At 41.3% G+C, this 144,179-nt stretch overlaps 3 protein-coding genes across 6 annotated transcripts; all 3 read right to left on the bottom strand.

The window, feature by feature from the left end:
- Positions 1 to 44,986: 44,986 nt before the first annotated feature.
- fgf24 (fibroblast growth factor 24) lies at positions 44,987 to 55,275 on the bottom strand. Of its 2 annotated transcripts, none has more exons than XM_044040835.1 (5): positions 54,133 to 55,275; positions 53,932 to 53,968; positions 50,316 to 50,484; positions 46,994 to 47,100; positions 44,987 to 45,295 (listed from the first exon to the last, which is right to left on the bottom strand). In XM_044040835.1, the coding sequence occupies exons 1-5, from the start codon at positions 54,162 to 54,164 to the stop codon at positions 45,017 to 45,019; spliced, it is 624 nt and encodes a 207-aa protein (XP_043896770.1). In that variant the 5' UTR covers positions 54,165 to 55,275; the 3' UTR covers positions 44,987 to 45,016. The 2 variants fall into 2 exon arrangements, with proteins under 2 accessions (XP_043896770.1, XP_043896768.1); XM_044040833.1 differs by having other exon boundaries at positions 50,307 to 50,484; positions 54,133 to 55,273.
- Positions 55,276 to 72,917: 17,642 nt separating this feature from the next.
- npm1b (nucleophosmin 1b) lies at positions 72,918 to 94,639 on the bottom strand. The gene is made up of 11 exons (XM_044040195.1): positions 94,572 to 94,639; positions 94,195 to 94,277; positions 93,535 to 93,654; positions 93,313 to 93,406; positions 93,091 to 93,182; positions 92,882 to 92,943; positions 92,695 to 92,767; positions 88,359 to 88,457; positions 79,061 to 79,156; positions 78,893 to 78,967; positions 72,918 to 77,493 (listed from the first exon to the last, which is right to left on the bottom strand). Exons 1-11 carry the CDS (start codon positions 94,618 to 94,620, stop codon positions 77,440 to 77,442), a joined length of 897 nt encoding a protein of 298 aa, XP_043896130.1. The 5' UTR covers positions 94,621 to 94,639; the 3' UTR covers positions 72,918 to 77,439.
- A 5,930-nt stretch (positions 94,640 to 100,569) lies between these two features.
- Positions 100,570 to 114,583, bottom strand: tlx2 (T cell leukemia homeobox 2). 3 transcript variants are annotated; one of them, XM_044039758.1, is made up of 4 exons: positions 113,371 to 114,583; positions 107,080 to 107,295; positions 106,102 to 106,339; positions 100,570 to 101,549 (listed from the first exon to the last, which is right to left on the bottom strand). In XM_044039758.1, the coding sequence occupies exons 1-4, from the start codon at positions 113,903 to 113,905 to the stop codon at positions 101,333 to 101,335; spliced, it is 1,206 nt and encodes a 401-aa protein (XP_043895693.1). In that variant the 5' UTR covers positions 113,906 to 114,583; the 3' UTR covers positions 100,570 to 101,332. The 3 variants fall into 3 exon arrangements, with proteins under 3 accessions (XP_043895693.1, XP_043895695.1, XP_043895694.1); XM_044039760.1 differs by lacking the exon at positions 107,080 to 107,295 and having other exon boundaries at positions 100,570 to 100,977; positions 101,369 to 101,549; XM_044039759.1 differs by lacking the exon at positions 107,080 to 107,295.
- Positions 114,584 to 144,179: the final 29,596 nt, after the last annotated feature.

Genomic DNA, 144,179 nt, shown 5'->3' with positions numbered 1-144,179 from the left:
ATATGTTGAGTTGAGCCCAAGTCAGAATAAAGCAGAAAAATCCCTGGAAAAGAGTTTGGACCAGGTATCACTCCTCAGTTGCGTGTTCCAGAAATGTCTGCGTCTGACCTTGACAAACCTCTGCTGCATTCTTCAGTTGTGAAAACCAAACCCTGGACAAAATGTCCAGACACAAGGTCCAGACCTGAGTTCACGTACGAAAACAGCTTCGTGGGAGAATGTCTCTGTTGACATGCGGCTAACAAGATCATCCTTTTGTATGCTATGCTCATAAATCTCATTATCGGTCCCATTTAACCATCTGTAACTCGGTCGACTGCCTGTAACATGGTGGCCTAGTAATACCAACTTGCAGATAAATGCACATCAAAGCATTATGCTGCTCCACGAAGCCTCTGTGAATGCTGGGACTTTGTGCGTATTTGTGTTAGATAATGTCAATCCTTTGATGCCCGGGAGTGATTTGGTTCAAGCTCTCTGGTGCATTATTTCCCTTTTTGGCCTCCTGGAAGGAACTTTGATGAGGACCTAGAAGAGGAGACCCTTATTACCTGCACTTACTCTGTAAGTAATGGAATTGTTTTGGAGACTTTCCCCCCCATCTCATCTTCTTCTCTTCCAGCCTCACATGCAGGTGCTCTTTCATCTGCCTCTGCTATCTTCTTCCGTAGCATGCAACTGCTGAGATCACCCAGCCCAGCGCGTCACCGGCCCTCTCGCTGCTGGAGGAAGTGGTCTATCAGCAGGAGTCGTCTCGATGGCACTCAATGTTCACTCTCACTGATACACGCAGGATGAGATGATGATGAGTGCCGTGTTTACACAACACACTCATAATACGCATATGATATGATTCAAAGGTACTCATGAGTGAACAGACGTCAGTTCCTCTCTTTGATACACATTTAGACGACACTTAGCAGTGAGCCGCATATTTTGAAATGAAAATGCTGGTCTCCTGTCCTTCACACGGACATTTCACCTGAGCAATTCCTAAGTATTTGGAACACTTTTCTAAATAAATGGTAGGAGCAGAACCCAGGGTGGTCTCCTGTTGCTGTGGACAATGTCTTTCAAGGCTTGATCTGTTGTTAACTCCAATTAACAAGGTTTTGGACTGTGGGTAGGAATCCAGAGAAAACCCACAATCCAAATGTTAACACAAAAAGCTGTGGTCAAACAGGATTGAACATGAGAATACTCTTGCTGTGATGCACCAGTACTAACCACAGAACCACTGTGCTACCATTAGGTCAGTTTACAAATTGTCTTTAACTACAAATTGGGAGACACATTTGACTTCATCTACTGTAAACAGCTGAGTGGTTGGTATAGCCCTGGGCAGATTATGGTGTTATTCGCTGTATGTTAATAACCTTGAGTCTTGCTATTATAAAAATCAATCAAAGCCAAACCCTGCCTTCTGCACAAAATTCCTCCTTAGTTCTTGGTCACAGAAACCAGACCCCGGTCCCCATTTCCTCACAAAATTAAGAAATTGTTAAAGGCCATACATCACTTTTCAGACCCGCAGAAGAAAGCGGCTGTTCCTGGTAATTACAGGGAATCAAAGGCTAATTGGTGCAGGATCAAAGAACGGCATTCTTCTGTAATCCTGGGGTGTTACAAATCTTTTGTAATCTGCTTGTTGCGTTCCACCACTGTTTGACATCTATTTACTGTATAAAAAGGAATGCTGCCATCAATTATGGGCCTGCTAGTGCTATTGTTTACTCATGCCAAACCCTGAGTGCCGCGGTGCGCTTTGTGAAATATAGATCTCCCCTATCCCCTGTTTGCTCGCCGCAGTCGAAGGTGTGCTCTCTTGCTTGCCCTTGGCTTTGGGTTGGGGGGGTTGTCTGGCTGCTTCCTGGTCTGTGATGTAGGTTGAGAGATTAAGGGGGATCAAGTTTTGGCAGCTCTCTGTTTGTTCAGTGCTAAGATGTGGGAACAGACAGTGTCCCTGTCTATCAAGTGAATGCCGTGTCACAGTTAGTCAATCTCTGCTTTCTTAGCCCTTTTTCCTGATTTTCAATTTAATATGCTTTAAACACCAATTTATTTCGATGTTAGAGATGGAGTATAAAATGAAACTTTGTGGTATCTATGACTGATAGGAATTAATAATGGTCTAAAGAAGATTTTCTGATTGAAATATTGTTTGAAAACATCACTGCCCACACCAAGTTACGGATGATGTTTTGAAACGATTGGAATTGAAGGATTCACCACACACCTCTTTCCCAAACCTGTCAGGAAACTTAGTTTTTTAGACAACAGAAAGTTTTCCTTTACCTTCTGTCAGGAAACTACAGTGGCCTTTGCATACCAGCTTTATGCAGGCAGAGCGTAGTAAACTTCCTCCTCAAGAAATATGGAGGTGCAAGATGGCAACCTCCTTTAAGGAAGACCCTTGTCTAAAGTCGATATAAAAGGCTTAATTTAAGGCTACAAAAAAGGAACAATTTTCTAAGAGATCACACACTAATACACACACACGTATGGTTAGTAATTACTGAAATTAAACCCGACCTAAATGTTACTCAATGGACCTTTAAAAAATGACTGTAGGAGATTACTGTAGTTAATTAGGACACATTTGAACTGTCTTACTTTAATCTGTGTACGTCAGCAGTTCACATTTACTGGCTTGTTAAATTTTGACCCACAGTATCAGCCACAACAATAAAACTCCCTGGTTTTCTTTGCCAAACCACACAGCCATGACTTCAAAACAAGTGTTAATACGAGAAAATTAGGCACATACTGTGCTCTGCCGCAACATTAAAACTACACTTGTCGTGTTGTGACGGATGAGTGTATATTTCTTTTCCATTTTCATACTCTCTGTAAATATTCTGATGTAGAAAATGTGTTGGATTTTTTTGGAAATTTTTGGAAATATTAGATTTATTTGGCACTGTGCATTTATTTGACAGGACAGATTCATCATGAAAGAGGGAGTGAGAATTGTAGACTCACAACAAACCTGCTGTCGCTGCTGCTGCAGACAACTATGGCCTCAATGCATAAGGATTAAGTAGATCAAATTTCTGTCTATTTACAATTAAAATGTTCGGCCAGACTTTGTTACACTTAAGAGTTTTGTCCTCATCTTTTCTTTTCATTCATCTTCAGACTGTGGCACGCAAATGTTCTGTTACCAGATGACAGGTAACTCTGGTGCTGTGTCACACAAGTCAGAGTCATAAGTTTTGAATGGTGACTCACTAAAGCGTTCGAAAGGACATGCCTCTTTGTCACATATCACTGCCATCTCTTATCTGTGTCTGTGTGAAACAAATTCCATAAAAATGATCTTAAAAAGAATGCATTTGGCTCTGTTGGCTTGAATGCAATCATATAATCACAACATCCTGCCTGCAGGTCTGGCCTCTGATCCTTGTTGCATGTCATCTGTGTCTCTTTAAATGATCAAATAAACTCTTTCCTTTATTTGATATAAAACTGTGTTTGTTATAGATACGATAGAGATCAAGCGATGCCAGATCTGAAACCTGGAGTCAGACTGGGTGTACCTATTGTCTGGTCGTATTCCTCTATCGCGAAGGCTTGGCCACAGCTGGTAAATGTGGAGGTTTTGGCGAGAACAACCAGTCCAGTGCACACATTTCCCAGCTAATGGAGAATTTGCGAGTGAGAGACTTTAATTGTACAATAGGTGGGTGGATCAAAGATATGATATGATTAAAGGAGAACTAAAGCATGCTGTCCCACGTGAAGTAAGTGGACAACGGACTCTTTCAGAAGCTTGTTCTTTAGTTGTATGTGCTCAGCCTCTTTGAGGACAGAGTAGTTTCCTATTAAAAAGGGATTTTATAGCTAAAATCCAACTCAATCCTCTGCTGCTTGCTCATAGAGCTAAAATGTTATCGCCACGTCATCGAGTCCTTTGTGCGGTTTTCTTAACAGATTGACCGGATCTCTGTGTTCACACAAGCAATATTCTACCCATTCCAGACCATTCCACATAATCATTTCTTAATCAAGACTTTAAAGAGTAGTCAGTAAATTGTTCTCATCTTAGCAACTAAGTCTGAGTTAAGTGAACTGGAGATGGAGATGGATACTTTTGTCTCCCCAACTTAAAAAATAAGGGAAGTGAAACAATCAGCTAAAGAGATTGTGATGCAGATCTGGATAAAAAGGTGAATCCTCTCAACTAAAGCTTGATTGAATTTAACATGTCTGTTGGGCCTTGGCATAAGCGCATGTACAGTATGTGCTCTCTTCTAGTTGTGTGGTAGGATTATAAGAAACACAATGGATAATTGATAAACTAAGGGAAGCAACCAAATCACGGGAACACCGAAAATGTGACTACATTGATTAAACCACTCATACTTCAATGAAAGTGGTGACGAGCAACTTCATTCATTCAGATGTTTAGTTTGGAGAATAACCAGGTTCTGAGCTTAATTGAGGTTAATGTATTTGGGTGAAGTCAGGTTTTCTCCCTTTTTTCCTACAATAAATGTTCTATGCTAAATATATCAGACGTACATCTGGAGCAGAGGTCACCTCTCACTTTATCTCGACAGAAAACCAATCCTACGCCTCAAATGACGGAATGTTTTATTGTTGCTGCGCTTTGCTTTGGAGTGGACAAGATAGATGAGTAGAAAAAAAAGTAAAAATTAGATGAAAGTAGACCTTTAATTCAAGATTAGTGAGATAAAGTATGTCCTTTCCTTTTGTCCCTCTAATCATCTTGGATCGCCATTTGTCTTTGGACGCTCTATATAGAGACCACTACATGCCAGTAAGATTAGTACATTTCCAGTAAAGCATTTTCTTGGTACCTCATGGTCCATGTTTGCCTCACTACTGGATCTCATATAAATAGTTTTCTCACATTTCAATGACATCATTAGCATAATTCTAATTCCCCTTTGATTTCTAGCTTGGAATAGGATTTGGTCATTCTTCATTCTTGTGGGTCTTCACAAACAATAGGAATGATACTCGTATTAACTCATGCATAATGAACTAAAATTAAATCAAGACGCATTCCTGTTGCATCAAAGGTCCCTAATCACTGCTCCTGCAGAGAGCTCTGATAAGACAGATGAGCCATGAGTCGGCTGGAAATGGACTAAATCTTCGAGACTGGTCAGTGAATCATTTGTAGGTGGTCTAATCATCCCAGCTCCTCACGCAGACTCATCTTCGTTTGCTTTATTTTCTCTCCATAGTGACACACACATCTCACATATGTGGTGCTACTGACCCAAGAAGACAAATCAGTGAAGCCTCAAGCCTCAGCTTGCCCAACCAAAGAGATGAGGTCATCCGACTGAACCTCATTTACCCTGAAATTGCACCTCTGATCATTGTGGTGTTTCCTAAAACAATTACACTGACCCCAAGTTCTCATTAGCAAATAGTGAGGAGGAGGGAAAAAAGGACAAAGACCACTTGGTTTGTGAAGAGCAGGATGTTTGCTTCAGACTCGGTTGCTGCGTTTTTCTATCCCTCTGCTTTATCTACCGTCATGTCTTGAGGCTTCTTCTCAACATCACCTTTTGATTAGAGAATCCTGGGTTCTGCTTCACGTGCTGGCAGTCCAAAGATGAGAGCGTTTACTGTAATGAAGAGGTTCCATGATGCAGCGTCACTCACGAGATTGATAAATGGAAAGACTTGTTTCAAAAGAAGATGTCTGGCATTTAAATATCATGCACCATTAGGAGGCCATTTGCAGACATAAAAGCCACATTTTTGCAGGGCATGATTTAGCCAGGAAGCTACTTTTTGGGTTGTAACGATTAGGAATGAATTCTTTGTTAGTTTATTTACAGCACAATCTTTCTGCCATGAGGTCAGACTCAGAACATCCGACTTATAGACAAACTATACTGTTTATTGATCATTCTATAGGAGACCCAACCCGGACCCGATGGATTGAGTGTAAGCTGCACTGACTTTGCGCTACCATGTCCCTCAACATGCTACTGTTACCATGGTGACTGCTTGTTTTCCCTGATTACAGACATGTGCAGCGTAAATGACCAATAATACACATTGTTTTACATACACAGCGCTACACACATAATCAGGCTGGCTAAGTCAACGTGACTCCACCAGATCCAAACCAGATTACAATTTCAAAGTACTTGTCAGTGTCCATGTCCTCATTCTAATATTGGCTCAAGCAGTAGTACAAGTACTGTGGTTGATAATGTTCCACCACTTGGAATACTGAAAAATTTCAACACCTAGTAGATTTATAGATTAATCATAATATTTAATCAGATGTTGACTTTGGTGTAGTACCACCAGCAGATCTATGCTTTTACATTTACAGTTGAAAGATTGGCAAATTCAAAATTTGCTACATAATTTATCTTATCAGTGGTTTGACATGAAACATCCTAACAACCCTTTGGGTGGTCCACAAACTTCTGTTTATGTCTTTGTTCACATTGTGTGCCAGTGCTAACACAAAGAATGTGAAGTAGGACAGAAATAGCAGTTAGGATCCTCGTCATTATAGTTTTTTCACTCTAGCATAGTCAGTCTAACTCATATGTTACGGGGATCTCATCCGTAACGTGCTACCTTTACTAAATATATTGAAAACTAATGACTTCCTGCAGCTGTACCAAACATTAGCATGCTTGTAGACATTTTCTTATTAGCAGTATTCAAAATAACGTGAGGGACACCTAATGACAGGTATTTTGAGTCAAAATTATTATCACGAAATATAATATCAATTAGTATTGTCATCTTAAAATAAGTCACTCAAACAAAGTTCCATACGTATCATTTTGTCCACCGTTTGTTTGCAGAACTAAATAATTTTTAGAGCTCAGCACGAGGTGACTAGTTAAGATGGACAATGAAGGAACTTGATTCATCCCCAAAACACGGGGGCCCTCTAAAAGCTGGAAACTGTTATAATTCATTCATGCTGCTCCAGGCCAAACGGCTCCCACTTGAGTCGGTATGATCTACGAGTGTCCATGAGGCCCCGACACATGTAAATGTACACCTAACTAATTGGTGCAGCAACAGTCAAGGGTTTTAAATCAGCAGTTATATCACCTGTTCTCTCAAAGCAGAGGGAGGCAGAGAAGAGAACCACCTTCTGACATTATTCCATGATTTGTTTCAGTTTCTCGGTTTCATATCTTCCTGGCTGTGTGCTGGGTTTGATCTTTGCGGTGAATTATTATGTTTTGAGATACATTTTAGCTCAATATGTTCTTAATATATGAACTTTTAAAAATACCCTTGTAGAGCCGCTGGAAGAAAGACAATGACGGCCTGCGTTGGTGAGCAGGAGACAGAAACACAAATCTTTATTTCATCGTTTCGACTCGACATCGTTCTGTTTTGTTGCATAAGGTGAAATGAAAAGACACTTTAAACAGCTAGAAACAAATTGATTAAATAACAAATCAGACAAAGCAATTCAGACCTTTATGTAGGGTCCTAAGTGGGTTTGTCCGTGGTTTCCATGGTGGTCCCACCCGTATTTGCTCACTTTAAGCTCAAGCCCAGTTCGTACCCTTTCCAGCCTACTTGGGTACTAAGTGGGCATGAGTTGGAAGTGGGCAAATTATGCAGGTCCCACATGGTTGCAGTAACAAGGGGTCCAGATGGGAAGCCCATGTGGCCAAACACAGGAGGGGCCACCATGGAAACCATGGACAACCCAAATGCTTGGAACCTATGTCAGCCTGAATATAACTCTTATGGGGCCCACATTCTCTTCATAAAGACAAAACCCCAAAAAATGGCACTAAATAGAGAAGACGATCCTGAGTACAAACTCCAAACAGAAAAAGAACAAGATGATGAAGAAGATGATGGATGCAAGAGCAAGAGGTGGGTCTATGACATCTTTGTCTCTAAGGTTGTTGGTTGCCGACATAAAAATGCTAGGGTGGCTGGGATCTGTGTTTTAGAAGTCTCAAGTTCAAAGATAGGACGAGGAAGTACCTGGAAACTCATGCACACATGCAGTGAACATGCAAACTCCAAACTGTCCAAACCAGGATTTAAACCAAAAACCTTCTTGCTGTATCTCAGCCTGAAAACGGTCGACCTTCTTACTCACGTCTTCAGCTGGTTTCTTTTATTCATCGCCACAACAAATCCACGGTAATCTCCATCCCTAACTCATAATTCAGAATTCCTCATTCCTGCAACCTGCCATCCAGCACTGACAAAACAGTTTTGACATTCAAAATATTTTCGCAGTTCTCATTACTGCTTCATTGTTCGTCGCTATGACTGTCCTCTGACAGTTTGACCCAGAAAGTGAAAATCTGTCAAACAGCATGCTTTCATTTATCTCTGCTGACACCGCGCCACAACTGTCATACAACGATGGGTGGGGATAGATTAAATATTTGACCTTAGCTAAGCAAAATATTAACATATTTCTGTAGTGATCTCGTGTAGGCTGCTACGCTTGTCGGCGAAAAGTCGAGACTCTCACAGGTTGTTTGGATGACGCTGAATCTAATGTCCTCGCTGGGGTCTTTGATGTCCAAAGTTTGTGTCCGCCTGCAGAAAGAGCTAATGCAGCCCATACCTGAACTTCACCTGAAGGTTCATAGAAATTATCATAGAGAACATGAGAGAAAATAGTCACAGGGTTGCCTGATCAAGCACCTTACCTTAACATAGATATTAAAGGGTTATTCTCAGGCAGTAAACACAAAATCATTTTAGTTTTAAAACAATTATACACTTAGTCAAACTGGCAATAATGCCCCCCTAAATGCTACATACTGGACCTTTCATGTGCACCAGCATCTGCCAAATTTGCACTTAGCGTAAATAAAACAGATTTTGGGAGCAACAAGACATACACATACACAACCCTACTGCTACAGTAAGTCGCTTATGTGAAGCATTTCATCATCGATGTTGTTGTCACCGTCTCTCTTTGGCAGAGGCTCAAGAACATACAGCCTGACGCCTGTCGTGAAAACATTTCCCTCATCGTCTTTGTCCCACCGTCGTGTCTGTAAATAGTGATTATGGAAAAGGCGTGTCATCCTCGCCGGTGTATGTCAGTGACCTTTCTTCATGCCAAGTCTTTCCCAAACTTCTAATCCCAGTATGCAGTCAGGAATTCATGCAGAAACACATCAAACTCGGGATTGAAAGACAGACAAAGTATTTATAGATTATTATGTCTGAGGCGCTGACTTCTTGTGTTTTTGTAAGCACTTCTCCTCTGTGAAACATACCTGGCTGCTACCAAACAGAGGCTTGCAAATGTTTGACAACTCTCTACAACAATTCTCTTCCTGCATTGCTCTTTGACAGCGAAAAATGGCCCCGGAGACGAACAATACAAAATGTGCAAACAAGTTGTCATAGACAAACATATTTGCAATGTTTTAGTCAGTCGTTTAGTGCAGATGTGTAACCTTAGTCCTGTGTGGCAAGCTGACACCACTTTTCTTTTGTTTTCGGCTTAAATAGTTTTTTTTCTGTGCAGCTGACACATCACTTGACTGCTACGCTGCTGATCCGGTGCCTCGCACATGCTCGTGCTTGCTCCCTGACACACGCTGGAGCCGAGTTTCCAGCGAAGACAGCGGCGCTGTCACTGCAGACACCTGAATAAAAATGTTGCAAATACTTTGTGAGGAAGATATGTGCTGGCTCGTCGGCGCGGTCGTGGGGCTTTCGTGGTTCAATGAGAGGCAATGGAGTCCAGAAAGCACGGACACGAGAGGGAGAATGAAACGGTCTCTTACATGCGTTGATAAAGAAATGCATCCATGCACGTAGGAACCAGAGTATCTGTTAATACACAGGCATGTCTGAGTCGTGTCAAGGAAGAGAGGAAAAAATTCCCTGAAAACTAGAATTGAATGTACTTGTACTCTATTTTCTATTTCCTTGTGTCTATATACACAAGCTTTAACTTTAAGTGCATGGGTTTTCAATACATTCTTATTGCGTAGTCATAAACAAGCCATTGTTTTGTTTTGAAGCCTCAAGATTCGCAGCCTCCCCCTGCTGGCAATTCAAGAAAATACAGGTTTTGAGTACTTCCACATTGGCTTAATTTTCTGAACCCAGAGATATCTGGTTAATCTAATGCTAATTGTATATACTTTGGAAGAAGCTGAGTTACTAAACTGCACTTTTCTCCTTTTGGTGTTGCAGAGTAATAGCCCTCCTCACCAGTAGGGGGCTGCACCACAATGACTCTGTTAATGTACAAACTACAGCGTAATTACTGAATTAAGTCATTATAAATGTAACTTAACTTGAATTTAAGGACGATTTCAATTCCCAACAGTTTCCTTTTTATTGCTGGAAATATAGAAACACTATGAAACGTTTAATTTGTACATTACTCAATTCACATGCAGCAATGGAATAGTACTTTCATTGTTTATTCAATTTATTTAATTCAGCTTTATGTAAAGCTGCAGTGTGGAACATTTGGAAGAGAAACAGACAAGCAAAACTATCAGACTTGACTGAGAGTGTGTGTGTGTGTGTTGCAAGGAGAATTAATCCCACCAGATTTCTCAAAGACTGTTTTTTAGAAGTGGAATTCACTTCACTTCTTCGTGCGAACTTCTCTGTTTGCAGTCGTCTCACTTTACTAGCGCAGCGCTTCTGTTGCCTCCGTCAGTCTTAACACAAAACAAATCTAAACACCACTACACTGAGAAACACAGTCATGTGGTGATCGTAGTGGGAACCCATTTGACAGTGGTTTGAATCAAACAGACATTTGTTCATATTTAAAAGTTACGCACTGCAGTTTTAATCAAATAATTTGGGGGGGATCGTTTTCAACAGTCGTTTCGAGAGATTACAGCTGTCTTGTAATTAAAAAGCTACAGGACAGTGAATAACTGTTTTCGAGCTCTGTTGTGACAACGGTCGCCCCGGTTGTTCTCCACTCGAAGAAGCCGCTGTCTGTTTTCAAAAGGAATCACACTTCTGCAACCTGACAGAGCCAAACACAGGGTAACACGGGTCTAACATCTCCATCGACCTTCCACAGAACAAACACTCGCAGGACAACGAGGGGAAGATGATATCTGATGCCACCCAAAGACCGTAACAAATGACTCAACATTTCTGAGCATCAAAGCCACAGTGTGCAATGTGGCGTCTGACCTGCAAGGTCGCTGGACTCCATGACATCAGACCGAGTATCACGTCATGGTCAACCTAAGCCCCTGAGTGCTAATTAACACCAGACAGAGGGATCATAGACAAAGCTCAGGGCATTCCCATTCATCACTGAGAGGCTTAGTTTGTTTATTTGCAGATGTAGAAGGGAGAATAATAACAGAGGGAAAACTCAGGGGAAGTAAAAAATTAACAAATAAAAAGGTGGGTAAACTCAGTTCAAGAAGTTTCACCGTCTGCTGCATCAGCCACAGCATCTGCCAAGCGCCGCGTCGCTCGACACACACCGGGCCCTCCTCTCATGTGACCCAGCAGTCTGTGAAGTGTCATCAACCTTTATGGGATGGAGGAGCAGAGGCCTAAAAGCCTGTACATAAAAGAGACAATGTTTGCTCTGCTGCCTTTAAATAGACTCATCAAAGAGCAGCGCGGAGATCAAGAAGACGAAATGAAGGTTGGAGGAGAAAATGGTGAAAAACAGATGCGACTGGTTTTGTGGAGTTGTTGCTCCCTGTGCTCTAAACAGGGAGCAACAAGTCCTCCCTGTGCTTTTAAACATGAATTAATGTAGATTCCAGGCGTAGTTCAGTTCTGCCTGTGACGCCTCGACTCACCGGTGCGGTGGAATTTCGTAGGGGTGCGAGAATCTTGCTGTAATGGGCATTCCAGCGCTGCAACATTAAAACTATTTCCCGACAATCAATCAAGGTCAGAGTGTTGCAGCAGGAGGAGGAAAAAAGAGGCAGCAAGAGTTTGTCTGCTTTGTGCACAGGTTTCTGGCTGTATGTGTGTTTGTGTGTATTATTTTTGTTTTTACCTCTTTAAGACCTACTCTGGCATAAGCTCTGACCTTGTCAGGACCTGTAGTCCTCATGTAGAACAAAGTGTGGTCCTAGTGAGCTATAACCTCATTTCTGAGGAGCTGGTTAATTTTAAAGATGTGATTTGAAATGTAGTTAGGTTGAGTTTAGGGTATGGCATTAGCTAGTGATGGTTAAGGTTAGGGATTTGTTTTGTCTGATGGAAGTCAAGTCAGAGTAACAAGTCAAACTAATTACAGTAGGGCTGAGTGGTATAACATGGTGGAGGAAAAACACTGGTCACCCATTTTAAAATAATGCATGCAATAAGGACACTGCAGTGTGTTCTAGATAAAAGAATCCATCACTCTGTTTACTTCACCTGCTCTTTCCCTTCCCCTCTCCTCTGGCCCCTATTTGTCCCTTTCACCACAACCTGCTGAGGCAGATGCTGCACAACTGTGAGTCTGGTTCTGCCAGAGATTTATTCCTAAAGTTAAAAGAGAGGTTGTGTTTTTTTCTCCCTCTGTCCACTAACATCTAGTGCTTGCTCATTCCCTCTTCTCTCTATAATATTGTATGCTTTTGTTTGCTAAGTTTGTGTCAGTGAGGTAAATCAAGAAAACACAACTGAACTGACCACAGTGGATCAACAACTCCTCTGCGTCTTGATGTAAAATAGCTGATTTTCTTAACTGACTTTAGTGTGGGAAGAGAGCAGTTCACAAACTACTGTTTTTAGTCAAAAAATGCTGTCTAAAGGTGAGAAAAAGGGTTAGGTTTTTGTTTTCTTTCAACATGAACTCTGAAGAGAGGTGAACGGCCTTAGCATTCTAACAACCCATGCCAAAACTGCAACTTAAAAAGAAAAACAAAAAAATATTGCGTCAGCTGGTATAAAGAGAAAGACAAAAAGGTAAAGTTCTGACATGAAACAATCATCACACAGCGTGATAAAAGTGGAACAAACACCTGTTTGAACAGCACCTCTTGCATAGAACTATGACTATGGGGTTGATTGATCTATGATTGTGCTGAGACATCAGTTTACTTCACTGTTGCATAAAAAGAAACCACAGAGCAACCGAGGCGTCTCATCACGCGTGGTTGTGCGTGATTCTTCTGGACCGAGCTGACTCAGCTCTGTGACGTCAGGTCGACATCACGCAGAAAACATCCTCACACGTGTGACCTGTTTGTGTTCTAATAACGTCTGAGGTGTCCGTTGCTCTTTTTTGTCCCCACGGTTTCATAAGTTCCCTGTCGTCTGCTGTGAATTAAATACACCTGGAATAGATAAAAATAGTCTTAAACTGACCATTATTATATTAAAACTGATTGCGCAAATGACACCATCCACGTTTATATTGATCCCGGTAAGCCTCGCTTTCACAACGCTTTGCCTCTTGGTAACCGTGGTGGGGTTTCGCGGAAAAGCTGAAGATCATTTTACAATCACAAGGATCTGCGTTATCCCGTATCCAAAACAATGAAGAGACTAGCGTTCACCTAATGTCCGCCCACACTGGTGTTGAACATGACAAAACACAACACCAGCTCTGAGGAAAAGGACATGCTGTCTTGCTACTGCTGCATTGTATTTATTTGACAACGACCAAACAGAAACACTTATGGACACAGAAGCTGTCGCAGAAGTTGCCCCCGATAAATGTCTTATCTAATTAATGTTATGTGTGCAAATCTTCACAATTTAGTGCAAAGCATTGAGATGATGTGGTGATAAAAATGGGCGTATTTATTTATTGTCTGGAAAAACAAACTACTTAATAAAAAGGGCAATTTCTTTCTTTCTTATTAAAAGAATATCTCATCAATTCAGAAAAACAAAGCAAAATCATTTTTGGGGAAAAAAAATATCGCTATTTAAGAGAAAAAAAAAGAAATATATATATATATACATATATACACACACCCATATATATATTTTATTTTTGGAACTATTTGCTGGTTAATTTAGATTTTTTTGTTTGTTTGTTTTTGTGTCATATCCTACAAAAATCATTCAAAAATTAAACGTCTAAAGCTATAAAAATGGTTCACACCAGTTTACATACAATGTCAACTGAAATACCAGACCACACCAGTACTGCTCCCCCCTTCAGCTCCCAGCCCACTTTTTTGGGGCATTTTTCATAATTCATTGGCCAGAGTTATCCCCAGAAGATTAGGTTTAGTTACCCCTCAAGTTCAAAATTGGTAAACCATTTAAAAGTTACTAATCCTGTCCATCTGGGGAGTTACCTGGATGGACAGGATTAGAAATGAGCATATTTTAGGGACAGCTCAGGTTGAAAGTAAAGGTGGAGATGGTTTGGTCATGTGCAGAGGAGGAACAGTGATGCTGAAGATGGAGCTGCTGGGTAGGAGGAAAAGAGGAAGACCACAGAGAAGGTTCATGGATGTTGTGAAGGAGGACATGAGGACAGTTGATGTAAGAGAAGAGGACACAAAGCAGAGGACAAGATGGAGGCATGTAGTCCAGGATTGGAGTCCTCCTATCATCCACTAACTCAAAAATATCCACTTCTTTAAGCCTCGTCAGTCCATTAAAAGTCCTGACCTGAATTTCACTACATTTTTGTCGTTGTTGTCTTATTCTTCTGTTTACCAGCTCCTTCTCTTATTTCCAGGTATTATCCAAGGGTCAGAACATTGGCGTCTGTGCAGAGAACGCCCAGGACAAGCCTGAGTCCGACTGAACATGCAAATACAGCTCTAGTTCGAGTCCCAATCGCATTATCCGGGCCGTGTTGGTCCAACTTTGAGGAATTCGATTCAGTTTTCCAACTCGGTGCCAGAGTTGGACGAGGGCGTTCACCAACCGCCGTGTTCCAGACATTCTCCACTAATCAGGATCTGCCGCGCTCAGAGACACACAGTCCTCTGAAGAACAGCGTGCAGCGATAAGGTCACCAAATGAACTAAAGCTGGAATCAAGAAAACTGAAGCCTCCTCTAATCCGTGACTGACGAGATTAGGTTTCCACTGGACATTTGGGTCAATGAGGGAGACGCTTGTGGACCCGAGGTGGACACAGAGAGACGTCGTCTGCGCATTTAAACGAAATGGAAAATCTTGCCTGTACATTTTTTTAAAAAGTAAAGTGCTTTACAATAAAACTTGATAATATAATACAATACAATGCACTGTGAAATCACCGTTATACTTTCTGATTTTAAACACAATAAAAATGTATTCATTTAAATAAGTGGGAAATGTTTGCTTCCTTTACACCTGGCTCTGCAGACAGGAATAAAGTCTCTTGTGTTAATTTGGAAAAAGAATTGGCAGGAATTTATCAATTAATACATTTTATTCACTTATTATTAATTATTAATTTATTTAATGTGTGAACACATAAAATTTGTCCTTTCTTTCTTTCAGGAAAAGCTAAGTCAAAATATTTTTATAAAAACAATTTTTTTTAGAAAAAATAAATCATTAATTTAGGGGGGAAAAAAAATGTCCTTCTTAATTTAGAAAAACAAAAGCAGATGTATTTTTTGTTCAAATCCTCTCAAAATCATTCAAAAACATTCTTGTTAATTCAGAAAATGTACACAATTATTTGTTTATTAATCAATTTGTTTGTTTGTTTAGGAGAACACAATACAGTCCCACAGAATCTCGTTTTTCAACTATGTTGTTAAGGATTATATTATGCAGAATGTTTTAAAAAGCGTTTTAAATTTTGATTAAACGCAGATAAATGATCAGAGGAGCAAGGGAGACAATGTTTTTTTCCATTTCCGTCTCCCTTCCTGCTTCAAAAAGCAGATTTACACTTTACGTAGCTATAGGTTTGTAGAAGAAGCTAAAACATACACGTGAGAGCGAGAGAGAGAGAGCTGTTTCAAACATTAACAAGCCTGTCTGTGGTGCAGAGGCCGTGTTCTGTGACGCTTTTAAAAGGTGTTAGAGGTGTAAACGTTTGCCTGAAGTGAGGAGCGCGACAGGTTTGAATTAGTGTGATGGGTTTTGGGGTCAGAGGAGAAGAACTGTGTTGTGATCAGAGACTCGGAACATGAAGAGTAAAGTGATTGTATTACAGGCTCAGCTTAAAAACAGAAGTTTAAGAGATTTGTAGGTCTTTTAGGACAAAATTGGGGACATAAAATTGGTTGGTTGTTTTTTTACGTTGTAGCACATTTTCATTCAAAAATGTATCTGCTTCAATCAAAAATTGGACATGCTGAGCTTTTACATGAAAATAGTGAATGGAGATTACATTCATTGGACGTGAAAAAAAACAGCCTATATTTAGTATTCTACTCATTTTTAAAAAGAAAATATGTCATAAAATATATAATATAAAGGACTACACATTTCAAATTGTTTATTTTTAACCTGAAATAAGTGAGTTAACATGTCAGACTGATCAGAAAATTAAAACATGTTTTTTTTAGCATAATTATGCTTACGCAAAGTTTTAAAAAAAAAATTTATTTTTATAAAAACAAAACAAAAAATTTAAATTGAGTTTCTTTCTCAAATTTCTGAGATTACAATCCCAATCCAGATTTTGCTTTCATAAAAAAATCACATGCATAACTATGCCAAAAAATAATTATTTGAGTTCTCATTTTCTATATCGATCAGACCAGTGTATGATGCATTAACCCACTCATTTCCACCAGTGTGATGTTAAAAAATAAACATTATATAATTTCATAAAACATTTTCTTTTTTTAAAGTCAGGATTGTGAGAAATTTGTCAGAAATTTGAGAAAGAAACTCAGAATTCAGACTCCAAATTCTGCCTTTTTAAAAAAATTGTAAAAAAACTAATTAAATCCAATCCTCTTCTGTACAATAAATACATAAATATTTTTATAAACTGGCAAAAGACAATTGATGAAGTTTTTACCCTTTTCATCCTTGGATGATTTAAAGGTGAACTGAGATCAATGAAATCCTGTGATCTCAAAACACTGAGCGTTCTTTTAGACATTGAGGAGTATGGAGCAAAAGTAAGCAAAGAACAAAAAAAAAAGGTTTTCATACGCGAGGTGGCGAGGAAAATGCCACACAGGCAAAAAAAAAGCAAAAGGACTGACTGACTGTGGAGAAGAGAGAATACATTTTGTCCCTCCCTCTTCCTGTTCAGTGATCCAGCACAGTGAACACAAAAGCTTCTGTTTGCCAAAGGGCCAAGGAGTCTGAGCGGTGACCACAATGAGGGGAAAACAAAAGCCTAAAAAAAAAACAAGGGGTCGTAAGACAACAAAGGATCAGGAATCACCAAGACGTGACTCAATGGAAAGTGAGTTTTTTGATTTAAAGTGACATAAAAGGCTGATATCTACTTTATAATAAACCATTTTACCTCTTCATGAAAACACAGAGAGCTCACTGGAGATACATTCAATAGTTCTTTAAGGAGCACTTTAAGTGCTTTATTTTGACCATATACTGTACAATAACTGCTTTGAAAGTTTGATCTGTTTCATGGTATTCTCAGCTTTCACTCAGAAGTAAAACATCAATCTTTAGTTATGTGGCATCATTATTAGATCAATAATTGATGATATTGTCTTCACTCATAAATGTTAGATAGGAAGTGTTAAAGGACAACTATTTTTAGAGGTAATACAGGCAAGGAAGGGTCATGAGGAGCTCATTTATGCATTAATTGTTATTTAATTTACGTATTTTTATAGATCGTTTACTTGTACTCTGGGCAATGACAATAAAGTTTAATCTAATCATTTAACAAGGACGCATCCCGAGGCGACTCTGTGCGACGCACCGGCTACATGTGATGAAAAATGGAAAATGGCTTTTGAAGCTAATGCTTTAGTAACGAGGGAGTTTTAAAGACGATGCATCGTCACCACATCAGGCTCATATTTATGATTCATCCAGTTTTGTTTTAAACACAACGTATGAAAAGAGAGTTGGGAACAACAGAACCCTCTGTTGAATTTTATTGCCCGTAATAAAGAATCTTGGGAGTCTTAAATTTCACTGGGACGACCTGCAAATTTCAACACTGCCTGTGACTGTACGGTGTGTCTTTTTTCTGCTTTTATTTACACTTTTCATTTTATTTCTGTTCCAGAAAATGTGTACCAAAGAAACACAAAGCACAGTGTTATTATTATTAGCTCTATAATATAACTTCTAAGAGGAGATCAAGGTGAACGGATGGATCAGCTGTACATAAAACAGTTTTAATGAGCAGTCCTGTTTTCAGATCACACAAAAAAAACCATAATTATATCATATGGTTACATTTTGGAAAGCAAAGACGTGAACACGTGTAGCACTGTTACATTTTAATTATGTGTCACATCTGCAATGAGGTAAAAGTGAATATTTAACTCATATCATTAAATTAAAGTAGAACGAGCCTTATTTCCAAAACAACGTCTGGTCTATTTATAATTGTTGTGGAAAAAAACAGGTAATTTTGATTTTTAATCACTTTCTTTAAAGCGGTAGTGTGTAACTTGAAATTTTACTCCAAGATTGACAGAAACAAAGGTGGAAGCCAGTCCAGTAGCTTGGTTCAGGCAGCAGCCGGGACACAGCGGCAGTGTCTACACTGTCACCGTGAGGGGAAATTGCAAACATTCAATGACTCAGAGATGCAGCAAAGAGGGACAATTTGAAATCTATAGCCGTCCCCATTTGTTAGAGCTGGAGAACATGAGATAAGAGGATGGTCAACTATAGCTGCTGCAAAGATGCCAAGCTCTGTAAACTGACGGTGTTGTTTCCTGTTGACCTTTACAACACAGAAAAACAAATAGTGGAAGGCCAGGTATGTTAGTCCAACTAAGACTAACACGATTTTAGTCGAACTAACGTGTTTACATGACGTTAAAAAAACAAAATGATTGTCTTAGTCTGACTAAAATCAGACTTTTAACACATGTAAACACACCGACTCACTCCCGTTTACGCCGTTGTCTTTCTGCAACAAATCTCAAGACTGTGAGAGTTTAGAGTGAGAGCTGAGTGACACTCGTGCTTAGTTTATGTCCGACGCCATTTATTGGCAAAAACAAGGGACATAACATTGAATCCCACAGATGCCTGATAGGATTACATTGTAGTCCTTGCCGCCATGTTGAACCAATCTACAGGACAAAATGATAAAAGTTTTTGTAAATAAAATTAAAATACACGCCCACATGTATAAACATAGAGCTTGAAGAATCCCAAAATTCCCCTTTAATTGGACTGCTGGGCCTGGGGCAGTAGTTTTCTTTCTTTAATTTCACCGTCAATGTGCAACTGTTCCAAAAACAATATTCCTCTTGTAAACAAAAGCGTTTATTGACTGCGTTCTTCTGATTGAAGAAGTCTCTATAAAGCTATTAAATTACATCATGCAGTACAAAGGAGAAAAAAGGGGATAAAAGGCAATAAATGTTTATTTTGTGGTAAGTGAATGTAAACTGGTCGCAGCTGATTTAACAATGTAAAATCAATTGGTCACATTGCTTACGTGATTACTGCTCCATGAGGCCAATGTGTTATGCAGCCATTTTATTCATAATTGATTAATAACACCAAAGGTTAGTGTCTGCCGTCATTCTGTGCCAAACCTTGTTCAAACTCAGCCCAGGTGCCGCTAACAAAACATGCCCCGCAGCATTTTAATACAAAAACACACAGTATGATTTCAAAATGTAACTTGAATACACAATGGATGAATGTAATGATTATGAAGCCGCACGCCAAAGAGATAAACCATCCACATACCATTCCCAAAACAGAAATCTAAAGACCGGGCTAAACAATATGCAATTAATTTTGGATCACAGCATCACGCTTATGAAAATATTTTCACCCGCCTCATGTCAAAATAGCTCAGTAACCTTGGAATCTGTCAAAACAGCGTGGGTGCATCGGGGTTACCTGACGACATCCCGCTCAATCTGACTGGATGTCAAGAATATCCCAACATCACTGATTCATGGGTGTTTTTGTTAAACAAAGGTGGGTTTGATTCTGAGCAGAGCTGCACCTCCCAGTCATTACATAGGGAGGGAGCCTCTTCTTGGCATTGTCTGCACGTAACAATGCTGCATAAGAACATGACTGAGCAATAACCTGTGACCCCACTTACACTTGTACCCCCACATCACACTGACACTCACGTCTACGGCTCATTTCTCCATTTCAGCGTTTCTCCTTCTCAACCCTTCCCTCTTCTTCTTTGTTGGCTTGGTCTGTGTTGGATGCAAAGACATTTGTCATGTCATTGTGGAGAAAAAAAGGCAATGTTAAACACACAGTATGTGATTTCTGCCACTGAAGTCCTAGTTTGATGATGTCGGGAAGCAGCTCCTAAAACCAGAAACACACTGATGGAAAAGAACCAATATCTCCTTCCGCAGTCTGATGTTTAATGCCCTGATAGTTCTTTCTACATTTATTTTGGTGCCTCATTCTTGTTTCAGAGAGTGGTTAGAGAGTGGGTTATTTATATTATATGGATTTATATTGATTGAATGGCTGTAGAATTGTCAAAAAACATGTTTTTTTCATGTTATGTGAGGAGGTCCACCAGTGCCCACACCTACAAGCCATCGCTCAAAGAATACTAGGACATACAATAGAGAAATCGCCACATCTGGAGTAGATGTGCACATGTGCCATGCTGGAGAGAGGCAGGCCCTTGTTTTAGTGCAGTCTAATGCAGTACCTGTTCAATGTGTGCCTATTTTTTGTGTAGTTATGCGTTTGTGGGGGTGGAAGCAACTCTTTTACAGATACAACTGTCACATTCCTACTGATATCACTTGCATTTCTTATTCAAATGCACAGAGGACCGCCTCTTTGTGGCTCCTTATTGAATAAAATGTTGTGCAATACTGAAAAAAAAGGTTCCCCTAGATTGAGTGTCGGAGTCCTGAGACTGAACAAAAACAGTAGCTCAGTGTTTTCTGAGGTAATACAGAGCTATTTAACACATATTTTAACCCTAGTCTTAAATCTGTAGTATTTCACTGACAGATGCTTTGATAGTCAGGGGAGTGCGGTACAAAGCTGTTGAGGTAGGAGTTGCTGTGAGAGTCTCTGCTGACAGGATCATTGTAGTGGTTCGAGAACATTTTTTAATCATGATTGTTGTTGTTTCTGCGTCTGGCTTCTCTGTCCTGCCTGCTAAGACTTGCAGGTCCAGTCAGTACACTATGTACAACAACCTCATCTGTGATACCGTCCTTCAAATCTTTCTCATCCTATTTTTCGTGTCTTTACTCTTACCCGCAAAATCCTCTCACGTCTCTCGTGTCATTTATTCAGTCGTACGTCTGCTTGATCGCGGCTAATCATGGTAGCAAAAATATCATCCGCTGTCACTGCTTCTGTTGTTGTAGAGAGCGATGGTGCTCTCATCCACGCTCACACATATTTTTAGTGGAGCGCGGCCAAGTGAAGTAGCTATAGTGGTATCAGTTAATACCGTTCTCAGTCATCCATTCACTCACTGCCAATCTAAACATGTTAAAAAGGGAGCACAGTGGAGCGCAGCCGCACGGAACAATCAACGTCTCGTTGGGTTATTTTACTCCGTTTTATCTTAAATGGGACATGAATTGATTCAAACATGAACTACTATTTTACTAGAAAAGACGTGACACTAGTGATTCAGAGCACAAACGTCTCAGGAAATCTGAGTGACAAGTCATCATTTCCTCAAAAGCTATTTTCAGACGGGCACTGAAGTCGGTTTCTTTTTTTCTGAAATTGTCTTGAAGGGCTGTGCTTGTGATAATGTCTGCATACACAAAAGTGATCTGCGTAGTAGAGATGTAACAATATGAAAATTTCATATCACGGTTATTGTGACCAAAATTATCACGGTTATCAATATTATCACGGTATTGTTAGATGTGTTCAAAAAGTACTGAACACACACACTGAAATCTTTTAACAAAGTTTTATTTAAATGATTATTATTATTATTATTATTATTATTATTATTAATTATCATCTGACTGACTGACACGCACGCACACACACACATACACAGGTCCTCACTCTGTCGGATAATAATTAAGTAGCAGCGGTCGTACACAGCATAAAAAAAAAACAAACATATTTTGCTCTGCTACGGTACGTGTCGTCTGCACACACTACTTGCTTTCGCTGATAGCGCCCAATAACATGTATTTTTACAGGAGTAACGTTAGGTAACACTTAACTTAGGTTTCCTTTATTGAGAAAATAGGAACGATTTACTGACAAACCATGACATTTCCCACTATTCCGAAATCCCGTTTTTGTTGACTTACTTTACACTCGCTGAAAGGTTGTTGGTGGTGGTCACGGAAGTGTTACCCCCCTTCGCGGAGTTTTTTTTTGTCTTCAATTATTTTACCGTCAACATCATTTAAAAATGCAAAATATGCCCAGACTTCTGATCTTATTTTTTTACTGGGGGGGAAATCTCTGGAGCGCAGGTGGCTTCAGCCGTGTTGTCACAGGACAGTGGAAACTGCGCATGCGCGCCCGCTTCTGACCGAGTGCCGTTCAGGTGCCGCTGCTTCTTCAGGAAATGAGCAGTATCATTGAGTTTTTCGGTCATCAGTTGCGGTAATCAATCACGGTTTTAACGATAATTAAAATTTGAAATGGTAGTACTAACCGTCGGGAATTTTACCACGGTTTATCGTCATACCGGTAATCGTTACATCCCTACTGCGTTGTTTGTGTCTTGTTTCTTATCCATACTATTACACTTAAAAATGCACATCACATGACCATTCAGGTGCACTGGGCATGTACACACACCCAACAGGAAGCTGATTCTCTTCTGTTCTGTTCTGTTCTGTTGTTTTCAAAGTAAAAAACAAAGATTTCTCTTTTGAGACCAACGGCAAAGTGAAACGTGTCAAAAAATAACTTTTTGTTCACAGCTGATATAGTATATAGAGTTGTGGCCCATAAGAAACAAATACATTTATTTATGGTGTTTTTGACCCCGTCTATCACTCTATGTCAGCTGAGATTGGCACAGCAACCCTGTGGAGGATAAAGTGGTAGAAAATGGATGGATGGGTATTTCTAGCCTAGCAGTTGACAGCTTATCAATGGCTACTTTCTCTCTTATCACAAAAAGACAGTTGAGCATTTCTTGACCCAACCAATTGAAGTTACAGTGTACTGTTTGATACCCTCACTAAATGGGTAAGATGAAGAACATTTAAGGAAAAGTAATGAGGAGTTTGAAGGGGAAAGTGTCAACAAGGTCATCATGGGAAGTATAGGTAGTCAAAGGTACAGTCATTTCCATCTTAGTTTCTGAGATTTGTGCCAATCCTTTTTGCTCTCCAACTGCAGACAGAGCCGTCTTCTCCTCAGTTTAGTCAAGCTTGGATTTTTTTTTTCTTTTTTTAAAAGTTGGGTTTGCATGCTCCATTAGCCAAACTATCAGCGACTGACGATCAGACGGAGGCCTCAGTGCCTTGAACATAACCCGCCCACCTCCTCACTCAGTGACAGACCGATCATTGTCTCTTCACCTCTGCAGCGGCAGCAGCAGCAGCAGCTCAAGAGGATTCTTTGGGGATTGAATAAATGCAGGTGAGTTACTGCTTTGACAGCGAAGAGGAATAGTCTTATATTGTATAAACATTACATCACCCCGGCCCATAAGCTGCAACTGGCAATTGTCCACGTGTTATTGGATGGAGGTCTCAGTGTCACCTGGCTCTTTACATGAACACAAAAGTAGATAGACAGACAGACATATTGATTTAGCTTTGTTTAAGGCCAAGATGTTTTCTTCTATTACCACTTGGCAATCTTAAAACATTCCACTTATTTTTGTCCCTCCTCCGCTCATCCATAAAAATCTGATAAAGTAACCAGACTTAAACACTTAGGAAAGCCACAGAATATCTTTCTTTCTAGGGTGCAAGTCAGACTCCTCTTTAGTAAGTGTGGGGAACTTTTTTAGTGTAAACCAAACATTTATTAGTTTAGGAAGGTCTGTGGGAAAGGACATGACACGGCAGAGGCCCACGTTAAAAAAAACAACGTACGTTTTCCCTCCCAAGACGGAAGGAGTTGACACAACTGCAAGGCTTTTTCCTGACACTGTCAAGTGATGCTTACTTGAAAACACTGCGTTGGTTATGTTTCCAGTATATTTATGCCATTGTGGATCTGTGAGAAAGCATTCCAACATGCATTCACATGAGAGCAGGAGGATTCCATCATATGTAGTGTCATTGTTTTATATGTAGAGACAGGAAATGCATGCACCTCTGAAAGTGTTGAACTTGCTCATAAAACATGAATCGGGCTCTAAGGTTGCACATATTATAATGCATACTTTCTCCACCACCTCATCGCAGTGCACTGTATATCTGTCAGAGGTGGTCTACTGGAAGATATATACATATATGTGTAGTTGATGAAATTATTGAGGTGTGTTGTGTCTAAAGCCAGCAGGACAGGGGTTAATCGACCAAGATTAAAGTGTTCTATAATGTTCCCTTCACTTCATAAAAAGAAATTGAAAAATGTAACAAAAGGAAACACGCGTTTCAATGAGTGCATAACATACCTTAGGTGTTTCATGAGCTTTATTGGCCAAATTTCTTACTTTCTTTTATCTTCTAGTTTAGTTTGCAGTGTAGAGCTGCAACTAATGATTATTTTCATAATCGATTAATCCCTCGATTATTTTCTCGATTAATCGTTTGGTGTTCAGAATATCAGAAAACCTTAAAAAAATATTGATCGGTGTTTGTCCTGGAAATGATGATGTTCTCAAAAGTCTTGTTTTGTCCTCAAACCAAAATGATTGACTTTTAATGATTTAATGATCGGAAATCTTGTTTTAATCATGAAAAAAGCTTCAAACCGATTATTCGATTACCAAAATAGTTGTTGATTAATTTAGTAATCGATTAAAAATCGATTCATCGATTAATCGTTTCAGCTCTAGACAGGTGTTAACGATGCTGAAATTGAGACAATTACTCCAAAGGGATGTGTACATGCAGCTGCTTAGTATTTGGCTCTGATAGGTCTCTTATTAGGAGCAAAAGTTGCCCATCATTAACTTAATGTTGAAAGATTATTAAGAAATAATGGATAAATACTGCCTGTCCCAGCTTTAAATGAAAGTGTTTGCATTCTTAATTACACAAACATAAGAGTTCTCAAAACTCAAGGATGTTTTGTGACCTGGCTCACACGGGGACTGAGAAGCGTCTCTTCTTTGCTGCCTCTCATTTCTTTAAGTGCTTTAATTTATTTTCTTTCCAGTACAATATGGTCCTTGTCAACGGTCGGATGACCGTTGTCCCGGAGAGGATGTGCATCTACGTCAAATCTCAGATAAACATGCAGTCACCGGACACTCCCTCTCCATAGTAGGTCCGACCTCAAAAAATAAAAACAACAGGTTTTGCAGAGCCAGGCTCCGTGTACAGCCAGGGATCGAGTGGAATCCCTGCTGTTTGAGGAGGGTACTTTTTCCTTGTTGTGCGTCAGACTGTTCTATAAAGAATTTTAAACATTTGCAATTGCTGTCACTCCTCACTGGCTGTATTTACAAGACAGGCCATAGCCTTCATGGATTAAACATGTATGCTCAATTATTTAGGAAGTGATGAGTTTATTTACTTATTTATTTATTGTGCTCTGGGTTTCAGACCTCTATGCATTTGCCACTGATGAAATCGTAGCATGTGATCCAATCACAGTTGCACAGCTCTAAGTGCATCAGTTCAAATTTGGCATTCGAATGATGGGATCTTATTTCCTCACTCTATGTGCATAATTCTTCTGTTTAAGACCAAATTACATTGTTTTAAACAGTGTGACGATGATAAGATAGAAAAGATAGAATAGATAGAACATTGCCCTTGTAATTGTTGGAGATTAAGCCACGTTTTTAGGATTGCCAGGTCTTTTTAACTGATCTACAGTTCAGCATTGTTCAGCTTGATTCTTGTGTCAAACATCTCTTCCTGTGACAACACACATAGTAGCTTGAGTTACTGAATCCAAATGTAACGGATGTAACACTGTCTATTGTACATGAGCTGTGGTGAATGTCATGTACTTTCAATTTAGGCCAAATCAGAAGATATAGTTTGCTCGTGATGGATATACTGTATATGACATGAACAACAAAAGAGTTAGAAAAAAGAGTAACAAAAATATGCTTTATTGGCAGGAGGCCACTCTTCAATTGCAAAAAATGACATAGTTCAGCTATGACTGAATTTATATTTCTCCGTATATCAAAAACCAGTTATCAACTTAGAACTTACCAATAAACAACCTCAGTTGTAAACAACAACAAAATATAAACAAAGAAGTAATGCTGCTCAAAGTGCAAACAGGCCCAAAGTAATAAACAAAGCAAAGTCCAATAAAGTCCAAAAATAAAGTCAGATAAGTCCAGATAAGTCAGTGTCCACAGTTGGTCTGAAATCAGTATGTCCTTCAATGTATGGTTATGTAATTGTTTTAACTGTTCGTGTACCCGGGTAGTGTGATTTTGTTTCTTATCTGAATGACGTGATAGATGTACATCCTCCAGATGCTCGATGAAGCTGCTTCCGACATCACACCCTCCACGCATGTATGCCGGAGTTCTGCTTCACGTTCCTGGGGTCCGGGCTCTGGCTCACCATCAGAATCAAATCACAAAAAAACAACTTGCATAAAGCAGCAGTCTTTACTTAGATCTATTATTTATCTCTTTTAGAACTTTTACCTAAATCAACTTTAAAGTATGTATCCACTCTTTTTTTAATCCTAAATCAATGAACGTGAACCAATCACATTGACAATGAATCATATACAGTTATAAATTAATTTTTAACAAGCCCACACACACAAAATGTTGTATATGAAATATTTTTAAATGTTCTTATCTTTTACCACCGCATCATGCACACAAATTATGAGTTAAATCACATATCAATTGTGTTTGAGAATCATTCATTTAATTGCTGTCTCACAATAACTCAAACGCACAAAAGTGCATGTTGCTCAGAAAAGCAACTGTTCAGCTCTGTAGCATTAGCTAGAATATAGCAATAGCACAGGTCATATATCAGTATCATATTGTATAGCAATAGCCCAGCTGCTAGCACATAGCACTAGTTCGTTTAGCACAGACAATTGTCCACACAGAAATATAAAATTAACCACATTCTCAAACTCAACACACTGTTATATACCTCCAGTTGGTTTAAAACCTTTTCTCATTCACCATAACAATAGCACACAATAACAATATATTCATGAAATGAGTGAGTAATTAGCCGTGGTCGGCAGCCGCTAGCATGCTATGCTAAGCGCTAATGGTTGATACTCACCGGAGTTGACTCTCGAGAAAACAACGTTAAAACGGAGACGTCCGGCACACGTGCGGATACCTTTCACAATCAATACCTCACAACAAAATAAAGTTGTACACAATTGTCTAATAATTGTGTAATTATTAACATTAACTTGATCTCTGTCTGTTCTCGTCGGTGTCAGTGCAGGAAAAAACAAACAAATGCGAGCCGGGAAAAAAACAAAGGAACTATGACCGTGAGTGGCGCTTGTGTGTGACTAATGCGCACCCTGCTGGTGAAAATCAGGAACTACAACAAGATACAAACTCATTCAGACTGTACAGCTCAACATTGTTAAACTCCAAAAAAAACATGTGTGTGTAACTGAAAGGGAGTTCAAAATAAAAATAAAGATGTCTCTTTAAAACAAGTAGTTGTTGAGGCTCTGGTTTTGTCAAACAGCTGATTATAGATAATATGACCGTGCATCACAGTTCTATGACAGTTTCAGGGTTTGGGGTTTTTTTTAAACTCCTCCAACTCCTTGGATGACGGTGAACTCTGTGCAAACAAAGAAAATCCTCTGACGGGCGATCCGTCACTATCTGTGCAACATATACATGACAAAGCAACAAATTGCCTTTGAATTGCTTGTTGCGGGTGAAATCCCAGCTTCAGGGTAGAGTTTTTCTCGTACTCCCTAAAAGCAATGAATCATAAAAATGTGACAAATATGGACTGACATTGCTTTTTGTGGCTGATTAATGAGTGTAGCTATAGTCACAGTGGAAAGTCCCTCGCAGACAGGTCTGAAGATTTCTGTTTAGCACTGGAGCAGTGAAGAAAAGCCTCTTCATGTGTGTCCTGGCGTTCAACGTGGGGTTGGCTGGATGACATGCAATCACACTGTTCTCCTCATGTGAACCTTGAAATTTACTTTAAGGCTTGATGCCGTACCTATATTGACAACAAATTGCTCAATTTCGTTGATTTAACAGTGAATAATACAATAGGTATGTTATACGACGTGCCTCGACAAGGTACGTATTTAAGCACAAGATGCAGCAATAGATGAGTGTTTCTTCAATGTCAGCCTGATTATACAAGGGTGAATACAACACATATGAACTATTACAGTCTGATATCAGAGAAATACACAAATAACACATCAATTTAATCATTTTAAGTGTTTTAACATAACCCCTAAGCCTTGCTGTGATGGTGATTTGCAGAAAGCATGAACGGAGCACGGACGCATCTCAAAGTGGCGTCACATGACATCATGTTAAATGTGTCTCTGATTGTAGCGTTACTTTGCTCCTGCTTTCGTCGGCACGCTCTCACATCGCAGCCCCGCTCGTGTTTGACATCTTGCAAAAATAATAACGCATTCTTCTTCTCAAAACATAGCAAATGACTTTGATATCCGAGCAATGTTTTAACATGCGTTACTCGTGGTGACGGAATCAAATCCTCGACCTCCATCTGTGTTACTCATAGCACTTAGCTTAGCATCGGTGACCGCACACACTGAAGAGCAACCGGTCAATGTTTAGCTTAGCACTTTATTCGACCCATATGGGAAACGTGTCTTTCAGTCGTAAGCACAGAACGAAAACAACACAGATACAGGAAAAGAGAGCAAAAATACAAAAATACTTTCCGTAAACACACAAATAAAATGGAGCGAGTGATAAAATACATGCATGTCTGTATGAGCGCATCACGGCACACATTCAAACTGCAGGGACATAAGCATGGGCTACCTCTCTACCCACATCATATTCACCACAATGGAACAAATCTTAAATCTGTCGCCAAATTAGACACATGTCAAACATTAACTGGGATCAGTATCCCCTGATTATGCATCTTCTACCACACGGGGGGTCGCTGGTGCCAATCCCAGCTGACACAGGACGACCTGTCCAGAGTGGTACACCCTGGACAGTCTATCACAGGGACACAGAGACACCTGTCCTCCTAATGTAATATAATATAATATAATATAATATAATATAATATAATATAATATAATATAATATAATATAATATAATGTAATGTAATGTAATATAATATAATATAATATAATATAATATAATATAAAATGTAAATAACAGTAAAAGGCACATGCAGGCTTGTGTTGGCACAGTATCAACAGTCGTTCACACTGAGAACAGGGAAAGTGAAGGTTCCTGTGTTGTTTCACACAGTTTTAATGCTGGGTGGATATTTCACAGTTCATAGACGAGTTAGTGAAGTTGCTGGTATTTCTGCCGCGGCGCCTGTGATAGTAACCATGACTTCATAAGGAGCTGTTTGGAAACAACCACTTCATATTCACTAAAGTCTCACCAGTTTATTTTATTTGTCACCTGTAGCAACATGTTCGTCTGTGTTTTATTTAGACGTACATTCCAACTGGACTACATTCAGAGAAAGGTTTATCATGCCTGTCATACTTTCAGAGCCATTTTCCTCCCTTATGAAGCCTAATATGCTCAGTCAGACCACACAGGCCACGCAGCGGCGCACACATTATTATACAACATCCAAGACAAGTGATGGGTCAGTGATGCTTTCCAGTCCTGCTGGTAATTCTCACAATAGCTGCACTTTATCAAAAAATCCATCTGGATGCTGTATCAACTCATGGCAACAAGATGCAAGACAAGTCTCCTGAGGAAAACTAATTTGAGTGCGTTACAGCCACACAGGCGTCTCATAGCTGATACGCCAACCATTTATATTTGTACTAATCAGGGTTTTTTTTTTTATTTGATCATCGTGAATATGTCAACACAACAGTGTGTTTCCCAGAGTGATGATGACTGACTTTGGCTCATGAAATCCAAACAGCCGAGAGTATGATGATTGTTTATTAACCATCAGTTAACCCTAACCCAGGTACAAGTCAGTGTTCAGTGACAGTGATAATAATGTCTTTTTTGTTTCTCAAGGCTAACTACTAAAACAACTAGTAAAAGATTTCCGTATATTATATATTGGACATTTTAATATCTAACAATTACCTTAGTTTGGCCACGACTGACCATACCTGAAGGACCTGGCTTATATTTTAGTGATTTAAACCATGAGTTCCCAAATGTTTCAGCCTCTGGTCTCTGTGTTTTGAGGGGATGGTGCTTAAACCCCCCCAAAATAAGGATGGCAGGACATTAAACACATGGTAATGCTTCTTTTGTTGCTCGAAATTAACTTGCCACAACGGATGCTGTCAATCAATCGATAATTACCTCAGAGGACGAGGTGAAAATTGAAAGGTCGGTGTCCATTTTCCATCACAAACCTAAACTAATGCCATCAAATGCTGGTGTTTTGGTGATCTCCTCCGTCTTTAATGAGCCGCCTCAGGCCGTGCTGCATAAACTAATGAGGACCAACAAAGGTGACTGGAATAATCCAATTTAAAGGGACCATATGTGTAAACATTTGCTTTTCTTGTGGTTGTGAAGCACACACACACACACAGGACTGTGGATGCAGACCCTGTGATTGACCCCAACCACTGCCCTGCAACTCAGGCTCCATCCATACCATTCTGTTTTTGTTTAAAAACATTTCCGTGCCATCCACACCACCCCAACATGTTAGAAAACTCTGGGCTAGCTTTCTAATCTAGACAGACAAAACCCGAGCGCTTTAAAGAAAGGATGAGTTTCACCTCGTCGTCGGTCTACTGAAAGAAAGAATTCTTGTTTCATATTACTTCTGAAATTAAGAAAGCAATTGGGGAGGAGAGAATCAGCTTCCTGTTTACACCGGGATGTGCTGCACGTCATGGTGATGTGAATGATCTCCACATGTGGGTTGTTTAGTCTCTTCTGGTGCTTTTCCATTATAGAGTTCTAGCACGGCAGAGTCATCAACGCACTGCTGCACCAAACTGCAGGGGGAGCGTTTTATACGCGACACAACCACACAAACCAGTGACGGTGATCAGTTAATAAAGATGAGTTGACAGAATGGTTCAGTACTTCCTGCATCACTGGAGCACAGACGCCGTGTGACACAGTCACTGAACTGAAATACGACTTCAGCAAATACACCAGACTCCTCTGTTCGATATTAAGATTTTAGTCTGATCTACTGATTTGAGTCTTGTGTCGGACGTTGAGCTCATGACTCTTCCAGTGACGACACTCTCTGACACAGTCAGTGTCTCGGCTCACTTGGAACCAGATCCAGAGCAGGTACCCAAAAAAGAACCAGGTACCAGGTTCTATCCGAGTAAAAAACCCAGTCGAGTCAAGTCAAATCGAGACGACCTGAGTGATGCTAGAACTATGGATTATTAGAGATGAGAAAGTCAGGTTCATGGTTGACCCTGGACTGGTCACAGTCATAGACTGAACACAGGAAATGGACATAGCTTTGTAGTGTGAAAAGTGAGGAAGTGAGAGTTAACCTCAGCTCAACCTCTCGTTTCAGCTGTTTTTCAATAAATCCAGATAGGAGAAAATAGAAGAGGACCCCGGTGTGAATGACAGTTGGTATCATCCAATAGGAGCCTGGTTGCAGGTGAGGTCTGTGAACCTCTGACATGGGAGTTTTGTTCCTGGTCCCAGGTCTAGAAAATGACTCAACCAGGAATTGAACTGTTTACTATCAAGAGAAAATAAAAGGACAAAGTTTTTCCCACAACCCGGAGCAGCCATGTTTTAACATGTAGCATGGGTGGTGTGGTGGCCATTAAAGGCAGGAATGAGATTTTGCAACACAAAAAGTCTTTCGAGGAAAAGAAAAAGACGAAGAAAATACAGATTGTTATGAAACCATTGTGCTCTTCTGGCCCCTGAACCCGGTTAAAACATCACTGTGTTTATTTCAAAACTCCTGGACGTCAATAAAAAAAAGAAGAATTCCTCTCATTCCTTTCTTTGTGGTTTCACTCCACAGCTGCAGAATAGCTGTCATAACTCTTGTCCTGTTGCAGTGATTTCAGCATTGTTTGGGAATTTCCCTGAGGAAGCTTAATATTGTACAATATTATTATGCCACGAGACAGTATCAAGGGTTCGGCTTTGGAAAAGGTAGAGACGATCTTTCAGGTGATCCAGCTGCTAAAATAATAAACACTGACATTCCACGGCGTTATCTCGCTATCTAGAGTTACAGGCTACACCTACAATAAGAGCGTAAAAGGTCGGCTTTTTTCCTTCCATGTGCGACATATATGACGATCACACACGAGAACATGTGATGCATATGTCAGGACACGGTTTACGACATTCTTTGTAATGGTCTGCTCCAAATAAAGCTCGAATTGAACATTTTCATGCATGTTGACACATGTGCTCACACTGAACATACAAATATCGACTGTCCTTGCGATTCAAGCTCAGTGAATCTACAATCTAACAAAGTCTTTTCATGAACCTGAGTCTGTGTACGGTGATGTGAGGCTTTGATGAGCACATACTCTCACTAATGACGACTCCCACAGGTGACTGAAATGAATCTGGTGTAACGCAGCGCAGACCTCTGTAGTTAAGACGTCACTGATCTAAACTTAAGAGGGTTTACAGGAAGCTGCCTTTTAAACAGGATTACCTGTTGGAGAGGAACGCATGGTTTCGTTTAGATCCTCTTTGCGGAGTTGTCTGAATTGATACGTACAAGCTGTCGCTGTGATGCCGCGGAACCAACGCACACAACACACAAAAGAGAACACGCAACAAAAACACAATCTATTCTTCATTATTACTGTGTTGTTCCAATAAATGTGGCAATGCTTCAGTGATTATAATTAAATAAAGCGACATAATAAAACTGGTGCCGCTTTTATTTACAAACGCCCGCAGGTTTTTACCAGTGGGAGAGAGCAGAAGATTTTTCACAGGAGGATTAATTGGTTTTTGCTTGTTTTTACCACTGTATGAATGTAGGTCTAATGTCACATCATCTAAAATGCTGAGGTTAGCTGCTGCTACGGCTCTTTTCTGTTAAAATCACCCCCAAAAAAACACTATCACAGGGTTCACGTCAAACGTGAAGCAGATTCGCGGGACCATTTGTTTACATCTTATTTAATTGCACTAAAAAGTACTCTACATGCATCAGAGGACCTTCGTGCAGTAGTGAGTGGGTTATGAGCATTTAAAAATCCCATCTATTCCCGTTAATTTTGGTGTAAAACAGGTACAGTCCATATAATCCAGTGTTGGCTGCGAGGTCGCATAGGCCCGTGTATCCGCAGAGGTCCGCTACGGTCCAGGGGTCACAAATGTCATCACCCACCCAACCATCGCGACCTCGTGCACTTCACTCGCTCCCTGTAGCACAAAGAAGTCCCGTCCGGTGGGTCCAGTGGCGCGCACTCACTGGCGTTTTGGTGAAAAGAGACACGGCGAAGAAGACGTGTAACCGTTAATGTTTGCCTGCAATTACGCAAGGAGGCCATAAAACCATTGTACAACCTATTGCTCAAAGAATACAACAAACTCCTGGCAAGAAATTGTGGCTAATGGAATGGAATGTTGGCTGGAGCACACATGGGTGGGACGCTAAGGCTGATGCCTCATTTTAGAATATAATAGAACCTCAGCAACTCAGTGGAAATGCGTAGCGGCTCTGTTTGGAAACGGCACATGGAAAGTTTGACACAGGCCTGAGGCCTCATCCACACAGGAACACAACTTTCCCTGTACCGTCTTTTCTCTTATCTTCTTCAAACGCTTTCGGTGACGTGGCCTTCATTCAACACTGACTGTAAGGCTGTGGTATACATGCCGGGCCTGTAGGTGGTGCTGTGACGGGGCCACAAAGATACAGAAGAAGAAAACACAGCGTACAAACTCCAAAGACAAGAACACGATGACATTATCCTTGAGAGATTTTTTTTTTACGATATGAGACAAAACTTGTTTTGCGGATTCTCCTGAACGCGGTCTCGCGAGCACGGGCCCGTAAACGTAACGGTGAGGTGAACGGATCCTCCGGTCGGCTGCTGCCTCTCGTCGTGCTGTGATTGGTGGCGGTGGTAACTCTAGCTGCTCATATCTCTGGTTTCATCCTCACAGTCTCCTGGGAGTGTGGTGGAAAACAAAGGCTACTGAGTCCCTTTGTGGGGAACTCTGAGGACTGGGTCCGTTTACTGTAAACACACCGGCAGGGGCATCGCAGAGGTCACATATGAGTGTTTGTGTGTGGGCGTGGGGGGGGCGGGGGCTTTTGTCACGGTGCTTTAGGTTGCAGTTAGTGATGGAGAATGGAAAGAGGGAGAAACGACACACTTCTGAGGAATCTGAGGAAGAGAGAGAATGTTTCTGTGATACATGATATAAAGTTTACTCCACGCTCATCAACAGTCCTTAAAACCTGGATCCTGACTTCAGATTGTCCCGGGAGGAATTTCAGCTTTGTGGACATAGTGATAGTGAATTTGACCTCTGCATTTAACCCATCCTTTTCACACACACGAGCAGTGAACGCACACTTATCTGTGTCGGCGCAGCAGTGGGGGTGGGGTGCGTTGCTCAGAGGAAGTCATACAGGAAGGTTATGACGTGGTGGTGACGCAGGGGTCGTTCACACGAAGCAAGCGCTCTGTATTTGAGCTAATCGAGCTAAACTTTGACGCTTTATCCTCCAACTGCCTGAAGGTTTGCAGTTTGGGTTTTAGAAACTAGAAGACGGGTGACTCTTCAGAACTGAGAGGTGAAACTTCATCGGTCCAGTTGCAGAACGTTCAACAACTTAAAATGTGAAGAACAAACACAAGGACTTACATGAGCAGGAAATGATTATTGTCTGTATAAGTTAAGTGAGAAGTAGCCTCAGTGTCCCATAGACTTACATACAAGTGGAGTCCCAACTCAAACATGTGGATCATCCACATGTCATCATCATAGGCGACTCTAGAGAGGGAGAAGTCTACAGAAGTTTACATTTAAACATGCAAATGTTAGTTAAATAGATGTTAAATAAAATAAAAATCTGGCAAAAGACAGGGATCATCATCAAATATGAAGATTCATAGATTAACAGTGAACAGGTCAAACCAAATCTTTGGCCTGATCTGATTCTTTAGATTCCACGAACAATAATCAACGAATGTTGTTGATTGAATTTGAATTCTGTGGTTATTAGAAATAAACTCGTTCAAGACATTGTTCACGAGTTAAAAACCTCATTAGTGTTGTCATTGATCTAGTTTAGCGAACGACGCGCGACACATGCTGCGAGCGCCGTGCGTTGTCTTCAGTTTCAAAACCACTTCAGACTTTAACGGTTTATTCTGGGTTGTAGTAAAAAGAACAAAAACCTGTTATCGACCCAGTCCATGCACAGAGGAGGAGGGCTGATAGCTGGCAGGCTAGTTAGCAGGAAACGCCTTAGCAAAGATTGATTTGGTGTTTGCCAGTTGTCACCTTGACCCGCGACCGTTCTACAAACACTGAGGTTCTGATGGAGCTGTGTGTGTGTGTGTGTGCGTGTGTGTGTGTGTGTGTGTGTGTGCATGTGTGTGCTCGCACGTCAGAGGTCAATCAGTCAACTGGTGCTGAGGGAACAATTTCTCACCGGCTTTGATTTGCCTGTGAGTAAGTTGCTTTCAAAGTCCAGTAGTCTGCGGTCCCAGCAGAGCGCCACAAAGGAGCTAATCCCCTCTATCACAGCCAGCGCAAACACATTAGCCACACAACATCAACACACCACTCAAGAGCTCCATTGACAAATCCTCCGCGCTTTCTCAACGAGATTCAGACGCCGGGACGTTCCTTCCCCAGCGAAACCCAGGAGCTCGGACGTCGACACGCAAGACACTGTGAAGGAGCACGACGCTGCAGCGAGCATGAATCTGAAATAACAACTTTTAAACATAAACAAACGAGTCAAACCGTCGTCAGATACATTCACCCGGTGCTGATGAAGTCGATCAAATATTCTGTACTTCACACAGGAAGTGTTTCTGATATTTTAACGTCCATTCTTAAGCAGATGTTGTACATGACATATTTATACAAACACACACAGAGACACGGTGAGACGGTGCTATGTTACACGTATCACATTATTTCACCTGTTTATAAGTAGATTTAAAGAGTAGTTTTCATTTCTCACTTTACTAATTTAAAAATAAAATCAGTTATAAATAAATAAATGCTTTTTGAGCCTGTCCACGCCTGCACTGCAGCTGTATACACACAGACGCTCCCTCCGTCTCACAGGAGAGCCTGACAGGCCTGACGCGGCGGAGAGATAATGTTCCATCGTCTCCAGACCAAACACAGGCGGAATGATGACAACAACAACAACAACAACAACAACAACAACAAACTCAGTAGAATGTCACAAACTAGACGAGGCTAACGGTCGGTCTTCTGTGACCTCTGTGACCTCTGTGAGTCAGCTCGGCCTCGGGCTGTTGACTCAGAGCAGACGGGTCATCAGGACGACTCACAGGTGTCGAGGCATGAACTTGACTGGGGAGGGGTTAACAATCGACTTCCTGCCTCAAGGCCACAAGCCGTGTGCCGAGGCTCTGACGCTGGTGACACTCACAGTTCAGCAGACATGACAGAGAATATTTACTGTTGTGAAATCCTTCATTCATCCATCCTGAGCATGAGGTTTCACAGGGAGAGCTGGAGCCACGCCCACAGGACACGGGGCCAAAGACGGGGACATGGCGGTGTCCATCAGAGGGACACAGGCTTGGAACACACTTCACACTTGGCTTTTTCTGTCTTGTGTCCAGTTGTCGTATCGTCGTATGTTTATATCTTATTTATTTTTGATGACACCTGAAATGTAGCACGAGTGCAAACGCCGACATGATTACGTTGATGCTTTTGCTGATATGTTGATCAATGTGCATTATCCTCATCAAATAAATGAAACTTTCACACCTACAGCACCTGCTGTAAAAATCCCACGCGGTGGTTCAGTGCTGAGCATTTCTTGTGTCTTTCCAGTAGAAACATTCCACTTCCTGCTGTGTGAGCCCACAGTGGCCCCGCCTCTCTCTCTCTCTCTCTCTCTCTGTGACTCTCTCGCTGGCTCCACACCTCACAATCAGGCCACTGAAAAAGTGGAACGCCGATGTTGCTTCTCGCGGCGTGAACGCAGATTTAGTGTCAGGCTCCCCCGAGAGGACGTCATCGCGGGCACAATGGGGAGTAGGCATCAGGCCCTCGGGCCCCCGTGGGGGTTGCCGCCTCTCGAGTGAGAGCCCCGTGGACTCCCAGCTGTTCTATGCACCATGCTGAACAGTAGGGGGTCGCCCTGTGTTTGTTTAAAACTCACAGGAGTCCCATTAAAGCCCTGACTCCCCTCATTTAGGACTGCCATGGGGACACAAAGGACAACCCTGGGAAGCGGCACGTTGCAAGGGACACCAATTATTGAGGCAGGGACACAGGCCGGCTTGTTCCTGCTCAGGGACATGTCAACTCGCTGGACGACCCCCTCCGTCAAACCCATTGACCAGAGTGCAGGGAGAGGCATCTTAATTGGTGTTGGGCAAACAGATTTTGTCACAAAGTTGCAAAGGAAGCTAAGTAGCTGAATGTTCACATTGTCCAACCCCTGACCCGAGCTGTAGGGGCCGTTCCGACACATCATTATGCTCCATTACTTTGAGTAATCGTCTCAGACTCATCCTATATCACTGTGGGGAATCCAGGGCAACAATTAAAAGCAATATTCCGGCAATAACGGCAGTGTAAATAAAAAGCGACCCCTCGTCTCTGTGTACCATGATATGATAGCGACGAGGGGCAGGATTTGGGCCGGGGAGCAGCCGCAGGAGTCCGTAAGTGTCACGTCGTCGAGGTTTTTGACGGCGTTAAGGTCGCCTCGGTCCTTTTTATTTGTCGCGCTCTCCTCCTCGACTCCATCCCCTCGCCGGACCCCCGGAGCCCCCGCCGCTCCCGCCGCTCTTCCCCTCTTACTCTGCCCACTCTTTCATTCCACTTTAAAAGGAATTCTGTTGGAGGGAATCACTTGACATCATTAGTTTTGGAGAGCGGCCACCGTGGCAGGGTTGCTTGTCTTGACTCATGAAAACACATGTCTGATTAGCAGCAGAGGACCTGTGTTCCGACCTCAGGTGAAAGGTCCACACGAGTGTTCTTCCCGCTGCTCTGTCGTCCCGACCAGTTCACGCCGCTCAGACATTTCATAAAGTACTTTTACCTGGAACACGGAGCTGGAGCTGCTCAGAGTTTGGCTCGTGTGCAGCTGTCTCCTCATACACGATGAGCTGTTTTCTCTTGGCTCAGAGTCTTTGTGTTTCTCCGCTTAAACGTTACTGTAGATCGATGTCATTTTGTCTTAAATGTGACTTGAAATGTGAGAAATTTCGCACGATTGGTATTAAATTATACAAATTGCATTGACAAAGGCCTGAGAAAAGTGTGTTATTTCACTGCGATACATGATAGGAAACAACTGAAAGCTGGAAACACTTTGATACTCAAGGCAAATATGATTATCCTGTGGTTGTGTTTATATAATCCCTTTCAAGTGCACATGTAATATCCACCACACCAGTTAATGCTCACAATCTGAAGTCAGGCATGTCTGCAATTACGGCTTTGTCTTTGAAATGAAATTTGATGAAAAATTCAGTTTTGTTTGTAATCTTTTCAAATGTGTTTTTGCTACAAATGGGGAAGAAAGCGACTGTTAGAACAACACAGGAACATATATGTGTATGCTACGTATTAAACCAAGTACAGTGATGCTACATCGTTGCCAAGCTTTTGACTAATTATGACGTGGAGGTCTTTATAATGTGAAATGCCTTTATCCTGTTAGGAAGCATCTTTCGCTTAAGTGACGACTGCATTTGATTTTCCTCCAAATCCCCGTTTGACGTCTTTCAGCTGGTGCTGGTTTTCTTGCTCTTCTTTACTTTTCTTTTTTACATTTAATACTATTTATGTCATTTGTTTCAATTCACTTAATGTGGGCAATTTAATCAAGTGTTTTGACTACACTTTTTGTACTGGCAATTACGGAAAGTGCATCCCAGCTGCTCCGATAACAATGGATCGCAGGTTTAAGAGCGCACGAGGAGACAGAAACAACAGAAACAACAGTAATGAAAATGTGTGAGGAAAGATGACCTCCAGTGTGAAGGAGGGTGCAACTGTTTCTCCTTTTAGAACTTGAGCTTTAATTAAAGATTAAATAATGAGCGTACCACCATGTGTTTCTACATGTGTCGCCCAACATATTTAAAAAAGGAAACATTTAAAATTTAAAATTTAAAATAAGTTAAATTAAATAAGCATTGTTTTAATCTCCATACAGACAGAGCAGCAGATCAGGATTCCTCATGTAAGTCCTCACGTAATAAAGCAGTAACTTAGCACCTGGAGCTCATCCACAAACATTCACTCTGTCACTTTTTAAAGACCAAACCTATAAAATAATACGTGACACTGACAGAATAAAAGTGCTTCTCCTCCCGATCCGTCCATTACTGAAGAAAAAAAGAAAAATCTGGCCTTGATAGAATCAAGCAGCTTCTGCCCATTGGTGGGAAAGTGCTGATTAATTGTGTCGTAGCCCTGTGAGAAAGTACGCCCAGTGCAAAGCACTAATTATGGGTCCTGCCGGGCCCCGAGAAAAGAGGGCAAAACTCCCAACAAAGGATCATCTCATATCTCAAGACAATGAGGAGCCAGAAGAATAGCAGAGAGGAGAAGTTAATGAGCTGTGTCACCTGGCATCTGTTGATGCTGGGACCAGGCCTGACTGTGTGTGTGTGTGTGTGTGTGTGTGTCCATGTTTACGTGTTGTTTTTCTTCATGATGCAGCAGCGACAACAAGGCTGACATCACGAGTGATCAGTCAGTGCGTCCCCATGCATCGTTAACTCAACCTCGCGGCCTTCACCTGACCAACTGTCCGCCCGTCAGTGATCCAACCTCGTACCTGAGCCGATTACTAACATGTGACGCCGACCGATTGGTCAGAGAGCGTCGTCACCGGAAGAGCGTGAGAGCGCGACGTCCGACGCGAGAATCAAAGTGAACAATGTCGAACTGTAGATCAGTTACAAAAAACATGCGTTAATACAACATTTAGCAAAGGAAATGTCTAAAATCTCAATATTTAATATTCACCAGAGTCCGGTGTATGTAGCGACAGCACCGCTGAAAGCCCCGCGATCATAAATACTGAACGATTCTAATCATTCAGTTACACCCAAAACAACTGCTTTGTGTTTGTGTCGCGTAGAAAACAACGTCAGCGCAGACGCTGACGAGGTTCTTTAGTCATGTCGAGTTATACTACAACCGTAAAATGCAAAAGTGCCACGAGTTAAATGATAATAAAGTCATTTCAGCGACGCTCTTGTTGCTGGCCGACATTGATTTACAGAATAAAGTGTGTCCACCTCCACTCCACTAGGTGGCGATACATCCGGCTTGTTGATATAAAGCTTGTTAGCGTGACGAGCACAATCATCTCCTACTCGGTTTAACATAAAGTAGTGGTCTGAATGTTGTGGTGTTTTTGTCGCTGTCTGTTGTGCAGGACGTCCAGGCTAGTCTGAGTCCGACTGTGAACTCGAAAGACAGACAGGTCACCAGTCCATCGCGAGGCAAACGCGTAGAGAGGAAACAAACATTGACCCTCGTACTCTCGTGGTTCTAGACTGAGGGAGGAAGCAGCAGAACCTGGGGCGAACCATCTCACACACGGGGAAACATGCAAACTCCACAATGAAAACCAGGATCGGTGAGGAAACAGTGCCGGCCTCTGCTCCACGCCCAGAGAGACTTATAGATTTGCTAGACTTGCAGAAATAACTCATCTCCCTGTTGCATTATATGGGCGTGTCCGTCCAACTTTGGTCCAACAAAAATTTCACTGCCCTATTTCAAAATGATCACTGGAGCCTTATTGTTACTATAATATAACCAATGTTCTACGTGTTTAATCAAACACAAACACGCGTGTATCACTGATGTCACCTTCATTTAGAGTCAACGTAAATAAATAAATATTTCACTTGGAGTTAAAGTTAAAGGTCAGACCTCTTTATTCATGACACACTGTCCAGATGTTGTTATGAGGAGAACACACAAGAGGGTTTCCACAAACTCTATGTACAGTAAGCACATTTGTAATCCTGTAAAAACACAACTCAGCCGTGTGTTCAAAAATACAGCGTTTCCCCTGTGGATTTCAGTCATAAAAGGCCACCAGTCCACTGTGGTTTCACATTCAGCAGCAGCAGCAGCAGCTTCAGCAGCAGCTTCAGCAGCAGCTTCTTCAGCAGCAGCAGCTTCAGCAGCAGCTTCAGCAGCAGCAGCTTCTTCAGCAGCAGCAGCTTCAGCAGCAGCTTCTTCAGCAGCAGCAGCTTCAGCAGCAGCAGCTTCAGCAGCAGCTTCAGCAGCAGCTTCTTCAGCAGCAGCAGCTTCAGCAGCAGCTTCAGCAGCAGCAGCTTCTTCAGCAGCAGCAGCTTCAGCAGCAGCAGCAGCAGCAGCTTCAGCAGCAGCAGCAGCTTCAGCAGCAGCATCATCATCATCAGCAGCAGCAGCAGCTTCAGCTTCTTCAGCAGCAGCAGCAGCAGAAGCAGAAGCAGCAGAAGCAGCAGCAGCAGCAGCTTCAGCAGCAGCTTCAGCAGCGGCTTCTTCAGCAGCAGCAGCAGCAAAGGTGCTGTTTTGACAGTAAACGACGTGAAACTGCATTTAATGACACAGCGCGGTGGACGTTGTTGTTGGCGCGGGGGAATTTGTTTTAACACTTGACCTTGAGGGACAATTCCAGTCGGAGGAGAATGTCCTCGTGTCTCACACAGAACACGTTTCTGTTGACAGTGCTAATTGTTAAGTGTGTGGTTGCAGATCTCAAGGCCAAGGAACCACTTTTGGTTCTTCCACTAAAATTTGTTTAACTTATTTGAAAACCACAGTTTTGTTTTTTCTTGTCGTCGTCTGCATGGACACGGCTCCACGCTCATCACTGTATCCATTGTGCTGAGATCTTCTAATAATAGAATATAAACTACACGGCCAGCAGGACTGCATTTAAAGATTCCACCTCTTTTGAAAAAAGGGGGTCGGGGCTTTTAAGGAAAAAAAAAAGGGGATTCTATGTTTCATTTTGAAGTTATTGGTCCAGTTCCAAGAGCATCCAGCGTCCAATGATCAAAGGTGGAGTCAGAGAAAGGCCTGGCGGGAGGCTTATGCAAAGATGTCGTCTCCTTATTGCGAATCGCCCGACGCGTTTAAATGTCAATATACTCAGATTCACTTTGACTGTGCTCGGTCAAGTCTGAAGTATGTGGACGGAAAAAAAGAAAGAGAATTTTGGACGGTTTCGAAAGCGTTTGATATCGTCAGTGACGCATGAGAGAACACTTGAAATTATAAACTTTATTTCCAGTCTTTTTAATATTCTTTTGGGGGCGTCGATACTTAATAATTATGGTCGACGCTGCTGCTGCTGCTGCTGCTGCTGCTGCTCGTTGCACAAATGTCTCCCGAGTAACGTCATAACGTCAGCGGCCGTGCAGACGAGATAGAGAGCCGTTTTAAAGAGACGAGGGAACATAAAACATAGAAATCCCACAGAGTCCACCTCCCCTACCTCCCCTACCTCCCCTACCTCCCACTCCTCGCTCTCCCTCTCAGACAAGCGGCATCTTCAGTGCTGATCTATTATGTTAGCGCTGAATCACTGGGTCACACATCAAGCACCACCTTTAAAAGCAGGCCAGACGTCCAGAATCCCATGACGGAGCAGGGACTCGTGGATCTGCTGGAGGCAGCAACAAGTGCAGGGGGGGGGAGGGGCTGATAGCGTTGGGAGGAATTTAAACCAAAGTATTTTTCTCTCTCTCAAAGCCGCCATCTTTCAGTCTGACGGTTACTGTAAACACAGCATTAGAAGAATCACGCTACCCCACATTCCTTTGGCACTTTTAAAAGATGGAAAGAAAAAAAAAAATGTCTACAATATTCTTTGTTTGCTAACGCTGGGAAAATAAGTTTACATCAAAGTGCGTCGTGATTTTAGAGCGAGGCGTTCAGGTACACGTGCGTACGTCGGCGCACGTGCCGCGCGACTCACGACTCAGCACTTTTCACATTATTGACTTAAATATAAAAATCTCATTTCTTAGAAAAACATGAACTCACCGCCCTTCGCGGTAAGAGATGTTGCAATTCTCTTTTTTTAAAAGCTGGTATTAATAGCAGGGTTTGTATACAAAGATACATACCTTGGCACTATGAGGAGAAGGGAATGTACGCTATGTCCGACCAATCGCTACCAGCAGCATTTCTCTTTTATGGCATCGTGATAGCGGTTATCGTGGGATGCCAATCTAATAAAAACACAACTTTCACCTTCCTCTCCTCGACGATGCAACAAACACATTACATCGGCCCTTTTCTTTTAAAATATAGTCCTCATTTTTATTAACAGAGGCCAAATAAAACTCATCACATTTTATTTACAAAGGGAGGCAATAAATATCTTAATAATAGTCATAAAATTATTTTTTGTTTACATTTGTTTTGTTTTTCTTTAAAAAAAAAAAAAATCATAAATGTTTCATGTTGTTAGTAGCAACTCATACAAAACCTGCCAGCAGACAGGTGAACACACACGACAGTGAGACGGGTTCGGGATTCAGGATTCTGAATGGTCTGGTGGGTTGGACTGAGCTGCAGCGTGTGACAGACGCGGTTTCGTCGAGGGAAGATGAGCTCAGAGTTAGACGGATGATGTTTGGAGGAGGGGAAAGAAGAAGAAGAAAAAACAACACATTAAGAGCCGAGTTAAAGGTCAGCGTCAACTGAGAGGTTCTTGAGATTAAGTGAACACACACGCAGTCAGACTAGGTAAAGATAAACTCAGAAGAACGAGGAGGTAGAGGAAGTCTTCATCACCAAAGGTAGCACACACTCAGAAGATTTAAGGCATCCTTTTCTTTCCTGGAACGACGTTAATGCACGCGATGAAGCGCTTGTGAGCGAGTGAGTGTGAGGGGCGACAAAGGGGATTAACACCCGTCTCCAGATTGTGATGGAACACTAAAAGCATCGGCTGGTGCCGGACTAGTCAAAGCATGTCATGTTTTAGCCGCATCACACCATGTGAAGGAAATCGCACACCGCACTCGGAAGGTTCGGCGCATTCCAGGAGCCAAGAGAGAAGCCGAGGTTGAGAGACATGTGGGGGGTGAGACAGGGAGTCAGAGAGAAAAGAGAGAGAGACCTGTAAAATATTGCACTAAAAGCTACACAGTCATCCCGGCAGCGCAGTGTCACCTGCGACTGCCACCTCTCTCTGTTTCATCTCCATGGTGTCTGATTCCAGTGGAAAGTATGGGATCCATGTTGTCAGGGGCAACACAAACAAAAACCGCCAGGTATTCCAATAAATCTCTAGTTGGCTGATTTTTATAACATTGCGTCAGCTCCCGCTTCAGTCCCCATTGTCAAAAAAGAAAGTACAGTTCAAAACGGAGCTGAGGACCAAGGTGACGGGAATGTCTCCCAGAATCCTTTAGTTTATCCAGTATAAATAACATGACACGTTAGCACAATGACATCAACCCAGAAGAATCCAAATGATTCAGTCAACCTGAAATACAAAAATAAAACCTCTTTGACTTTTTTTGTTCTTTCTGTCCGTCTTTCTTTTACACAAGTGAAGAAGCTTGAGATTTTCAGTTATAGCCCAACCCCCCCAACGCCCCCCCGCCCTCTCCTCTCCCCGATCCCTGACCCCCCCCCCACCCTCCGAGGAAAGTTAGTGCTGTCCCACTCGTCCCGTCAGTTCCTCTTGGAGTTGTGTTTTAACCGGCGAGCCCTTCGTGTCCGCTTAGTTACTGTGGTGAATGGAAACTCCTCCAGCGGGGCCACTTGGCCCTTTGGCTTGCGCTTCATGAAGTGGACCGCGTCTTGCTTCTGCGTGGTCCGCGGGCCTTTCTTTGGCCTCCCTTTGCCGTTGAAGCCCAGGTACCATCCTTTGTACTTGGCCGACACCAGAGCCGTGTAGTTGTTCTCCAGGAACTCCTCGATAAACACGCACTCCTGCCTCTTCCCGTCGAGCTGCGGAGAGGAGGGGGGGAAATAAGACGTTAATAAATGATTAACAGAGTGCTTTGGTTACTTCCACTGCGACAGTTTGCTACAGATTGTTTCCACCATTGATTCATCTGTTGATCATTTGGTTGTTTAGTGTATAAAATGTCAGAAAATGTCGATCAGTGTCTCTCAAAGCTCAAACATGATCAACCTAAACCTAAAGAACTCGGTTTGAATGATTTCATCTTGAAAATGACCTGATTACTACATGAATGTGACAGTCAGCTTTGCTGTAATTATAATATAATATTAAAAATGTTTACCAATGCGTGACATTTGTTTTGTTTAAGTGTATTATTACTGTAAAATAACACTAAAAATACTTTTTTTCCCAGTAAAACTCATGTGATGCATTTTTTTCTTTTCTGGTAAAATGTATTAATTTAATGGGCTTGAACTTAATGCAAACAAAGAGCGTATATCATAAATCTTTGCTCTCGTGCCATTAATTATCTGCTGTTTATTTGCAAAAAGCCTGGATGCATTATTATAACTCATATTATATCTTGTGTAGTTTTTAGATGTATTTTTTCATAATTATAGTTTGATATTTTGGCTAATGCACTTATTTACATGCAGTTCTATATCAGTTTGTGTGCTAAATGTTTAGCTAGCACTGCTAGTACACAGTTAGCTTAGCTTTCACATTAAAACTAGGAAAATAATGTTTGTTTTTTTCTTTCTTTTTTTAATGACAATAAAACAAAGTCATATTAAAGCTGGTTTTATGTTGTTAACTTGTCTGTAGAAACAATAAAGTTTTTCACTTATGGAGAGAGAGTCAGCGAGCTGCTGCCTCCTGTCCTTATGCTAAGCTAATATAGCTGCATAGCTTCATAATTAAATAAAACTGTGACACTGCACTGTCCTCATGTACTTGGATAACAAGCTTAAGTCTTGAACTGTGAAAAATGTGTTTCTTTATTAGGATTACACCTCACTGTCAACAGCTTAGACAGAGAGACTTAAGTCAATTCAGTGGATTATCCAGATTAGGAGACTAATTCTTTAGATAAACACATTAAATTCTCCAAATTCTCTAAGAATAGAGATTTTCTTCTTCTTCTACTTTTCTGTAATTTCCTAAAAATAAAGTGTGATTTATGATGCAACTTCATTTTGTAATGAATCAAACTATCAGTAATTTAAAAGTCATTTTGAACAATAACAATGCTGTCGTGGCGTAAAAGCGTGTGTGAGATTTACTGCAGCTCAGCGTGAGTTATGAACACAACGCCATCATGTGAGAAACAACAAATTCATTTATTTTCCGTATCTAAGTCGCATGCAGTCGCCGTGCGCTTGTGGCCACCTGGTGTGACTAAGTGATATAATTGCAATGGCATTTCTCCTAAGTGACCATTAGTCTCTCAATGCATTGTGGTGATTGCAGTCCGTAATTGACTGATCGAGTGTCAAAGGAGTGGGCCGATTACGTAATGGAAGAATGGCTGTGAGTTATCAAAGGGGTTTTGTTAGGGTGTACAAAAACAGCAGGAGAAAGCAGATCCGAGCCTGTGTTCAATTCAGCCTGGATTAAGAGCTCCCTTAAAATATTCATTTTGGTCACAGAAAATGGCAACTCAATCCCGTCACTGCCGATATTCAACGTCCACAAAAGGATCAGACGGTAAGGAGAGAGAAAGAAAAGTCAGTACTTACACTTCCCACTATTTTGCCTTTCTCGTTCATGCAGATGTAATATTCGCTCTCTTTTCCTTTTATTCGAATGTGGCTCCCAAACGTTTCTGTCTCGACCACAAGAAGAGCTGCAAGAAAAAACAAAGGGAGAAGGCGGAGTCAGTTTAGGGTCTTAATAAATTCCTAACGTAGGAGCATCTTACAAATGCACAAAAAGAAAAGTGACGTAAGAAAACATATTTTTTTATCTACACCGTGCTTGATAAACACCACCACAGAGACCATCAAAGATCATTAGAAATAACTGACAACAACAATAAGTCTCCGCTTGAGCAAATAACTCAAGTGGAAAATCACTTGAACGTCCTGCTGCACCGAACCAACAACGCCGTCGTCACTTGGCCCCGACACAGCAATAATCCACTCTTAAAGACTCATCCCGCCGGCCCTTTTATTTCGTCGGAATCCTCCGCAAACCTCCCCAGCCCGAATGTGAACCCCTGCGAGGTCACCTTTGTCTCCGCTCGCCCCCTCGGCCGGCAAAAGAGATCGGCCAAACATTTGTGGAGCGGTTATGTGCCCCTCAGGATTAGGTTTCAAGTTCCCTTTAGTCTGTGCTCACTCAATCAAAAAGTTAAGATGATCCATTTGTTTAACACACAGGGCCATTCAGTGGCACTCAAGGGAGGAGAGGAAGAATAGACGCAGGGGACGGGACGAGCTCGGGGGCAGAAGTAACTCCTCTCCTCCCCCCAACCTTAAAATCCAACCCTGGGGAGGGGGAAGTGGGAAGAAGGAAACCTGCAGTAAAGGTGCACGTCTGACTGTGTGTTCTTCTTCTTCTGGGAAGAACACACACGTTGCAGCGATGTTTTAAAAGATATTCCGTCTGTGAAAGTCAAATCAGGAGCGGGACCCAAAATAAATCCACCTCAGTTATGAGGCCTCGCCCCAGAACATCAAATAAAACAATATTTCCCTCTGACGGAACATTTGTCCTTTTGTTCTCCACTGTAGCAGCCAAACCCTATCTTCACCCTCTCAGTGTAAACTACCGATTTTTGAGAAACGAGGAGTCTGGCAGCCGCAGGCTTCTGCAAACTTAATTAAATACTTGAGTCATGGTTCCAGCGAAACACAAACACTAAGGGGAATCACGCTGTCATCAATAGCACTAACAAGTGGCATTTACTTTACAAAAGAGGGAATGTGCTGCTTTTATTTACAGTGTAAGCACTTCAGGACTGTAATCCACATAATCCACAGCCTTAAAAATCTGTAAATGTACGAGCATGACACTTGAATAATCTCTTGGAAGCTGAGTCTGAGTGCAGGAATCCTCGAGGCTGCCCTGTGGTGATGACAAAATAACAAAAATGTCTGAAACAAGAAAAGAGTGAATCTATTTAATCAGAACAGAATGCCACAGCTATAAGTGAGTCTGCGAGGGGTCACGGACATGTTGTGTTTATTAGCTCTGGGTATTGTGGGTATGTTTCACAGTGACGCAGACTCCACAGGTGGCCATAGTTGGTACATAAAGCAGTGAACATGAAAAATCAGAGGATATTTGACTTTTAATGTACACTGCAGTCTCACTGTGAGCGATGACGCAGGCGCCGCTCCGTTTCTTCTCCTTGTTTTTCTTTGCGTGCGTCGGTGCGATATGAACCGTGTGAATCGTGTGAGTGCGAGCGCGTGTCGACCTCGGTGCGGGGTCGTCTATCGAGAATCGTCCGCGACGTTTTATCAGCTTAAAACATGGACATCGACAGGCGTGGGTTAGGACAGAGTGTCCTGGAAAAGCATCGTCCATATCTGTGCATAAGCTGCACAGATATGGACGTGAGGTGATCTATTCCCTCTTTCTTCACGGAGCTGCAGTGACTGAAAGATCGATTAGAGCAACGACAGAGAGAGAGAGTCTTCCTGCACATTATTAGTGAGTGCAAAGGAGTTCACAGGTGCCAGGTACTGCAGCTAGATGGAGACAAGGAGGAGGGGGGAGAGAGAAGGGGGCGGAGGGTAAAAAATTGGCAAGGCCTCATGGGAAAAAAATTGGATCTGCTTCCACTCAAGCTCTAACAAGCAGTGAGGAAAGTTCGCCTCGCCGCATCTGTGACTGAACACACTCACTCAGAGGCATGTGAGACCTGCACTTTCAGAGCAGTGAGTCAGCTGTTGTGAGTGAAATATCTGCGGCAAAGTCAAGCGCGAGTCCTTCCAACCCATGTTTGAGCCACCGTCATCTCACTCCTGCTGCCGCCGAGGTTTGGATCGGAAATGGTCAACAAGTCCCCACGGGGCGGGGGGGGACTGTACCAAATCAACATGGTCATCCTTAGCTAGTGTCAAAACCTTTTCAGCAAACTGTAAATGGAGTGATCTCACTTCTGAAAGAGAGAACTAGACTTCTGCACTTCCTTCTGACTACAGTTTCTAGTCTTGGGGAAACCCAGCCTGTCAGAGGCGGGAGACTCTGACCAATCACGTGGCAGTTCAGAGAGAGAGAGGGCGCCTCCTACAGGCTGCTCTACTAAGCAGCTACACGTACACACGTACATACGTGGACAGTCAGCGTTCTACTCCAGTTTTAAACGACAACGACCAAAGCAGAAGCAAATGTATATTTAACTCTACACTTCCCAGCATCAACGGTCACAATTCCATTAGTCATACTCGTCACTCTCAACGACACTGTTGAGTAATACGACACAATTGCGTCACATGTGACCTTAGAATCACATCTAAAAACTCTCTACGAGGTTTTCTGAGCTCAATCAGCGTGAAAAAAAACAAATGCAGTGAATTTGCTCTGGATACTCGACTGCTGCAGGAAACACTTTCAACATGTTTTTCATGAACTCCAACCAGCAGTTCCCAAAAGTGTTCATCCACTCTTTCCCAAGCCAAGCAGAACATTGAAAACCACGTCCAAAACAGTGGGTGGTAAACAGCCAAAGTGAGCACGACTACGCTCTCATGAAGATCCCGGTCCAAAGCTGCTGGTTCTGCTTTGGTGTGTTTCAGTAAAACCTCAGACTCACTTTCAGTTTCTGTTTCACCGTCTTTCACCATTGTTTCTTGATTGTAATACTCTTTAACTTTAGAGAGTCTAGTTCCTGTTTATGGTGCATCATAACGGTCACATGATAAGCGTTTTTGGACACAGAAATGGAGCTAAAAGCACCATCTGGACACAGATTGTTCCGTCTGAAAATGCACATTTTTAAACGAAAACAAAGAATAAACACACAGGTGGACGGTGGTGATGATGTCTCATCCCAGACTAGCTTAAAAGTGTCAGGTGAGATGCATAGGAGTTCTCCCGTACCATACTTGCCCCCATCATCTCCGTTGGCGTTGATCTTCTTCCCCAGGATCTGGACGTGCTTCCCCGTGGTCTTGCTGTACAGCTGGTAGATCCGGACCTGCTTCCGGCTCAGGTCGTCCGGGTTCCTCGTGTGGTTCTCGATGTAATACGTGAAATCGGCAGTGCTCTGCTGGGATTCCTGGGACAGGAAAAGGAGAGAGAGAGAGAGGGACACAGGTGTTGATTGTGATGTGCGCTGTTGTTTTATGGACACTGTCAAAGAGAATTGTGCCTCCAGGTTTTTAAAAATCGAAGATAACAACCTGTAAATACCACAGAACAAGTGCAATAGTGTCGGATTCTGTTGCTCGGTGTACTGCGCGCCCCTGGCGATGCTGAGAAACCTGTACTCCATTTCCACAAGCGAGCGAGCCACCAGCAATTATACACCTGAAGCACCCAGACCTGTTGCACTATCATCAAACACATATCTGCCTGCAGGCAACAACCGCGTCCATAAATTAGGAAGCGACGCAGACTGAAGACAAGACAGGGACGGCGAGAGGCACGTCGCACCACGAAAACATTTTTATGGAAGTGTGTTTTCTGCCGTTCCAGAAACCACGAGCCCTGGTGTTTACGAGTCACCGTAAACTTGACAAGCGGAAACGGCGGACGTGACCCGCGTGTCAGGAGAGCGACCCGCGTGTCAGGAGAGCGACCGCGTCCGCGTCCGCCGAAACGTATACTTTCACAAGCCCCTGGAATCTCAGTCCACGCCGAGATCCCGTTTCCCCAGCTGTACGTCTGTCTGGTAATTGCACAGTAATGGCTTTTTATGTGGCTGTTCTCAGGTGGCTAATTATACACACATTACATAGCCCACGTCCATGTTCTTCTACCTTTGGTCAATTTGATGACATGCAGCAAACATGATGGGAAACTGTGGCTCATCCTGATCTTTACTTTCTAACCACACCGGAGCGATCTGACTTCACGTGTCGACTCGTCCAACGTCTACTCTCACTGACTCCAGTGACTTGTTAAGATGCAGCATCAGGCAGAAGCTCCGGCTCCTTCTTCTCCGTGCTATGACGTACTCTGTCCAGAAATGTGGAACCTCAGAGAATCCCGGCCCTGAACGGGAACACAGCTGCTTCTGTATCTTGACATTTTAGGAAACACGCCCATGATGTTACTCCTGACAGGAGACAGGGCAGAAAATGAGAGGCCGGGTATCAAAATGAATTACTATCCGACGAGGTAATATTGGTTTTTAAGGCATCACGACCTGCTTAATTTGCTGCGTTACATTTTTATAGCTAAAACACCCAAACTTTTTGAGTTTCTCAAGGCCATTTTCCCAGACAAGTCACATTTATTCCATTTCCTACAGAATCACAACAGAGTCAATCAAAGCGAGTTCTGTTCACTCTTATCCAGCGTTTTACAAAAGAAACTAAACTCAACCAAAACATTTTCAATAAGGGCATAAAAACATCTGAATGGCAACAGACGACAGTTTGGAAAAGTCTTGAAATGTCGATTAGAACGAGTAAACACGAGAGTCCCGATTCTGCGGGAACCACAACCTTCCTCCACCTCCGTAACAAAACACAACCATGAATCTACAGCTATCGCCGCTCTTCATTTACGTAAATACTACTGTTTGCGCCACCTACTGCTCATCTCAGAAACACCACTCCCGATATTGGCTTTACTCATGAAGACACAGAGATGTGCTGAAAATGGGCTTCAAATGTGCGACGCATTGGAACGAAAACCAAGAAAACATCAAAGAATCAACGTAAAATCAAAGATATTAGAAAAAATCAGCTGAACATTGAAAGTGTTGTCCGTAAACAAGACACGAAAGCGTCGGAAATGACACGCCATTATGAAAAAGTCAAACATCAACATCATCACGTTGTCAACTCTCCCTCAGGATGAACCTCAAAGCCGACAAGCGCGCACACACACACACACACACACAACAAAACATGGCCTCGCCGGGGCCGCTGAGGGATTTATCCCCAAATCTCCCCGTCTCTAAACAAACATAAAAGTGTGTTTGGTAGACAGTTGCGTTTGCCGTGGAGGGAGAGACAAGCCTAAGCACATGGTCGAGGTGAAGACGAGCAACAAGCGGTTTTTATCACGCCGTCGCCGCCGCCGCTCTTCAAAGACATAGCATGAAAACGGATATGGTTGAAACTTCAAAACGTCTGCTGCTCGTCTTCGCTGAGGAAGCTTTAGTTGTCGCCTCCATCTCTGATATGTCTTTTTTTTGTGTGTGTGTGTGTGTGTGTGTGTGTTGTTTTTTAATCTCTCCTCCTCATTACACACACACACACACACACACACACAGGGTCAGACAGACACACAAATGAGGAGACACACTCGTGTTGGCAGTGCGTTCAAAGTTAACTGCCATGTGTGGTGAGAGCTTTTGTTTTCTCTTGTCGAATCACAACCACAGAGCCATTAACTGTTGGTAATCTGACATGGAAATAAAGGGCTATTCCAGCATTTTTATTGCCTGTTTTGACTGAAACTACTTAGACAGTTCATTTCTTGTTGTTTGATAAACACTCGTGTCTCTTATCTCGCTCTCTAAAAGCACAATAAACATGTAAAGATTCAAATAATAATAATAATAATAAAATGAAACTTCACCAGCTCTGTGTGAATAATCTGTGCAAACACACTTACATAACTTTCATTTGATTGTTTTTTGTTTTCTACCTCAGCAAAAGTTTTACTCAAGATTCACTTTGCGTCAAAAACGTGTTATTTTACCACCAAACACCAACATTTTAGTTTATGTAAATAACAAAGCTGTGATCTAATAAACAAACACACTCGCAGACATGGATGAGATGATGATGATGATGATGGTGATGATGATGGTGCCTCTCATCTGTTTTAATATCTCACATCACAACAAGGCTGAGAGATTAATTTGAAACAACCGCTCGATCGCGTCATTTACCAATAAAGCGATCACACAGAGCTTCACAGTCAAGCTGCAGATCATCACCGCTCAGCGCGAGACCAAGACAATACGGAAGAAATAAAGAAATAAAGAAATAAAGAACTACACACGCAACAGTGAACTCTTCACCCCCAAATATCGATTCCACCGTTTGTGCAATAAAACGCAACAACAAACGCTGCTACTTGAACTCCAGATTAAGCACAAAACTGGTTTTAATCCTCACTGCGTTGCCTGCAGATTGTGGGCACATTAATCCCGGTGCGAATGGAATGATGCGTTTCAGATTTCAGCCACTTTATTATAGTCTCCTTCTAACTCGTGTTTCGACCATTTAAAAGGTGTCTGGGGAGCAGTCTCTCGTGTAACCTGTCGCAGCGACATTAACACGCATAGAAACGCTCGTTTCCATTGCATTTGCGCTACTTTTTTACGCTGTTATATTACATTTTAATTCCAACCACTTTCTTATTTGCATTACTGTTATTTTCATAGATGTAAAACAATGCCTTTTTGAATTTTGTATATTTTAGAAAGCCTGAAAACAAACTTTTGTCCATCGGCACCATTACGCGCAAAGTGACATACACACACATGAACCACGCGCGCACACAACACAAAATGCGGAGTTAAATGAAGGAGTGAACGTACCTGCAGCTGGAAATACAGCACCAGAAAGTGTAAACACCTACGAGGAGAGAGAAGGAAGGAGGAGAGTGAATCACATGAAGCACAAACACAGTCTGCACCTGAATGACAGCAACGCGCAAATATGAAGTTTCTGGCGACTTCTATTGGTGAGAATGCGTGATTTTTGTGAGCAAAGCGAAGCAGAGATGAGGGCAAACTTACAGATATATGAACCTCGAAGGCAGCGGAGACATCTTGACTTGCAGAAATACACCTGCTTCCACAGATTTAGGGCTCCGGCCAAGGAAGGTTGGCAAAATCGCCCCCCTCGCGCTCTCTCTCGCACAGACACACACGCTCACGCGTACACGCTCTCTCTCTGGCGTTTCGCTCTCCTCGTGCGTCCTTTACGCACACGACTCCGGCGGTAAGTGGGAGATTGAATCCCAGAATAAGGATAGATCACCGGAGAGCAGGAGGAGAGTCACGGAGTGCAACATTAGGTGCTTCCTTGTTTGGGGGGAAATAATCCCGAAGATTATTTTTTCGCAGCTCAGTGTCCTCGCGCTCCTCCAAAATCTGTCTCCGTAAACCGGTGCCAAATGGTTCAGTCTCTCCAAAAAAAATACCCTCGTCCAAAAATGATATCCTTCCCGAGTTTCACGCACCTAAAGTCGAGCTGTGCCACAATCCCAATCCCGCTGCTCCACTGAGATCACAGCCTCCTGAACTCCGTCCGTACCTGCGGGGGATTCACACACCTTGCGTGGGTCATTTTATTCTACCAAGTGCTACGGAGAGTGAAAAAGAAGAGAAAGACGGGGAGATGTGGTGGATAATAAACCGCCCTTCCACCAGGAGAGAGTCGCTAAAAAACACACACAAAACGTATCCAAGTGAAGAAAAAGTTGTGTTTTTGTGTGAAAAGCAGCAGCCGCGGATCCCTGGAGAGCGTTTTTGGGGCTGGCTGATCTGAGGATGGCGCAGCAGTGCCTGTCAGTGGTGTTTGTGCGTCTGTGACTCTGAGATTTGGGCACAGTGAGGCTTTTTTTGTTGTTGGTGGGTGGAAACATGTCAGCGGTTTGCACCTGATAGGGTAATCTTTGAGAGACCATCAGCCTTTTTTCCCTCTCCCTCTCGGTGGGCAAAGCGCTGCGCAAAAAGGGGGGGGCGAATGAGAAGCTGTTTTATTTGTGTATTTGTAGAGTCATTTAAGTGTGGAAGAGGATTTGAATGCGATTCGGATCCGGATAAAGAGAACAGCATTAGAAAGACCTGCGTGATTATTTATTAGTTTAATTGGAGCACGTGATTTAACTTTCGAGTAAAAGTTATTTTCCCTCTTTTGACTTTTTCTTCCTGCATGACCTAATGTTATTATTATAATAATAACAATAATAATATTATTGTTGTTGTTGTTGTTGCTGCATTGTTATCCTGAGTGAAACACAAACCAGTTGCTTCACGTGTTGAAACTGCTCCCCTCTCCTCTGCGCGCTTGTTAAACTGCACCTGGGTTGTGGATTGGCCCCCGGATCCCAGACAGCATTCAAATGCAGGTTGTTGTCGATTTTTTTTTTCCAATAATGTGCTATAACTTATCCCGCATTTAAATGAAAGAGAGGTGCGAATGTGTTTACGAGCGCTTCAGAGCTGAAAAAGTGAACCCACATCCCTGCTGCCATTTAAAAAAAAAAAGAGAAGAAGAGGAGGGAGGGTGTGTGTTGGGGGTAGAAAAGCTTTGTGGTGGGCCTTTATTGTCCCATTAAAACGGGATCCTCGGCATTCCTGCCCCTATTGATATTCAGAATGATTCTAAATGATTACATACATAACTTCCCATGTTGAGGTTCTTCAAAAGCTCTCCTGTTGTGAGGTTAGTGGGGAATGAAAAAGCAGTTGTTTAACTAAAAGCTGCAGCTCCTGATCAACACAAGGGGGAAACAGACATAAAAATCTATGATATTACAGCGGAATATTAATCTACATGGCTTTGGTTAAAACACATGTGGTGATTTATGAGAACATGAGGCTTTCCATCGCCGCTGCATGTACACATGTGGATGTGGTGGAGCTGATGTGGGTTTAAAACAGTGATTCATGGCTGCACGCCCAACAAGAAGGCTTGATCCTGTCAACCACAGTGCACTTTAATAATCCCTGCAACACAACTGACGTATAATATCAGCTAAAGCATGACTAATTTAGACTTGTCTGCCTTAGGACGGGGAAATCACAGCAAAATGAGGCAAGTGGTAATTATCCCGCAGGAGATCATCTGAACTTTTCTTTACAAATGTGCAAGTCTTTGGCTGCGGTTGATCAAATATGGCTTCACACTCAGCTGCTGCTGCTGCTGCTGCTAAATACTTCTCTGAAAGTCCAAAACAGCAGCACCTGACAACTTATTCTGAAGAAAGCTGGGACGATAAACAGCAATTACTGCAGCGACTGTGACAGAGCCAGTGCTGTGGAGTCACTCATCGCCTCTTTAAGCACATATTTTGTTCCAAACTCCTCAGAGCATAGCTGTAAATCCACAACTGGGGAGGATAGAGCAGCAGCAGCAGCAGCAGCAGCAGCAGCAGCAGCAGCAGCAGGAGCAGCAGCAGAAGCAGGAGCAGGAGGAGAAGAAGCATATGCAAGGCCCCTGTTTTTCCCAATTTGTTTATTTGACAATGACATGGCTACACTTTGATGCACTGATGGACGGATTTGATGGGTTGAAATTAAATAACTTAAATTGACTGGTGAAAAAGAAGAAAACAACAACACGACTTTCCAAAGAGACAATGTCACAGTTGTTCTTGTTTCACTTTCTGTCCCCAATAAAATAAATAATATTGAGTTCTGTCCCACGCTGTGAAATGTAAGGATTACTAAAAACACTTCACTGCCAACAGCTGGAAGATGAACGTGTTTGTATGAAGCTGGAGACGGTGCCTGAGTTTGCATTGCTCCCCAAAATAAAGCTCAGGAAGAAGAAATCAGCGCGTTAGTGGCAATGTTAATTCATCACATTCCTTCTGCAAAAAACGATTTAATCACAGGATTATTATTATTATTATAATATAATAATGACAACGTCAGGTCACTAATCCAGATCATTTTCATGTATTCTGGTCCTGAACCTTCCTAAATATTCAAACTGAACATCTTTCTAACAAAAAGAATCTCCCAAAAGCCAGTGAAGGACAAGGTGGAGTTTTACCGTTGACCTAAAAGACAAGATTTTACAGGAGATGAATAACTTGAATCAAATGCCGGTGACACATGTTTACTGTTTTTGAATAACATCATAAGGTCTCTGATTATTCAGGAAAAACAGATTTTGCTGCTTAAGTTCAGTCAAAATGCAGACAAGTGAATAGATAAAGATTTTAAGGATTATAATTGCCACACAAAAGTGTAATATACAGTAACTGTCATGGCAAATTGTCCATTTATTGAGCTTTAAAAAAACTGCAAATTCCTGCGTGAACATTACAGGAGACGTTAGTAAAAAATGATAAATGACGACTTATTTATTTGTTCTTTATTTGTGTTTTTGCCGACTGGGGAAGGATTTTAGAGCAACACCTTCACACTCATCAGCTGAATGAGTTGTTGCCTCCACAGATGACCCCACTGACACCAGGAGAGCAAGAAAATAATCAAAGATAACCTGATGAAACTGAGGGAATTCATCAAACGCAGGCTGCCTCTGATCACAGCATCACAGGAGCCAGCTTTATGAATGAGCTGAGCCGTTTCAGTCCAGTTTCTGAGGCGAGGAGGAGGAGGAGGAGGAGGAGGAGGAGGAGGAGGGCACTCAAGAGTTGGGATAAGGTTACCCACAGAGATTAGCTGACAAGAGTGAGAGAGTGAGAAAAACAAGCGAGTGAGTTAAAGGTCTCGGTTTACCTGGCTTCATGAAAAACCACAGCCTCAGTGATTCTCTGCACTCTGAAATTCAAAGTCAACTGAAAGTTGCCGCATGCACACAGGGTTTGTGTGTGTGTGTGTGTGTGTGTGTGTGTGTGTGTGTGTGTGTGTGTGTGTGTGAGGACGGGACTGTGGGAATGTCACTGAGGATATCTCATTGGAGCTGAAGGAGGAGGCATCTGAAGGCGGGCAAGCGCTCAGCGGTTCAAAGGGCCCGAGCAGGCATTTAAGGCTCCACAAAGGAACTTGGCAGATCAGTAAGTGAAGCCCAGTGTACTACATTAGTGTCAGGACCCCCTCCGCGTCCCTCCCACTTTGCACTTTCATCTCTGACACGGACATATTGACTTAAAGGAGGTGGGGAGTCGCTGTGGTGTGTGTTGGGTTGGGGTGGGGTTGTGGGGGTTACATGTGTCCCATTCAATTCCCAAGGTGAGGCGACTGATGCAGTGGGGTAACCGCCGACTCCCATAAGCCACCCAGAAGCCCTTTATTACCCAATTCCCACTGGTTAAAAAAACCTGATTCAACAGGTTTTTGATATTTGCTCCACAATGAACGCATGTTTTTTACATCTGTTTTGTGGGAAAAAGCTAATTTGTTCTTTCAATTTCAGCATCATTTCTGACACAACGAGTTGAACGAATCTTACTTTTTTTTTTTTACAAATTGGAATAAAGCTTCTAATTTTTTTCATCTTTAAATTGTTCATCGCAGAGTTAAAGACCACGCCGCCTCATCAGACTCCTGTCGTTGTCCCAGTACACAAACACAAGTGGGGAATAGGTTTATAGAGTGAGGTGCGTCTACCAGGTGTTGCTAATACACACCCATGTTTTTAGCAGCTTGTTAGTATTAGGTGGTTTCGGGTTAAGCTGGTTTCTAGCATGTCAGCGTTTTAGAGGCTTCCTAACATCCTTTAACCTTTAAAACATTCAAGTCTTTGCACTGGCAGAGCATAAACAAACATTTGTGTCATGGTTTCCTTCGTCTCTGTGCCGTCCTTTGCTTTTGTTATAAGCCTGGAAGCTAAAATTGTACGATATGTGAGTATATATGAGCGCAAAGGCCAGCTTGAGTCTGACTTTTCAAGACTTTCTTTTAGTGTGATTTTGACAATTCAATTGAATACAATTTTACTTGGCCGAACATTTTACAAAGGAAATTTGTTGTTGTTTTTGCAGGTGAAAAAAACACCAACTACGGCGCTAATCACCGTCTTTAGTGAGTTTATCCAGGTTTCAAAAATCTGCTAACTTCAGTGTGAAACAAGCTTATTTTAAGTACGACAAGCATGTGAGACTCAAACAGGACGTCCCTCTTCCTCTCATCTTACTGAAATCACCCTCACTCCATTAGTACACACTGACCCCCACACACACACACCCCGCCCTCACTAAACACACACTCACATCCACTTTTCACACTGCCAGCCACGTCCTTCTGAAGGCTACCGAAGTCTAACAGCTAACATGGGCCCGGGTCGTAATGGGGTCGCGACACCTTGACATTGTGGAAGGTGACAGAGAGAGGACCCAGAGGGGTTGCAGCTACAGCCCAGCTACCTCGCAGACCTTTCAAGTATCACCTGAAGCAGAGGGAGGAGGAAAAGAAGCGGGAAGCGCTTCAGTAATTTGTCCCCCGCCACACGTTGTTTGCATGGAGTCATTAAGGACCATTAAGGCTTTGCCTTGAAGGGAAGAGCTGGAGTGAAGGGTGAAAATTAAAGCGTCGCTCTTCAACAAATCATCGCCGGGCACCGCGGCACATGCGCAACATATTAACAGCTCCACTAACCTCAGTGGCCTCATCCCCCCACCCCCTCCCTGAAATGTCCAAAAACACAAATAAAAATGTATAAAAAACTAACTCACTGGATTGGCTGTAATCATGCAAGCAGTGACACAGAGTCCCATCTGCCATGCTTTATTGTAAGTATTCTACTGAAGAACACCTAAAAACTTAGAACTCAAGTAAGAAATAGGCTCATTTTCCAACTTTTGCAAACGTTGCAGGAGTCGCCCCCTGGTGGCTAACTGTTACTCCCATCCCACTAGGCTTCACTCTTCAAACACAGTCCACAATGGCCACAATGTAATGTGACTGCGTGCATTTTTAAAGAGACGACTCCTGCCTGGATGGATTCTTTGGCCATTGCTAAGAACAGAACAAACGCCAAGATGTGTCACAATACTGCAGCCGAATAGGAATCACCCTAAAGACCCCATGTACGCTGAGATGTTGGCCCGTGTTTGACAGATAAATGTCAACTCCCTTGGACGAGCAGAGGTAATCACAAAGTCTTGTTCCTCACTGTGAGAGCCTTAATGACATAATAAGCCTTCAGAACTGGGTGGACTGATGGTGAAAGTAACATGATGTAAGTGTTTTTTGTCAGCTCTTTAACATTTTTTCTTCCTCCCTGAATTGTTTGACCCGTAATTGTTGTCACGGACGGCCATAATTACCTAATGAAGGGGCTGGTTGTTTGTAATGTGGCGTTGAATCGCTGCGAGACTCACAAACTCTCCAGAAGGTTTGACTCATTCACACAAAATGTGTGAGTATTTGGCTTTCGGAGTCATTTGGCTCGGCTGGGTTTAAAGCACATCCTCGACACTTGACGGGTGCCACTTTATAGATCTCATTAATGACACAAAGGCCCAAAGTAAATTAAAAATCAGCTCGAAAAACAGCTTTGAAAAGGTGACACCGTAGAATCAAAAGCACAACTGGGGCCCACCGAGCGAGCGTGTGACCCAGACTCACCCACATCATCTGATGAGGACTTTGATTTCAAGTCATTACCTTCAAGTTAAAGGTGAGAAGTACTAAGTGAGTGTTCAAAGCCAAAACCTGTCAGGCTAATGTTTATCTGATTACGGCGCTGTCTGAAAAGCTCTTCCTCGGGTGTAAGTGGTCTGTTGCGGACTTGTTGTGGCAACACGTGAGATTTTGGTCTCGTCGAGCGGATTCAGGAAGCAGACAACAATGTAGTTTGAAAAATACAGAATTTGCATCCAATTCTGGTGCAACACCCAGTTTCTCATGAAATCTACTGAATTTTAATGCAATGTTAAACTGGATTAAACGAGTTTTCACAGCAAATCCAAGAAAAATCACACGACGACTTTACAATTGTACTTCAGTTGCAGTGTAATCTGACATATAACCATAAGTGCTTTGGTTTTGTTATAGATTTAATTATGAAGTGGAAATATTAACAGAATTTGTAGTTTTTTGATTGGCGTTTGTGAACCAGAAAGGATAAAATGACTTGGTGTTTGTTTGCTCTGTTCAGGCTCCTGTTTTCCACAAAGAGCTACTTTGCATTTCTGAAATTAGAAAACATGGCCGCAGTTCCAGGCAAACTCTGCAGACGTTCACTCTCGTTTGTATTTCCTTGTATTTTTCTGAGCACTTATTGTACACGTATGGGAGCAGTAACCTCAAACACGTTTCCACGGTTACCGCCTTCTTCATAGCCACAACAAGAGTGTACCACTAACTGGACTGGAGACTGTGGTGCTACAGTCGTGCATACAGAACTTATCTTCGAAGAGACACGCACACAGGGAAAGTACGACCCGGAGTTCTGGAAGCCCCCTCAGGTCGTATTTCCAACTAGAAATGTCAGAGCAACCACACAAACACTCTACTTTTACGGTCTTGTTTTACAGTGAATGAGTTAATGAAGTACTTGATTGCTAACAACGGCTAGCCTGTGATACGTTAGCCCGACTGAAGTTGCAGCTTTGCACAAACATCCCATCTAAAACTCCCTTAAAGGCTGAGTGTAATAGCAAGTTGCAGTGGGGTCCAGCTGCTGCCACCACGTCCTGGTTTCCCAGTCACGAAAGAGGTCCCACAGCGGTTGGAGTGGAGTCCCTCCTTGATCTGTCTCTGCTCTGGTAAGCTAGCCTGAACCTGCAGTTCCACTCATCCTAATCGCTGAGCCCAATCCATTCCCCTGTCTAGCACCTCTTCAGAGGCCGCTCGCCCCTTTGTTCTGACAATACACAAACGACCATTCAAATGGAGGGACTCTGTAATCAGTGAAATACTAGCCTCTGGGCTTTGTAGAATAGAAAAAAGGGAGGGAGCACGGGAGTGACATAGAAAGAGTAGAGAGAGAAAATCCATCCATGACCAATCAACTCTAACTACCTGTCTGGCTTTTAGCTGCAGATGTTATTTGGAGAAAGAGAGGAAAAAATGTGCCCATTCCAGATGTAAGTTGAACATACAAAGGGAAAAGCAGGCTGGTACCTCCACCCGCCGACCCGTCCACACCCATCCATCCATCCAGCTTTAATATGGCTGATGTTTTCACTCTCGCCTTTCGCTATTTTCCATCAGACAAGTATGTGACGCATTGCATCACCCCGCGCTAAATTTAGACGGCACGGAAGATAAAGTAAAGTAAGATTGATGCAGTCTCACTGTCGAAGCACGCCGGGATCTTACAGCATCGCTCGGTGCTGGACTTCACCTGGGAGTGGCTCTGGATCATTATATACTGCAAATATTGTCATACAACCAAGTTTTGAAAACAAAACTAAACTAAACCAACCAAACTAAAATTAGTGCAAATGCAAAGGTTTTTTATGGCGCTGAGTGACAATGTTACAGTTAGGACTGAAACAATTACTCGATCATTAATCGATTACTAAATTAATCCTCAACCATTTTAATAATGGATTATTCGGTTTGAGAGTTTTCTCAGGAATTTAAACCAGTCTTTTTCAGCTTCTTAAATGTGAATATTGTTTGTGGACAAAAACAAGATTCCAGCTTTGACAAACATTGATCAACATTTTTCTGACATTTTCTGAATCAAACGATGACTCGATGAATCGAGAAAATAATCGACAGATTAACCGATTCTAAAAATAATCAATAGTTAGTCTTTATAATATCGTATCTTTTACTTCGGTCCCTCGTTCAAACCCAAGTCAAGTTTTGATTTCAAATTTCACAGAGCAAGGTCCGGTAAAATCAGTCATGGCTAACAGCTACACTGCAAAAAATCTAAATATGTACTAGTGTAATTGACTTGAATTCAGTGTATTTATCTAATCACACCATCTTTTGGACTTATTTACTTATTAAGGCTGAAGATACTTCAGATAATTGCACTTGTTTCAAGAAAACTTAACAAGTGCCATTCTTTTGCTGCCCTGGCATATCATCATAAAAAGTCATTTTCCCCTAATAGTGGTACATGGTTATACTTTCTTGTTTTTTTAGAGGCATTTTTTTGCAGTGTATGCTAACGGCCAGAAGATGAACATGCGTTCTAGTGTTTGAAGCAGATGAAGAGGAAATTAGCGCGTTCATCCGGGTCTTGCGTTCCACACTGATGGCGACTGGAGGCAAACCAGATAAAAACATACGTGAACTACAGAGAACTTTGACCCGGGGAGGGAATTGACCAGAGGAAATGAGATATAAGAAGGAATCCTTAAACAATATGCTTGAAAGGCTGCATAAAAACTCGAGTGAGTCGACATGCAAGGTGGAGACTGGACGGTCAAAGCTCTGGGACTGGAGACATCAGCTTGTTTAGGTGAGTTTAGTAAAACTGCACTAGAGATACGTTTGAAAGAGATAAAAGTGCATTAAGATGTGAAATTTAATGTAATCGCCTCCAATTTAAAGAAAAAGGGAGAACAAGAAAAGACTGAGTAAGTGAATAAATGTTTGTATTTCTTTGAAGAGTCGGCCAACAATCGTGTCAAGCACAATAACATGTTACTCACCACTTAATTGTGGGCATCTGGGGATACGATGACATCTGTTAGTACGGAGTCCCCTGTGGCACCAGCAGGAGTGGTCACTGACCAAACCCTGGACACGAATCATGTCTGTTACACATTAATGGTCAATTATTCATTTTTTAAATTGTTAATCAGCTGCTATAACCTGGAACTGGTGTTCTATACGTGGAAAAGAATCGTAGCCGAGAGGCCATCGAATCATCTTCACCTTCAACAAACTTAGCAACGTAGCCAAGTATGTATTATTATATAAGTATAATGTGATGAAGTCAACAGATCTAAAAAGCATGAGATCAAATCTGTGGATGAAGTCATTGTTGAAGAAGATGAAATAGCAAGATTTTGTCTTTTTAACATTTTGCAGCATCAGCTGGAGGTGAAATGAGAACTTTAATATTTCACTCAGGACATTTACAAAAACAGTATTTATTGTATTAGTCTAACTGAAACTGGACTTTTAAAATATAGGTAAACAGGTAACGTTAGTCCAATTAATATTGGCTCTGCAGATGCGCCACAGTCCTCACCTCTGGCTTAAACTTGGAAATAATAGACGCTGCAACGCACAAGAATTAAGTCATCGACAACAAAACAAGGCAAAATTCAGGTTGGTACTTTTCTTGGACTGACAAGGAGACTAATCTTATGCTCTGTCAGCTTAAACAATGACATCATTTAAAGCTGATGGATGGCAGGAAGACTCGGAATGGCGCTCGACATGCTAACAACTAGCCATCAGCTAAAGTGGAAACTGCCAAATACTGCTCCCCACTCGCCCCTTGCACACTAAGACACTGACAGTCGTCAAGCTGAACGATTTCATGTTGTAAAATGACGGAGAACGACACTCTGGACATTCATCCAGAACCTTTCCCGACAGATTCCCTGGAAAAGATCACAATCCTGCAATCACGGCTGCTTGACCGAGGTGTCAAACTTTCACCTGAATATTCTGAAAGTGAAACTTGTGAACACAAACAAAATCTCCATGTGTATTCTTCAAACGTGAAGCACAAAAACTGCTCAAGTGACGTTAAATTTACGACTGTAATTATTATTAGATATTAAAGCACTAAATCTGTTGTGAACCAAAGATAAAATCTGGCAGGAGACAGACTATTTAAGACGTTTAGGTGGTTGCAAATAAGTCCTTGGCCCCTCTCACGTCTTCCCAACCTAAACTCAAGTCAAAAGGAATTCACGAGCGCTCTGACTATCAGCATTAAAAAAACCACATGATGAGCTTTGTGATTGGGAGATGTGTCCAAATGTTGCAAGAGCAAACATTGAGTCAAATAGAAGTTGGCAAGTGTCTGTACATTTCTGGAATACCAGATCATCCTCTGACACAAGAGCTGAGCTGAATAATGCCACTGTTACTCAGTCACACTAGAAAACACAAGAAATCACAATATTTGCGTATATTTTTTCGCATTTGCTGTTACAGCCACTTCTCAGTCAATAAAAAAGTGGACTTGGATATAAATGATGATGCAACTATGAGGTTAGTGAGAAGAATATGTGGAGGTAAAGCTACACAGTAAAGTCTCAAACACCCCCTTGCTCCTCTGCATCAGTGGAAAGAAGCTCTGAGTTTGTGGGCAGAGGAATGCAGCTCACATCTTTGCCATAGCAGCCGTCGAGGTAATGCACTCGCGTGTTGGCGCTTGTCGAGGTGAGCGCACCTCCCTCTTCTGTATTAATAATCGCATGTCCTATTGCTGTGTTTCTTTTTACTGGGCCAGCTTACGGGAAGATAGATGATGAACTCCCCCCACCTCTTCCTTTAATGTGCACAATTACTTCCCGGCCAGCGTCTGTGTCACTGCAGTGTTCCCAAACCTTTACCGCATACACATCTCCTCTCAATACCAAAAGTATAGACCTCAGCGCAAATAAACGTGTATATAAACAGATGGACGTCCACGGAGAACGCTGTCATGTCGGAATGCGACTGGAATGGTTAAAAATAGCTTTGCTTACAATTCACGCAGTTTGGGACAATGCCACGGAGTTAAGAAAAAAAAAAAGGATTTGAGTGGGAAAAATGTTTACATAAGCGCATCATCCATGACAATCGACTTATACGTCCAAGGAATTGTTATTAAGATACAGTCAACTGTCAGAAATCGTGCCGTGAAAGAGAAAATCGCTGGTGATGACAATGACGGCTTCCTTTCCGTCTAATATAAACATACCAGCATGATCACTATTTCCCCCTCGGGGCGAAGGCATTGTTCCATTCTGAAAGCTCCCCGTGAATGCTTGAAATGTTCCCCTGATATTTTTTCCCTCTGCTGCTTTATTTGCTTGTATCCAGGTGATGCCGACCTGTCACATCAAGCACAGATGGCCTTATTTCCTCGGAGCAAAGGTCAAAACAATCATCATGGGAGGGATGGGTGTGTGTTTGGGTGGATTTATATACCACCCTCAGCAGTTTCAGTTTGACAAGTTAAGAACAAACTACCCGGGGAAACAGAGACTGTTAACAACGTGCTCTTTCAAACACGCCTGTGACAAATATGTTGAAGTTCTTGACAGAAATGTTCAGATTTTCAAGTGAAAAAAACATCATTCTCGTCAGATTCTGCACAAAAACGTAGCAGCAAAGAAAATAATTATTCTATCTTGTATATGTATACAAGACTTTAATACTTTGTCACCTGAGTTTTACACCTGAAATGTTTGCATTCACAGGGTCCAGAAGACTTTCTGAAACTGTATAGAACTTTACGAACTTATAGATATTACCGTCTTACATAAGCACGACCAAATTCATCCTGATCTGCCGAGGTGTCGCTGAGATATATGTATCTGAATGTATTAATTAAATTGTCGCAAAATCCGTAATCTGGATCAGATCTGGACAAACCTTAGTCTGATGGTAGAGTGTCTGATCCTGCATATGTAGGATTGTCTCTCGGTTAGCAACGTCGGTTAGTGACGGATCATCAGAATCACCCACGTATGTTCCCACTTAAGGTTAAAAGAATCTACAAAAACTATGAGAATTTCATGCAATCCCTAGCTCTTCCAAATGTGGTGTGTGTACGCAGGATCAGACACTCTACTGACTAAATTTCATCCGGATTTGATGCAGATTATGGATTATGGCGGCAGTTTAAACGTCATGTTGGGAGTCCCATTTAACCAGTTCAGATGCTGGACCTCGTTATGAACGAACTTTGTCATGTTCATGTAAGACGGTTGTCGCTATAAGTGGGTAAAGTTCTATACAGATCCAGAAAGTCTTGTTTTATATTTTATTATGCCCAGTATAGTAAGAGACCTCTTGTAGGGTCTCTTACTGAGTAGACTAAGATTAAAAATACAAAACTATGAAGTGTAATAACAGCTTAAACTTCTCTACCACATGAGGCCGGCAAAGTTGCAGACTGGGCCAGTGGATCTTTAAACAAAGAATGTACACTTTTTAATCATCTTATCACCAGTCACAGTGTTGACCACAATCATTATATAGCATTAGCACATGTTAACAACTGCTGTCCAAACTCGATGTTCAGATGTGTTTAAAAACTTCCTTCTGGGTCAAAAGAAAGAAGAAAAAAAGGCGGGCAGAGATGTATGTGCATGCTTGCAGAAACATGACCTTACATTTCTTTCCACCAAGGAAGTATGAAAATACAGCACTGTGCAAAAGTCTCAGCAGGGCACCAACACCTTTGTTGTTTTTATGTCTGTCAAATTGTGTGATCGTTGGCGTTTGGATTGGAATGATGTGACTGAGAGTTGGTCCCATATATTAGCAAAGCTGTCAATGGGTTTAACTCATACAACATGTTTGTGTGACGCTCCAGCATGTCTTGAATAAACCCGGCGTTAGTAGACATTTTTATTTAGGGTTAACCTGGTGGAGCTATAGTTCAATGTAGAGCTGAAACGATTACCAAATTAATCGACAAATATTTTGATAATCGATTAATCGGTTTGAAGCTTTTTTCTTTTTTTTAAAACAAGATTTCCGATTGTTTAAGCTTCTTAAATGTGAATATTTTCTTCATTTCTTTGCTCTGGATAACAAAGAAATCATTAAAAGTGAATCCCTTTGGTTTGTGGACAAAACAATACATTTTAGAACATCATCATTTCCAGGTTTGACGAACACCGATCAACATTTTTTAAGGTTTTCTGATATTTTATGGACCAAACGATTAATCGAGAAAATAATCGATAGATTAATCGATTATGAAAATAATCGTTAGTTGCAGCTCTAGTTCAATGTATGGTCATTATAGCACTGCTAAAACAACAAGTCAGTCCTGTATCATTGTCAGTTCAATGTCCATCTGAGCCATGATGTATTACAGGTAGACTTTAGCAGATAATAAAAACGTTTGTATGAAAATCAATAAAAAAATGTTAAATATAATTTAGATCTGTTACTGCATGACAGATCTGGGAAATGTGAGGTTCTACGTTCCTCTGCGTGTGTTCATGTCACTTGAGTCACGTTTCTATTGAGTGGAACAGTTGGGTTTGGTACGGTGCGGCATATTTTTAATTGCGTTTCCATTAGGAAAAGTACCAAAATAACCAGCCTCAACCATTCCAATTTGGCACCCTTCTTCTCCTTAGGGTACCAGAGTAAAATGGTACGGTAAGGTCAGGGTAGAGCGACACCAGTGTCAGCTGAAAAACATCCCTCCCTTGAACTTTAATGCCTGCAGTCTATTCCTGTACAAAACCTGACGTCAGGGAAAAACAGAGCTGGGCTTTACCGTTCCAAACCGTACCATACTATGATGGAAACACTGAGCAGAGTCCGTTATGGCCAACTAAGTGGCTCAGAGTTGTCGATGGTGATGTGATGTCCGCCACATCCGCCCAGAGTTGGGTGCACCTTTTTCAGACAAAAAACATCAGCAACAATCGTGACATTTTTGTGAGTCGGTTGCCGGTTTGAATCCTGACAGGTCAAGGGGCTGGGGTGCCTCTGAGCAAAGTGCCCAACCTCTGTTCCTCCCTGGGTGCTGCTCACAGCCTGCCAACAGCTTCCTAGTTCTAGGAAGGTTCCCAGTATTTTCGAGGATGGGTAAAAGGCAGAAAGGAATTCCCCTTTTGGGATTAATAAATTAGATTTGTCAAAATCATAACAAAACAGACGTCTCTTTGTCAGTATGTCAGGAAGACAAGCATGAAATGTGTTTGAGTGTGTAAGTACCTGAAATATCATGAGAATGAGTTTTTATCATCGACTTTCTTCAGTCACACGCCGCAGCTGCACCCCCACCTCTCCCTCATCCATGTGACTCTCGTAAACCGGAGTCATTTTGAGCCGATGCCTCATTTGGGATTACAAAATCATTTGGCTTTATCCAGGTTTCACATGAGCCCAGAACCAAAATCATGGCCATATGTCATGTCATGGATAAGCGGTGATTTAGAAGAAAGTGATCTAATGTAAGAACCTGAGTATTCTCAGAGGTGCATTACTTAAAACACACAGTAATTAAAGCAGTTGTACATGCCATCCCTGCCTTTAGCCATCAAAACTGGAGCAGTAAAAAGTGCCTGCTGTGCTGCTCTGAGTAAGTCTGACAGTAGTGTTAACATTCCCCGAGGGCAGTTTAAAGAACTGTGTAGGATGAGGTTGCATAATCTGTGCCTCAGATTCATGGAAAAGAGCGCCTGCCCGCTCTTTGAGAAAGAGATACTGACACTTCCAAGACGTCTGGAGAGAGAAGCATGTGCAGTTGCTCTGTTGGCAGCTGCACCAGTGACTGTATCAAATGGAAATTTGTAGCTTAATTGATACTAGTTGGTACAAGCCGTACTAACAAAGAAGTGATGAAGTGTTGACAACGCAGGTACTGAATTTTAATGTGGATTTGTGTGGTTTGTTTCTTCAAGCAAATCTGAGCACGTGTCGAGATTTAAAGGTCCGCTGAGGCAGAATTAGTGACACCTAATGGTGAGAGTGAAGATTGCTTTTCTGATAAAAATAACAGTGGCCTTCACATACCAAGAAGGATGTCGTCTGTGTTCCACTTTGAAACATGAAACACGCTTTGGTTAGTGTGTCTGTCACAACATGGTTTCCCCTTTAAAGTCTTTTTCTAAGGCTATTAACACCACAAGATTTTTATTTAGCGGAACTGTGCAGGGTTTGTCACTGTGTCACTGTGATGGTTAACTGTCTTGTTGCAGTGAGATTGAGGGCCATCTCCACTCCCCCTACTGTCCGTGAGCAGGAAACCAGCCTCGCAAGATCAGGGCTGTCGGGACCAGGAGACACAGACACCTCCACCTAGCCAGGTACTGGACTGGCTATAAGATCAAGGCAGCAATGGCAGAGCCAGCAAAAAACAACTAGGAGGAAACAACTGGGCCACACACAAGTAAAAAAATGGGACCAGCTTTTTTCGAATGTGAGAACTAAATAACACGGATGCATGCAAAACAGATGCCCACCAGCATGGATATGGCTTCATGGCTTGTGTTCGCAGGCTCCGTTAAAAATAAATGCACATGGCCAGGAGAGGGGAGCGTCAGCAACAGTGAGGATAAAGCACGGGACAATGGATGCTTTAAACATATGTATTCTGAAAGTGTAGGGGGAGCTCTGAAGAGAAGGAAGTTTAAACTTACAGTTTACTAAACATCTGTTGGTAACTGTCCTAGATGTTACACACCAAAGACCTTTTTAATCAACACCTAAACTGCAATGACACACGCACACACACACACACTCTCTTAATGAGGCAGCAGCTGGTTTTACACAGAACAATCTGACCATTCTGTACTTCACACACTCTTCACAGGGGGCAGAGACATGGGCACAAACAAGACACACCTGTTCTCTTCTAAAGGGAACACACACACACACACACACACATGCAGGGCACAGTGATTACCCACAGATGACTGAGAACAGATTGTCACGACTGTCCTGTCCCATATCGTGTGACAGCTGGATTAAAGGAAAGGGCGATATTTCCCTAATGTTACGTTTGGCTGCCACATGAGGAGCGCTGACACACAACACACCTGCCCTGGGTCTGTGTCATTTAACCATCACTGTCGCTGCCTGACATTAAAGAACCACTTTATTACCCACATTACAAAAGAAACATTCAGCCGTTCCTTCTCCTCCGCTCACTGCAGGTCCCGTGACAGGAGCTGACTTTGTGGACACTATTGTTGGACATGCTGAAGTCACTGATGATGAAGTGGATTTTAAATGGCTTTTTAAAGATTTATAATTAACACTCACTAAACACACAAAGTGCAAGGACAGAGATCCATGTGGGAATAATAAAAGAGTCTATAATATCGCCATTAAAAAAAAGTGACCCAATAAAATGATTTCTGAAGCTGGAAAATTAAGGTTTGTGAAAATGTCTTGTTGGTGCCATTGGCCAGACAAAAGCTACAAAAACTGGACTACATCATATTACACATGGGATGGACTACAGCAGCAGAAGACACAGGTGTCCCCTGTACCTAATTAAGTGGCTGTTGAGTGCAAATCATATGTAAATATGCACAAACCCGTATAAAGATATTCTATAGGTGCCAAAGTGGAACGATGGGCCCACCTGTGTGTGTGCGTGAGTTACCTCCAGGCTGGTTCAGTCAAACCCTGGACTGGAATTCAAGTCGACCACAGAACGGGGGGGATTTCCACGTGCCTCTCATTCGTCTTGTGTGGAACATAAAACTGTGCGTCATCCTGCCGCTGCATCCGCCCGGTGAACCTCACTTCCTCATGGCTATGGGGCAAAAACCGCTCAGCTGGCAATGAAGTCATGTTTGACTCACACTTCAGGTAAAAAAAAAAAAAAGCTTTATCAATTTATATCATTATGCAGTCTGGCTTTGAAGTTAAGGCTGGGCTTCACTGCCACCCAGTGGTAACAACAAAGATGGTAATTAAGGAGGAGAGGGGTTATATTAGGATTATGATAATTAGGGGAAAAACCAAGAATCCTGCACTTCTTTTGTATCATCTTCACCTAATATGCGTCAGCTGCGACCGGCAGCTGGTAAACGTTTGGCCGCGCATCTTTAAAACATCTTCAAACCATGAGAAGTTAAGCAGGCTGGAAATTTACAGAAGCACCACATGACAGCAAATCAATGAGCACTTAACTGGTGACAGACGGGAAATACGGCATATTAAAAGGCAATGTGGCACAAAAAGAGGCATTATTGTTTTTCACATTGTCCTGTTTTTATATTTGAAAAACCTGAGACATGAAGTAGCTGTTTCATATCAATATGTATAATAATAACCACCTTTCAGTGACTTTACTTTCCTCAGGTTCACTCGGCTCAACTGTGATAAACCACATGACCATTTATCAGACACAGCATTGAAAAAGTGCAGCAACATGTGTGACAATAAAGAAAAAGCTATTTCGAAGCTTTCATTTTGCGTCCAAAAAAGCGCGAGATGTGATGTCGTTAGTAGTTAGCACTGTTGCCTCACAACAAGAAAGTGCTGGGTTCAATTCCCCGTCTGTGTGGATGATGGGACCTCGCAATTTCAGTTGTATAACGGCCATAAAAATCCACATTTGTTGCCAAATATGACTCGGTGATCCTTTGTGATCAAAAACAAAAGCTGCAAGTGAAACACACTCAGAATTAAAGGCTCAGTGTGTAACGTTTAGATGAAAGGAGCTGGGTCAGCTTGTTTTTACAGGGGCCACACAGTGGCTCTCTTGCACTCTTGCTTTTGCAGCTTTGAGCCCCGGTTGGAACAAGGGCCTTTTTGCATGGAGGTCACATGTTCTCCCTGTGAGTGTGTGGGTTTTCTGCCACTGTCCAAAAACATGCAATACAGGGATTAGGTAAATTGGACAGTCTGAACTGACCGTAGGTGTGACAGTGAATGGTTGTTTGTCTGTCTGTGACAAGACACAAACTTAACATCTTTTGAGTTTTGATGCTAACTGAAAGCTACATAGACCTGCTATATTTAATACACTGTGCCTTTAAAATTAAAGAACAAGACAAGATCTCTGATTGTTTCAGCTTCTTAAATGTGAACATTTTCTTCATTTCTTTTCTCCACATAAATAAATCATTAAAAGTGAATCATTTTGGTCAAAAACAAGACATTCGAGAACGTCATCATTTCCAGGTTTGACAAACACTGATCAACATTTAATGGACCAAACAATTACTCTACTAATTAATTGTTTATGAAAATAATCGCTAGTTGCAGCTCTATTTCAGTGTGAGACGGTCAATATTTCGATGATCAGCCAACGTCCTCACGATCCACGGGTCAAACGACTGAAGGTAACGAGCCTCAAACATAAACCAGGTTAATAAAGATCACAATCATTCCCCTTATTTTAATTTCACATGGACACATATTTCATCACTGGCTTCACAAATGACTGAGTACAGAATGAAAGGACGACAAAGTAAAGATAAAGAAAAGTGGAACAAATTTACACTCAACACTAAACTTAACTAAAATACCAACAAATACACAATTCCAAAAAATAAAAACCAACAGATCCAAGCTGCAAAGCCAGCTGAGCGAGGGCGGATTGAGCACAGACTTATAAAACAGAATTCTTCAGCTGCCATATTTGTGAATAAAAGCAAGAGTTTTATCAACAAGAAAAGAAATGTAGTATTAAAATCATAAAATTGTGTTTGTGTGAGCAAAAGCTATAGCACTGACAATCTGCTTCTACACCATCACCACAAAATAACAGAAATATTCACAAACTCATCATCAGATTTAGGTCAATTCATTAACGGGGCTGAAGTATAGTAAAGTTCACACCTAAGGAATTCCAAATATCCTCTTCAGACAACGGGGATGGCTGAAGGGAATCATGTGATTGGTAAAGGATGGCAACCACCTGCCAGCATTTGGCTCGTAAAAAGCATTATACAGGATCATAAACACATTATAAGCACCGCAGTGCCTGCTCTGTGTCATGATATACACCACTACGGACAATTACTAGACTGAGCGCTTTATGAGGTTCTTGTAAACATTATTTCGTGACTAATGTCGTTATACGTGTGTAACTTACGGTTACGTTGTAATAAATACGACACAGAGTGTGTTTTTTTGGTGAATTGGATTACACTTTAATACAACGCTCATCGGTGCCAACTCGTAAATGTATTCCTGGGGCTTGTTAACAGTCCATTTGGTGGTGTTTTTTTTAACTTTATGCATGTAACGATACTTGAAAGAGAGAGAGGGAAAAAAACTAGTTAGAGGAGACATCTGTGTTGGTTTTATTGCGCCCGTAATATTCTTTAAGCGTTTTTTCCCCACAGATTTTTGTTCTGCTGTAATCGGTGTCATCCACACGCTCAGATGGGAACGGGCTTGATATCAATTAGCATTTCCCGAAATAAATCTACTCGTGTGTAACGTCTGCGAGGTTCTTCACGTTAATGCTTATGTAACAAGACGTCAGTTAAAAGATGGTTGAAAGTGTGAAATAAAGTCAATAAGAACGAGCATACCTTCGATGTATGCATCGGAGACGAGGGCCAAAATAAGACTGCAAAGATAACGATAATAATCAAGACCCACAGAGACCAGAGTTTGAAGATGATCGGACCAAAGCTCTACGACAAGTTTGTTCAAATACCATGGTGCCAAATCGCCAAAAAGTCGGCGTTTGATCCAAGATGGCGGGCCTTCCTGTTGGGTTTAGACCATAGGCCCTCGACTTTTTCGTCCGACCCAACCTAATAAACAAATATGCCAAATTTCGTTCACGTACGATAAACATGGATACATTTTTTGGGGTCCGTTTTAAGCCCCTCATACATATATACAAATACATATATAAGGAAGATTAAGTAATAATAAAAGTAGGGATGCACGATATATATCGGGAGAGTTTGGGCCAATAACCGATATACATTTTTTCCTACACCCAAAGACAGTGGTCATGTCTTCTCTTCTGTAGTGAAATTAACTAAATCTTTTGCAAACAAGTCATCGCAGATGAAGATGTAAAATGAGTTCATGGTGCAAAACAAATAAACATATGAGAAAATAATAGTTGTTCAGGGCGCAGGCACAGAAGTGTAGGAAGCCACAACCGTGCATCCCTGAATAATATCACAGTCACACACACATAAATGTAGCAGATAACACTGGATTGAGTTCTGTGGTCCATTTCCTGTTTGAGGTTGTGTTTATCGGACAAGCAGTTTATTTTTGGTTTGCGAGAAAATGTGCGGTGACATTAAGAAAAAAAAAGTTACGGAAGTGAACGAGAGGCACTGCTACATATTTGTGTGTGTGTGTGTGTGTGAGAGAGACTGTGCCCTTACACTGACCTCATCCCATCAAGGTTTCCCTGTAAAAACAATGACTAGTTTTGTCAAGTGATTCTATCTCATCTATCCATGTAATGTGTTAAATTCATGGCAGGGGACAGAGAATCTAATTGTGCGACGACGCATCGACGACTACAATCTATTATCAGGTTTGAGTGTTTTTCTTAATAATTAAAACAAGTTTTCAAATTTCTCAGCTTCTTAAATGTCATTCATTTCTAGTTTCTTTGCTCCACATAATAGAGAAAACATTAAAACTGAAAGGTTTGCTTTGTGGACAAAACAAGACATTTGAGAAAATCATTATTTTGAGGACCTAACAATTATAAAACAAAAAGAAACGTCAATTAGTTGATTCACTGATTATTAACTAAAAAAATAATTGATTTTAATGGAATTAAAACACATTTTCTGATTTCTCAGCTTCTTAAAATGAGAATATTTTCTGGTTTCTTTGATCCATAAAAGAAAGAAATCATTAAAACTGAAATCATTTTGAGTTTGTGGACGAAACATCCTTTGAAAAACACTGATCACCGTTTCTGGACCAAACGATTACTCGATGAATCGATGAAGACGTGGTTAGTCGCAGCCCGAGTACAACTGTCATGTTGCTTGACTGATTCTTGTACATATACTGTATGTGTAGAGTAATTACTCCAGGCAAATGAACAGAACAATATGTCAACATGGCTACAAGCTAAAATAAAAGGTTTGTAAAAACCAGACAGAACTAAAAAAAAAATCTGTGGAGTAAAAACATGAGGCCACAGAATCGTCCCCTCGTATCGGCGCTCTTTAACTATTCCCGTGTACACGGCTCAGATTCACACATAAATGGGACTGTGATTCATATCAGTTTACGGCAGAGATATTTAAAGGCACATTCTGCAATATCTCCTATTGCATTATCGACCGAGCGAGGAGACGCGGCGTCTCGGAGGCAAAGCACCTGAACCGGACCGGGCTCAGCATCATGCACCACCTGCAGGCGGAGAACGTCGATATGAAGACATGCAGAGATGCCGTCAACAGGCGAGGACAAAGCCTTTTTTATACCACGTGCATGCATTACTATATGACATGCAGCCACTGAGTTTTTCGCCTATTGTTTTCATTTTATAGCTGCTGTTAAAAAGACATTTATGTTGCCATTAAGCAACCGCCTGTGTCGGACCTGGACATTTTTAGCATAAAGGAAATATACTAATATGGTTTTCAGCATCCGTTAAATGTTTTTATTGTATTTTGGTTTTTTTTGTAGTTTTTTCCTCTTCATTGTTGTGGAATTAGGACTGAGGATGTCACACTTTAGCCGTGTTTCCACTGAGTGGAACAGTTCAGTTTGGTTCAGCCCCATCTGTTCCACTCTTTGGCACCCTTCCCTTGGGGTAGCTTTACCATTCCAAACTGTACCGTACTGTACCAAACTGAACATTACAATGATGGAAACACGGCACATGTTAAACCATGTGAGGCAAATTGTGATTAGATATAAATTTTTAAACAAAATTTGATTGATTCACTTGATTTTTGAAGACTTTTTTTGAAGGTGTGTCGGAGCACAAAGTCTTGTTTGTACGTTCTGTGCTTTAAAAATGTATCAGTATCATAAATCGCAGCTGGAGATGCAACAAAAACTCGGCGACCGAAGGACTTTTAACACTGAAACAGGACGTTGGATAGGACACATGTGAAAACTGCGGGCAGCACGCGCGCCTGTCCACTCCCACTGAGAGTCTGTGCAAGATCAGAGTGGAACGCCAATAAAAACAGTTCCAACAAGACGCAAGTACATGGTAGAACAGCATACAGCGCAGATTATGAAATCCCCGCGACATTCGCTCGGATCCTCTGCACGTCATCGCGACCGTACTCGATCCTCATCATCATACAGATCATTACTTGGATGAGGGATAAAGCAGCGTGTGGAGAAATGATCCATGCTGCGTTTGATACGGAGCGCAGGAGCGGTGCGTCTGTCTGCACCTGATGAGGAGCATGCATGTTCGATGAGATCCTCCTGGATATTTTCATAGATTCTTAATTGATTTATTCTTCGAGGCATGAATATTAATCTATACTCATAATATACTATGAATAAATAATATACTATAATTGCAATGGCTTGATTTTCGGTTTCAGTTTTCGGCCAATAACTTTCATTTCGGTGCATCCCTAACTGAAGTCTTTACAGCCAGCAGGTGGCGTTGTGTTAAAACTGCAGCAGTTCTATAATTTTCTGTGTGAAAAACAAACATCTACACTTCCTAATGTTCTCCGTTCCTGCAGGTGGTGCAGATTGTTGCCGTGCGATGACGTCGACAGCTCATGAGCGCTTTGCATCTAAAAAGATGACGATGACACCTGAATAATTGACGGCTGCCTCGGCGCTCCGGCCTTTTGCGATCACAGTTAGCAGTGACGACGCAACAGGGCCGAGCAAGGAAATCTCGCTGACTGTGCCTTTAAACGTCCCGCAGGATGCAGAAACATACAAATGCGTCACGGTGCGAGCTTCGCGTTACTTCTTCATGGTCTTCAGTGTTTGTAGAAAACTCCAGAGGTCCTTGATCACCTGAGGGAGGGAGGGTATGCAGAGAGGAGTGAGGGGTGGCAACAGAGTAACAGGGGAAAAGGAGAGAGAAATTATAAATCACCCAAATGAAGTGCGATGCAGCATGAGACATATGACTCACTTTTACTACAACGTGCTTTTGTGCGTCTCGCCTGTGGGAACGCTGAGTTTAGACGGGGCTGCTGGGGAGCGACGAGGGGCTGGGTGGGGGCAGCAGTGCATACCAGAGTATATGACTAGGTGCTCCAGGTCTGACAGATCTCAGCCTTGGCTGATGAAACCAAAGCACTTCCACAGATGTTTCTACACACTGGGATCAACAAGCTCTCCCCACCTCCCGCCCCCACTCTTTAACTCGTCCGCCCGAGCCCTCACTGCGCTCTGAAGAGATTTCACCTGCTCTTGTAATTGTTCACTTCACATTTTAACACTGCGATGGCGTCACAGACGGACGTTAAAGTGAAAACACTTCCCCATTACTGATCATCTGAAGCTACGGGACTTCTTTTGGGGAGATTAATTTGTGCCCTGCAAAACAAACGTGCAGGAGCCGTTGTTTATCTTCAGAGATGACAAGCAGTATTAGAAAAGATTGAAGTCCTGCATTTAGAAAGACCCTGTGTGTTGGGGTTTGGTCAAAGGCCTTGAATGTGAAAGAGGCTGGTACCATCCACATACCACCGTCCCTTCATTAAGGCTACAAAAGACACACACTTCAGTAAATCACCAAGAAAGAGTTCGTCTTGGCAGGTGTACTCCCATTCCATCTCGAAAGAGCCCGCAGACACAAAATGAATATAATTCAAAGGAGAACACACTGTGCTGGAGAGACTTTGGAGGCCGACTGGACAGTGTGAGGTCAATGAGGACAGAGCGGGAACAACAATGCATTCCTGGTATCCATCATGGAAAAGAGCTTTTTTAAAGCTTTTAATGGTAAAGGTGGACGTTAATGTGATTAGTGACACCAGGAGACGTGTTCCCAGGCTCAGTGTTTGTAAAATTCAATACATCATTTAGATCATGTGACGTCATGGGCTGCACAAAAGCTAACTGCAATACAAGGATGTAGAACAACACTTATCTTAAAGTTGCAGCCTTTGTGACTCTTTTAATGTTTCACACTGCAATTTTCAAAACAATCAATTCTTCACACCGAACCGATAAAGCACAGATGTTATATTCTTTTTCTTTGTGACGTCTTTCTCTTGCAATCTCGTTACATTATCTTTGAATAATCCCATCATCCTTCATATGAATAAAGGTTTTAGAAGAAGTGAGTAACCTGGATAAATGTGTGTGTGTGAAATGGCAAACTTTAGCAGGATGTTTATGTAAACCGCTCATGTAGGTAACGTACGTGTGAAAACATAACAAAACAAAACTCGTCTTTACTTACGCTCTTGTCTGTGACTTTATAAGAACTCTTGACGAAATTCTCAAACTTCTGCTCCGTCTTCGGTAGAGACTTCCCCTGACAAACGAGGGACATTAAATCATCAGCTTAACCGGGCATCGGACGTTCAATTAAAGAGTGGTAATTTGCAAAGCGGGATGACAGCCTCACCTCCTTTGCGGTCGTCGACAACTTGCTCTTAATCTCAGCCAGCGAGAGGGATTTCGACGAGCCGGCCTGGGGTTTGTCTTTTCCTGGGGCAGGTATCTTGGGAAATATATCAGCCAGATAAGAAACACTTGATTGATGTGTCAAATACAGAGAGATTTATAGAGTTGTAGATACAGAGATAGCTCCGTATTATTTCCTCCTCGACAATCCCCCCACCCCCCCTTCACTTTTCTGTGTTCTAATTTGACCTCGACAACAAAATCCTGCTAAATGGAACTTATTGGTGATGATTTCAGACAAGGGTTTAGTCTAGTATGTGTTTATAGGTTTGGCATGGGCAAGCAGCTGGGTTAAGATAAAAGCAATAAAAAAAGAACAATTACACATCTTTTTTTGTTGTTGTTGTTTAACAAATACATCAGGAACAAATTGTTTTTTTTTTTTTTATATTTTTTATTTTTGTTTTGTGAGAGCATTACAATACAGCAATTACTTTCATTTCAGATAACAAACAATGGTATTTCTGCGACTCACAATTGAAATTTCAATATACAAAACAGGAAACAAAATACAAAAAGTCAAATAAAAGTATACGTGAGAACTCAAACAAGTTGGGAAAGATAGCAAATAAAGAAATGTCCACCAGGGAGTTTTTTTGTTTTTTTTTTAAATAAATAAAATAAAACAATTCACACTAGTCGTTAGGCCAAATAAAACATTCAAGAGTAAAGCATAAAAAATAGCATACAGGATCATCCATTCAATAATTCTGCCTGTTCTAAACTAACATATCTTACCCATTTGGACCACAATTCGATAAATATGTTTTTCTGTAGGCGAATGGAGAAGGTAATCTGTTCCATGAGGTAAATGTCACTTACTATACTTATCCACTCCTGTATTGTAGGCGGATCAGGGAGAAGCCAACGCCGTGTCAGTGCCTTTTTACCAGCAGTTATCATAATACGAAATAAATATTCATCAGCTTGCCTGACCTGTGAATCCGAATTTCCTAAAAATAATGTAGAAAACTGCATAGGTAGATTAGTATTAAACATGCTGCCTAATACTTTGTGAAGTTCTGTCCAAAAGGATTTAACCACTGGGCATTCCCAAAAGATATGCCAATGATTGGCTTCCCGGTGTCCGCACAGTCTCCAGCACACAGCTTCACCTCCAGCAAAATGTGCCTTTTGTTTTGGTGTAATGAAAAAGCGTATCAAACACTTCCATCCAAACTCCCGCCATACATGAGAGCTGGTACATTTCCACTGGGATTGGCAAACACCGAGCCAATCCTCCTCAGATATTGTTAGATTACCCTCTCTCTCCCATTTTTCCCTAACATATCCTGTACTGTGTGTTTTTTTAGACAGTAGACCCTTATAAATTCTAGAGATGACACCCTTATTCGATTTACTTTGGTAAGCATCAATAAAAATTATCAATATTGGGTCATTAAGATCAGTGTCCTTTCTGATATGTTCAAAGCGGTTACGTACCTGGAGGAATCTAAAAAAATCTGTTCTTTCAAGGTTACAGTCTTCTTTCAACTTTTCAAAGTTTTTAAATTGTCCCTTTTCTGTGAGAGAGTAGTATGTCGTTATTCCTTTCAAAATCCATGATTTAAATCCCTTATCAATCGTGTTAGGCCTAAATTCCGGATCATAGGCACACCATTGAATTATCTGTAATTTATCACTTAATTTATACTCCTCTTTTATCATATTCCAGATTTTTAGCTGTGCTTTGATCCATGGGTTCTGTGCCTTGTCTATAAATCTTCCCAGATGTTTGTGCAGTAGTACTGCTTGTATTGGAGGGTCAATCAGAGTGGAGAGTTCGATATCCTTCCATCTGGCTCGATAGGATGGGTTACACAAATTAATCAGGGGTTTAATCTGAGCTGCATAAAAATAGTCCTTAAAATTAGGTAGTGCCATCCCCCCTTGCTTCTTTGGAAGTTGTAAAGTTTTAAACCTAATCCTGGGTTTTTTACCCTGCCAAATAAATCTGGAAATAATCTTGTCCAGTTCAGAAAATTGTTTTGAGGAAATTTCTACAGGGAGTGCCTGGAATAAGAAGAGATATCGTGGAAGGATATTCATTCTTACAGAATCAATTCTGTGACTGAGACTAAGAAAAGAAACTGAGTTCCATCTATGCATGTCTTCTTTAATTTTTGTTAAGAGGGGGCCATAATTTATCTCTGCCAATGTTCGAATTCTTTTCGGCAGGTTTATTCCTAGATATTTTAATGAATTTTGATCCCATTTAATTTGGAATTTGTCCCTAAATTGCTTTGTGGGTTGGTAGTTGATAGTCAAAATTTGTGTCTTTTGTATATTTAATTTATATCCTGAATAATTACCAAACGTTTCTAGAAAGACCATTAATTTGGGAAGTGAATTAGGAGGGTCACTTAAATAAACCAAGACGTCGTCAGCATATAGCGCCACCTTGTGGTCATCTCCATTAATGCAGATGCCTTTAATACTCCGAGTCTGTCTTATCCACTGAGCTAGGGGTTCTATATAGAGTGCAAATAGCAGGGGCGAAATCGGGCATCCCTGTCTCGAACCACGTTCTAGTAAAATAGTATCTGAAAGGTAACCATTTATTTTTATCCGGGCCAGTGGTTTGTTGTATAATGTACGGATCCCTCTAATAAAAACGTTGTCCATGCCAAATCTTTCTAAAACTTTATAAAGGAAAGGCCAACTTACCGAGTCAAAGGCCTTCTCGGCGTCTAGACTAACTAAACAAGCTTCAATATTATTATTTTGGATATGATGTATTAAGTGTAATGATCGCCTGATGTTGTCGTGAGTCTGTCTTTGTGCGATAAATCCAGTCTGATCATTGTGTATTAGCTGAGGAAGAACCTTGTCCAGTCTTCTGGCGAGGATGGTTGTATAAAGCTTGTAGTCAACATTCAGCACCGAGATAGGCCTGTATGAACTACACTCCAATTTACTTTTTCCCTCCTTGAGAATGACGGAAATCACTGCTTCATTCCAAGATGGCGGCATTTTATTATCTTTTAATGTCGTATTACAAGCTTGGAGAAGGATTGGCACCAACTCAGTTTTAAATGCCTTATACCACTCCGAGGGGAAGCCATCTGGGCCAGGTGATTTGTTTGCTTTCAGGGTGGAGATGGCCCTATTCAGCTCTATCTCAGTTATAGGGCCTGTTAATATTCTATTTTGTTCTTCTGATAAAGTAGGCAAATTTAGAGATTTTAAAAAGTTATCAATTTGCTGGTCACCTTCTAATTGGGGTTGTGTATACAGGCATTTGTAGTATTTTCTGAATGTCCTTTGTATTTCTTCTTGTTTATATCGTATAGTCCCACAATCTATGTCCCTTATTTTGTATATAGTGTTGTCTGCTCGTTGCTTTTGTAGTTTTCTCGCCAAGATTTTATGTGATTTTGTTCCTGACTCATAATAAGTTTGTCTTGTGAATATCATCTTTTTTTCAACTTCCTGTGTGTATATTTTATTTATTTCATCTCTAGTTGCTTTTATTCTAGTTAGTGTTTCTAGTTTTTGTTCTTTTTTATGTTGTGTCTCAAGGTCTTTCAGTTCTTTATTAAGGTCTATCAGTCTTAATTGTTTTTGTTTCTTTTCATAGGAACAGAATGATATTATTCTCCCTCTAACAACAGCTTTTAAAGTATCCCATATCGTAGCTGAGTCAACCTCTCCGTTATCATTTTCTTCAAGAAACGTTTTTATTTCTTCTCTCATTTGGGTTTTGAATCTTGGATTATTTAGGATATTTGTGTTCAACCTCCACAAAGTTCTACCCGGATTATCGATAATGTCCACAGTGCAGGAGAGGGGGGCATGATCAGATAGATCAATACATCCAATATCGCAATCACGTATTCTATGACGATCCTTTTTTAGCACAAAAAAATAATCTATCCTTGAATAAACATCGTGTGGGTGTGAGTAAAAAGTATAGTCCCGGCCTGATGGATAGAAATCCCTCCATAAATCTAATATACCAAGTTCTGTCATTAATGCAATCATTTTCCTATGTAATCGCGTAATAACTGCGCTTTTAGATGAATCCTGTTTCGGATTGAGACGGATATTAAAGTCTCCACCACATATGACAACCCCTGTGCCCTCTATCATCAAATCAAATATGTTTCTATAAAAAGCAAAGTTACTTCCCGGGGGAGCATAAACATTACAAATTGTTATATTTACGTCATTTATTTTGCCTGAAACTACTATGTATCTCCCTTCCTTGTCGGATGTTTCCGAGATCTGTTCAAATGGTATTTGTTGTGAAATCAAAGTTGCTACGCCTCTTCTGTGACCTGATTTATAAGATGAGAAGTATACCCTTGAAAAACCCATTCTTTTAAGTTTTTCATGTTCCAGTGGGGTGAGGTGTGTCTCTTGTAAGAGCACAATCTGTGCATTCTCCCTTCTCATTTTCGCCAGTATCTGCCTCCTCTTAGCTGGATTTAAAATCCCATTCACATTAAAAGAAATCATTTTAAGGGTTTGCCTATTCATCGTGTACTACTGTGGGCTACATTGATTATCACCCTGCCAAAAATCTCTCCTGGCATCCCTGCAAGTACATTATACCAAACCTATCTTTCCCAAGAAACACAAACAAAAACAATATAACAGTCTGAAACAGAACATCACCGGTGCAATTTGGAACAGTTGCTTCCGATGCTGAGGCTCGTTCCAAAGGAGCCTTGTGGGGCCTTGTAAAGTCAAAGCCCTCATAAGGGAACATCCCACGACGTAGTGGTGGGGCCCTGAAATGCGGCTGCATTTCAGCCAAAGTCCAAGTGAGAAAAAAATAAAATAAAATAAAATAAAATAAATTGAGTATGGCTCGCCAAACACGTCCCGTTCATCTGATTAAACAAAGAAAATAGAAGTGTGGGCTATGATTAGACGCGAGCCCAGGCCATATAAAGCAAAACTGTATGGTAGAGTTCTGCATGCATAGCTAAACCAAAGCAAAGTGTATGATACACATTTCACTATAAAATCAGAGAGCACTTATCTGTAAAGTGTGAGGAAACAATCCATCAGTGACCGACAGTGTCCTAGCGGGGTTGTCTTCTAAACTCCTTGAGTCTGTCTTTAAAACGAGAGTGCTGGTGTTTCGGATGTGCGCTGCCGCTCGTAGCAATAGACTCCTGGTTTCCCACCTGGTCTCCCCTACTGCCTGCCCTCTGCCAGGTAGACAGGAGGAGAATCTCCTCTTGGTCCGGTGTGGCTGGGGTCTTCACCACAGTAACCGGAAACCCTCGCGCCGACATATCCCTCGTAGCCTCCGCCGCATTCTGGAACAACCGGGTGCCGTCATCATAAAAAATCCGCATCTTTGCAGGGTAGGGCGTCTGAAACTTTATTTGTTTTTCCTTCAACACCTTTTTGGCCTCGATGTATTCACTGCGTTTCTTTAACACTTCAGGAGGAAAGTCATGGTCAACATAGAAACGAACGTTGTCGTAAAGCACCTTCTTTTTCTGCCACGCTCTCCTTATCACTTCTTCTTTAATCTGCCAGCTGCCAAACCTGACCACTATGGAGCGAGGTTTTGCCTGCGGGCCGGTGGGCTTCGGTGCCAAAGCCCGATGTGCCCGTTCAATCTTAAGGTCTCCGTCAAGTGGGAAGTCGAGTGAAGTTTTCAACATGTTATTCAGGAAACCAGCCATGTCAGTGCCCTCTGTGCCTTCGGGTACTCCGTAAATACGCAGGTTGACACGCCGCGCTCGAGCCTCCTGATCAATCAATCTCGCCTCCAAGCTAGCCTGACGCTGTGTCAGCCGCTTGATTAACGTTGTTGTTGCTAGAAGCACGGTCTCCGTTTCATCTATTCTCCCTTCTACTTCGTCCAGTCTGTCATTCGCTCTCTTCAACTCCTGCTTAATGTCAGAGAGTTGCTCCCTGTTATCTCTTCTGAACTCACGAATTTCGTTGAAGATACTTTTAAGGCTAGCATCAGGGATATCGTCTTCCCGTGGGTGTAAATCCGGAGAGCTGCTTCGGCTGAGTCTCGAGTCTGGGTCGTCTTCTGTTGAACCCATGCTTAATCCACTTCTAGTAGTAACCCCTTTCCTCATTCTTTTAAGAAATACCCACCAGGTTTAACAAAATCAAGTTTTTTGGGGTTAATTGGTAAAACCTTCGGGGAGCTAAAAGTTTAGGCTGCCATCCTCTCGAAACCGGAACCGGAACCGTCCTGTGTGTGTTTTTTTATTGTTTGCATGCAGGAGAGGGAAAGCCCAGACTCTCCGATGAGCAACAAAGATTCTTTGTCAAATGGGTTTTTCCACTGAAGGTAAATCCTCACGAAAACTAAATGGGAAAAGGTGAAAGTGCAGATGTTCTTGTGAATGGAGAAAATGCATCAGTTTGATCAATTTCATGCCCCTTGACAAGGAAATATGACACATTTTGGGAACACGGAAAACATAATTTCACCCATTATTCCGCGTTTGTTAAAAACACCGACAACGTGAGCACAGAACCGGCTACAGCTACAGCTGTGTCCAGACCTGGGCAGCACAGGTCCTCAATTAGGAAGTGTGTGAATGTGACACAACAGCACTCACACACCAGCCATAGGCCCGTGACTGCACATGTTACACAAGCCGCGGAGCTTGTCTCTACATGCAAAGCCAGTGTGGAATCCAGTGAAATTGCAGGGTTTCATTGATAGACAGAGACGACGTGAGGAGCAACTCATAGAACAACTTTTTACCAATCAAGTCGAAACCGTATGTCGGCTTGGTTCTGTTCCATGAATTGAAAACACTACATTACTATACTTTTTGCATTTTGCATTATAAAAACATTTGGATATCATTTAGGTTTAAGCTATTTTCATACATCTCCATTTTGATCATCATTATCCTTGTTTAAAGCTGCTGTCAACGATGTCATCTTTTGGCTAAGCTTTGGCGAACTAATGTTCAGAATAGTGACAGTTGACAGAATGTAGAGCTATTTTAAGAAAAATGGCCACAAAGAAACAACTTCACATCGTACCGTCCATTAAATGTATGCACTTGCTAAGCGTGCCCGTCATATCACACTGCACATGGCCTTGGAACGAGGCAGAGAAGTAGATGTAGATGTGCAGCAGGTCAAAATGTTGCATAAAGACAGATAAAAAACATGTTTCTTGACAAACTCTCTGTTTCTACTACCACAAGAACTGTTTCTCATTTAGAAATTCTACAAAACCAAAGTCCCTTCAGCAACTTCTGGCTTCAGAGAACAGGGTAATAGTTAAAAACAGGTGCAATGATCTTAAGAGAATAAATGACCTCTCTAGTTTTAAAAAAATGCAATAATATGTCCCTGTCCCTAAGAGAGCTGCATTTTATAGCACAGATCAAAAGGTATAAAGTGAAAAAACCTTTGACACACATGCCACACTACAAAAAGAGAGCACATAAGCTGCTGGCTGCTGGCCAGACAAATGCAGTGCGCATTTATTATTTACGGGCAGCTCTCTACTTCCACAGCTGTGGACCTGAAACAGCTGATAAACACACCAAGCAAGCAAGCTTTTTCATCTGGGCCAGACACTGATTACAGATGCCACGAGACATGGAACTTAATCACAAGCACGCTATCATTTGATGCAATCTCTCGTCTCCAATCCAGTGCAAACACATGGTTGTGACACCTTTGCTCATCAGCTCTGTCTGGGACGGTAATTATCATTTTGTTGGAACATGAGCTTCGGGGGGAAGAACCTCCAGGTCACTGGGAACTGGAACTCTAATCCGATGACTGTATACTTAACACGGGTTGGTGTTTCGGACATTTTTCATGCATAAAAACCAGTGAAGTGACAGCTACAAGCAAATAAATGTCCACTAACAATGTAAGCACCTGCTGCAACACATGTCAATCAGTCGTTAAAACAATGACTCAGCCTCGTTTTAGGATAAGCCTGAGTGAAGTGGTTAACAACTTTACGACTGTGACGTGTGCTCGAAGGCATCGGCTCCTCCAAACCCATCAATCACACGACACCAGCTGCAAGATAAAGTTACTTCAGATTAGCACGGCTCGAGTTAGCTGGTTCTCATGACGGGCCGCACGCTGGGCTGAGAGAGGTGAGAACTGCGGCCCTGGCAACAGATCTGTCAAGAAAAATCATCTAATGACCAGTCACCTGCGTTTAGGAGAGGGAGAAAAAAAAAACAAAACAGACAGCCACGCTCGCGTCTTCGCTCCTCTGGGGCATCTGGAAGCACAAGCTGCACCAGACATCAAACGCTAGTAATGAGGGCAATTGGGAGAAGGTGTGTCCAGGAAGTGAGGGGTGTGAAGAGGTTGTAGAGAGGGAACAGTTGTCGTGGAGAAGTGGAGACTGGACAGGGGCAGTCGAAGCTTCGCGGGCAGGACGGTTTTAGTGATGTGGCTGACCAGCGGCAAATCCCCAGGGCCATCGAGTTACCTCTGGGGCTTTAGGAGTTACAACCCTGTGGCTTGATGTTTGATAAACACAGATTTCTATCAAGGCGGGAAACGACGAGCGTGCACTCAGTTCACACTTCAAACTTATACTGTATACTTGCAGAGAAGCTCGCCAATTTGTATTCCCTGAGCACTACTTGTAACTGCAATAGGTTGCGAGCCATCAAAGGTGGCTGCAACTCAAGGCGGTGGGGGTCAGGCCACAGGGTCACAGGTTTAAACCTTGCCCCAGGGAACACGGTTAGAGGTCAGGTGTGTTTGCTTAAAGAGAGGCAGAGTTCAAGCAGTGGGGTTGTGAGGGGCGGCCGTCCGAGACATTCCGTTCAAGAAATTAACTATCAGGTTGAGTTAATTGCAACGTGCATTTATTGCATTCCTTAGGGTTTAAAAAGGGAGAATGATCCACACAATTTGTTCCTTTGTTTGGTCCAATTTCAATGGTTAAGGCCAATTAATCCACACAATTACCACAGGTCACTGACACAATGAGTCGTTCCGGACTCAGGTAAGCAAAACTATTTCACACAAAAAGTAGCTAATTCACAGTTTAAATTGGGAACCAAAATGTATTTGTTTAAACATGTGTTATATAAAAGTTACTTCTAAATAAATGAGACCCTTTATTGTGCTTCATACATAATCAATAACAATACTCATTTAAAAGAAGTATAAAGGACAAAGGAAACTGTGTTTTAAGTCAAACCTTGATTCCTATTCTCCAGTCTTGTGACTCTCAACCACTTAACTCACTAACAACAAACCATGAGTTAGCAGAGCTGAACAGGTCACACACACACACACAGTCATACCTGAGTCTGTGGTCTGACCGCAGATCCCGATGCTTTTCCCGCCGGACCGTTCTGTTTGACGGGGGTTTTGTTGGACTTCTTTGCCGGAGACTCTCGACTCTGACGAAGCAAAGACGAGAACAATTAATGAGACGTCTGCAGAGTTAGAAACGTGGAGTTCTTTGCAGAACATGCTCATAATACTGCTACTAAATGAGCACATGTGAGTGTTGTTAATACTTCATGAAAAAGGGTTTTGACTCAGTGTGAAGGTGCTGCTAAAAATGGTCCGCTTTCCTCGAGATATTATGGTGTGTATCACAATAACGCCACCTCTCTGGGGCTCTGGTGGAGCTGTCATGTTGTTTTGAAAACTCCCATATCAAAGCACTAATTACCAGGCCTTTTTTTTTTTATAGCTGACAAATTATAATTGGCATTTGAACGTAATGTGAACCACATTTGTTGAAGTGTTTGCATTTGTGGTTGATTTTCTTCAAAGTCTTTTGCCATGAGGTGCTCACATCACGCTCTCTCACCGCGCAACATCATAATTATATAAATACTGCACATGCACACTCCTTTTTAGAAGCACTTTACAACGGCGAGGAGTACGGCAGACAGGCGTCATAAAACTTAAAGGGTAGTTGCAGAACTAACTCTTAAGAATAAATAATTCATTCAAGTATCACACTAACAAAAAAGAGACTTAAATGGGACAGAAACAGCAAAACTGAAACTATCTCCAAGCACAATTACTTTACAAAATTTCTCACCGATGAGACACTTGGTACTCAGTAAGTTGCCATTGTTCATCTCCACATTGGAGGCCTTGCTGTCAGGTTTCCATTGCTCTCAGGCACCTGTGTAATTACCCTGTAATAGCCAAGGCAAGTACCTGCATTTCCTGAGCATCAGCCCTCACCTTGCAATCACTGCTATTCACCTTGGAATGAGTTGGAAGTGTAATTGCCTGCGCTGACATAACTGCAACAAGGCAATTACACGTGTAATGTCCTGGAGCAACGGTAACACAAGACGCTGGACGGCTGGGTTGTTGGGGAGGCCTTTTTAAGCATTTTTAACAGAGGATTTTAGGGACACTGTTCCTCTTCTGTCACTTTCCCTCCCTCATAAAGACAGCAGAGTGTCTGATAGCGTTTTTGCTCAACACAGCAGACAGATCTGGGCGTCCCCAGTGGCAGATGAACATTATTCTTACATGTTTTTTGGTCATGCAATAACGCAGCTCCTTTGTGCTGTAAATCAAGTCCTCATTTTTCCCACGTCATTGACCCCAGAGGACGAGAGAATAATAACACTTGTAGGGGACCAATATAAACGCAGATGGAGTTGCCGATCGCTTGAAATCGCTGGATGAATTTAAGCATAAAAGTTTCCTATTTCGGGCTTTAAATGAGTTTGTTTCCAGGTGTGACAAAAACTCAGGAAAATGGGACACAGCTTCTGGAAGAGACCAGTTCAAATGTCACGGTATTGTCTTTTCTGGTCTATGGTTCGTGTTTGGATGAAAATAGGACGGGAGAAGTTCAGAGGTTGGAGGATTTGCGACATCATCAGCCTTTAATGTGGCGTCGTCGGGCTGGGTGGCTTCTGGTCACATGATGACTCAGCATGTGCCCACGTTGAGCCACTACCTCAATTTCTTTTAAAAGGTTAGTTTTGGTCAAATGTCACTCACATTACAGTCAACATGACAGCTGTATAGAAGGTGCAGTGGTCTTAAGACTCTGTAATGGAGCACTAAATGTCCATTTGTGCGTCTAAAACCACCTCAAATATGTCCACAAAATAAAGATATTCTGTAAACTGTCACAGAGAAGCAATGTAACTATTTACATATGAGAAGCTGCAATAACAAAACTCATTTTTATTAACAGACAAACGCACTAAAGAAAGAGTTTAGGAGATTAATTGAGCAGTCGATTGCTATTTGATTAATTGTTGTTGCCCCGGGGCAGTTTGAGAGTTTCAGAATTGTAAATACACATTTATGTGTTTCTGGATTAAGTTTCTCTTGGCACAGAAGAAAAAACAAAAAACACCTGTGGCTGAAAAAGTTCCCAGATTCCTGCGCACAGATCATGTTGCAGAAAGGCATCCTCGCTATCAAGGTAAAGCATTGCCACTTTTTTTTCTAAATCGCTGTGTTGTTCCCACTGCCAACACTGGCACAGGGAGGCTGTTCTGTGGCCAAAAAACGATGATAATTGTACAATCTGAGATAATGACGTAAGATTTACTTGTCCTAGCAATGCTGCCGCATCGCGATTCCGACATACAGAGTACAAATCACTCGTAGACCACACACACCTCTCATTAATGAAATTATTATTAAAAATAATCACGTGTGATGAAGGGGTTAATCACGATAATCTTAAACTCAATTTTAACTCATATTTGGAGTTTTGACAGTGTAAATATCAAGCTTGTGCTGTCATTTCATGTCTTTACTGAAGATTAGATTCCATTTTTATGATCCTGGTCGTCAATATAGATGTGAAAATGCATGTTTATTATTTACTACCTTCCCCCGACACGATACAGTTACCGATTGTGGGACTAAAAAAGGACTAACCTTATCTTTTCTGTCAATATTCAGTGTTTGCATGACACATTTGTGATGCTAAGATAAACAAAAACATAAAGGATTGTGACTGCGGAGACAGACCGGACAAAATATGGTGTCAAAGAGAAAAAGGTAAAGAAGGGGATTAAGGTCTTTGGGGGTGAGGAAGGCACAAGATGGAGGGATTGGAAGAGAAGACATGAGAATAAATCAACAGGTGACAGAAATGCTCAGCTGTCATCTGACCCTGAGGCGAGGATTCGGCGCTCACGTCGCAGGTATGTGCATCTGTCCTGCTTTGATCTTTTGCCTGGCACAGTTTACACTCGAATTGTGTTTAAAAGAAAAAAGAAAAAGAAATGTAGGACTTAAAATGAGGCAGAAACACACACACACACGCTTGCTAGTGATTGTGGCAGCACGCAAAACAGTGTTCAAAGGCAGAGGCCAGGTGCAACGCTGAAACGGCATGAGAGACGATAAAGAGGAGCAATCATATTAACAGTGGGATGACAGAGGGACAAAGATATGCAGGGTTACACACAAATGAGGCAAGATTTTTCCCACAACTGGTGTGTGTGTGTGTGTGTGTGCGTGCTCGTTTTTGTTACCTCTTCAGGACCTTTACTGGTAAAAACATTGACCTTTTTAAGAACCAAACTCTGCTCCTAATGAGGCCGAACCTCATAATTGTGACTCTGGTTATGGCTACAGGTTAGATGTGAATTGTGGTTAGGTTGGTTAAGGTTAGGTTGGTTAAGGTTAGTGATAATGCTTGGCAGCGTCCTGAGAAGAATATCAGCACAAACCCATGTGTGTGTGTAAGTAGGATACCACAGTGCTTGTTGGTGAGAATTCAAGCAGATTACAGAGGAGAAATCCGATCATTACGCCACACAGACCCTGTGTTTTACTCACACAAAACAGGTGGGTACATGAGCCAACAGGATGAAAAAGTTCCATGTTTTGTATCATACAAAAAAAAAAAAGGTGGACGGTCAGTGAGTGCAGGGAGGGGGCGGGGCCTGCCCGAGATGAAGTGCTGCAATAGGATACAGACCGTGGGGGTTTTTAAATGATGTGGTAGAAACATAGGGGGAGTGGACAGAGCTCAACAACACAGAGGAATTCCTTTTTCACATAACAAATGTGAGGCTAAGCCCGTGGCTACCCTGACACCTGGTGGACAACAGTGGATGAGAGACCGTACAAATGAGTAAATAAAACTACCAAAACTCCAGTTTGGTCTGAGCTGTGAAGAGAAGTGACAGGACAAATATTGTAGAAAGATGATGGAAGTGTTTGATGATTTTCAGCTAAAAATAACTGATTCCATCCATTTAATGAAGATAAACTACAAACTAAAGAGCAAATAAAGAAACAACAGACAAGGATCACGAGTCCAGACCCATTTTGTAACTACAGATTTTGTTCATGGTCCAATGCACAGAAAGCATGTGCATATAGAACATGTTCACATCATTCATTAGTCATTTTGAAACGTGTATCAGTGAAGAGGACTTAGACGTCATTAAAACCCAGTGTTTCTCTGTGATATTCAATGATAAAACTCTTTGGTGTGTATGTTGTACAGCTCCAGTCACTTCTGAACTCTTTGGGGCTTGGCGCTCAACAGATTTACCAACTTGTGGCTGTGGAGGGCGCTGTTGTACAGCAACAGCTACATTACAAACCTCTTCCATTCATAACCATTCAGTTATTTCCCCCCAATCTCTGGTTCAGAACAAGTTGTAAACAGATTCTTACTTTTTCAAACATCTTTCCGACTTTCTTCTGGGGCTTCGCAGCGTTGTCGTCACTGTCATCGTCTTCATCATCACTGTGGAGAGAGGAAAACACTGTTTTTAGAAGACAAATATTACAAAAATAACAATAAACAAATCTGAGCATAGATTTAAGTAGTGACTGAAATAATTCAGCAGAAAAAACATACTCTTCGTCATCTTCATCACTGTCTTCTTCATCGTCGTCATCAGAATCCATCTTTAGCTTTTTCTGCAAGAGTAATTCATCACAGTTTTGTCAGAGGCATCTTCACAGTGACAACACGAGCTCAGAGCCATCAAACTTCATTCTATCATGCTTTTATCTGAACCTGAAATAAGTACAAACTCAAAAAGAACTGTGGGAGTAGGTAACTACCATTGGAGGCTTCTTCCCCGACATTAGGCTCGCAGGTCGTTTCACCGGCGACGTGTTGTTCTCCTCCTCTTCATCATCTGACTCCTTCACGCCTACGAAGCAAACACTGGTTACTGGCTGAACTTTTGTGGGGGTAAAATGAATTGAGCCATCGAGCTGCATTTGTCTGTAAGTATTTGTCTGTCATTCTGGCAGAAGAAAAACTGCTGCTCAAACACTCACTGACAAAGTGCTGCCCGCTGATGTGAACGGGTCCAGCGCCAGACTGGAGACGAAAGGTGACTGGAGGTGTGATCTCAAATCCACCTAAGCTCATCTGGACAAGAGAAGAGCAACAGTTATAACAACAATATCTATGTTTAAATTTAATATTTAATTTTTTTTACAATTAAATAGTCAGTTATTAGACCCTTAAACATTTCCCAGAGTGTCGTCAGTACTTACAGACGGCAGGACCGATGGCTTCAGGACAGCAAGTGGCACTTTGGTTGTTTTTCCATCATATGTGAGGCCCTCAACTTCCACTGTATGGAAGTTGTCCTCAGCCTCCGCTCCCAGACACACCTGCAACAGCAGCACAGTTCAATGTTTACAACGTAGAGCTGCAACTAAGTATTATTATCATAACTGTTTAATCAGTCAATTACTTTCTCAATCAAGTAATCGTTTGGTCCATAACATGTCTGAAAATGCTGCAAAATGTTGATCAGTGTTTCTCAAACATTGCGTTCTCAAATGTCTTGTTTTGACCACAAAATATGAAGCAAAGAGACCAGAAAATACTCGCATATAAGAAGCTGACCAATCAGAAAACATGTTGTGATTTAACCATTATTAAAATAGTTCACAAATCATTGTGAGCGATAGTATGCGATAATTGCATCTCATCCTCATAGCAAAGAAACTGTGACACTTCCAAATACAACACAAAACAAAAACATTCCAAAATCTTTGCCACGTTATAATTCACACACACTATTAAAGGTGATTAAAAGTCACATTTGCTGTATTATCGTAACCACTGCTCTACTTATTCATGTTTTCAACATTCATCCACCGACAGTTCGTCTACGTGCAGACTAACTGGACTACGTGCTAACTTACTGCTTTGAGTGACAGCTGCTGCTCCGTGTCGTCGTCGTCGACGTCAACCCTGAACTCCCGTTTGTCCGATTTCAGGGTGCAACCTGAAGGAGGAAAAAACACACATGTGCACCGTGTAATTAACCTTATACTATCATCAACGTCAGACGGTAAAAAGCATGAGATTCTGGGCTTTACACTCTCGACCACAGATGAACGCACGACAGTGTTTTGCTGAGCTAGCTAACAAAAGAGCTGAACTGGCGCCCGAGTGTGGGCAGACATGTTCGCCGTCAGTGTCGCTCACTTCAAATGTTAACTTGCAACACATGCGTGACGATAAAGGCGCCAAAGTTGATCGAATATTCTGGAGATTTTGTCCGAATAAGAGAGCTCACCAAACAAATACAACTGTGGTCTGCTCAAATCTGAGGTATCGTCCTCCATCTTTGAAGTGGGCGGGCACACTTCCGGAACGCGCTTCGAGTGACGCCGCGCGGGGCCAATGAGAACGCGGCATCGTCAGTGAATGAATCTGAGCCAATAGAATTTAAAAAGGGGCGGGAATAAGGGATGTTGTTGTTTTACTTGATGAACACAAGATGGCGGTGTCACATAGAAAAGAGATAGATAGATAGATAGATAGATAGATAGATAGCAGTTTTTATGATAAGAGTGGGATACTCTCCCTCATGTTCAGCATTTAATGTGCTGCTTCGACTCGATAAAATAGGCCTTTGGTCAGTGATATTAAAAGTACAGCCCTGGGGGCAGCTGCAGTCTTTGAAGAGTCTTCTGTGGTTCTTTAAAATCCTGATAATAAAAAAATGGAGAGGCACTGCAAGCCCTTGATAGTTAAGTAGAAATTACCCTCACAGTACAACTAAAATATGGGCATGAGAGCATGAAGTACTACTGTATGTTTAAAACATGTTCCACCTCTGGGTTGGGAATTTACACTACAGCGGTGTAGGTGTAGTCTTTAGGAGAAAACTTAAACTGTAAAATAAATAAATAAACTAAGAAAAGAGGCCGTATAGGGGCCAAAAATAAACAGAACTAACCTTTTACGGTAGTCTGATTTATTTGTGATCTAAGACACCCTAACCCTTAAAATAAACCTTAACATGTGAAAGAAATCTACATATCTGTGGATATAGTTACTTTTGCGGCCACATTTGTGATTTTACTGCCCTCTAATGTAAGAAAAACAAACAAATCTATAATATAATTAATGCAGTAATGCATAATAGTCACGCTCAGGTGACTCTGAAGTGGTGGGGCCCCCAAATCAAATTCAGCTTAAGGCCCCAAAAAATTGCTTGCGCAAGTCTGGCAATAACATCAGCAAAGGTCTTCACTCTGCCGTGTCATGTACACAATCTTGATTGTTTCAACCCTCGCCCTTTGATTCCCTCCATCAAATCGTTTTCTAGGCTGAACCCAAAAGAAAATGTGTGGAATGTGAGTGAGAAACAGCAGCAGAGTCTTATTAGGCTCATCACGGCCCTCATTATGCAGGTGTTGAGACACAGTGAGAAGCACAGTACCAGTATGAGCCAGAAGAAACGAGTCGTCTTCATGCATGCCTGAAAACTTTAATGTGTCACACGCTGCCAGGACACGTCTGTGCATCCGTTCTCACGGGCTGACATGACAATGATGAACGTCGACTTACTCAACACTTTTGTTTTTCCACTTTGGCACAGATTCCCGATGGTGGAGAGATGTTTACTTACTGCTTTTATAACAACACTGTCTTTAAATGTGAACTTTTCTTAATCAAAACCTTTTTTCTTGATTTTTTAAATCAAATTTAGCAAAAAAAACTCCCAGAAACTTAGATTCTCTAGTCATATTTATGTGCATTTTAACTGCAGACATACAGTGACGTCGAAACGCGTGAGGCTGCACTTTCCCATTGTCAGGCTTTAAAAACCCTGAGTGAAAAAGAAGTGCTTGTACTCACATGTGTGAGTGAGTGCATGCTTGCATGACAGTGAGAGCGAGAGCACGTCAGCAGGTTGAGTTACTTCTGAAGCCTCCGTCACGCCATCACACCGATGAAAGAAATCCTCGCTCCTCACTTGACTCAGCTGGAAGTGACTCGACACTCCTGGATTTTCCTTCTTCTACAAAAACTGTGCAGCAGCTGTTCAATAATCATGACTTTGAACTACATGCAAATATGACAACTTGGAGTCATGAAAACCGCCCCAGCCCATTAATATGTCTCGTATTTGAAAACCTTTAATACATTTTTAATTAATCTCTTTTCCAAGCTTCTTCAAGGGCACTTCTTAGACTAATTCCATTCCATTTTTATACATAAAGGAAGAAGTTTACTTTGCAGAAACATTCGGGAGGTTTAACACATTTAAATTTAAAGAAGCTAAAGGCCGTCACACGTCACAACCATTGTTTCCTGGGCTGTTTTTCATTTAAAAAACCAAATCACTTCACAGTTTTACCATGTACAAGTCTGTTTTTAATAAAACTATATGTCAAACATGACAGAGAAATGAGCAAAATATAAAATATGTCATCCAACTACCACTGAATTCATCGACCTTAACGTGAGGTCATTATTTTACAAGTGTCTCAAACTCAAAGAGTCAGTGTGTGGATTCTAAAGTCAAGAACCATGAAGGTTCTTTCGTCGCCACAGACTCACATGTCAGCACGTCACCAGAGGAGTTTGGCAGAGCGACTCCTTTTTCTCCACAGTCTGACAGATACAGCAGCTGTTGTTAGGCCTGTGTTTTTACTACAACTGTATCAGGTTTAAAAACAACAAGAAAAACTAAGTTCATATTGTAGAGTTTGAGTAAGTTGAGTAAGCTGTTGTTTTACACACTGGTCATTGTTGCTGTTGCTGATGCTGTTTTTAATACTTTAATTGTTAGCTCTCCTGTCCAGGTTTAACTGGTGTAAATGAGCTTCTCGTGGCTAAATCTGGAGCCACGAGAGAACTCTTCCTGCAGCCTGAAGTCACACAGGAAGAACAGGACTATTATTCGTTCGTTCATTCATTCATTCATTGTCTACCTTTCTATCCTCCCCATGAGGATCACAGGGTGACCTGAGCCATTCCCAGCTGCCAACACTGCCATTATAATTTATTATATTATGATATTATAATATCATAATATAATATAATATAAAAAATAAAATGGTTGACTAACATTTAAAAAATCACTTGATTTAGTAAACCCTGAATGAATTAAAATGTATTTGAAGACAAACTTTAAAGATGTGTACTTTTATTCTTACATTGTTGCAAATTTGTGGATGTTGACACCAGTGCCGGCCCAAACATTTATGGGGCCCTAAGTTGAGTTTGATTTTTGGGGGCCCCCCCTCCGAACCACCTCAGAGTAGCTGGTGCTTGATTATGATTGATACAAATGTAAGTTGTGTTATTTACGTCAAACCATCACACCTTAGATGGAAGTGAAGGGTTAGAGGTTGAGTTAAAGCTCCAGTGTGTAAGAATTAGGGACATCTAATGGTGAGACTGCAGGTTGCATCACTCCACTGACTCCTCCCCCTCCCTTTTCCAGGTGTGGATGTATGGTGGCTCATACATGCCAGAAAAGATGTCGAGCTGATGTAGAAACATGTAGCACCACACGGCCTAAGATTGCAACAAGTTCGATTTGAAGTGATTATTCACTCACACAAACATATTTATTTAATTATAAATTATATTTGCTGGATTTTAACCTCAATGGATGCTCAAAACTAGTTTATTAGATGTAAGCTACATGTGATTCATCTATCAACAGTTTAAAATGTGAGTTCAATTTACACAAGGGTGTCGTCTGAATGTTTCTTATTTTGTAGGAGATTTTTCTCTGATTTTACTTTACACTGAAAGAAAGTGATGGTTGATGAGAGCACATACTCTGGTGAGTGGACCAGATGTCTATCAGCGTGCGTTTATGAATCAAAGTGAACGAGTGAAGGTTCAGCAGCTGCTGCTTCGTAATGATTTAAATATTCAGCGTGTTTCTCAAGAATGGAAACAAGTGACGGGAGCCGACGGAGCATGACGCAGAGCACAATACACACAAGGGTGCACTGAATAGTTTTTGGTGGTGCCCCTGTTCCAAACATAGAGCGCGATAGGAAGTCTGATACACGCCAAGCCTCCTGCGCTTGTTCATCTTGTGTGGTGACATTTTATTGGATAAGCACAGCGCTCTATGGCGGCGACAGAGTGGGAGTGAGAAGAAGAAGAAGAAGAAAAAAAGAGAAAAACTTTAAGCACCTGTAGTAAAACACAATGCACAGGCTTGAAAAACAGAAAACAGAGGAATTTTTGTAAAATGGGCCAAGTCACGTCTTCACGGCGTCCGAGACAGAGAGATGAAAGAAGCGGTGAGGAGGCGTCGCCCTGGAGAACTGCCTGCTACTGACAGGATCCCAACCAGGCAAGGCTTCCTGAAAACCCCAACCAAACATCGGCCGGGCGCTGCGTTTGAGGGGAAGGCGAGGGCTGTTGAGGTTGGATGCAGTTGCAGACAGCTGTTACGAACCAGATCATCATCTGGCTCAGAGCGGAGAGGATCAAGCGGCCGCAGATGCCACTGATATCCAAAGAAAAGGTGGAAGATGTTTACCCAGGAGTTTGCGAAACACAGCTCTGTCATATAAGAAGGCCTGTGTTAGGTTTGAGTTTTTTTATCAACAGCGGGCACAGCCAAGATTAACAAGAGTCCAAGTGAAGTGAGTGATTTTTTGAGGAGGTGCCGCTCAACAAGGTCCACTTCCTGTGGCGTTGACGGCTCATTTCCGAGCATGGAAGCTGAATGATGTGTTTACTGAGCATCCGGACGGCTCCTTCTTTTTGTTATGACTCGGGTGATGAGCGTTTGCATGATAGCGTCGATGGTGGAGATAAGCCAGTGTTTTTCACTGTCTGGTGTCTTGGTGGCCGAGAGTATTGTGTCCCGCTTTTATTTTGTCGGCTACAAAAACATCAGCGTGGATAATAAGGTCTTAGATAACTGTGATAACGGCGTTTGTCGTGTGACAGGTATGTAAATGTTACATGAGGGCAGACATTTATGAGTCAGCACACAGAGGAACAAATTAAACCTTTGTTTTTCTTGTTGTGACTAATTATTTCATTTCATTCAGTCAGGACAAATCATTTGGGAGTGTATGAGTTATTTAGTCACTGAGTAAACAACACTGAGACAGGAGAACACATCTATAACATTCTAACATTTCAACATGTCGACATATTCCCACGTACGTTTGAATGTGGGCATTTTTATAACTATTTGCTGTCACTTACTGAATTCACAAATAAAATTAAATCAATGTCAGTCAGACAATCTTCTACTTTGAAGGTTAAATGTTGGCTCAAATCAAATCAGGGCCAAAATTATTTTAGCTCAACTTATTAATTCATATTGTTTTATGTCTTTGTCTGTGTTTTTATAATATATTTTACATATAAAAGCCCAGTCTGAATATTACTGAATATTATCTACTGTATGCAACACAGTGACCATACATTAGTATCACACACACACACACAACCACATTTAAAACAAAACAAAACCCCTGTGTCGGAGAATGCAGCAGGAAAACAACATGGCTGCCAGCTACGGAAGCCTCATGGAATCAAATGTACTGACGGAGACAGAAGTAGATGAACAGCTCCTGTGTGCTGTGGCGTAAAACTGCTCATTTGTCTAATGGTGACGTGAAGTAGCAAAACATATTCTTAAAACAGCATAAACTCAAGCTGGGATAGATAAACAGTTTGATCTGATTTTAAAAAGCTCTTTTTCCTTGTGACAGCATGCCTGCCTGTGCCAAGGGGCAAAGGGCATGAACATTACAGTGAGTCATAGATCAAACTCTTCAAATCAAAACTCCGTTCTCACTGAAATCAGTGGCGTAAAACGAAAAAAACCCAAAGAACATAAACAAAAGCCACACTGCTGCATTTCACTTGGCAGCTGCAGCGCTTGTATTTTCTCCAGTTCCCTCATTCTAATTTGAGTTGGCATCCATTTCCAAACCTTTATTTACCCAGAGAGGGCTTTTGCTGAGCACAACTGCTGTTTTTCGGCAACACCTCACTTCACTCCCACACACGGGAGCTGTAGTCATCAGTTTTTATGTGTAAAAAAAAAAGAAAAAAGTATTGCACTGTCCTCCTCATACACTTTGATGGTATCTCACCTTTGGGTGGTTTGAAATTTTCATGTGTAATCAGAGCTCCAAGTCCCACGAGGCGCACTACCTCGCTAAAAATCATAAAGTATTATTGCATGGTTTTCATAATGGTGACAAACAACGGCCGAGTGTGTGTGTGTGTGTGTGTGAGAGAAACGCGACAAGACAAAGAGGCAAGAAAAACGAGAGAGGTTTGTTTATCTTTTCAAAAAGTCACAATATCATTTAATATAAAACACCTTTAAATTGAACATAATGATGAATCTTTGATCAGCAGTTCCACCGATCCTTGACCACTTTAACACCGCGGTCGGGGAGGAGGAGGAGGAGGAGCTCGACCTTGATAGTGGCTGACTTCAATGGTTCGTCCCAATGCACACAGAAAAGTTTTGAAACATGCATTTACTACATTGTACAAAGTCAAAAGCGAAAAACGGGAGGTCTCTTTATTTTGCCATTCGTGGCAGAAAGTCTCTGCCGCCTCGTGAGGGGAAGCAAAAGAGGAGGAGGGGGGGGGCAGTCTTGGTAGTTGGGCATGTGCACAGGTGTCCATTTGTTTCCTGGCACTTGGGGGATAAAGTGCCCTCGTCTGTTTTAGACCGTCAGCTGAAGGGAAAGCGGAAACGTGGTGTGAGGCAGGAAAATGACTCAACATACTTCAACACACTTTAATTGTGACAAAGCGCAGCGTCAGTGCGGCTCGTGTGCAGGCCTCGGCAGTAACAGATAGCTGTTTCCCTCTACACATGCTGTTGCTGGTAACGATCAATGAGCGAGGAAGCACAGTGTCCCTTCAAATATCTTTTTTCCCCCAAAGCAAGCATCACTTTCCTGTATCTATTCAACAATCCCATAAATGCAGCTGCATTTCTTTTCTGTCCATTCATACTGATGTCACTGTGATACACACACACAGTTCATCACTCTTCTTATACCCACACTGACACACACACAGACACATTCAGACTACAGATGCCACAGAGATGACGGAGGTCACCTTATTGTCTTCTGCCCAGGGCTGCAGGTTCTGCAGGGCGTAGAGTGAGGAGTTGTGCAGGCAGAGCGGGTCCGGCTGCATCGGCTGGCTCAACGTCTTCTGGAACGCTTCCTGCTGAAGCTGCAGCATCAGCCTGTTGGCCTGTTGCCGCTCGGCCTCTCGCTCCTCTGCAGTCTGTCTCCTGGGTGGAAGGAGGGACGGGGAAGAGAAAAGAAGGAGAGAGGAGCAGAGGAAGATTTAAGACCTATATGGTGTTTACTTTTATTGGGGGCATGCACACGAGCAATAATGCCCCTCCTCGCAAACACACACACACACACAGCAGCGCGGTTTGTGCCACGTCCTCAGTGAGAAGAGCAGCAGACGCGCTTTAGTCATGGTCAGGACTTTGGTTTGATTTATTTGACATAGAAATATACACAAGATGTCGAGGATGAATAAACAAGTTATAAAATAACTGGTGAACGTGAATCTGTTTAAATCCAGGTTAAGAACATGACTTTGCTCATGCTCATCTGGTTATCACTGAATCTTCTGCACTTTACATTCTTTTCTAAAGAGAAATCGTAAGTTATTGTTTGCTGTTAAATTATCGTTGGTCTATGCCTCACATCCTCAGTCTCCCATTTTCCCTTTCACCCCAACCTGTCCAGGCACATTGCCACACATTTGAGTCTGGTTCTGTCAGATTAGTTTTTTCCCTCCACTGATGCCTTGTGCATGTTTTTTGCCACCATTTAGTGGCACCATGTTTTTACCACAGACAAACCGACCCAAGCGTTTCATGCATTTTGAATCTGACACAAACAAATAAGAACGACATTCTTTCTGGTCTGAAGCCACCTTACTTTACTGACACACTTGGAGCAGACGAGTCTCACCAATAGAACAAATAAATATTTGAATAAACGAGACAGAGAGTCTATTTCTGTCAAACACACAGGGCGGAGGCAGAGAGCTCAGTTCAAACAAAGAGATTATTTAAACAGAGCAAAGTCTCACTCTGGGTCAGGTAATAATTCCAAAAACAGGGTCAGACGAGAGCGAGCCCGGCACAGGGACCAAGACGGGTCAAAGAAAACATGACGCGGCTGTGGAAATCCGAACGGGAACCGCGAGATGCAGGACGAGGAAACAAACAAGACAAAGAGCGGAGGGCATATTTAAAGGAGCATGAGGTGATTCACACCAGGTGCAGACAATCAGGGAATCAACGAGACCAGACAAGACAGATGAAGTGCAGACAGGAAGTCACCAAAATAAAAGCAGGAGTAACTGACGCAGACTTAACACGACAGCAGAGGTCAGTTTTGTCTGCCGGTGCTGTTCCACACATGATACACAGCAGGTCAGTGGTTCTCAAACCTTTTTATACCAAGAAACACCTGAGATAATACTGAGCTGTTGTTCACAGCAGGCAGATTTATTCCCAATCATCCTCCTCTTCTGCACATATGCTTCACACACTAGTATAGTGAGATTAGATAAGAGATAAGATGGCCATAATATACCCTGGTTTTACCACCAGAGGAAGCTCACGTACCACAGTTTGTATATTAAGAACGGAACAATTTGAACAGTAAAGTCAAATACTGCATAAGTAAAGAAATAACATCAAATCTGTTCCATGTCAACTGAGCACCTGTGCCCCCCCCCACACACACACACACACACACACACCGTTGCCCCAGCTTCAGGCGACACGACAGCTGATCAGGATGAGTGACAGGTGCTGGGGAGGGAACGTGACTAACGCCGGGGGAGGAGGAACAGAACACTTCCTGCCTCGAGGTGAAACCCTACATCTGTTTTGTTTTGGTTGTTTCCGCTCAGCTCTCGCAGCACATGTGAACACTAACATTACATCTCGCACTGATGAGTGTGTGTGTGTGTGTGTGTGTGTGTGTGTTGTTCCTGAAACACAATGGAAGAGTTAATGTGTTTGTGTGGGGGGAACAATCCAGACGGAGGCACTGGGGTTTAATTTAGACTCAGCTGGATTATAACTTATAAACGAGACGATTATATATTAAAATAACACCGTGCTCCCATTAAATCGGATGAAAAGCTGCTTTTCTCTCATATAGTAATTGGTGCATTTTCCTCCACGCAGTCTATATCAACATCACTGAATGAGACACATTAAAGAATTACGACCTGCTAATAAAATAAACCATAATAAGCAAAAAATGCAAACGACAGGATTGAATGGGAGGCAAACACACCTTCTGAAACAACTCTTTCATGCACACCAACCTCCATCCATTAGCCACACATTATTGTTAACAGCATTATCATAATGTGGTTTGCTGCCTGTTGATTCGATCATCCTCTTGTTACTAGTGCAGTCGTCACGCAAAGACATCCCTCACGCTCGTCCTATCGGCTGCACGCCACAGGGAACGCCATAAATCTCATAAATATAAAAAAAAAAGAAGAACGAGGAGAAATCGAGTCAAATCCCTTGTTACTCACAACGCTTCGGTGGTTCAGTTTATTTTAAGCTGCTTCTGTTTCATTTGCCGCAGAGCGTGACTGATGCTTTATTTCTCACTTAAATTCTCCTTATTTTTACTTTTTAAAGAAACCGTCGAAGCAAATCACTTGTTTATTTAGGGACAAACAGCCCCCGATAAACCAAAGTAACCTAAAGCACAGTTCAGGTTAAAGTGGTTTGTGTGTGTGTGTGTGCATTAAATTCAAAACTAATTATAAAAAGCTTTAGGATCATTTAAACATTAAAAGCCCTTTAGGTAATTCAGCCGCTTGTAATGTGCCTTTGAAACATGCGTCCTGCCCCTTTAACGAAGGGCAGGGCATCATAATTTGATTTCCTACTCATTTACTTGCAAATGGCTATAAACAACAGTTAGAGTTAAGCAGTGTGTGTGTGTGTGTGTGTGTGTGTGTGTGTGTGTTGGCAGTCAATTCCTCCTGTGAGTGTTTCACTATTGCTTTGGACAGCAGTTTCCTAAAAGGCCTTTCAGGAGCTCGCGAGCGATTGTGCTTGGTCAAGCGAACTGGCCTCGACTGGAAGCTCAGCTAAGCAAAATAGGTGTTGTGTTGTAAGACGCCTTGGATGTTGGGGATGTGGGGGGAGGGGGTGGATTTTACTTTAGTTTAAAGCTACGGTAAGTTGGTAATCTGTTTCTCTGAATTGCTCTTTTGTCTCTCTCGTCGTCGTGTCCTTTACGGCCGTTAATAAAGAGGAGAGAAAGCCGTCGCAATACGATAATAAAGATGACAAATCTTTTCTCTCTTTCTTTGCTTTGCTTTGCTTTGGCTGCATGGAATGTTTGGATGCACCAGCGTTAACCTACGTGCCAAAGTGCCTACCCTGCACATGCTCGCGCAGGGCGTGACACAACAACAGCTTCACCACTGAAGCAGAGACGACGGCCTGTCGTTGGAGAGTAAGTCGTGGTAGAAAAGGTGCAGAAGAACCGTCCAGTTTGTGGGGCAGCTTTCCCAGACTCACCAACCCTCATTCTCTCCACATCTACATCCGTGCCTGCTCAGGTCTTCTAGGGTCCAGGTGACCTAAGCCTCAGAATGTCCACCTGACCTTTGATTCTTTTGCTTATTTTAACCATAAAAGGGCCAGAAAATGTGCTTTGGAGTATTTTTTCAGAACATGTAATACCTGGCAGTTATTTACAATTTACTGCCTGTTAAAAGATTGTATTAACAGTTTAAAGTCAAGAAAAACAAGTTATTTAGATAAAAACACTGTGGCTGTATAATTCTGATAATTTGATAAAAATTGGATGCTCGCTGCTCCGTTTGTCCACCGCTCTGTGTGCGGCTTCCTGCATCGGTGTCATGTAATTACCGTAATGACGTCACGGTTCATCGTGGTGCACATTCTCAGCTTTCAGAAACCATCAGCGTTTTTCCGATAGGACAAACCGTCACGTAACTACGGTAACTCAAAGAGCGCTTGCCTAAAAGTGTCGCCCGGCGATACACTCGGTGTTAAAGGGTTAACAATAGCACTGAATGATTTTGAATCTGTGCAGACTGTATAAACCTGAGGTGTCAAACTCACGGCCCGCGGGCCTCATGCGGGAGGCTAGGCTACCCCTGGTATGTCGTAGCACAACAGTTGGCAGCGCGCTCTTGTTTTGGTCAAAAGAGTCAAGGAAGAAGACGCTAACCGTGGAACGTCACTGGTACCTGCACAGTACCTGCACAACTCAGCTGTTGAACCATGGGAATGTGCGAGCATGCAGACATGAGACGCGGCTCTCCACAGATGTGTTTGATACGGTCATTTACAAGGTTTATTTTGGCAGACATTTTGAATGCTAAGCATACATTCCATTCCAGAACTTCCCCCAAGAGCACGTGACGTACAGACTATCTGGACTGACTGGATTGAAAAGTTAGGTTCAAACAGTTGGTGTGCTTGGGCTTGTCTGCGAAGACAGTGGTGGAAGTCGCAGACCGTAGTGGACATCTGCTCAAACACAAGTTTATCATTGATTAAAACAGCTAACATTGTGTTGTTTAGAGACATTAATCCTTGCTGTACCTGACATTACCATCTTGACGGACATTTTGCGTTGTGAAGTTGGATCTTATGATAAAACCATAAACAACATAAACCAACAAACAAGAGTGCAATCTGCACTCTCACCAGTAGATGTCACTGTTTCTTACACACCGGTATTGTAAGACACCAAAACCAGAACCGGAACTGAACTGAAAGTCAAAGATTCTAAGAATCTTACCGCCATTTTGTCCTTCTGTTCTGGAACCAGGTCTTGACTTGTGCGTCCGTCATCTTCAGGGCTTTGGCCAGAGTGGCGCGCTCGGCCGACGCCAGGTACTTCTGCCGGTGGAAGCGTTTCTCCAGCTCGCAGATCTGGACGCGGCTGAAGGAGGTGCGAGGCTTTTTCCTCTTGGGCGGCGTCCGGTTCTGGTACGGGTGGCCGATGCGACGGGTCACAGAGAAGGGCGACAGGGCGGCTGAAGGGATTTATTGGAGTTAAGTTGAGCAGTCAGTGTAAGTATTAGCAATTAAGATGAATGTCCAGAAGCATTTTGGGGTTATTTCCACTTCGAAACTGTCATAGTCTTTCAAATTAAAATGTTTTCTCTTGAGCTTTTGAACAATTATTTTACTTTCTGTCCTAATTCTGAAGAAAAAAACTCCACATTGTTTTGTTTGGGGAGTCTAAGAAAAGGCCCAGAGGCTGAAAACTGAAGGAGGTAATAAATAATTCCTACTGCAATTTCCTCGCAAGATTTTAAAAACCGTTTGCAGCAAATGAATGTGTCCAAGATCCTGTACGTTTAGAGTGTACCGCTGAATACTTTTACAGTAAACAACTGTTAGTAGTCGCTGTGCTTTTGCAGCATGAAAAACTGCGTTTTATTGTTGTTTTTCCTGCGTTTTCCTGCATAAATACTGTGTTTAAATTAATTCACCTATTGTGCATTACCACAGTTAGCGTCTGGGAAGTGATAATGATGTAATTCAATGCTGTGTAATCCTGGAAATAATGTGCACTGCAAGTCGCAGGTTTCAGGTGTGTGTGTGTGTGTGTGTGGTAGTAATATAAGTCAGGATGGATCATTTCAAAAAAGAAAAATCATAACGTTTAATCAAAAACAGAGCAGACACAGGAGGATGCACAAAATCATGTGTGACACAAATGGGTGAGTTTGGAGGGGGAGGGGGGGCAGTGGGAGGTCGGGTGACTCACCTGGGCAAGCCCCCTTTGGGAAAGGATAGTCTGCTAGAAGGCCATGGCCATTGTCTCGCAGGTGAGCGAGCTCGGGGTAATAGCATTTGGCTAATGTCTCCACAGTGCTCCAGACAGGGACTCTGCCGATGTCTCCCTTGGGGAGAGGACAGAGGGACCCGGCGGCCCCCGGTGCCCCCGTGGCCTCTCCGGCTCGGCTCTCCTCTGCCTGCTCCCCTAAAGGAAAGGGACACACAGTCAGGTCCCACATCTGGAGCACGGCAGCAGCAGCAGCAGCATCAGCAGCAGCAGCATCAGCAGCAGCAGCTGCAGCCGCCGCCGCCGCCGCTCAGGCACCGACGCACAACAGCTAATCACATGAACGAGGCCTGAATGATGAACACAGGCTACTTTAATGTTATTTTCTGCCTCTTAACTTAAGCTTTTCTAGTCGTTCTGATAGAGAAAAAAAGTGAAATTGTATTGTAAACAACAAGAGTTATTCATGATGAAGCTCAAAATATGATTGTTGTGCATTTCTATCATGTTTTACACAAAGCTGGTAGTGTGTAGTATTTCAAAGTTATCTTTCTTGGACACTTGATGTTTACGTTTTCTGATGCTTTTTTGTGTTTATCTGTTTAGTCCTGATGTTTTTTGTTGTTTCCTTAAACACATTTCCTGTTTTTTTTCCTTTATCAGATGTTTTTTCTGTCATATATCATATTTCTGGAATGAAATAAAACATTTTTTGATGTCACACACACACACACACACACACCAAACATTAAAACATTACTTGCATGTACATGTTCTGCTGCTCGGTCAAAAACATAGATCCATATACTGTGTGGAGTTTCTTTGCTGCCTGATGACTCACTTTCACATATCACTGTATCTGGGTATTAATAACAACTTATCCTCTGCATCATAAAATATCTATGAATCCTGTCTATTTTGTCAGCCCGGGGTAAACAGAAGATCAATAAATGTAACGAGATCGTTTTTGGCCATAGATCCACTCCCAGGCCACATTCTCATTTTGAAGAGGAATGGAAATGAACGACAATCTCTCTCTCTCTCTGTGTGTGTGTGTGTGTGTGCATGTGTGTGTGCGCGTGTGTGTGCGTGTGTGTGTGCGTGTCATTCCACCCCAGCATGCTGTTGTGTCGGCTGTCTTACAGGGTGTTGATTTGTTTTTGTTTTGTCAGAAAAGCTCACCAGGAGCTAAAATGAATATGAAAACATCTGCATACAGGTGTCAGCCCCGAGGGCCTGTGACTGCTGCTGCTGCTGTTTGAGCAACCTAAAAAAGAATAATTAGCTTATACACACACACACAGACACACAGAGACACAGACATTGACAATTTGGATGGGAAAATGAACATGAAGCGATTATATGCTCAGTCAGTTTGTCCGTTTCCAGGGAGCTGCTGGTGAATATGCAGCAGCAGCAGCAGCAGCAGCAGCAGCAGCAGCAGAGAGAAGATAAACAGTGGGACACAACATAAAGTTTATGTTTTCTGATCTGAAACAGACGTAAGTGTTCATAACAACAAGCACCTGAACATACATTCTCTATTCTGCTCATTATTATTTATAAATGTAATAACAAAGCTTTCATAGTAAGCTTTTTTATGTTCATTTGACATATTTGTCTTAAATCGCCTGATTATGGGCAATTACATTAACAAATTCATAATTTCTTTACAAATTAACTATTTGATTAGACTTTGATTAAGGGTTTCTTGTGTAAATCTAAAAGACCTTAGCGATTACTCTTACTGTCATTTAACTAAATCTGTCGTTTCCTTCCTCGCTCTAAACGAATGCATGTGCAGCTTCAATGTGGTTTCACGCAGAGAGCGAGCTCACCGGTCTGCTCCTGCCCCTGCCCCTGCCCCTGCTCCTGCCCCTGCCCCTGCCCCTGCTCCCAGCAGCAGCAGGTCAGTTCTAGATGAATAATAATACTGCATTACATGGCTATTTCGGCAGGCCATCTGCAGGCTAATGGACCAGAGCACACGCATGTGAGCACGTTCAGAACCAGCAGGACCATGCAGCCATGCAGCTGCACACACACACACACACACACACACACACACGCACACACACACACACTTCGACTGTGCTTTGTGCAAAAACACTGATCAATAGAAAGTGATGCAGCGATGGTGTGTATGTGTCACGTTTAATTTTGTGAGTGTGAGACTGTGCTGGAATCAGATCACATTTATCCACTGCTATTATTACATTATTACACTATAAACACACGTATATGTAGAATATATAGAACATATGGATCAAAACCAGTGTCCAAATTCAAACACAGTCCCTGCTTCAGTCTGAACAATGAATCTTTACAAATTTGAAACAACCTAAATTCTCAAATATCAAAGACTGCAGCTAAAATCTTTGTCTTTTTAATTGTTCTATTATTCATCTTAATGTAAATTGATGTTGCTACTGATCACATCTTTACATTTTCATCCTTGTATTAGAAAGAAGAAGAGTTCATTTTGACATAGTATAATATATTCATATAATTCATATGAAATCATGTCTGTGTCTTTCACTGTAACATATAAACTAGATTCTTTGCTGTGTAATTTGCATATAAAACGAGTCCACTGAACAACTACATCAGGGCTTGTATAATTAATCTCAAACTAATTGAAATCATAATAAGGCCAATTGTAATATATACAGTTTAAAAGACACTGGAGTTAAAAAAAAGTGTGTTTTCATGAAATTCAGCACAAAATCTCACACTTCAAACGACAAAAATATGCTCTGATTGTTAAAAAAAGACAAGTCTTTACAGTTCTGTTATATTTTTCTTCATGAAAATGCCAACGTGGTTTATTTGAGCATGTTACATGTATGTTACATATTCATATCAAATAAGGGTGACGGTATTACCATCACTTTTTTAAACATACGGTTCTTAATTTGATATAAAGACAAGAAACTGTCGTTAAAGGTCGACAAAGGTTAAATATTCCAGTCTTCAGGGTCCAAATCCAGTGGATTTTTACATTAAATCTGAGCATAATTATACATGTTTGTTTCTTCATGACTAATAGTTAACCTAAGCAGCCTGGAAAACAGTTGAACTGCTAATGGAGCAGAAAATGTGAAAATTTAATTCAGGCAGGAGAAGATGAAGAAGATGATGAGAAATAATCCCAAAAAATTCTGTCTCATTTGTTGGAAAAATAAGGAGGAAAAAAGGAGCCGTGATGCTAAATGTGCTGCTGTTGTAATACAATTTAGCATAAGCATATCAAAAAAATAAAATGCCACCGTGGAGAATATGTTTCCCATAATAAAACCACTTATACTTAATAACACTTCTCTGTGACAGCGCCTCCCTTCCCCTCTGCGGATATTACCTTTGTAGCAATCTAATAAATATATCCGTGAAGGATTCTAAAGGGGATATTGAAATATAACATGAACATATATTGCTATTTATTACACTATACGGAACAAAAAAAGAAAAGAATGAAACAGACGCTGTTCTCTGTCACAGCGAGAAGAGAAAGCACGCGCGTGGAGACGTGGTGGACACGAGGAGACCAAGGCTCCAACACGGAAATTAAATAACAATAACAATAATAATAATAATAAAATCACATTTTCTCTGCTGCTGCTGCTGCCATTAAAGCTCACACTGTGATTTATACTGAGCAGAAAAAAAGAAAAGCGGCTTTAATTAGGTTTTTTATTGCTACTGAGTGGCACGTGCTCCATAATGACCGTTATTATCATTATTATTATTATTATTATTATTATTATTATCATTATTATTATTATTATTATTATTATTATTATTACATTGAGATATTTAAAGTCACCAATTGCTCTATTTTCTGCTGGAAATATAAGGAGTGGGTTTTTGTCATTAGCAGATTTGTTCACGTTTTAATTTAAATTTATTATTTTCTTGCAAACATGAGAAAATACTTTTTTAATTTCTTTCGGATATTATTTTGCTTTTATTTATTTTCGCTCTCTTTTTTGCATTTATTCAATATTTTTGCTTCACCAACTTCATTTTTTTTTTTTTATTTGGACTACTGAACACATTAGTAATACGATTAAAAAAAGAAACAAAATGTTAAAAAGCGAAATAAAACAGGAATAATAAAACATAGTATAAACAATAGTTTTAAAATATTATCAATATGTTTAAATAGTCCCAGGATAGCATGAAAAAGTGCAGTGACGCCGGATTACTGCACATATTTATTGTAATTCACAGTTTTATACTGATATACAGACACGTATACACTGCTACAATCACTGCCGAGCTACAACAATAATAATATGTTATAATATAAAATGTAAGTAATAATGAAATCTAAATAAATCGAGCTGTGCGTAAAATCCAGAGGAGACTCTCTGGTCACGCAGAGCGCTCTATTTTTAGACGCGGATTAATTGATGCCTTAATAAAACCGGGTCTTAATCCACTGCGTGGGTCTGATATAAACTCCCCGTGATTTACAGCGTCACTTCAGGCGCATTGTGGCGCGTGTCAGAGTGAAAAATGAGGCGAAATCTGCAGGTTTTCATTTACACAAACAGGTGGAGGAGAGAAAGAAAGAGTGTGGGGGGAAACCGTCGTGGGTGTGAGCGAGGAGGTGGATTCTTTTGGCAACGTGTTGATGCTTTTTTGTTGTTGTTGTTTTTGTTTTTGTGATCAGGTTTCAGGTTGGAAGGCGAGGAAGAAAAAGAAGGAGGAGAAGAAGAAAGATTTAGAAGAGAAGAGAGAGGATTTGATTTACGGCCTTTTAGAGAAAACTCGGGCTAATTCTGGACCGTGTGTGTGTGTGTGTGTGTGTGTGTGTGCTGATCCTGCGCAGATCAATACAGTGGGAGAAAAGATATAAGCTGCGAAATAATTACAGCGACACAAAGCTGAGAGAGAAATTAAACGAGAGGCCCTCGGTGACTATGAGTAAAATTGATAAGGCTATTTACACTGTATCTTTTTGCAGTTTGACATATCGTCCCCCAGTATTTAATAATTAATCGGCAGAAAGAACGGAATGGTGAATATTTAATGGCGAGGAGGAGGAGGAGGAGGAGGTGTTCTTCATTTTCATCTTCAAAACGATGAGGTCATGAGAAAAAAAAAGAACACTCAGTGCAGCCTCCACCCCCTCCTCCTCATTCTAAAGATGAAAATAAATAAATAAAATATAATATGACATAAAAACAAAGAATAAAGTCGTGTTACCATAGCAGCAGCTTCAAAAATGTGAACATGTACCCTTTAAGTAACATTATTACTATTTATGCTCATTTTCTCCTTGTTATTCTTCTTATTTTTCAGTTCAATAATTTAAATCTTTATATGTATGTCTATATATATATATAGATATACATATATATTAAAACACATAAGTGTTTAGTGTTAAAGCTGCAAAGCTTGAAGGGCATATAAATAAATAAATAAATAATAAATGATTTAAAATGTACAGGCTGAAACCACAAGAGAAACAAATCAACTGATATTTAACATATTATCTATTATAACGAATTATATTTTGTTTATTGGTGAATTCATGTTCTGTGTTTCTATTTATTTTTTCATTTACAGTAGTAAATGGCTCTTAAATCAAATTCGATTGAATTTAAAAAAGGCAAAAGAAGCTGCTGTCACATTATTATATTTAATGTATGGTGCATTTGCAGTTTTATTGTATGTGTTTTGTACATAAAGTGTAATATCCTCGTTTTATATTTGGATAATAGTGTATGGATGTAACAATAATAATAGGCTGTTTTCTGGACTTGTATCTGTGTTGCTGTATTTAAGAGTGTTGTTTTCTGTTTTTAAACAACAAGAATAAAAAATATATAATAATGAAAAAAAATCATTCATTCATTCTCACGAAAAAAAACAAAAAACTGGGGAACGTTGTTATCCGTCATCCGCTGTAAATGGAGAGTGATGGTCCAATACTGATTCATCAGCGTGTCCATGTCAATTTCTGCTCTCGTTTATCAGGCTGCCCCTTCCAGCATAATACAACTGACTCTCTCTCTCTCTCCCTCTGTGTGTGTGTGTGTGTGTACATTCACAGATTCGTTATAGATTATAATCCAAAAGTAAAATGAAATCACCAGAGCCTGTTAGGCCCTGACAGTTCAGAGATGATCATAAATCACATGTGGAAAAACACACAGTAACATCACTGTTATTATTGTTTCAATTTAAAAAACAACACACACACACACACACACACGCGCGCGCGCGCGCACAAACGCTGGGAAGTTAGGATTAGTTGTCATTTACCTGTTAATCTGTCCTTGGCGAACCTCCTACTGCTCTCCATCCACGGGAAGGTGAAGTTGGCCGCGTTGCCCATCCCCATCCCGGGCACCGAGGGGATGCCGTGTCCGATGCCAGGCGGATGCGCGGAAGGGGGCGGATGCGGCGCAGCTGCGGCGGCGGACGGCGGCGGCGGAGGCGGCATGGGTCTGTGCGCCGGCACTCGGATCACGCCGCCGGCACCGCCGCCGCCGCCGCCCGAGTTCACGTTAACGTTCATGTTCATGTTCATGCTGACGTTCATGTTCATGTTGACGTTGTAAGAGCCCGCGAGACCCGCCGCCGCCGCCGCCATGGAGCAGGCCGGGTTGTAGACGCTGTTGTAGCCGTTGCTGTAGACGTTGGAGGCCAGCGCGTAATCCGGGTCGCCGGTCCGGTTGGGCAGCATGCAGCCGCTGGACTGATCCGAGCTGTTCAGGATCTGGTCGATGCCGAAGCTGATGGGTTCATGCTGCTGCTGGTGCGTCTGGTTCACCTCCTCGATCCCGGTGTGCTCCATACTTGTATCTTATGCTTTTTTTTAACAGTTATCAGTGTATGTTTTTGTCATCTGGTAAAAAAATGAATTAAAAAATAAAAATCACGCCTCGGTGTTTGAAATGTTTCTGCAACACTGGCTTGATTTTTTGTTTTGGGCCTTTTCTGCTCCCAGGAAACCAGTCACGCGCCCAGCGCTCTCCAAAACCTTGCCATTATTTGTGTCCAGCGTCTGTGGCATCGGCTGAGTCCTAAATTAAATGCTTATCCGTGGGACTGAGGAAGAGCGTATCCATGTTTCACAGCGCGTGCTTCCCTCACGAGGAAGAAACCTAACAAACAAAAATGATGTTGGATCCTCAGTACTTACACACACAAATCCGTGATTTCTTTTTTTTTGGAGAGGAGGGGACGCAGTGACGCGCTTTTGTTTCTTTCAGCCGAAGACGATCCACACACACATACACACACACACTCACTCACTCACACATACACTCACTCACACACACACGCGGAGTGAGAAGACCAAGCTCCGTCGCATTGAAAATAAAAACCGGACACAAACAAACACCAAAAAAAAACCAAAACCCAGACCAGGAGAAGCGGCAGCGCAGCGCGGAGCTCGCGGGCTGCACGGTAATTGGAGGCGGAGAGTGAGTGAGTGAATGAGTGAGTGAATGGACGAGCGCGTTTCAGCAGGTGAGACGAGCCTCTGCGTAAAAGCTGCCATTCGGTCATCCAGCCAAACCTCCATCCCCTCCCCTCTCTCTCTCTCTCTCTCCCTCTCTCTCTTCTTAAAGAAACAGCAGCTTTTTCTATCGTTTTCTTTTTTATAAATGATTTTTTTTGAATGTTGAAAAAGGAGTTTTCGTGCTTTTTCAATGGAGCTGAGACTTTGATCAAAGCCACACACACACACACACACAGACATCATTGTTCATAACTGATTTATATATCACTGATTTACATAGTTTGTCACTGCATTTTAATTAATTCAGTGTTATGATGTATATTACACTATTGTTGTACTGTGATGTTTCACTGTGATGTTTCACTGTGATGTTCCACTTTGAAGTTCTATTGTAATGTTCTTCTGTGATCTTCGGTGATGTTCCTCTGTGATGTTCCTTAGTGATGTTCCACTGTAATTTTCTGTTCCTCTGTGATGTTCCTCTATGATGTTCCACTGTGATGTTTCTCTGTGAGGTTCCTCTGTGATGTTCCACTGTAATATTCCTTTCCTCTGTGATGTTCCACTGATGTTCCACTATGATGTTCCTCTGTGATGTTCCTCTGTGATGTTCCTCTGTAATATTATTTTCCTCTGTGATGTTCCTCTTTAATATTATTTTCCTCTGTGATGTTCCATTGATGTTCCTCTGTGATGTTCCACTGATGTTCCAATATGATGTTCCTCTGTGATGTTCCTCTGTGATGTTCCTTTAATATTATTTTCCTCTGTGATGTTCCATTGATGTTCCTCTGTGATGTTTCTCTGTGATGTTCCTCTGTGATGTTTCTCTGTGATGTTCCTCTGTGATGTTTCTCTGTGATGTTCCTCTGTGAGGTTCCTCTGTGATGTTCCACTGATGTTCCTCTGTGATGTTCCACTGATGTTCCACTATGATGTTCCTCTGTGATGTTCCTCTGTGATGTTCCTCTTTAATATTATTTTCCTCTGTGATGTTCCATTGATGTTCCTCTGTGATGTTCCAGTGTCCAGAGTCTCTGGGGAACCTTCTGTTTGATAACATTTGCTGTGGGAGTGTTCTAACACTATAAGACGGCTCTTGAACATGATTTGCTGCAGAACTTGACAGCAGGTGAAGTAAACATGTCGTCCTTTGGTGCCTGTGTGTGTGTGTGTGCGTTTGAGAGATAGTTGTGCGTGTTTCGTTTTTTCTCAGTGGGCTTGTGGAGTTGTTTTTTTCTCAAAGAGCCTCTGGAGTTTCCCTGCAGATTCACAGGCAGCACCACTGTGTGCAGCAGCAGATGAATGAATGAATGATGTGGATTCATGCTGGAGAATAGAAGGATGAACGGTGTCTCCTACGTCAGCTCCAAATACTACACATGATTTATGATGTGTGTGTGTGTGTGTGTGAAGCAATAAGCTGTTGCACTGTTACACAGTGAAGCAATAAATCCAGTGATATTGACGGGAAGTGTGTGCGTGCGTGTGTGTGTGTGTGTGTGTGTGTGCATGTGTGTGTGTGTGCTGAGGATAAAAGGCCTGATTTAAAGCCACTGATGGACTTTAGTGTAAAAGAACATGATGACAAATGAAATGTAAAGGGAACAATAATGAGATCATGTACACAGTTATTGTTGGATTGACAGATTATTTTCGAACGATCATACATTTAAAACTTGTATGTATATCTGCCTACATGCATGTTTTAAAATAGATGGATGAGTGGCTGATGCATGGATGAATGGATGGATAGATGGGTGGGTGTGTGGATGAAAAATAGATTTTTAATCCCAATATTCCAATGTTCTTTCCTGGTGAAGGTTAAATAAAAACAAAATGCATGAATGGTTGTATGAATGTATGATGCATGTATAAATGGATGGATGAATGAAAGGATGGATGATGCATGTACGAATGGTTGGATGGACGGATAGGTGGATTAATGGTTGTATGTATGTATTGATGATGTGAATGGATGAACGGATGACATGTATGCATATATAAATAAATAGAAGGATGACCAGCAGTTGGAGTGACGTCACGTCACGAGCCCAGATGTTGCATCGCTGATTTGCAAAAATGATTGGACCTTTGCTCGCGCGCACGGATCGCCGCGCGGTCTCAATTCAATAAAGATGAAAAATGTCCCATAATAAAAGCGCGACACGGGGAAAAACGAATTTAATATATCACCGTTTTATTACGCACTTATTTCACTTTCTGTGCGAATAAAGATATCTCTCTACTGCACAAGGTGGCTAGAGGGAAGCATAAAAATCAATTGTGTGAATTCGGGGCCATATCAATAACGGCGCGCGGGCGAGAACAGCGCGAGTGCGGCTGCTATTAGGCCTGTTTATGTTTGCGCGTTACAATCAAATGAATTGGGAGGAGAGCGCGCGCCGAGCCTCGCATCAGCTCACGGACAAGGTAATTGGCCGTTTATGCAAAACCAGGAAGATGAACGAGCAGGAAGCAGGAAAATAATGTTCGAGAGGCTCTTCAGGGAAACACAGCCCTGTCTCTGTCTCTCCGTGTCTGTCTCTGTCTCTCCGTGTCTGTCTCTCTGCCTCTGTCATGACGTCAGCGGCAGAGGTGTGATGATGTTTATATGAAGACAGGGCTTCCCAATGTTTGTCAGTGGTCACCATGACGACACAACGTGATAAACACACACACACACACGAGTAATGAAAGAGTCACATCTGCACTGATTTTATTAATAACAGATCGGTGTTAATGTTTAACCACAGTGGTTTTTAACTTTCTAAAGACTTCATTGACTCGTGTTTGTATATTTTGTTTTCTTCCCTCTTCTCTTACTCCTACATGTGTTTTCTGACACTTTCCAGGCCTGTCCTTGTCCTTAATGGTAAAATCAAAGTCAAATAAAAATAATAATAATAACAAATACATTTAATATTATTATTATGAAACATTTAGAATTAAACACTTAAAGTTTACGTTTAAATAGTTAAAATATTTTTTTGGAAAATAACACAATATCTTTGTATATCTTTATTTTTTATTTATTTATTGTCTCTATTTTGAAATAAATTGTTATTTTTTCATATTTATGCACCAACATAATAGTATTCATATATAATATGATAATAAATAGTTACTCTTCTACAAGTGTGGGATTAGATTCACTCTGATGATATATTTGTGTCATATTTATTATTTTATATCAGTGGATTCTAACGTTTGTCCATGTGTTAACTGCTCTTTTGATCAGTAATCAGTGCAATCACTTTCATTTACGCTCCTGTAAAACACTTTTAACAGCATTTACTAATAAAGAAAGGTTTTATTTTCTCTTGAAGTGCAATTGTGACGTGTTATATAGTCATTAGTAATTGTGAAACTACTAAATATGCTAGGTGTGTAAAATGTATAATACATTAACATACATAATTTAAATCCCAAAAGTAAACAAAACATGTTAAAAAAATACTAAGATATTACATTTTCTAATCCATTTTATATTTATATTCAATAAACGTGGAATAATCCAGTGTCTGCTTTCATTATTCTCCACAGTTTAGACTCTTCACAGTGATTATATCTCCCTGAGCTGCTGCTGCTGCTGTAATGAAGCATCCAGGGAATTTAAATTATTTTTTGAGAAATTATCTCATTTCTAACGTGCAGTTTGGGACTTGTTTGATGACATTTGTCCTGTTATTGATACATGTTCATTTTCACAATTTTCATAATGCCCCACCCCCCATACATTCATGAGAAGAACAAAATCAATTTGTTGAGTCTTTTTAAAAACAAATCTACATTTATTGACATATTATGCAGCCAGAAATGTATGTACACACACATGCAGATGACACACGACTCTACGAGGACAAACGTAAGTAAGTGTGTGACCAGAAAATGACTTTGCTAAAGTCACTTTTCTTATCATGACTTAAGTACAAGTCTTAAAGTTTATCACATTTACTCTACTTAAGTATCAAAAAGTCATTTTTAGAAATAAAATGTACTTTATTATGTGGATTATTATTATGTAGTTAGAGGAAATGTAGAGCAGTAAGTTGATAGAAATGTAAAAAACAAAGTAAAGTACAGAGACGTGAGAAGTAAAGTAACAAAGTATTTTTACTTTGTTACTTTGTTACTAGACTGGCCTTTTTATACAATGAGACTTTATTCTCATTGAACTGCATTTGCCCTGCACTTCCTCTCAGTGAAGTGTCTTCATTACAGCTTTTTTCTTTTTGCTTTATTTTCATTCATCTGCTGCTGCTGCTGCTGCTGCTGCTGCTGCTGCTGCTGCTGCTGCTGCTGCACTGACCCACTTTTCCCTCAAGGATCATTTAGAAGAAGCTATAGCAGCAAAAAATATAGATATTTAAAGACAGGGACATTTTTACTCACTTACTTATTATTATTATTATTACGAGCTGCTACAGTAATAATATTAATGCTAATAAAGACAACAATAATAGTAGTAATTAGGGCTGTACCTATAGGTTTTGAATGCAAAGATGACATGATGCTGTGCAGGATTGTAATCAACAATTTTACTAATGCAATAAAAATCCATTGCCAATTAAGGTATGAGGAGAAGAGAGGGAGGACGAGAGGGGAGGGGAGGGAATCACCCTTTTTATACCGTGTACACACCCACGCGCTCTCTCTCTCAATATGAAAGCCCCTCGCTGACTTTGCCCAAAGGCGTTGTCCATGGTTGCCGGCTGTGCGTGATGAATCGTTATCTCCAGGCGATGCTGCTCGTCTGGGTAATAAAGTACCAGCAAAGCGGGGACAAAAGGAATTTGTCACAGTTGCCTCCTCGATATATATACGAGTGACCTGCCGCTCGCTTTGGCTTTCATTGCCTGCACACCGGATTCAAAAAGAAAAGGGAATGGAAACATGCTGATAATGAGCCAATACAGAGTCGAGCTCGAGTCAGGACTTTAAAAAACAACAACAACAGCATAATCTCCCACACACACACACACACACACACGTGTGTGTCACCCTGTGCTTCCTTTGCATTTAATGCTCCAGTCTCTCTATTTTAATCCGTTTTTACGCACAGTTTACATCAGATTACAGTCATTTTAATAATATAACATATATATTTGGCCAATAAGTGGTTTGTGTGTTTGAAATAAATGTTATTTTTGTAATTTGTGGTCACCGAACAATCCGAACACCTCATCCATCACCTAACATTAAAATCGATTTAGAAAAAAACATAAATCTGTGATAATGACGCCTGTAGCTCATCGTCTTCTTTATTAATTCCTTACAACAACTATAATATCGAAGTTAACGTGAAGATCATAAGTGTACAGAAATTCATGCTTCATAAATGACTGATATACGGACTTCAATTATGCATTGTGCGTAAAAAACGGATTCCAGTAGCGAATAATATGAAATGGTAGTAGTAGATATGTTTAAGGGCAATGAGAGGTTGGTATGTTTCTTTTTTGTGTTTACATTAAATGATAAAACATAATAATTCGACTACCTCGAGTCCACCATGGAATAAACCGTTAGAATCGTATCAACAACAATTGTAATCACTAAAATAACATGGGTGTTAAAACCATGCAGAACAACCTGGTTCATAACCCGAACCCTAAGAACGTGGACTTGACATCACTAATCTATTATACTAATATGTTGTTTTTAAAATGAAATATGTCAAACTACTACGACCACTAGTTGTAGTATCACCACCATCATACGGTGCATATCACTTATCGTCATATTATAATTGTTTTTTTTTTTATAATAATTTAGCATTTAATGACAAATACATGTAGACGTTGATTCACCCATTGTATCAAGGACGAGTTACAAGTATATGGATAGATTGATATGGTTTTCTTGCAGTTTGAGACGTTTGCGCACAAAGCTGCAGTCAGCTTGTAAATATGCATATCAGCTATGTACTGGACGTTTGAATTGTTTTTAATAAGAATACAAGCATTTATAAGGGAATATAGAAGCAGACTCTCCATTAATTAGACCACAGATGACCATTACACTACAGCTGTATCCAGTTTTATGTAAATATGGTTTGTTTTTTGAATGCAGCAGAGTCATTTTGGAGCAGAGTCAAATTGTTTCCCCAGAAGCAGAAATACTACACAATTTCAAAAATGAATTATGAGGAACATTTGTGTTGGGTATTCTGTGTTTTTATGTGTGAAATATAGCATCAAGTGGCATCATGGGTGATCAGTGAGCTCCAGTGCCTCATGGTTTCATCATCACAGTCTGCGTGAAGCCTCTTACTGCTGAGGACAACGTTTTTGTGTCATTAGTTTTTTGTTATTAGTCATCAGGGCTTTCCCCACATTTCATCACTGCAGTGTTTTCAATGGATGGACTTCATGGCCACTATGTTTCTGTGTTTATTTATTTCCTTCATATAAAAGAGAAAATATCCTGTTTTCCAAATGTCAATGTTTAAAATGTAGCTTTGACATCAGGCCTGAACTGGAACAAGATAAACACTGATATGACCAACAAGCAGCAACGTTTTTTCCCTCCTCCAGACGTCACTTTAACGTCAAATGTTCCTGAATATTCTCTTGGCAAAGTGCAGCGTGTGACAGTGACGGTGGCGTCCCATCATGGACGTCTCGTCCTGCTCAGTTGTCCGATAACAGACGCGTTCAAGTTGACAAGCTGAAATGATCCCAGAGCTGGGGAGAGAAAAAGGACAAAAACAAAAGTGTCTCAGCCGTGGAGGATGTGGAGGATTAGTGTGACGAAGCCTGTCATCCACACAACACCTCCACCATCATCATCATCATCATCATCATCATCATCATCATCTCTGTGTTTGCCTTTCTACTGCAGTTAAAGTCACAGGAAACACCCAGAAAGAAAACAAGGCTTTAATGTTTGTTTAATCCTCATTCTTGTCCAGGAGCGACTTCATTAGAGGACAAATATTATTACGAGACACATCACTTGTTGCTTTATTATATATAGTGTATGTATAGTAGGTTGTTTTTCTTGGCCTCCGTCTTTGCAGCTGTTTCATTTTCCTTTCTCTGCCTGAACACCAGCTGCAAGAAAACACTGAAAACAACAGTGTTGTCTTGTTTTTGAAGCAGAAACTGAGAATCCACTCAAAAATGACATAAATATTTTTTGGGGACCCCAAAAAATCAGCTATGACCTATCTCTGGGCCCTCGACCCAGTCTTTGAACACCACTGCCATATAGAATACAGAGAGCACATATACACACATACATATATAATGCATATACATCATGAATAGAGTCACCTCAATTACACAGTCCGGGCTTAATGAGCACATTTGTGCTGAGTGCTCGCAGATTAAAGAGTCACATTATGATATGAAGTGGTTTGTTCAGTGCATTAGTTTCCTGTGAATCTGCAGCAGCACTAATGTTAGAAGAAGAAGAAGAAGAAGAAGAAGAAGAAGCAACAGCAGCAGCAGCAGCATGAGCTCTCTTTGTGGACATAAATGCCAGTTATAACAGAAATAAGTGTTTATTTCCTGACACCATCATAACCCTGATGAGGGAACAGTGTAGCCAGAAAAAGCAACAAAACACAAGAGGAAGTAAACAGAAATTCCCAGAAAACACCAGGATCTGAAAAAGAGATGCACTTGAACCTCTGATTACTTTATTTATACAAAAACAGAACGTGTCACTTTTTGTTTTACAAAATCAACGTTTGAACCAAAATATGAAGCCGAAACAATTGAACACGTGTTGTCATTCAAAAAAACATTTAATCAGAAGAATGGTATAGTCCATGTAAATGTAAAGTGAGATTTGAGGCTAAATGTTCTAAATAAACCCCTTGAGCAACATATTAATAAGCATTTGTTTCAATAACTTTAAGAAAAAACACGAACCTTAACTTTAAAACAATTAAAAAAGGGCATTTTATTGTTTCTCACAGAGATTTTACACAATTATTATAATGGTGTTTTCAGTATCACTCCGGTTATTTCAACCATAAATAACATTACACAGAACTATATAAAATAGTTCCTGAGCCACAAATAAACAGGATACAGTATTTATAAATATATGTATGTATATGTATATATATATATGTATATTTATATTTATATGTGTATGTAAAGCATGAATGAAACATTTTAAATTCTCTCCTTTAACATTAATCTCATTTTCTAGGTTACTTTTATTGACATGAATCTCCTCTTTTCTGTGTGTGTAAAAAAAAGGATAATTGTTGTAAAATAAATAAATAAACAAACAAATAAATAAATAAATAAACAAATACCCAACACAAAGAAGCTTCCTCGGGCTGCACGTGCATGCGCAACCCTTTTTACTGAGAGTGTGGAATTACATTATTCTGCATTTGGAGGTTTCAGTCCCTGACTCTCCGCCTCTGCCTCAGGGGAAAACCTGGCGCCTCCTGCCCGGATCAGACGACTCTTCACTGGACGGAGAGGAGAGGAGAGCAGAGGAGGGAGGGAGGAGAGGGGGAGGAGGAGGAGGAGGAGGAGGGTAAAAAAAAAAGTGGAAAAAAGATGGCAGAAATAGCTGAAACAGAGGCGCGCGAGTGCTGTGGATGCAGGGAAAGCATGTGGCTGCAACACAAACAGGTAATCAATATTCATATTTCCATTTTTCTTCAGATTAACTGTTGATGTGTAACGTTTTCTTGTTGTTTTCATACATTTATACAAAGTTAACAGAGAAAAAAAAGAAAATCGACACAAAAAGGTAAATAAAACCATTTCATTTCATGTCATTACTCAGAGAATTCATCTTTTTTCTTCTAAATGCAAACAGATTCATTCTCTCTCTCTCTCTCTCTCTCTCTCTCTCTCTCACTCTCTCTCTCCAGCTGTTGGCCCCAGATAAACCCATCGATTAGACATCAGTTAGATTCTTAGCCGGCGCTTTATTGAGTAAGTTGGTGAACCTTAAAGTGAATTACAGGAACTGCTCTGGACCCTCCGGTCAACTATTTACGTGAATCTAATTTACTTTGATAAAGACCATCTATTTTATTTATTCTTCTCTGATCGCCATTTTCTGTTTGTGTCAGACTGAAGCAGGAAGAGAAGACTGGGATCATGAACCACATCATAACTATTATTAGTATTATTATTTGAATTATTATTAATATATTAGAGTATTTTTATTATTTGGATCCTGGCTGTAATTTCTGCAACAGATGCCAGCTCAATTTTTGTGTGCACTGAATGCCTTTGTGTATATTTTCCCCCCTCAATCAATAGACTCTTTAGCTGACATCAATAACATTATGGATTTTAATATGCATTCTTCTTGTGTCTGCAGGAGTCACAGACTACAAGAATTGTTTTCACCTTCACCTTCATTATTATTCATTTATTTATTTATTTTTTAGGGGTTAATCAGGAATGGAAAAAAACACCTCCTGCTTTGTATTTATTTTTAGTTCCATCTCTCACGTTGCTAAAAAAAAGAATCGTATTTTTGTTCATGTATTCTGTCATTTTAAATTGAAAAACGTTTATATTTGTGAACATTTCCCCAACGTGGTTTTGTTTATTAATGCTGTCATTTTTAATTCAAAAAACATAAAATGTTCAGTTAAAAATGGCCACTTGTGAACGAACATTTCCTTCACAATTAATTACAAAAAGCATGTTTGTTTGTTTTTAAAGAAAAAAACATTGTGGTTTTGTTCGTTCATTTTTAGTTGAAAACGTGCAATGTTCAGTTAAAAGTGATTTTTGTGACTATTTCCTATACAATTGAATACAAAAAGCGTATTTATTATTATTCTGTTCAGGTTATTACAGCAAATAATAATAATAATAATATAATAATCTCTGCAGATAATTTGGAGAAAAGCGGCTCCTGATCCTCCCGTTCACCTCCTCTTCCTCTCCTCTTCCTCTCCTCTCCTGCTCTGAGAGCCTGTTGTACACATGCGTCGTATTCAAGTGTAATTGGCCGTATCATTGGCTTTTGTCTTGTTTACAAAGCGGCCAACAGGAGCCGTAATTTAATTTCCTCTGCCGCATTGAAGAGCCACCAGCCGCCTGTCAGGCAGCAGCCAGGCCGAGCTCAGCCTCCCTAACCCCGGGCAGCGGCCAAGAGAAAGGCCCGGGGGCCACTGCGGAGGAGGAGGAGGAGGAGGAAGAGGAGGAGGAGGGAGAGACATCTGCCTTCAAATAAAAGTGTATATGACTGATATACTACGATGGAGAGCACAGGAGCCCCACTCCACGCGTGTCCCTGTGGTTTTTATCTGACACAAACCTATAATTTATTAGTATTTATTACAGCAATAATAAGAAGAGGCAAACTGAGGAAAGGAGGCGTGGTTTACTGGATATATATTCTATACTTATACCAATAATTACATTACAACTGTGTATTGCTCTATATAGAGAGATACATATGGAGATACATGTACATATATGTATATATATTTATCATATTATATTTTTTGTTCATCTAATTAAATAATCACTGCTGCCTTTAATTTATATTTACCTATTTTTGATTCATGACAAAAAAAATAAACCCCGTTTTTCAATGTGTTTAAAATAAAATTGAATTTGAAAAACATCTTATGTGATTTGTTTGATGCATGTTATTATGTTATTTAGATTATGATGATCACACTATACAGTATATTCTAACACTTAAAGGGTTAAAGTAAGAACTGAAATAATAGAATAAAATAACCACATTAAAAATAACATAATTATAACCAGGAAAAAAGTGGCATTGAGATTAAGGATCCTTTTTTATGTAGTTATGATAATAATATCCTACAAGTATTTATATATTATTATTATTATTCTTATCATTATTATTATTATTATTATTATTAATAATAATAATAATAATAATAATAACAATAACATATTATAGCTATTACATTGTGTCTTTATTTAGATTATATTACTTTCTAAAAGAAAATACTGTACATAAAATGTGGGGAGTCAATCTGTAATTTACTGGAAGACACAAAATGAATTAAAATGTCACACAATGACCCAAAAACTCTACAATTTCAGGATTGTATACACTTCACACGATAATATGAATAAAGTCAACATGAGAGGAAAACGCAGCTCAGTTAATGCTGTAATGGAAATAAATTAATTAATTAAAACCTTCTTTATAGACTGGACCTTTGTTTATGTTCCAGCGACGAGATAATGAGTTTATTGTTAAATGTATTTCCAACATGAAGCCAAAAAAAAAACCTTTATTGACACGGTGCAGCACATCTGATGCTGTTTGTGTCTGTGTGTGTGTGTGTGTGTGCTTGTATTTGCCACGTCTGTAGGACCAGCAGTCCTCATGGAGACCAAAACCTGGTCCTAATGAGGCAGAAGTTCATTTATGAAGAGCTAGTTAAGGTTAGAGGTCATATTAGTGTGTGTGTGGTTAAGTTAAGGTCAGCGCAGGGTCCTAATTACATGTGTTCATTAGGTTTAGGACATTTTGTGTGGTTAAGGGCTTTTTTAAGGGTTCAAGGCCTGGTTTTAAGGGTTAGGGTAAGGGACTAGGCAATGCATTCTGTCCATGAGAGTCCTCACTAATGACGCAGTACAAGGACGTGTGTGCGTGTGTTTGTATTTGTCACCTCTGTAGGACCTTTTCTGGCATAAACACTGACCTTGTCATGACCAGGAGACTAAAACCTGGTCCTAATGAGGCAGAAGCTCATTTTTGAGGAAATGGTTAAGGTAAGAGGTAATAAATGTGTCGAGATTATGGTTAGAATGTAACGTAATGTCGAATGTGTCTTAAGATGAATAGCTGTGCAAACACTGGTTAAGGGCTCTTTTTAAGGGTTAGTGTAAGGGGCCAGGGAATACATTTTGTCCATGAGAGTCCTCAGTGAGCGTACAGTACAGGAAAGTGTGTGTGTGTGTGTGTGTGTGTTTACGAGATCAGCAGAGAAAGAAAAGAGAGAGCTGGCACATTAGGCCTGAGGGCACATCATTATTAGAGAGCCTGGCTTCTCTCTCTCTGTCTCTCTCTCTCTCTCTCTCTGTCTCTCTCTCTCTCTTCAGTCTCTCTTCGTCCAATCACAGTGGCGTTGGAAGGACAGACAGAGTCCAGCCCCGTCCTGCTGCACACGGGGCACCAGCGCGGCCTCTCCGCCGCTCTCTAATTACGCCATGATACAATGCAATATTCCTCAGCACATATTCTCACATAAATTCATTCTGCAATCCATTAAAGATGCGGCGGCAGCGGCGGGTGAGATCATTTACATCGCCGCCGCGTCCCAGTACAACACACAGAGCCGGCGTTTACAACTCCGCCAAATGTGCCCGAGTCACACCCCTCACCCCCCCTCCCCCTCCCCCCAGTTGAGCAGCAACCTGGTAGGCATTAACTCAACATAATGTCTCACAAATTAAAGTATTGCTGGGGCTACCACCGCGGCGTCAGATAAATGTGCTCTATTAGGAGGCTCCAAGCTGTGAGCAAAACAATTGATTGCTTGTTTGTGTTTTCATATGGCGTCGGCGAGCACGCAGAGTGATGGATGAGAGGCCGCCATCACAAGTTGCTCTTAGTTGATTGCTGTTGGTGTTTTTTTCCTTCTCTTCTTTTAATAGGAGAGTCGGTCGGTCACACACACACACTCACAGTGTTTTTATATCTCAGTTAGGACACATCATGGACATAATGCATTCCCTAGCACCTTACCTTAACTTTAACCTTAACCCAATCCTAACTCCAACCCTAACTAGGTCATAACAAGCCCAGACAAAATATGTCCTTAAAAAGATTGGTTTGTCATTTTCTTTGGCCCTTACAAATATATAATAAGATAACACACACACACACACACACACACACAGTATATATCACAATCTAAAAAAATTGTGCAACTTCATCTTGACCATACGACATGTCTTCACCTTAATATGTAATAATTTACCGTATGGGGAATGGATTTTTGTCCCCATAAGGACGACAGGCCCCACAACATGAGGCATACCTGCAACACACTCACACACACACACATTCTCGTACAGCATGTTTAGTGAGGACATACTCATATACTTAATGCACTCCCTATAGCCCCTTAAACTAACCTTAAACATTACAACTAAATGTCACAGACCTAATATTAACCCTAGCCATTTTGGAGTTGTGAGGAACAACCAAGATGTCCTCATTTTACCAAAATGACCTTTAACCTAAACCCATTTCTCCACCCATGTCTGATACCGATATCAAAACCTTGTGATACCAATATCAGTCAACGCAATTTCAAGGAAAGCAATTTTCTCCAATTATGTAACAAATATTCTGGTTCCATTAAAATAAGTCAGCACACAACATGACTCAGGTAAACATTTTTACGGTCTGTACACAGTTAAAGAACATAAATAAATAGTTTTCAATAGTATCACATTTAATATCAGACCAACCCAAACCCTAAAACAAGTCTTAACCCTCAAAAAGCTCCTTAAAATTGTGAGGTTCTTAACAAAGAGAGGTTTGAATCTAAATTTGACCTCACAGCTATTCTTCTTCTGAGGACCTAAACAAAACATTACCCCTAACCTTAACCCTTACCTTAACTTAACCAACATTTAAATCTTAGCCCTAATCTTTAACCATTTCCTCAGATAATGAGGTTCTATGAGGACGACTGGTCCTGACAAGGTTGGTGTCAGACACGGTCCTAAAGAGGCAACGGATACGAGTACACACACACACACACAGGGAGAGTGCAGAGGGGCTGATGGGAGCTGAACCCAGGACAATAATGGTACAAGTGATTGCAGAGACATTAATGTGTTAACTGCAGTTATGTTCACACCACATGACTTCACTGCTGCTGGTGTCAGGTTTTATTTTAAATCTGTCGCTCGACCACTGTTCACGTCTGTTCCCCAAATCTGACAACATCGGAAAACAACCCCATAACAACAAAATAATAAGAAAAGCCGATTTCATCCTGCGGTTTTCTTTTATTCAACATATGACAACGTCTACGTGTCACTGACAGAGGTCCAGTGTTAGTCTGAAATGCTGTCGTCAGTTGACCTGTGACCTGTGTCTCTTGTGTCACGACCTGAGGAAGATCCATTGTGTGACTTCTAATCTGCTTCAGTGATGAAAACCTGCTCTAAAGTCCAATCATTTGGATTCACAGCTCAAAGCTCATGTAATCTGATTAAAATGAGAGTTTTAGTGGAAACGTTGACATAAATGTTTGTCGTTGTCTTTATTTAAGTTTAAGCAGCTTCTGCCTGATAATAAATGGACGTAAATATTTTTTGTGTTTGTCTTTCTTCCAGAATTTGGTCATTTCATCGCCTTTCACTTAATATCAAGTGATGAGTTTTAATTTAGCGTTAGACATAACTTTATATCAGTCGATATTTTGAAACTTTAGCTCAAAAAGTTTGCTTCTTTTTCACTTGACCTGCCCCCTACTGGCCAGACGAGATACTCATGGGCTCCCAGGTTACTATTCTATTATCATCTTATAATTTTTTAGATTCATAGAGGTGCATGTGCCTTTATTTTTATCTGTCTTTGCTGCAGCACCACCTCATCTCATGTTTACTGGCTGAACTCCCACCCCCCCCACCCCTCTCTGTGTTCTTTTGCATCAGGAAACGGAGCAAATGAAATCTGCTATCATTTAATTTGTACAGCAACCCAGATAAAAGCAGAAGCTGGAGATTAAATCGCGCCTCCGAAACATTATCTTCCATCAGAGCCTCTCGGTTCATCGCAGTCATTACTGTAATCAGAAGGCTGCTGCTGAGCGTCCAGGTGAGAGCGCGCCGCGTCTCCACGAGGATATTGCAGCATTAATTGATGTTTAGCTCGATCAGTCTCGTAGGTGCTGATTGCAGGTGCGGCCTCGGAGATGATGAGAATGTCCTCCCTCTGCTGTTCGCCATTAACCGCCGTCCCCTCTGAGTCCAGCCCAGTCTCCCAGCACACACACCTCTGACCAGCAGTGAATACAAATGTGGAGACTATGACCTATATAGCTTTGTTCATGCTGAAAATAGAGACTATGAAGAGGATTTTCAAACCTAACTTTACGCGCTCATTGTTCTGCACGGAATCTCACGTCAACAGCAGAGAGAGAGACAGTGGACAGTGTCCACAACACCGCTACTAATGATGACTCCATGTTTGTTCTGCGTGGGCCTCGACATCAAGCAATGCAGGGCACGAAACAATAGGGGGCGTCGTAAACAAACAAGGGAGACATTTACCTAAATATCAACTTTCAATGACCCATGTCTATTTAGGGTGATTTTCAAAAACTTTCAAGGACCTTGACATCTCTTGATGTCAATGCTACAGTGGTTTGTGTTTATGTTTCCTTAAATATGGTATCTGTACAAAAATAAACTAAAAAATGGAAAAGAAGACGTGAATACCGCACAAAATAATCAGGTGCACAGGCTGTTCTTCTTTGTGAGAACAAAGGTAAAGAAACTGCAGAGGTAAGGATGTGGAGAAACTGAAAAGAACAGGATGCATGTGATGTGACCGGCTGCATGTTTTCATGCACTCGATGCCGAGTCTCCCGCTGTAAACCGGGTGTTCCATCTTGGGGGGAAGCGAGCAGCCAGGCCTCTGCTTGGCTGCAACGCCAGCCAAGGCGGCTAATTACATTTTCCATCTCGACAAGAATGGAGGATCCCTTCCTATGTTATTAATCATAATGAGGGGAATATAATAAGCTACCATACATCATGCCGCTGACAGTCGTAGTTTGCCATTTGCAAGCCCAAGCATTCTTCTTCTTTTAATGGCCGTAAAACTGGATTAATGTATGCTGAGTTCGATGACATCAATTGTGGATGAGATTTAAGGCCTTTTAGCTTCACCCTCCCAACATTTTGGAAGGATATCAAGAGCGATATCTGCCGCAGGAAATCGCTGTAGGTGTTTGTATGAGTAGTGCGTGTGGAAACAGTTTCCCTGAAGGAGAGTGATGGATTGATTTTTGAAATAAAGACACTTATCAACATAAAGATCATACTACAAGACCAAGCGTTCTGTTTGGGTTCATAAAATATAGGTTTATAGCAATGATTAAGCCATTTGTGGTTAATTGACCCATTTATAATAGAAAAAGCATCAAACAAGTTATGCTAACCTCAGTTAGCTCATGTCTTGACATATAACCACACATTGGTGACGACAATAAGAGCACACAGAAGCTAACAAGCCTGATAGTTGTCTGAATGAAGGAGTGAAGACCAAAAGAAGAAAGAATTTCAATTATTTAGGTCAGAAAACGGGGATTAATTGAGATAATGATGTTGCCCTGATGTAACTGCACAGTGTTAGGCAGCGTGTTAGCTGCTAACATGTTAGCTGTAGAGGTCAATTTAACATTGTTGGTCTAGTGTGTGTAAAAACAGACGAAGCCTTTCGGTTTGAAATTTAAAGAAGTAAGAAGTAAGACGGCAGTTGCATTTAGCCACCAGGGGGCGACTCCACTGGTTGCAAAAACAATTTCAATGGAAGTCAATGGGAAAATGTGCTTCTGCGTGTCACTTGTTGTGTTCTATAACTGAAGGGTGTTAGCCTGCTAGCGGAAGGCTAAAGAAGGCCTTCTGACTTCACTGGTTGGGAAAAACACCAAACTTCAGTAGACATGTTCTCAAGAAGCTAAGCTAAGCTAAGCTAGTTTCAGCTTCTCAAAAAGAACATGTACATTTTGTAAATGATGTTAGCATTTTGAGGAAAATAGAGCATAACGCACAGCTGGTATCCTGGTTGCAGGAGATGTTTGGGAATTTCCTGTTTCAGAAATGGACATAGTGCTAGTCAAATTGGGAAATCTCCTCTAGTTTTGCAACTGGAAGAGTGACACAAACTAATTTAGAATTCTATTGAACTTGATTGGATTTAGAGAGGAAAAAAAAATTGGGTTTTCCACATTATATTAGCAAAAAGGAAGTTCTCCCAAATGTGTGACTAGTCCTTTAACTATGGTACTGGTTTAGAAATGGAAAAGCTTCGTCGGTACTTACATGGTTTGTCTATAAGATTCTAATTTCTGAAGCATCCATTATAGGTTGTTAACTTGTGCCTCCTCCCCTTGATCTGATGTGGACGTCGACAGCAAACCATATTTCTTCTTCTGTTGTCAAGCGTGACATTTCTGAATCAACTAGGGGAAGCCGATTCTATCACTGTGTTTAATAACGGCACGAAAAATGAAAAGATCCTGAAGGTAGCTATACCTCCTGAACGGCTATCTGGAGAGAGAAAGCACTGCAATGTAATTTATCATGACTGAGCCTCGCAGCCCCCGGGCTTCTCCTTTCCAAGGAAAAAAAATCTCCAAAACCAACAAATAGGAAATAAAGGCATTTCTCCTCTTAATCCTCCTCACCTCAAGGGTGAGAGACACAGGTTAAAGACTTCACAGACGTATACAAGCACGAGAAGGTCCGAGTCAGTCTGGTCAGTATTTCGATAACTTCATCAATCCTGGGAAATGCAATCAGATCCGGTGCAACACTAAGCTGCTGTTGCCCTCTGGGAGGCTGAGAGAGACATTCATTTTGGCGAGGAGGGCAAACTATCTCCCTTTTGTAATTAAGAGTACCCAAATAAACTGTGTGTGTGTGTGTGTTACCCCGAAGTGGAACAGTTAGAAACAAATAAAAGGCTAATGAAGAAATGATTGCTCTTTTACAGGGAGAGGGGAAAAAGGAAGGGAAGGAATCTAAAGGCAGCAGGCTTTTTTGCACTCACATGCGTCCAAACTAGGTTTCCTGAAATAGGCTGAAGACAAATGAGGATGTGTGCGTGTGTGTGTGTGTGTGTGTGTGTGACTGTGGTTCAACTGCAGTTAGATGATGACGAGTACGTGTGTGTGGAACAGGAACTGTTTGTTTGTCAGTGCCTTTGACTAATGACCACTCCTGATGTGACATTTGTATTGTTAAGGTCAGTAATAACATCAATAATAATTCATGTTTAATTATAAACCGTCATTTTGTTGTTGTTGTCGTTACTATTCTGCCGCTGTTTGTGCTTCATAAACACAAGTGATGTAACATTATTTGTTGATGTAAAAGAAAACTGACTGAGGGAGCGTTTGTGTGTATACAGCAGCAGAGCAGGGGCAGGCGGGGACAAGAAGCATGTCTTCGTGAACCGGCCTACATGAGATCCAAACACAGAGACTTTGACAATGGTTTGAATGATTTCTATTTCTATTTAAAAACTTCACACTACAGTCTTAATGACAAAAACACATTTAAAGGCCATTTATGGTTCTCATAAATCACAAGCTATATTTCTCCATTTTCCACAAATGTCTGTGCTGGATATTTAAACTGACACAAAATAGAAAGAAAGAAATTTGGTCAATACTATTTTGGAGTTTTCTAAATAATCTTTTCAAGTTAAAAACCTATTTTAAATGCAAAATGTAGCCAGTGTAAGAGAGTTAGGATTATGCTTCTCAAAGCCAGTTAATCTGGTCCATGTTTGTATGACAGAAAATGGTTAATTTAGTTTAGTAATTTTAAATATTTTTTTTCCCCTCTATTTTTGAATGGGTGGTTTTTGAAGGGAGTCCTCAATTATAAAATCATAAAAACAGCTAAAAAAATATGTTTCCCTGAAGAAACTGATCAGTAATGAAGGCGTGGACCAAACAAAGTGTAGAATCTACAATGACACACAAGAAAACTGTAATTTCTGCAGCACACATTTCTTCAATATCAATAAAATAAAAGTTCAACATATGTGAATTTAACATTTGTCTATTGCACTTGTACAAATGTTTGTTTTTCTGTTCATAAAGACGTCTAAAACCATAATTAACCAGTTTATTAAACTTTCATTTAGGAGTGAAATCGATCTTTGATTATCTGATAATTAAAATCTAACTTTACTGGATTTATTCTAATTTCTAAGTTGGGAGTACTTTTTTCTATATGAAACTTATTATTGTGCAATATTGTGTTCCTTAATGAGACTGGAATGAGTCGGTTTTATTCGGCTTATCTTTGGATATTTGTATCTCTGTCTTGTCGACACTTTTGTGAAAATTACTATTACATTTCAGTGGAATCATATTTGGTTAATATGAGCAATTTAGATGAAGGAAATATGAAAAAATATGAACAAAATCCCTGCAAGCTGAGTGAGGTTTTAGTTTTATATGTGTGTGTGTGTTGATGTTTCATCACATTAGTAAACAGTTCAGAGCAATAAACATTAGAATTATAGAAATGTATACTTGCAACTGGGATTCCCGTGCAGATTTCACCTGTTTTACACACAATAATAATGGTTCTCTGGTGTAAATTAAGCACTGAGACATTATAACAACATTATTAGTCATTTGAAAGAGGGAAGAAACAAACTTCTTTCTCCCTTGTCTGTATCTGCGCAGGAGCCAGCGCTCAGAATCCCTTCAACACGTCTCCATCTACAAACTTCCCATCATTAAAATGTTTCTCAGCGTCTGTGTTGCCTTTTTGCCTCGTGTTTACTTTCCTCGGCAGATAACTGACGGCAAATCAAGACGCTGGGCCATTTGCGACGAAAGGTTTTGACTGCGGGGATGAAAGTTTGTGAATTCCAAAGTCAACCACGTCTCCGATTTCAAAGTCAGGTCAATCCACTTGCGGTGACTAGATTTTGGTGGCAGCACTATGGTGGATGAAAACACAGCAGAATCGCCAGCTAGTTCAAGACTTCAGCTGTCTCGTCACGTCTCATGATTTAAACGTTTTTTACTTCCAATACCGACATGAAGAAAGAAATTTATTAATGTCTCATCGAAAACTTGATTGGGCGTGGAAAGCGTGGCACATGCTTCCGCGCTGTAGCTGCAGAGGCTTGTCGAGGCTATCGGTGCATTATCGCTCATCTGAAATGTGATCTTCCACATCTGCGTCTTGCGACCGTGGTCAAATTCCTTTGCTTCTGTAACTAAGTGGACTGTTTTTCCTCCGCGGCAGTGCAACGTCTCCTCTACTCTTTGACTGTCCACCCATAAAAGTGTCAGGGTTTGAAATATCTGGATTAAGAGCGAGTGCAGCGGCTGCCATTTTGTGTGAAATGTCTCCGCTGCCTGCAGGAGGAAAACGCATTAGAGCCAAAGGGTCGTATAGTTCTCCCGAAACCAGATACACTGCTTTTATTAAGAAGGACACAAGTTAATTTATGTTGGAGCTTAAATGAGCCTCTCGCCGCTTATTATGTTAATGAAGCAGGTGTTTTCCTCGTCTTCAGACTGACTCTCAAAAACGTATTCATTTACAGAGATTATTAAAGTGTAGTGCTCAACTTTTAAACACTAAACAAATGTCTGCTACATTTAAACCGTTGTCAAATTAGGTCACACATTGATGCTGATTAAAGAAGATGTATGTAAAATATGTGCAACAGCGACCTTTAGCGTTTTGAACGGTCGGTGCAATAAAACCTGTGCGAGGGGCGTGGCTTTAGAGGCAAAATATGGAAATGAGAAGCTGCATTAATATCAGGCGTTACTCTGTGTTCATGAACCGTCTGATTATTTTAATAAACATTGTACCTATCTGGTTCATTTTAGCGTGTCAGCAACAGGCAAAGATTGAGAATGAAAGTGAATCTGCTTTAAAGGAGCAGCAGAGAAATCTAACATCATATCTTGGTCACTTTATGTCTTCTTCTTTTTCCGTATGTCACCTTTAAGCGTACTAGCTCCACATGACTCTCTGTGTTTCTCAGTATCGTGGTGTTCAGAGCTTGTGTTGCCCTGCGCTGCACACAGGAAGTGATGTGTTTACTGTAAAGACACATGGAGGCAACAGCACTGAAAACCTGAGTCTGACACAGACACCTCCTCTACACCTGGCATTAGAATGTGTTTTCTGTGATCGTATGGCGCTTCCACACATGCAGCGACACCTTGTATTAACATGCGTCTCCAACGTCCACATCAAAAACAGGCAGAGGTCAAAAATACCAGGAAAATACAAAGAAATGTGAGTGAGCGTGGCCAAACACAAGACAATCTGGCAGCGGTACGGTGAAAGTGAGCAGGTTTAAATACAGGGAAACTAACGAGCTGCAGGTGAGACAGAGAAGGGGCGTGGAACAACAGGTGAGGTGAATGAGCTGATTGGAGAAGGGCAGGATCTGAAATGACAGGAGAGTTAGTGTTAGAGTGAGGCATAAAAATCATCAGAAAATGCAGTAAGTAATGTGAACTGTTACACCTGAACTCCTGAAGTGGACAGTTCACAGAAATGCCAGGTGATTTCAGTGAAGTGAATTCTACTGCTCTGCTGCTGCTGTAAACAAACAAATGCTATTATCGGTCAGGTTTGATAGTTTTGCTTGACAGAGCCTGTTTTCAGATAAAGGACGCGGCATATAAAGGAAAGATAATAACATAAACAATGACAAAAACAAATCATCGAAGGTGAAGCAGTGGAGCTGTGAGTTATTCTAAGTGAAAGAAACAACAAACGCAGGCACATGTAGGTACAAGTTAAGAGGTTCAGGGAAAGAAACCATACACAAACATTACACAGCAGCAGAGTCAGAGGAGTGTGACACTGTTGAACTCTGCACGGCGTGTCCGAGCACGCACACAGGGCCTCAGCTAATATCGACACATTCCCGTTCTTCACACACTGACTCATGGAATGAACACTTCAAATGAGGCCAGAGTGAGAGGCGTCTGGAAAGCATCTCCTGCCCCGGATCCTTCTGAACTCTCCAGCCTCTTCAAAACCTTTTGTCGCCACGCTGTCCAGGCCGTGCCATTTTCATTCCAGGGCGGCCGCTCGGCTCTTCCACCTGTCATGTGCACTCTGAGCTCTCTGCGGCCGACCTGCTGACAGCCGCGGAACGTGAGGGAGTCACAACACCGGCGCCCGGGGGAGAGAAGTGCATCGATATAGCCCCCACATTTTCTATCTAGCTGTCACTGTGTGTTCCCCTGCTGACGCAGTGTTCATTATTCTTTTACAATTAAAAGTAACCTTTGCGGGAACTAATCTTTGTGAAGGTTACGGCAGAAATTTAGTGGAATATCAATGATAGTCAAAGCTCAAGGCCCACATTCGAATTAATAGTAACCAAAACTACTTTGGTTATAAGTCACTACTTTATTGATTGGTCTGTCAGGGCGTAGGAAGGGTGAGCTTTTATTGTGTAAGGTTTTCATAGGGTATTTATGGACAGCTGAAAGTTGCACATAAAACTATGGTATTATTGGTACGCCAGGAGTAAACATGTTTTTGAATTGCCAGTTAAAGCACCTTGAATACTTTTCTGTGCTTAATTCTACTACTTGAACCTTTTTATATACATAATACTATTTAAAAAAAAAAGTCCTGATCTTTTATTTGCAAAAACAAATTGTTGTATTCTGTATCCTAGTGCATTTTTAAGAGTTTATACAGATTTTTATGGGTATACACCTGCATAAAACACAGACTGCATCACTGCCCACACCACAACAAAAAGCTAATATGGCATGGACACTGTGCTATGTAAACAATGCAGGTTATTTGCTCTTGTTATTAGTGAATGTGTAAAGAAAAACTAATTAGATAAACAACAAAGACACATTCAAGAAAAAAAGGGCACGTTTATGCGTTTATTTTAAAATCTATGTAATGGAAGATAGAAAATATGAGCGTCATAATTCAAGGGTGATTTTTACAGTGGGCAGTTTGAGCTGTGCCACTCTGCTGGAGACAGGTTTGCACTTCCCCTCAAATTTCAATTTGTTTCTCGTGGTTTCCTCAGGTGTCCGTCGTTGGTGCTATAATTACATTTGGGCTAAAGGGTGCACAGTATTTCAATTAGTAAGAACGGGGCACGCCTCTCTGCTGCAGCCCCGCTCCAGACGTGGTGCCGTCACGTGACCGACATGATAAGGCCGTCCAAGCAGGACACCCAGCTGGGTGTAATTTTACAGAAAATATTGCCTAGTTAAAGCACTTCAACAGCGAAAATCCACCTCGGTGCAAAACTTTACTAATGAAGAAATTGCATTACATGGCAGTATTATTCCAAATGATGCATGCAGGACTAATTAGAAATAGAATAAGCAAATATTTAATGTCTGTCTCTCTGCAGGTGACAGTAAATTGTCTCTGCCATGGTTCCTCAGTGAAAACACAGCGTATCAAAGACGAACCATTAACCTCTCAACAACTACATTAAAGAACTATTCAGGCTCATCACACACAGCATGCAAACCTACAGGGCTCACGCATAAACCCCACAATCTCATATATTCAACACATCACCAACACGACATGATTTGCAGTCATTAGCGCCGGCCTTGGTTTCAGCGCGGGGGGGGCTTGGTTTGACTTTGATCCGTTGCAGTTTTGTTACTTTTTGTGAAGCCCTGATACAGATCTGAGGGGAGGAGTTCTTTTCCTTCACAACGCCCTCAGCCACCATCGGCCAACAGGTGACATATGAAGTTCAAGCCATTGATGTCAGCCCATAATAATCCCCAGACAAAGCTGAGTGTGTTTGGAGAAACTCAAACACTACCACCATGGCTCCGCTTTCAATAACGCCCGTGCAGAATCATTCATTCATTCATCAGCGTCATATCTGTGATCCTCCTCTGCTTGAGTTGCTCTGCCCTCACCTTGACGGATGCTGAGGGGAGATCAGGTTAATGGCCATTAACGGTGAAGATGGTGATGCTGATGGAAACTTTGATTTCTCTCTCGATAAAGGCAGAGGAGCCTTGATGTTGTCAGTGTCGGTGTAAAAGCTGTTATACAACATAATGAAGTTGAATAAGATAATAGCATATCAATCATTGTGTAATGGGAGGCAGTCTTATCCTAGCATCTTACTTCTATATAGTAAATAATACCTTGGTGGTATAAGAAATGATCAGTTTCAACTTCACTATATGGTTATTAGCAATTGTGATTTACATGTGAAGCTATTACACTAATGGTTCCCCAGTGATGATACTAACAATCAGGCTAATGGATATTCATTTGGAAAGAAGGGGAAACTGTTTTAACTCCAACATTCAAGGTCCAGTGTGAGCCAAACTTTCTAGTTCCCGCTTTAAAAATGTCTATGTGGAAATATTCCATTTTCAACACAGCACCCCCTAGTGGCAACAGAAAACACCATCGTTTAATCCACTGGTGTCACAGGAATTATTGGATCGTCCTCCAATTTAATGGCTTACTCACTGTTTCCCGCTTTATTCTTGACATGAGGGACGTGGGGGATGAGGACAGGGACAAGTTCCCCTAATCTGCATGTTTCTGGATTTAGGGAGAACTGGGTGTCAAACTAGGATTAAAACCTGCTATCTTCTTGCTGTGAGGCAACAATGCTAGCCACTACTCCACCGCCGTGTGACCTCAAATTTGATCAGATGATTTAAGTGTTGATTCAGTGCGGTGAGGCGGACCTGAGGTGTCTACTCTGCGGCAGGTGTTAACAGCTGGCCGGTCGCCCACAAACACCAGTGGACAAAGTCAAGGAAGTCCACGGAGTTGGCGAATCAAGGACCAGCGGCGTGGACCAATGACCACTGGGAAGCCCAGACCCAAACCCCGTAGTTCAAATACTGTACTTGGGTGCAAGTCAGGACGACATGTGACAATATGAACCTGTACCCAAAATCACACGAGTAACTACACAAATATTTAGAATTAGGATTAGGATTAGTTGTATTTGCTCACACAACAAAGCGTGATTAGGGAATTTGACCTGTGCATTTGTCCCATTCTTTCTACACAACAGTAGTGAACACACACACATGGTGGTACGGTACCTTGATCACCTTGTCCTGGACTTTGTAATGGGACGTGATCCTCTGGTTGCGATCCCATTTCCAGTCCATTTATCCATGGGCCGCCAAACTACGAGGTTCCACTGAGAAGCTGCTGATTTAAAGTTTTACAACATTTTGTTTCCAGAATCTAATGTTGGCCAGTTCTCTGAGTGTATGATACCGTATATGTGTTTCTAAGACTTTATACATGATCTCTGACATGTTTTGGTAAGAACACTGGACTGTCTGTGACTAGTCTCCCTTCCCAACAGCTGTTTATTCTCCAGTTTAGCTAATCTGAAGAATCTAGATAAGGGGAACAGCAGTACTTAGGAAGGAAGTACCCTTATAGGACGATCAAGCCGAGCAGCCTGCATCCTCCGTCTCTCACATCTCCAGCTGCTGAGGATCTAAAACCTGAGAGGAGATAGGGGCCAGAGGAAGGCATGTTGAGTCGCACATTTGACGTATGACTTTGCTCTAATCTGGCAATCTGCAGCATGAATGATGGCGGTTAATGGGGTGTGGATGGTAGTTTCTCACTAAGTGCCATCATTCATATATTTCAAGCCTCGGTGACTTTGCTTCATCTGTCAGAAATGAAATGCTTAATTGGGGAAAAAAATGCTCCACAGTCTGGAGCAACAAGAGGATGAATCTGCGGGAGGCGTCGGCTGTTTTCTATTCCCGTCATAAAGGAAAATGCCCAGTCAGCAAAACAGTGCAGTGTAAATATGAAGCGAGAAAAGCAAACAGGATTTGGTTCATCCATATTCTTCTTCACATCGTATTTCTCTCGTGAGTCTGTCGTTCTCACTTTGGTCAGATGAAAGAATGAGTGAATACGTTTGGACAGGCCTCAGCACAGAGGGCACAGCAAAACGCATTAGAGCGACAAACATCAATAAAGTGAGTCGCTCCACACAGGCCGACACACTCAGGTTTACCTGGAAACAGGGACTTTAGTGGCAACAGGGAAACTTGACTGTTGTGTTTCATGGTTTAAACATTGACAGTTTTTGGAAATGATGAAGCTCCTGGAGGCAAACTGCTCCTGCACTGTGGGACTTGTAGTTTACAGTGTGTTCAGACTTGTATTTCTCTTCTAGTCTACGAACGTTTCCCTCAAAACACCTTAGCTAGAGGGGGCGGGGCTGTGTGCTGAACAACGCTGATTGGTGGAACACATTTTGCAGCCGTTAACCCAAGACCTTTAAACAAGAAGACCAAGAAAGACGTCATTTCAGAAATATGGAGCAAAAGAAAAAGCTCTTTTGAGCGTATTTATAGCCGTCAAACTAAATATGCCACATGGAAAAGCTACGTCATCAGGCTGATTTTAATACATTTTCCAGAACATTGAGATGTAGTTGAAATGCAAACCACACAATATTACTGGGAATTCTTTCCCCAGGTAAATACGCTCCCAGTAATGCTATTTCCTGGAAATGGTGTATTTTGACATATTTACTTCCTGTTTTATCTTATTGTATGCTTGTGTCTCTATTCAGGAAGTCTCATACTGTGTGTCTGTGTGATGACCTCACTGATTAACATCACCTGTGTTCACTTTGTTTCACCTGCTGCTCGTTACTTCCCTCCTCCCTGTTTTAAGTCTCCACTCACTTTGTTTTGCCAGATACCTGCAAACCTTTCACACCCTTGTATTTATTTATCTATTTATTTATTTGTGTTTTATCTTTTATCTTTATCTGAATCTCTTCATGGGAAACAAAGTCTGCTTTTTTGGATTTTTCTCCTCCACGTTGAACATATCTTGCTGATCTTGGAGCATAAAGCCCTGGCTGGAGAACTGAGAACCAATTCATCAAGTAAGTAAACAGAAAGTCATATATTATCCCTATTGTTTAGACTCTGGTTTTATTGATTTATTTTTCTTTACATGGTTCTAAGACCCATTTTAGTCATAAAATGCTTTACTAAGCACAGGAAACCACTGTTACTAACCCAGGAGACTCAGACAAGCTGTGAAACTCTAACGTCAGTGTAAGAATAGACTCTGCTGTCAAAACAGAGAAAACAGAGAAAAGGATAAACTGGAAGACACAGGTGCAAATGATAAGGGCGGGGTTCAATGATCAGGACACAGGAAGTAAATGAGAAAACACAATTATTACCAAAATAAAAGAAAGGAAATCACAGACGATGAATAAAAAAAAACCAAAATCATCACAGATGTAACAGACACACTGTACGAGTTTTTGAAATGGCTGCTTATGGCTAAATTTATCACATAAATCCATGGTTCTCAAACTGTGGTACCTGTACCACCAGTGGTACGCGAGCTTCCTCTGGTGGTCCTCTGGTGGAAATTGGTAAATACTGTTCTACTGTGTGTGTATATCAGTGAGTGGTTAGAAAATGAAACACAAATCACAATAATCATAATTAGTCACCTCATCTCTCACTCCATTTTAATCTAACTTCACTGAAGTATATGTGATGAAGAGGAGGAGAGAGCAAATGATGTTACTGGGGATAAATGATTACACCACTCAGGTCGTACTTGTATAAAAACTTCATATTCATACTCAGACCTGTGTGATACCCAGTTGTCTTGGTATAGCTGCCTCCTCCCTCTTCAGCCGAACTCCCTGCTCTCCTCGCTCAGCGCTCCACCTCCACTAATTGAAACAACAGGCAACTAACTTTTCTGTCAATGTCGGCAAAAAATCGCCGCCAAACCAATAGCATCCAATCAGTTTAATTCGCACTGTGCTGTGGCGGGCGGACTCACGCTGATCGCGGCCTCTCGTTCAAAATGAACTCTGGATCTCAGCGTTTCCTCGTCGTCGTCTGCTCCACCTCCGCCCTCCCAAAGTGAAGAGCTCAGCAACTCGAGGGATGTGCTGTAAGAAATGTCTCACAGCCACCCATAGCGTTGTAGTTTCCTCCTTCTTATAGCAAATGTGTAATAATTATAACATTTATTTACTTGATGATGAATTATTTGCTCATTAAAAGTCTAGTGTGTGAGATTTAGGAGGATTAGAAGTGCTATAAATTAAAAAATTGTTTTTAGAATAAAGATTTTAATGTATATTTTAGGTTTGAAGGAACAGACAAAGCAGCCAAGTAGAAACTCACTACATAAATAACAAAGAAAAGCATATGTGAAGGCCACCATAGTTCCCCAACATGCATGGGGTAAGGGAGGCGGTTTCTGCTCTACATAATACCTACTCGCTGCACCTTTCATTTATTGTTAAGGATAAATTAGCATCTTTAAAAGGACTCAGTAGAGGATATTTTTTTTTTTACAATAATCCAGCCTTTTATTTTATTTATAGATAGATAGATAGATAGATAGAGAGATATGTAAGTGTCATCATCAAAGACAACAAAACATCACATTGAACCTTACATGAGGACAATACAGCCATTTTTTGATTTCACTGGAAAAAGGTGGTAAAACCATTGAAGTCTAGGTTGCATGTTATTCGCAGCACAGCCCTCATTTCTTACAGTGTGTCCGGTGCCATACAGTTGCTGCCTAAGCAGGCGGACGCTCTAATGAACCAGCGGGTATCAGCAGATGTGGGTCTATAACTTAATTTCCCCCTCAGCTATAGAGCAGATCCTATGGCGTGTAAGTGGTCTTGATGGATGAGCACTACAGCTCATCATACCCAGCGCCACCATCAGCACCAACCCCCAGCATCCAGCACCCATCATCCCTGTCTCCAATATCCTCACATAACCATGTAACTGCACACTGTAAAGGACTTACTCTTACCGTGTGTCTGACACTCAAAAAACATGACTATTCTAGGTATTTTCACAACATTAATAATATCATGTCTGACCAGTGAGGCTTGAAATATCAGGGCTTTTTTTTTCTTTTTTTTTAAACAGATCCTTGACAAGTGAGTAAAACCCCTCGCTGTGAGACTCACAAAGTGCTAGTAAATGGAATTTGAGTTGGGCTGATGATAGGATTCTGTGAATGTTACCAAAAAGGATGAAATCACGACTCTGGAGTTCTTCTCCTTGACAACTGCACAAAAGTGAAGCCCAGGACATCAAGTAAAAGGAGTTTTGTAATTTTACTTAAATTACAAAAAAAATACAATTTTTCATTTGTCAGCAAAAATGTCACAAATTTCACTTACTATTTCATAAATCAGTAAAGTAATTATGATTTAACATATCACTATGTTAACTTGCAGCCTATTAAATGGCCCAAACAGCGTGTTTGAAACCCAGGCCCACATGTGACACACACAAACCCAAACACACACATTATCGCGTCTCCTCTCGACATACCCCCTGTTCCTTTCAAGGGCAGGAGGGCTGTGGTCGCCGCTGCAGCACCGAGGGGACCATGTGGCCCCGGGCGTCCATATGGGGTAATCTGAGTAATCTCAGAGTGAGGCTGACACTGTGTGTCCCGCGCTCTCTGTTGACTGTTCCAACAGACATGTTTTCCCAAAGCAGAAAAAAGGTACACTAAGAGGGGTTTGCCTTAAGTCACGGCTCAGTTCTCACTGCAGGAACCTGATCCCTCTCACTTAAAGACTGTGGCTTCCCTCAGCTGCACTCTTTAAACCTCCCCTCCTGGCAGACTATAGATTTTAACCTTTGGTTTAATTAAAGTGCTAATTAAGTTTACAAATTTGCACAAATGTCTGTAGTTTTTTCTGTTTTAATCAAATTCAGCGTCTATGTCTAAATGAAGTCTGGAGTTTTGTTTTTTTTACTCTCCCCTCCCTTCAAATCGCCTGTGACTGCAGCCGTAATCAAAAATGCTAATCACCCGAGTGTCTCGATCGACATTAGAATAATGATCCATTAGGATATAAGCGCGCCGCGACAAAT

The sequence above is a fragment of the Solea senegalensis genome, linkage group LG12 (assembly GCF_019176455.1).
Source record: "Solea senegalensis isolate Sse05_10M linkage group LG12, IFAPA_SoseM_1, whole genome shotgun sequence".
Lineage (NCBI taxonomy): Eukaryota > Metazoa > Chordata > Actinopteri > Pleuronectiformes > Soleidae > Solea > Solea senegalensis.
The sequence above is the reverse complement of the archived record's forward strand: the minus strand, read 5'-3'. Positions and strand labels throughout refer to the sequence as shown.

What these genes read in the sequence shown, in the direction of transcription:
- tlx2 (XM_044039758.1), bottom strand. Translation starts at nt 113,905, where the DNA reads ATGGAGCACACCGGGATCGAGGAGGTGAACCAGACGCACCAGCAGCAG. An exon ending in CGCCAAGGACAGATTAACAG is followed by an intron (nt 107,296 to 113,370) that starts GTAAATGACAAC and finishes CCTTTCCTTTAG; the next exon opens with GGGAGCAGGCAGAGGAGAGC. An exon ending in AACAGAAGGACAAAATGGCG is followed by an intron (nt 101,550 to 106,101) that starts GTAAGATTCTTA and finishes CCTTCCACCCAG; the next exon opens with GAGACAGACTGCAGAGGAGC.
- npm1b (XM_044040195.1), bottom strand. Translation starts at nt 94,620, where the DNA reads ATGGAGGACGATACCTCAGATTTGAGCAGACCACAGTTGTATTTGTTT. An exon ending in CGGGGAAGAAGCCTCCAATG is followed by an intron (nt 92,944 to 93,090) that starts GTAGTTACCTAC and finishes TTACTCTTGCAG; the next exon opens with AAAAAGCTAAAGATGGATTC. An exon ending in AGTGATGAAGATGACGAAGA is followed by an intron (nt 92,768 to 92,881) that starts GTATGTTTTTTC and finishes CTCTCTCCACAG; the next exon opens with TGATGATGAAGACGATGACA.
- fgf24 (XM_044040833.1), bottom strand. Translation starts at nt 54,164, where the DNA reads ATGTCTCCGCTGCCTTCGAGGTTCATATATCT. An exon ending in AGATGATGGGGGCAAGTATG is followed by an intron (nt 47,101 to 50,306) that starts GTACGGGAGAAC and finishes TTTTTCTTGCAG; the next exon opens with CTCTTCTTGTGGTCGAGACA. An exon ending in AAGGCAAAATAGTGGGAAGT is followed by an intron (nt 45,296 to 46,993) that starts GTAAGTACTGAC and finishes TCCTCTCCGCAG; the next exon opens with CTCGACGGGAAGAGGCAGGA.